Source organism: Sturnus vulgaris, chromosome 3 (assembly GCF_052056855.1).
Source record: "Sturnus vulgaris isolate bStuVul1 chromosome 3, bStuVul1.hap1, whole genome shotgun sequence".
In the NCBI taxonomy this organism is placed as follows: Eukaryota; Metazoa; Chordata; class Aves; order Passeriformes; family Sturnidae; genus Sturnus; species Sturnus vulgaris.
In genome coordinates, this window is record NC_142245.1 from 60840827 (window position 1) to 60985005 (window position 144179).

The window sequence follows — 144179 nt, forward strand, 5'->3', positions numbered from 1 at the left end:
TTGTTTGTGAGGAAGACTTTAAAAGAAAAACTATATAAAGTTCTGTAACTCGTATGGTTTTGCAGCATTTCTCATGCAATGCAATTTACTTAGAAGTTCTCAAACACAAGTCATTCAGATCAACAGAAATTTTCTATCTGAAAGTCTTCATACAAGTACATTAAATTAAACCTGTACCTCAGAGAACACTTACGATGCCATGCAAGTTATCATAAAATGTTAGTTTTCTGTGACAGAAAAATGCTTATTTCTGGGTTTCCCGTATCTCATTCTATTCCTTTGTCTATTCCTTTGTCTGTGTGATTTTAATGACTAAATTCATCTCTTCTACAATAAACTTTCTGAAAATCCTGAGTTGAAGAAACAGTATGATTTCTGGTCCAAGAAAGCATGGGTGACAGTGATCACAGTCCCAAAGACTAAGCATGAAATTAGTTCACATACTGGTTTTATTCCAAATTAATGGTTTAGGAAGCATGGTTGGCACATGAGCAATGGAGCCATATGCTAAGGGCCAAGCTGAAGAAAGGAGTTAAACTTCTTTCCTTGCAAGTGCCAACAGCTGAGACACAGATGATGGGGAGAAACAACGACTGGGGCTGGGAAGAGACAAAGACTCAGGAGACTTGGAGAGAGAAATGATGAGTAGGGACCATGGGAAAGATGTTAGACAGCAGACACAGTCAATAACACACCACACAAAAAACCCCAGGAACTTAGATGGTTTCTTCTACCCAGTATTGTAGGTCAGCTACAAAGAGAAGTCACTGACCAGTCCTTGTGCCCTCCATAGCCCATATTTTCCTAAGGAAACATTACCAGTCCTTTTAGAAACATTCCTCCCTGCCATCTCCTTTCCCATCAGACAGCATCCTGTTTGCTGTCACTCTGTCTAACACTACCTGTAGAAATCAAGACTACAGGAATTTATTTGCTGCCAAACCACCAAAAGCAAGTTCGACAAAACCAAACAGCACTTGAAAATAGTTGGAAATGTTCACAAATTAAAATTTTCTGAAACAAAATTTAAATTTACTGAAACAAATATAAACTCGTATCATGTATTTCCTCCGCCTATGCAGCCAAACTGTTTCTAAAATTTTGTACTACTCATAAGATTGAGCTGCATACCACATAAAATGCGATCTAACTCATAACTGAGTAAAGGAAATGAGGCAAGATTTCTCATTCTGTGGAAAGAATTAGAGTAAGCAACAGCTTGAACTCACCTTTCCCATGGGTCTGCAGTTAGGTTTTAAAAACACAAAGGAACAAAAATTTCAATATTGTGGTTTTTTCTGCATTCAGACAGTGAATTTTTTTCTGACCTTCCTCCTCTCTGTAACTGAAAACTCATTTGGAATGCTTAATGGTGCTAGGGAGATATCCAGCATCTGTAATCTGAACAAAAAATTAAAAATAATACAAACTAGTGAGATGAAAAGATGCAGACAATGCCCCTTGGGGAAAAGTGGAAAAAGGGCTGCAAACTAACCTCTTTGGAATATGCTGCTGCATGAAAATGTGCTCGCAGATGCAGAGAAGGCATCCTTTTGCCTAAAATGAAGGAGAAATTAATAATGAGAAATTAAAACTTACTGCCATTTCTGAATCACGTTTTGCATTCTTGGCTGATGGGATATCCTTGAAATATTCCAGAGATGATAGAAATGGTATTTAGAGATGTAGTTTTGGTAGCAAGATACAATTCCATCCGCTTTTCCCCTGATAACAAATAGGAAGGAGGAAAAAAGTCCAAACCAGCACAGCTGAATAGATGGAAATTACATTCACTAGCTTGCCTGAAAAGTAAACAGAGCTTTCTTTTTCCAGATGCTTTTTCTCGGCAATTCCCCTTAAATCCTTCTTCCCCTGGGAGAGCTGGTTACCCCTGAGATTCAAGAAAGAATTCTGTGGTATGACCTGTATATGATATGAAGAGAAGGATAGAAAGATTGTTCACATAGTTGTTATGGAATTTTTTTTGGTTGATCAAATTGAGTCTTTTATGTTTACAGTTAACTCATTCACAGCTCTTATCTGTGCTGGTGAGTGTTAAGTGGCTCATACAAAAAAGTCTGACATATCTGAACTGCAGGACTACAAGAAAACCTTCATCCTGCCTACAGATTAACAGGCTTGTATTCTACCACTGACAAAAAAAATCAGACCAATATATAAAATGCTTCAAAAACATTCATGAAAAAGCACAAATCTTAGCCTTGGGCCTTGGAGACATTCCCATTGCTGAGTAGCCACTAGAGGTCTATACTGCCTCCACTAGTGTCCAACATGGACAATGGGCTGGAGTGTACCCTCAGCAAGTTTGGGTGGGTTTTATCAAGGTGTACAAATACCTGAAGGAGGGTGCAAAGAGGATGGAGTCAGGCTATTTTCAGTGGTACCCAGTGACATGACAAGAAGCAGTGGATTCAAACTGAAATACGGGAGATTCAACTTAAGCATAAGAAAAAAACTTTGGTGTATTAAGATCCACTATGTTTGCAGTGATCTGTAAAATGCATCTAGACTAACCTTCAAGTTATATACAGATCTTTTCAGGTTTTGCCTCCATCTTACACTATAAGTAGACCTTGCAGGCATTCAGAGATCCTCCTGAATTAATGTGGAGTAGAAGAACACAGGCTACTGAAGCAGAGAATGAGAGAGAAAAAAAATGAGGATTTTGATTTAAGGAATTTAGAGAATTAACTTTGGCTCATGCCCCCATCAAAATGTGGAGCCAGACCTAGAGCTCATTTTTATTTCAGCTGTAGGGTACCACAGAAAGTAATGAAATTCTTTTAACTCAGTTGTCTTTTCTGTGTGATTTGCAAGCACAGCTGGATTTAGTATGGTTGTCAAATCTGTCTGTGAACTGCTGATCCCATTGAAGTCACAAAGTGGTCAAAATTCATTTGTCCAGCCATGGCCTTCCTGAGAGAGTAGTTTCTAAATCATCTCCTACTGCCATTGTAACTGTGATTCTAGGACCTGTTGTTAAGGTATGACCTGGCAGAGAAATGGTATCTTTACTGCCAAATATCAGATTAGTTGAGCCTCTTTGGACAAAGGACGAGGCTGCCCTGCCTCTTGGCTTGTAACACCACTCTGTGCATTCCCTCATGTTGTGCAAAATTACATATCCCTTTAGGGAGTTGTTCCATCTGTTAGGCAGCAATCTGACTTTCTGATAAGAAGCAAGCTAGACACCAAACAAAGGTCTGCAATTTTGTCTTTCCTTGGAAAGCCTCTGGAAAGCCAAAGTTCTCTTCCTCCCAGCCATGCTTCTCTCACATAAGGTAAGACCTGGAGAAATGCACTTCTTTGCAGTCAGGAAGCACTCACTCTCCTTTCAACTCCCAACCATTGCAGGCAAATCAGGCTGTGGCTGAACTCCCTGGACAGTGGGCAGGTTGGTTTATGGGACAGATCCGTTTCCAAGTCTCCTTGACTCCTACATTCATAAGCAATTGGTGTCCTTGGCACTCCTGCATTAAGTCTGGCTGATGTCAAACTCAAATCTGTCCCAAGTCTTGACCCTGGCTAATACCAATTTGAATTCCATCCAGCACTTTTCATCCTTCAGAGGACACTCCCGTTCTTTAGTTCACACTTCAGGGTCTGGGAAGAATTTGTATTTCCTGCCACTTTCAGACAATGGTAAGGAAAGTCATGCCAATAGTCTTCACTTCTCCCTCCCCAGGGAAATTATGGTGGGACAGGCAAGTGCTACTCTAAAAGGACACTTCTGAGCCTCCACTTTTCTCAAGACTTTGGATCCAGATGCGTGATAGATTTGCTTGCCTTCCTATTGACAGCCTTTCACCCAGAGGTAGTAACTCCCTCCCGACACAGAAATGGCACAGTAAGGAAAGAAAAAAATCGGTACTTACAAACACAATTGCACATGTTGCACATGAAAAATTCCATCATCCTAGGTACAAACATTGCAGGATCAGTGCAGGAGGTAATTTTTAAAAACAGCCCTTTCTATATATATCCATTGACACTATTTCCCTTGAGGGAGGATGTCCAAGGTAAAGTGTATTCTGTGCCACTTCAGTGTCTGCACTCAGCTTTGAAGGTGCTTCAGGGAGGTACTGACAAAAAGCCAGGAGTTTCTATAATAAATATTAAGTGAACAAAACAGGTTTGTATTATATGGTGACAGTCACAGAGCCAGGGTGTGGTGTTAGGGAAACAGTACTGAAAAATCATCAGTTAAGCTTTTCCTTGCTCTGCCTTCTCTGGAGCAGGGTAGGCTGTTTCCCTTGCCTACTTTCTTTCACTATCACTCTGCCTTGCTACAGAGAAAAGACTAGTTTCTATATTTACTTAGAGGTTTGGTACTAATACTATAAAACTTAAAGGACACAAGCATTAGAGAGGGAAACAGCAAGGTCCTTCAGAATTCAGATTTTCAATGTCTACAGGACCACTCAGTTTCTTAGGTTCAATAATGGTCTATGGAAAATCATATTTTACAGAATTTGCATTTTTAATTATCACATGGAAGGTAGCTCTGAGAGCTGAGACTTGGCAACATCTGCTTTTACAGTCAGCAGATTAATTTGTGGCTATTCCACTTCAGCTTTGGGAGTTTCAGAACTGGCTGAAAAACACAGAAACAAAGGGCTTGCCAATTCGGGAAAGCTATACTCACATCCCCTAGGAAACAGAAGTTTAAATATTCAGAAACAGCATAATTTCTTAGATCTCAAGTCAAAGAAGAACGGTTAAGAAAGGAGGATTATGTTTTTAAATTAAATATAGTGTGTTTATGTTGTGTTGTCTATTTGTTGTTACTTTAACTTTCAGATTTCTCAGCATTTCAGAGTAAAATAAACCCAACCTATTTTGTACATTTAGTCACTGTTCTTTTGACCCGCTCTTCTAGAGTGTAGATTTTTTACTTGAGTTAAGGTATGATTTACCATGAAGTGGAAAAACAGTTGTGCTCTTAATTGGGATGGCTTAGCAGAAGTCTCAGATTTAGGTGGGCAGACTTAGATGCTGCAACATTGTAGGGTAGTGAACTACAACTCCATGGTGATGTAATGGTTTCACTGAGATAAAAGTCTTTATGTTGGTCCCACATTGTGATTTTTAAGATCAGTATTGTTAAACGCTGTCTGGTGTGTGGACATAGACTGGTCATCTTGGGACTTGGGGAAAAAAAATGTCCTGTGGTGGGTTTGGATTTTTTGTGTAGAAAAGGTTGGAAGTTTAAAGTTTCCTTCTTTAGACAGACATATCTCCTTCAGTCCATAGTTAGTTTTATAGATTGAAACACACTTTGACATGTTTCTTTAAAATGCCTCCACTGTGCCTATAAATCAAATGATCAATTTTCTGCTTTTTTTCATTCATGAATATCATTATGTTATTTGTAAATACACTTAGCAATGTTTGTAGTGGAGTAGTTCATATCAACACTCTATTACTGAGTGACATTTTTGTATTAGCATAATCTGAGAATTTCCACTGTCTTGTCCTACTTACCTGTCCTCAGTAATAATCTGTGTACAGCACAGTGTTACAGAGTATCTATGCATAAAGCGTCTACAGAAAGAGTGACTATTTATTTTGGATGTTACTACTAATTTTGTGCTGTAATCTTAAGTTTAACTATTTAAAAATAGACATAAACATTTTGTTATCACCAGGCATTTGGAAACCACTGAAATACAAGTAAATATCAAGAGAAAATTCTTCTGGGTAGAGCATTTCTTTTACCTCTTCAAGTTCAGAATGTTTTAAGATTTCTGAAGGGTACAAGAATATAGCTCATTTGCTCCACTTCATTTGTTACTAGTATAATGAATTAATCCAAGAGGAAAACACAGGTGATGATCACTTGCACTACATACAAACTTTTTGTGAGTCTGAATATGTTTCCATATGAATTAATAGGTGAGAAATAGAAATTCAGAACATTTCAGGATGTATAACTCTCTGATAAGCACAAGGGAAAAGCACGTACACTCCTCTCAAATTGTTTCATTTTTCAACTCCGTTGTAGAAGTATTTTATACGCAATTTAGGATTCTGGTGTCTCTGTAGTATAAAATATGTTCCTCTCGCATTTCTTTTTAATCATAACTACTACTGTTATATATATATAATATCACATATAATATGTCATGTATTTTTATAGTCATATCATACATTAGTTTTTACATAATAAAAATATATTCTGTATTTTGAAAGCCTGGCACAACAATGATGATTCAATTCACTTTGGATAATTTTATGCATAATTTTTATTCAACTTTTATTGGCACAAAACACTTGACTGAAAAACACAAATTTGAAAAATACTCCCACATACTTAAGCAAGTAAATAAGTGAAATCACTTAAATTTTCTTTCTTCCAAGTGCTGATCCCTTTTTCAAAGATAATCAGTTACTTTCAATCTCAAATATTGGCAAAAATGTCTTTAGCCGCAAGATCTCGGAGACAGATTCATTTCTTTCCTGGTAAAAGTCAAGCCCAGTTAGCAACTCCACATCCCGAACACGTGCAGAATGAGCCTGAACTCTTTCTTCAACCCATTCGGAAAGTGTCTTATTTTCCTGTCAAAAGAGACAAGGACAATGCTCAAACACGTGAAAGGCCCTCTGTTGTTTGGTGGCAGTGTTAGGCAATTACCAGTGTTAGACCTGGTTTAACAGACTAAAGGCCTGCAGTTGGTAAAACTTCTTTCAGGCTTTCCTAGGCATCCTTGCAGCCTTGCTTTTATGGATCTCGTTTAAACAGAATCAAGTGGATGTCTCTTCTACCCATCTCTCCACTTCCAAAGTGACAGAGAAGAACTATGCTGAATTGGCAGTTGCAACTTTAACTACAAAATGCATGAGTCACATTTCAAACACACACATAAGGATGGTTTTAGTTACTGTACAAATTAACTGCACTGCTCAGGCCAGTCAAGCAACAGGCACCTGACAACTCAAAAAAATCCTTACATCAGCTCAGTCTTGATTGCTGGACAGCAGCAGTAGCTGCTGGCTAAATGGGGAAAACCGTGGAAATGTAACCAGTAATCAACCAAATATGTTTACTACAAGGGTTTTTTTTTGCAAACAGATGGTAATTTGCTTTTTCTTTAACAATATCTGTTTCTTATGCAAATGATCCATTAAGTTTATGTTACTGCCAAACATGATGAATATAAAGTGCAAAGATATTTGGGGTTTATTGCTAAACTTTAGAAATTACAGTCAAATTCTAAAGTATAACGACTAATTCATTCTAATAATGAGTCAACCTTCAACTACTAAAAAGATCTCACTGGGAAGTTGTGGATTATCCACACTACAAATGGGGAGACACAGAAGTTGTTTCCAAGTAGGGCAAGCTCGCACCTGTCAGGAGTTATGAGTTCAAAGTTATAAATAAACTAAAAACTGTCCGTGAGGACCAGTTCAAGTTTGTGCTGCTGTACTTGTGCAATATATATACACCGAGTTTAGGAACCTTCTGCAACCCAGAGTTCGTGGAATAGACACTCAGCTGCCTCAACAATACATATTACACTCAGATAATGTATTTTGTTTGCTACAAGGCATGAGATTTACACTGTTAGTGGTAAGCAGAGATTTTATTTAATTCAAGTATTAATTTTAGCTGCAGGAGCATCCATGCAAATGCCTGCTTTGTCATTTCTCATGCAGGTGGAATAAGCAACTGAAGGAATTTTCTAGCAACTGAAAGGAATAACACTCCAAGTCCTCTGATACCTCTGGAGTAATTTTATCCTGCAGTCTTCTATAAAGATATCTCATCTCCCTCTTGCCTGTGCTGCTGTTCTCAGCCCTTATCAGGTGACAGCATTTCCCAGTCATCTTACCTTCTTTTCTTCTTTCTTCTTTCCTATCAGCTCATTAGTTTCCAGCTACCTCTCTTGGAGCTCCTTGCTCTTCTGGTGATTGCTTTAATTTTCAGCTCATGGGGCATGAGTTAAATTCACAGACTGATAAAGATTCTCTGGATGACTAGATTCCAGTGGGAATCAGTTCACAAAGTTCATTGGCACACAGGAATATAGAACTATACTTACAGCACAGCTTTCGGTGTTGTCAGGTCGATGAGGAATAATAAAAGACATAACATCCAAGGACCCTGAACAGTTCAGTGGAGTATAGGATGTGTCCTTGCAGCTTGTCAGAATCACATAGTAGTGGGTTGGGACAGGGATTTTTGTATCGTTTGCATACCTGCAAAACAAACATTAATTAAGGTGTTTGTTATCAAGTATTAACACTACTGATGCAATTAGAATTTTATAGAATTTATCTCAGCATATATCTTTCAATACTATATGACTTCAGTTTATTTTGTAATTGAAAAAAATACCTGATGGAATAGACAGCCTTACCATTTATTTCATGAACAGCCAAACATACGTGGATTACTCTGTGTACTACAAGCAGTCCCACTGGAACAGGACTGCTTAACATGGTCAATACTTTGCCAAAGCCAGAGATCTCTACATCTGGAAGAGTCAGAATAGAGCATCATATTTGCTCTTCACTATACTAAGAATTTCAATCACGTGGATTGGAGGAGAGTGATGAGAAAATTACTTTCTGACTTCTTGCCACTGAGAAATGCCAGAACAGTGATTTGTGGCTGTGTGCTGTAGAAACCAGTTTAGGATACCCAGTTGAAAATATCTTTGCTGCCCTTTTCTGACTATTCTGCAAACATGGTCACTCTTGTGTGGAAGGAGCTGAATGTTTCCCAAGGTTTTTTGTTCAGTGTTGAACAAAACACTACCACTGAAATTATTATACTGCCTTGTATGACTGCCTAACCATGCTGACTAAAACACACTTATTCCAAACTGGAGGCAGCATTATGTGGTCAACTGGGTATTACAACATTCTGCTTGGAAGGAAGTTGGAGTCTCTCCTCCCTTCCACCCTCATACTACGTGGCAGGCTGATTTTCCCATTCCCAAACCATTTTTAACAGATGTGGTTAAGTCTAGCCTGAATAAAACATCTCTAGTGACAGATTCGGCTGTGCAGATTTCCCAGCACCTTTCTACTCCATAAATGCTCTTACTCTCACAAGGTATTTTTCCTAATCTAAGTCGTTCTAATTCTGTTTTTATTTCCTTGTCTCCTTATTCACGAACATAAATAATTGGTCTTTGTAATTTATGTGTATACATGTCAGATGTTGCAGTGAGCTGTGTAAGCCATAGTTATGCAAAGGTACTTCTCAGGAATGTTACATTTTGCCTTTCCAGTTACATGATTCTGTGAAGGCAAACACACAAATCTGACCTTTGATGAAATACATCAGTTTGAAACAATAGGAAGGAAAAAAACCAGGTGAGTGAGCACAACGTGAAAGTGAGAAAATTATGCTTATGCATATCTTCTGCATGTTTAAATATCGTATATTCTCCCAGCATTACTTATGCAGAGGCCCAAAATCTAAAATCTAGACAAATCTTGGGAAACTAATTACTAGTCCGTAGCTGGGCATGTGTATAGATACAAATGTAACTGCACAGCTTTTTTACTCTTTACTTGGACTTCAACTTCTGTGGTACTGTATCCGTTTGCAAGAGCATTTCCTCTTGTATGAGTACTAGTGGATGTAGGATGATAAAGAGAATCCTGCGTTCTCTGTGATACTTGTTTCTTGGTCTATTAAAATAATTGTTTGCTTGTGTGGAAACACAGTGGAAGTCATATAGAGTTTGAATTCTGACTTTTCCATGTACTTACTGCTTAATTTCATCAGGGCTATCAAAATGGCCATCATAATTGTAATCGAACACTGGTCCACTGATAACGTTTACCCCATTCCTTTCCCTAGCATACTTCTGAAGAAGCACATCATGGAAATAGTCCCATATGTCTGTCATAAAAAGAAAATAAAAGAAAAATTAATATCATTTTAAAGTAATTTCATCATGGAAGAAAAACAGCGTATTAGTGTTTTCACTATATATTAATTAAAAATGTTCAGAACTAAACTGCCATAAAATCAACTCTTTGTTACACAAAATTTGGATTTCATCAGAAGGGACATACTCCTACTTACCATTGAAAGAGGTGCTGTAAATGCTATTATAGTCCTACAAGGCAAATTGCACTACTGGAGTGTATAAAGATTCGATCTAAAGCTGAAGCTACAAACTCACAGCTGAAAGGTCATTAATGCCTGGCTGATCTGTCTGTAACTGCAGTGTGACAAATAGTCGGGACTGGCATAATGGTTTTATGAGAGGAATACTCACCACCTGAGTGTTAGTTTAACTGTGCAGAACTCATACCAAACATCACTAGATAATTTGGCTTATTTCACAGATGTCATTCAAGAAAATACAATTTGTAGGATAGAAACTAGTGAGATTATTCAAATATTTATAACTAGCATGACAAAAAAACCTGATGGGTTTGGGGTATTAAGGGCATCATTGATTTACCTGTTGTTTATGGTCTATAGAAATTTCTTGTTTTCCTTGAAAAATTGGATTTTTCATAGTCTGTCATTTACTTGGAAGATTAAAGACACTTAGGTCTTCTGGATCTCTGGCTTTTTATATGCGTGAATGAATAAATAAGGTGTGAATGTATTAGAGAGGTAGTTATGTAATCGGATTTTGCTAACTTTTTCCTCACACAATTCCTCTTTTATGCATATCCTAAAAAATGAGCCCAGGCCTAAGAGAAAAATGGGATCATAAGCAGTTTTAGAAAACTTCTTATCAATGATTACAAAAAAATGTGAGTCAGGCTGGATGGGAAGAGCTTACCACACTTGCATAATAAAAACATCTATTATAGAAATAGTCTAATATGGTTGAGGTCTTCTCTTCAGATTTTGAAAAAAGAAAAAGTGCCATTTTCATCCACCTTGAGCATTTTCCCAAGGGCAATTTTTATGAGAGTTTCATAGCTAGCATTTCATGTTAGGACAGCACAGAAAAGATGTAGAGCAAATTCAAAAGCAAACAGGAAAGCAGGGAAAAGCAGAAATCAGATGGGACTATACCAAGAAAAAAACTTTCATACAACTGTCTTATAAATTTTCAAACATCTACTTTTAGAATATTTTAAATATACTTTCACAACATCTGGATATACAGCAGGCCATGCATTAATATTTTAAATTTTATCAAATCCACTACAATAATTATAGAAAATTAATCATAATTAATCAAAATTTTGCTACCTACCTTTGAAAGCTTTATACATGGGAACAATATTGCTGGTGAGTAAGGCATCATACTGTTCAAGATCAGATGAATTGTAGTCTATATAAAAAGACCAAAATATAACATATATATACAAATTGATTCATATGTCACTATAAATTGTAAGTACATGTAATTCAATGACATTTTACATTTAAGAATGAGTATATGAGCCTACTGCAAACATATCTCCAAATTTGTTCAATAAATCTTCTCAATAAATAATAATCATTAAATTTAAAAATAGGAAATGAATGCAGAGGAATAGGGACAGCCTTTCCTTCCAACCCGTCACATCATTCCCACTGGTTTTCATCACATTCAAGTTGTTCCATTTTTTTAAAAAACGCTTAAATGTTCTAAACCAAAAATATTTAGATACAAGTAGCAGCTGCCCTGCTTTTGGTCAGTCTGCGAACACTGGAAGCCTTTTTCTGCCCAACATGCTGATCCAAAGAAGTTTGTTTTGGTGTTTGGGTATATGTTTAAACATAAACCCACATCCAGTTGATTAAGACTTTCTAAGGTCTCTCTATAAAAAGAACCATGCTCACTGGGAGGATAGAGGAAACTGTGGGTCAAGGTCAGCCCTTCTGGGTAGTCGGAACAATTTTGGCTCCAAGCAACAGGGATTCTAACATCAGGCCGCAGACAGTCTGAAACAGTGGGAGGAAGAGGAGATGTGTTTTCCTGTGAAAAGGAAAAAAAAAAAAAATCTTACACCCACGGCTGTGGCTAAGCCAATGCTTTGTATGGTTTTAACTTTCTAGAATGGACTTCATTGAATCTTCTCCTATTTTCATAGTGAATCAGGTCAATGCAAGTAATGGACACTAATGTTTTCTGGGTAATGTTTTTCTTCTACTTCTGTTTTTAGGTAATTCAGGGAAATCCGTATGCACCACGTTAAATTGTAGCAGCAAAATAAAGTTACACCTTAGGCAAAAACAGATTTCACATTTGACTCATTCGTCACTTTTACATATTTCTGGAAACAAACTCGATGTCACATCCTCCTGGAAAGCAGCTAGTATATAAAAATGACGCTATCACCTCATCCTGGAATTTGAGGATGCAGTCTCTGTAAGAATCTGTGCTGCTGAAGAGTCTCAGATAAAGAAATCCACGGTAAATTTAGCACATTTTACTGGCTTTACTAACGTCACCAAAACATGCTAAGATCTGGCCAAAAGTGATTCAGATGACTACAATTCTTTCTATAACCTTCACCTTTTTTTTCTATAACCTTTCCTACACACTTTTTCATAATTTTACAATAACATTAAATCATTTGAATTTTTTTTGTGTTTAATTTATTTTTCATCCTCATTTACATGTAACTTATTTTCATAAGACAGGAATATATCTTGCATTACAACTTTATAAACAGATGTTAAACATCCAATTTGATTATCAGTACATTGTCTGTTTTGATCAATTAAAACAAAGCAAAAATAAAGAAGTGGAATGTTCTTCTTGTGCCTCTTTGTACTCCTTGATTTAATTTCTTCAGTTTCTTTTATGAGAAGTCAAGTAGATGCCATATTATGGTCAGGTTGTATATTAAGGGTAAATATCTGTACCACACGGAATTAAATATAAAAGACAAAAGTCTTCCTTTGACTCCTGAGCAGATCATGTGTCAAAAAAAAAAAAAAAAACAAAAACCAAAACCTTCATCACCAATTTGGCTCCTTCTATTTCAGGTCAAAGAACCATAATGTCTGCTGATAAAGCAATTAAAACTAAAAACTGGCTGTGTCTATCTCACCATGAATTGTCCTTTTTGATGGGGGTTATTGCTTTTTGATGAGCTAGTAATTAATGTAAAGAAGCATGAGTTATTTGCATTACATTACAGAATTTAGGCATCTGCTGTGGTCTCTTATGTCAAACTCAGCCCCCTTCAGGAGTGCTTGACTTTTTGCAAGAAAATCTGCCTTCTTTCCTGGGAGATGAGTATAAAACCTCGAGAAAATAAATGTCCTTCAATCTTAAATTTTCCTTATTCTTGAGAATACTAAGTAACCAAAATGCTGACATCATTTATTTAAGATCTTCAAGTGTATGATATTCATCCAGTTTCATAACTTCCAAATCACACAAAACCAGCAAAAGCCCAGCCTGCATTACCTAGTTTGATATTTAAGCCCTTCTTTATAGCTACATAATGATGAGATATACCCCATCTTATAAATTGTGTAAAGCACTGCACAGGCTGCATCCAAACATAATTAACACAGTGTGCAACAAAAATTCTGCAGAAAATGCAACTTTCTGTCATTCCCAAGTATTGCAGCCAAATCTTACAATCAAAGGCATTAGCTCTATCCCTCTGTCCTTCCACAGGTGTCATAATTTAAAAAGCCTATGTCTCTCAATTAGCACATGTAAAAAAAATTATGTCAGCTTACTGTGCAGTGTGTGAGCTCTTACACTCACAGTCTTTCGCTATTGTGTCTCTGGCACTATTACAGATGGAATTTATTATTTCCTATTCTTTCTACAGAAAACATACATCATTATATTAGAGTCTGCTGGGATCTATATCCTCCAATAATTCACTCTTAGTCATTCACTGCTTCCCACTATGTTGCATGAACTGCTACAAGAAAATCCTGCAAAATATGTATTTCTCTTAATTTAGATGATAAGTTGAGCAAGAACTTTATTTATACACTTCCAGTATCTGAAGGGGACCTACAGGAAAGCCAGAGAGGAACTCTTTGTCAAGAACTGTCGTGATAAGACAAGGAGTAATGGGTACAAATTGTAAGGGGGGAAATTTAGGTTAGATATTCGGAAGAAATCTTTTCTTGTGAGGATTTTAGGCACTGAAACAGGTTGCCTGGGGAGGCTGTGGATGCCCCAACCCTGGCAGTGTTCAAAGCCAGGTTGGATAAGGCCTGGAACAACCTAGTCTAGTGGGAGGTGTCCCTGCCCATGGCAGGGCTGGCTAGGGATTAAATTACCTTTAAGGTCCATTCCAACCCCTTAACCTTCTATGATTCTATGATTCTTTGTTAACTAAGAATTCATTTTTCAACAAAGGAAAACGTCTGAAAAGTTATTTGGGTTTTTGAGCTTTTTAAAAGCTCAATATTAAGAAGACTGCAGTTCCGGTGGGACTTTTAAATCTTTTTAAAGCAAAATCAGACAAAAAATATGCCCACAATTAACTAGTTTTCATTTGGGAAATGCACTTTCATAGCAAGGTTTAAGGGCAGATCTTCAAAAATGAAGTATAAACAGTCCTTGTTGAAATGGACATTTGTTTAAATGACTTTTAGCCTTCTTAGGATTGGATTTATGATACTCCAACAAAGATAGTGAAGAATCAGTAGAAAGTATGAGAGTGAAACTTCCTGAAATACTATCATTTTAGCAGCATAAATTTGATTAAAATAATTTCCTCATATTTGTGCTGATGAAATGAGAAATCACAGAGACATCAATAACAGTTCTCTTCAGACAGAAGAATCAACATAGAAACTATTTCCTCAAGACAACTTAGAAAAAGGGTCAAATTATAAGGGCAAGTAAATTCATGAATGTCCATTAGTTTACTGACCCTGAAAACTCAAACAATTTATTCCGGATCCACATACCCTTGAACACTCAGAGGTTCATTCAACTACAATTACATTTTTCAGTAATTTTATAATGTAACAGAGAGCAAAGAACATACAGAAAAATGCATTAGTGGAAACTGTCTTGTAGAGTTGCAAACTCTCCTGTATCTTTTGTGTCCCTAACAAATGGTCATTCCAACTTTTCAAAACAATATTTTAAGATAGCTGAAATTTAAATTATATCAAAAGCACTTTTTTTTTTCAAGACACAAAAGCTTTAGTCACTTGACATCCACCAGCCCTTAAACAGGGTTCCTGATGAATGGACCACATTTTTAATCCATTATATCTCATATTTAAGAGTAGTAGAGATATTTGATAACCTACAGGCTTATTCACAGTGTATGCAGTCCACAGTGGCATCCAGATATCATAGCTGTATCCACTCACATACTGATGATGGGAAAGGAGGCAGTAGACATTTTCCTCCTGAAGGACTTTGGGTCTCCCATATGGCAAATGAGATGAGCTTGCTTTCTTTACTAAAATTTAAATAATAATTACTGATTTATTCTTCTATAACATTTTGGATGACACAAGGGGTTAAGAGAGCAGACAAAAATTGTTAATAAAAACTTCAGCAAGTACAAATAGATCCAACAGTAAACATAGTCATGTGGTTCTTTAGGCTTATAAGTAGAATGAAAATGTAGAAAATAGTTTTCATATTATGTTTAATGTACAAAAGTCAATATAATATATCAGATTTGCAAACTCTTCTTTCTTTGAAATTTCATACTAATGCAAATAATTTGAATTTATCTTGCCAGTGGGGTGAAATTTACATCTTATTTGACTAGGAGGCATTACAATGCTTCCCAAAATTTCCAGAAACCCCATTAAAAAAAACAGAAAGAAGTATCTATGGGAATTTTTGATCAGAGAAAGGTACAGTTATGTACACAGGGTAAGGAACAAGGATTATGTCATAGAGTCTGACAGTGCTCAGATTTTCTCCAAGACCATTGAAATCTGTGTTCTTTTCCAAAATTTTAATGGGGTTCAGATCCTATTTCTATATATATATGTTGCTATAGTAGAGTCCCTTAGCATTCTTTAAAGACATGCAAAGGAAAAATAAAAAAATATGTTTCTAACCTGATTTTCCTACTTCAGTTTCAATTGTAATTTACATTGCAACAATTGCCACTGAAACCAATGACATAAAACATAAACCAGGTGTAGATTTAAAAATACTGCTGCCTTTTTCATTTTTTGCTACTTACTTTCTTCTGCGGTGAGATTTAACCTCTCATTTAGTAGTATTTCTGCTGACTCATCTGTAATCTGTAAAAAATAAAGAGAATAATTCAAAATTAAGCCATTGCTTAGAAAAAAAACAAAGAAAGCAGAACACATTTGACAAAGATGATTAAAAGATGCCAGAAACTCCTATTTACTTGTGGGCATTTGCATTCCAGGTCATTTGCAGAGGTCAGATTGAAAACTGGACATGAAGAGGGAGATGAGACTTCCTTTGGATGTGAGGGATTGTAATAAGGTTTTTTTAGAAGATGATTCAAGCTGCCATGTGTTCCATTGTTTTCGGCTGGTGATATACGCAGCAAATCTGTTGAAACATTTGAAATTTGTAAACATGTTTTAAGACTAAAATGGTATTTTAAAAAGTTATTCTCTTTCCAATTCTACTCATTTCATAGTCATTTTTAAAGGTAGAATAAATAGTTTATTCCATTATTTAAACTATTACAATAACTACTCCCACCAACTTGCAATTTTCTAGGTCTGAAGGTTCTTTGCAATCTTCCAGACCATCAAGATTTAGTAACTATAGATTTGAGTACTGTTGGTGCAGTTTTATACATTGTCACAACAATCACAAGATTAGACAGCTTAATGCAAACTATAAATGTTAGTGCAAGTGCATCACATTGTGAAACCTAGTAGCCTATTGCATTTCTGTGTGATGCTTTAATCCATATTTTCTGAGGCACGTGCTTCCTGATTCTGCTCTGCTGGAACTGCAATGGTCCATCCTAAGTCATGAGCAAGAGCAGTTATTTCCTACAAGATTCTTATCCAAAATTCCACAGGCATCAGTTTGACAGCAAACCCAGGTGGCAGGTGTAGTTCCCTCTGATTCTTTAGTGGAGATCTGCAATCAGAAAAAACCCTCAAAGCAGAACAACTTCTGGAAGTCAATTTCTTAGCAGTGTAAAGAAGGCCTAAGACCATGGCTTCAGTGTTTTGGTTTTGAATGAACTCACTCAATTTTTAGCTATGCTTCTTTCAGTTGTTGCAACACTGATATTTGAAAATACCAGATGTTTATCACCTAAAGTACTGGATTGTTTCTACTCACCACACATAAGATTGTAAACTTCAATGTTTTCAAAAGGATCCACTTCTGTTTTCTCTTTAAAGCTTGGGCCATATGCTAAGAATATAGCCTAGATTGTAATAGTAATAATAAAAAAATGGGTTATCTAAAGGAATCCAAAGCCTAAACCAAATCAGTTGCACTTTATGAAAACCGGGACAACGGAGCAAAATACAGTCTTTTCATAGTCACAGAAGTTAAAAATACAGGATTGTTCTGGTAAGGAAGGCAAATTTCTGCCGTTGCACATAATTTGAAGAAAAATGCAAAGCAAAACTTCCTTTAGCAGGATATCTTAAACTATATAATGAATCTTATTTTGTTTTGGGGTGTTTTTTAATACCTGTTGCACTCTGAAGTCTTTGGGTCACTTAAGTGTCTATGGCCATGGTTAAAGCAAGGAGCAGGGAACTGCAGAGGCCCATTCCAAGCTCAGCAGAGACCTGAAATCTGCAACACCAATGGCACAATGCACTGCTGGACAGCCCTTCTGGAGCCTGCAAGCCTTGTTGCAGAACACTGGTACTATGTACAGTCTAACAGGAGTTTCTACTGCTTTATGAGCCTCCTGAGCTGCCTGCCAGGAGATACAGGAAGCATGACTAACAGGACAATGATCTGTTCTACAATAATATTATGTGTCTATAACAGAAAAGGAATTTTCAATTTATTATAGAAAGATGACATTTTGCTTCTTTCTTTAAAAAAAAAAATCAGTTGTGGCACCTGTGTAAGGTTATCTATTATTAAATTTTCCGTGGTAACCAGAATTTACCTTTTCTTTCCATACAAACATTCAGCATAATTCTGATCTCTGACATTTGATTTTAACATAGTTGTAAAGATCTGGAAGGATCTGATTCTTAGGCACAGAATATGGGACTTAGAGTGGCATGCTTGACCTTAGTTAAAGGTTCACATCACAGAAAGTACATGACAAACCAAAAGCTCAAGACCTCAAAATATTTTCACTGTAACCAGAAGTAAAAATGAGATGAAACTGCAACACAAGCTATACTAACATACAGTATAGCTAATTACCTTTTTTGTTCTGGTGATATGATTAACTCTTGTAAGATAAGCAGAGACAATGAGATTTAGTTTATTTCAGTATACAGGCTTTCAGACACTCAGATGAACTCCCAGAGCCTATGGAGATTTTTCAGTCATTGCCTCAGTGGAAGAATGAAAGAACAAAAGAATTCAGTGTCCTGTAGCTAAACATGGTAGACTTGGTTTACTGTAGCCTACCTGTCTTCGAGCAGGTAAGGTAAGCCCAGACTGTTTTTACTACAAGACTCCAAAGAAACAGGCCTTGAACACATTGATGAAAGGCAACACAAATATTTGGACCTAGTATGTGTTAACAATTTACATGTCGTGAGGACAGAAAAGAAAAATCACACTGCAAAAACTATCATTGTTCTGTACTCTGGTGATTTACCTGGCACATCATGATTTTGTATATAGGGAAGTGAAAGAATAGAACAGAATAGAAATCATCTTACCTCCATGCTTTTAAATTCATTGTTGTAGCCATGGTTACCTCCATCACAAGATGTGTAACTTTCATCCCTAAGGAGAAACCATCACAGAGTGTACATAAAAATGACACAAATAGAAGCACTTAGTAACAGTCATTGTGGCTCACAGATTTGATCATTCCTTGAGAACTGACTCTGCTCTTTCTCCTGTAACAGAAATTGCTATGGACAGTAATAAAGTATCTTAGCTGGCTATGAGTGTACAGTGAAACAATATTTTCAAAGCAAATTGAAAAAATGGTTATTTTTGAACTGAGGCCTTTACCAAGCTATAGGTTGCAGAACAAGAGTAATCTGTTTTGGAAGAATTCCTAGTTATATTCTTTGGCGTTTTAACAGAAAACTTACAATGGGAGAACTCCGGTCTGTTAGCCTCTGTGGAATAAAATAAGTAAGACTGCAAGGGATTTTGCCTTACAAGACATTTTCATCATGGATTTGCAAGGGTGAAGAGATGTGTGGATAATGTGCGGATGGGTTATAGAATTAACAACACAACAGAATACTCTGACATAGTGACTAACACTTATTTTTATCTACCCATTGCTAAGACACATGGAAAAATAGATAGTCACCCCATACCAATACAATGGGCACAGTTGTCAAGTGCCCAAGACCATTTGCACTGTTTTCAGAGGCCCAAGAACATCTGAACACAGTTTAAAATAGGGTAATTATAAGATTTTTTTTCAGTACGCATTTCTTTTTGTATGTCCTGGACAATTACTTGTTTATAAAACAAGCATATTTCCTTTTTATGCATGGTATGATTTTAACTGTAACAAACATGGAAATCTAAGAAGTCTACAGCAAAACAGGAAATGAAGCATCTGTGAAGGAAATTAAAGGGATGAGAGTGGGATGAAAAAATAGCATAGCAATCACACAAAATATGTTACCTCACAGCCAGCCACTGTCGATCCACCAAAAGATGAACTTTATCAATGCGAATGTTGTTAGCGTAGTGGAATCGTTTGGGCAAGTCAGGGGTCAGGTAGGGCTTGAAGTGCTGAGGGGATCTTCTGCACTGTGCAAGAGCAGAGAGCCCAGTCATGAGTTTCACTCAGTTTCAAAAAACTGCCCATTGTTCAAAATTATCACGAATGTCTTAGTGATGGGAACACAAGCACAAAGCCCATTATTCACAGATAGCTTCTCAGATGACCTGCTGATGTCATTTTTGGCCCCAAAAGCAATGCAAGGAAAAGCAACACTTTTTTGGAACTCTTTGGAAATAGATTATATACAATTTATATATCAAGTCCACAAATACTGTGGTAAAAGCAATGTGGTAAAAAAGACACTCAGTAGAATTGTTTAGTCTATATTCCTGTACTAAATGTTGTTGGCATCTAGTTGGTAAGGTTATACTTCACAAGAGAAAGTTCCCTGACAGTTTATTTCTGCCGCCTTCTGTCACTTTACCATTCAATAAATAACAAAGCAAGCCAAGCATACACAATGTATCACAGCCTAGGGTTTTAGCTGCAAGCTGGAACATGTAAATGTCCATTACTCAGCTGTTAGCTGAAGCTCTTAGCTTTTACACCCACATTTAATGTGTTCATATAACTGCATATGTGTTCATGTAACTGCTGCATTAGCAGGCATGCCATGGAAGAGCTTGGAATTGTGAGCCTAATGATGACCATGTGGCATACTGCAAAGACTTAACTATATATGGCCATTAGAAGCCATTCCAGCTGGCTGCAAGCATCATGGCAAAGTTTCAGAAGTGTTGCTCCTGATCAGGAATCCAGCACTGGGATAACCCAGAATAACTAAAATGCTAAGTGAAGAGGTGCCAAGAAGCTGGGTAAGCCACAGAAGTGGACCTGTTTTTCCACACAGGCTTTGCAAACTATACCATGCTTGGAGTTTGGTCTGACATCTTCACTTCTAAATACTAGAATCATATGCTCTGCACAGGATACAGACTTTAACATGTGACATGAGAGTAACTGTGCCTCAGTAGTCATCAAAGAACAGAGGAATCCAGGAACGCGAAAAATAAGGATTCAATGTGTTTGCTAGCCCAGAAGAAGAGGTCTAATTAAAAGGAAAAATAGAGGAAATCAGCATATGACTTATTCATTAGCAATTAATATACAACGCACAACTCCCTTCTCTGCAAAAGCCCCTCCTTTTAATAATTTGACAGGAGCAAAATACACAAACCATGTATGAAGAGAAAAGGAAAGAGGACACGTCCTGATACCAGGCTATTCCTATGAGACACAGGGTGCCACATCTCTATAACTATTAGCAGTAGCAGCTTCAGCTGAGGTTGAGAACAACTGTGATATTCCCCTCATACCAATGCTCTTTAATGTGACAGACTCCACATCACACAGCGAGCTAGGCGATGTAGCACTAAGAAAGCCCCTTCAGCAATTTCCAGCCATTGATCCTACTCCTGCACGTTCAGCAGGTTACAGGGAGACCTCCAGCGGTGGTTTATCAGAAACAGATCCATTTGGGAGCCCAGGATTTGGACAAACATTTTTTCTAAATATACCACAACACCTGTCTACTGCTTAGCCCAGGGCAAGCCATAGAATAGAAAACAAACTGGCAATACAGAAAAGAAGGGGCAGTTATGACAGCACACTGAGAGCAAGCAGTTTAAATGTTTAACCCACTGTAAACTGTAAAAGGAAAGAAATATAAAAGACAACTGTTCTACAGTGTTTTTTAGTTTGTCCAGCACATTCACCCTACATGTGTTAATGTATATCTTGAAGACTACCAAAAAAAACCACAAAAAACCCAAACCAAACAAACAAAAAACCAAAAACAAACAAAAGAAACAGAACAAAACAAAAAAAGCCCCATGCACTATCATGTCACCTTTCAGTAAAAGAAATAGGTTTGGTCTTCCTTTGTTTTGCACTCTGTTCTGCATTTCTTTGTTTGCATCCTTCAGAACTCAGCTGTCAAAGTGTACCCACATGGGAGACACAGGTAAGCTTCAAGTGCTACATCCATTCAGCATGGCTCAGTTCCAAGTAGAGCTTGGGCCCTGTCATGGTGCAGCACACATAAAAGCACTGCAGCTATTTCAGTGATATGTCAAAAGATCCTAAGAGAGTCACACTGCCTGATACCAAAGGCTCACTTTGCCTAGTACTCTTTCAAATCAGATCTCCAAAATTTCCAGAATCCGACACTTAGAGAAAGTGTGTAAGAGCAAGCCAGGTATTGAATGAAGTTTCTTAAGTCAGATGTTCCTTGTGGATCAGGTCTGAAAGGCCTCACAGGGCTGTCTTGCATTAATGTGTCTAAAATCCCCCCACACACTTACATTTCCAGCCTCTACAACACCTTCTGGCAATGTGCTCTACAGTGTCATTATCTATTGTGTGGAAAAGTTACTTTAGCCTAGCCTAAGTGCAGCACTTGTGTTCCAGTGCTAACAGATGCCTATTGTCTAAAGCATCTCTGTGCTGTATTCTCTTCTATCATGAAGATACACCCTACTTTCTGCCCCTGAAGTCAGACACATCTCTTTCAAAGTGAAGTACAGAAAAATTTTCTCTGATCTGAAATCCTCTATGGCGAACCTTTATGCGTCATCTTTGAACAACTTCCAGAACTGCCTCCCATGGTAAACTGGAGTCAGCACACTATTTAAACTGGCACCATAGTCTCATTTTTATGAACTGTGTTTTTCCTTCAGATTCTTATTAAGAGTAGCTATGAGTAAAAGTTATGAGAATATTTACTCACTGTGAGGTTTTTAACGATTCCTTCTGAGTCAACTGTTAAAAAGAAAAGATGAATTAATATACATTTGAACAGCTGAAGGACAAAGCCTCATGAGAAAAACTTAAACATGCTTTTTGTCTATAAAGTTGATTTTATTTATTAGCTTGTGAAGATTGTGGCAAATATAGCCTTCCACAAGTAGGAATGTTATGTTTCCAATGGTAACTGCCTTTAAGTGTGCTTGTGGAGGTAACTAGAACACTAGAACTTTGTGTACATCAGGACAGATTGTAGGAAACTGCCATGGTGATGACTGCCTACAGCTAAAGCTGACAGATCATCAGACCTGAGGTTTTTTCTCTTCTCTAACCCCTATTTGATGTATAACCTTTTTTATATTGAACAAGACCTAGAGCACTTGTCTTGTATTTTGCTTCCAGCAACAGTCACAGAGGAAATTTCAGCCTGTCTTGGTATTTTCACCTTACATTTTGAAAGAGTGATTTAACCATTTGACACTAACTTTCTAAAAAGCAAATCTGAGCACTTCATGAAAGAAAAATTCCGACAGAAAACCTAGGATGATTAGAGGAAATGAGTCAACAATTTTATTGAGATTGAGACACACACACAAAAAAAGTATTATTTCCTCAGCTCATTTACTCTGCTTTTGTCTGACGTAAACCAATGAAAGTCTACTTTTTATATGAACATTGTGCCTTCAAATATAATTACAGTTATAAAATATGAATAAAAAGTACAATGATATCTCAGCTCTTATTTGCAAACTGCAATAATTATGCCTTTTACAATACTTTATAAATTCTTTGAAGTCAATACATGATTTTATCTCCACTCTTTTCCCTGATACAGAAAGTTCTGGGCTTTTTTTTTTTTTCCAGTCTGGTAGCATGATATCTATTTCAAGTCAGAGTCAGCTCACATGGTTTCAATTTTCTGTTATTTTGAGATACTAGCTAAAGGACTTAAGCAAGGCTTAGATCCCACTGTACTAAGATTCAGATTCTGTAACTTTGTACACACAGAAATATTCATTGATTCAGAAAGACTGACTCTGCCAGTGTTGCATAAGAAATCTGTAAAGAGCAATGCACTTATGAAAGACCTGAATTCCAGTTTAAAAAAAAAAATACTACTTTTATTTCATCTTTCCATGCCAAGAAAATACAAATTTGAGTCTGCAACAATCTTTTCTAACCTTCAATTTAATCTACAGTGGTCATTCTGGAAAAAAAAATACCCCAACCACATCTTCCATGGATTTTGAAGCCAAGCTAAGGGAAACAGAAAGCTGCTCACATTGCTGATCACTACTGATTACCCATTTCCTTATTTATTTATTTCATTTTCCTTCTACATGATTGCTCAGTCCCAGAATTGGTCCACACTTACAGGTAAAGTAGTCCTCTGGAACATTCCGTGCTCGAATGCGAGCTGCAGGCCCAGCATAGATGTAGAAATCCACCTCTGTGAAGTAATTAGTCATGTATTCTAACTGTTTGCAGTAGGTCCTCTCCATCCCTAAAGGGTAACATGGAAACAGTTATTTTTCATATGGCAAGGAAGATAAAGTGATTTAAGAATGGATTCAAGCTACTAAGCCCACATATTTCACAGAGGAAGAAAACAGCAACTCAGCAAAATTAAATTGAAAATAGAGGTATATACATTACCGTGATCAGCTAAAACAATGAGGTTAACACACTTGTGCAGGTTTCTTTGTTTAAGTCCATCCATGAGCATCCCCAGTGCTTGATCTGCTGCCTGTAAGGCTTTGATTACCTGTGAGATAAACCATTTACATCAAAGATCCTTAAAGATTGAAATTTTTTCCTTCATGCAAGTAATAAAGTAATATTTTTGGGTTACAAATTAGCAAACATTGAAGTACAGGATAGGGATAAATAAAAGACAGCTCTGAGGATTTGTCAGGCCACATGCTTCTAAATATTGCATAGTAATATAATTAAAATTCAGGCTAAATATAAGTATTAATATTTTTTTCTAATAGTATTATCTGAAATTATTTTCTGCTGGCCTATTTGGTTTATGGTTCTTTTGATTAACACACAGTGTGGGAATCATAACAATGGGCTCATCCACAAGCAAATGTTCTTAACAAAAAGTCATAAAACAATCAAAACCAACAATTTTTCATGTACTATACTTTTCAGATCTATAAACTGGCTAAGTTCATAGTACGCCATTTTCAGTGCAATTAAGTAATAATATAGAAAAAAATATAGAAACTACTTACACCAGCACTAACTGGTCCAAATGCATGTCCAGAAGAATCTGGTTCTTCAATATATAAAGTGTATATATCAGGCCTTGAGTTAGACATAAATAAGAATGAAACATTATGAGAATTTAGAGGCTGCATCTAAAGAACATTTTGATTTTAAAAAAACCAACTATATTAAATGACATTTTAAAAGCAATTACAAATAGCCTCTTTAAACCTTGATAACAGTCCATATGGCAATTATAATCATTCAACTTCTAATTTTTGTAATTAATCAACATGGGTTCTTTGAAGTTACAATTTCAGAAACAATATCTACTGTCTTTAACAGGTAACCAGAAATCACTCTGAAAAAATTCAAGATCTCATATACCAGAGCAAACAATCTTTTTTGAGATGTAAATGGAATTTCCACCTGAAAAGGCTCTTCCTAACTAAGCAGTGAGTCTCTAGAGAGCATCTCCTAACTGCAAATTAGGATTTTACTGGTAAATAAATTGTCATATATTTAATTTCTTTATATATCACAAAGTTAACACTATGATTAGCACTGACATTTACTTTTCATCCTGAGTTACTTACTGCAATTACTTTCATGTATTTAACCTTTCTTGTGCAATAACCTTCATATAAAATCTTTCATCCATACACTTAGACTGGGAACTGAATGTTAAATGTTTCCCACAGGCCACACACCAAGAAAAAAGACACAGCAATCAAATAAAACTCATACAACAGTACATCCTGTTCAGATATATGTTCACTTTTTAATCTTTTGTACCTACAGTCTTATCATAGCTATGATAAGATCCAGAACAGGCTTAAATTCAGTAAACAATCATTTGAAATGGTCAGGAAGATTCCATGTTTCACAAAAACCAACAGAAATTTCAATTGCTAAGCATTAAAACCTTTTTAAGCTATAATCTCACAAAGCAGATAGATATTACAGAGTTACCTCTTAGGTTGGGCATTATCAAGCCATTTCAGTATTCCTGAAATTCTTTCTTCATATGGAATCGAACTGAAAAAAAAGATTATGTTAACAAGACTTTCTGACTAGCACTTCTATTTCCTAGATACAGAGAAAGTGTCTATACTCTAGTCATATATTAAAGTCACAGATCTGGAAGTAAGTGATTCATTTTGACAAGGTATAACAATTAATTTTATTACTTTCATTTTTCATTGAATGTAAGTTACTTAAAGTGGTAAATTAGGCAGACCCTGATTTTGCAAACACAAAACTGTGTTGGTGGGACTACTCATATATTTATAAATATGTGCAAAAATATATATTTTAATTTCAGGAAATAAACCTGAAATACATGGTAGAATCATTTTTATTCTTTACAGCATATATAAGCCTTAAACTTTCATATTTGAAAAGCAAGTAATAATCCCATTAAAGTCTTTGTGAGATTATGCTTTGTTTCCTATGAAAGGATTCACCCATTAATTAGCTCTGTTTTCCCTCAAAGTCATGCACAAGCTGTATGTTAGTTACTTAGAGTACTCAGGTGTTTTCTGAGTACCAAGCCTACACATCACTGCAAAGTCTATTATCTGTAGAGACTTATGGTTCTATGCTTGCTTTAGATTATCTTTCTAAATGAGAAGAATCATGGGAAGTACACTGTAATCATCACAATCATTAAAAATCTAGAAATAATTTACTAATATCAATGCCTTCCGTAGTAAAACAAACAAACAAACTGCTACAAACACAAACAGGAAAAAACCCACGACAAAAATAATGCTACAAAAACTATGGAGGCAATTGGTACTTCACATGTGTAACCTTTGAATGAACCGGAAAAAACCCTACAAGAACTGTGGTTCAATGTCTGTGTGAACATTTTCAAACGTGCTAGCAAGACCAGAATATATTTAGAACCCCTCTTTTTTCAGTATCTTCTTTATTCAGCAGCCTCTCTTCAATCATTTTCTGTCTCCCATAGCCTCTTGCCATGGCTTCCTAGTTTGCTGTCTTAGGGTATCGGTTATCTGTAACCTTATTCTCGAGTGCAAGTATTTTTGAAGTGCTATATAATATCTGCTGATTTTATGCATGGAAATATGGCAATCATTGGCGTAGCTTAGCAATGGCTACTAATAATTTCCAGGAGGCTCTCCCTGTGTTTTTCAATTCACTAAGACTTCTAAACTGTCTAGGAGAGCAGAATACACAGTACTCTTTGACTTTCTCACTGTGAATCCTCTAAATGATTTTGAAAATTTCAAGTATCTTTGGTCATTCAATGGCATAACTGGGACAATGTGACATGGCACTTATCTGTCAGACTAATTAAAAAATCTTGTATTTAATTTCCTTCAGCTGTCAAATAGCAGTTTGGATTTTTGGAGTAATCTGCAGGAATTAGTACAAGCCCTATCAAATCTTACCCGTTGTATACGGTGTACAAGTTGGGGTATGTTCCCCCAATTGGAACATCAGAGCCTGGCCAAAAGAAGGTGCCTGCTGTCAAATTTTGGTACATTGCTGTCAGCCAGACCTTCGGGTAAAGATACAAACAAATAATTTTTTTTGCCACCACTGGAGGACTTCAGATCACAAAAGTAGAAATATGTGCAGCAAGCATGCATTTTTCTTTCTCCTTTCACACATCACAATTACCTAATGACCATATCTGATCTGAAATTTTGTTTCCTACAAGCAGATTCTGCAGAAAAATTGGTAGCATAGAAACCATGATGTTGTCTTTTTTTGGATATTCTCAGCACAGAAAAAAACATAGAAGTATTTCCATGAATGGCAATGGGTAGTGGGCCTTTTTCCTGTGGCAAATCCCAGGATCATGAAGGTGGAAGAAGCTGCCTTAGGGATATTCAGGCTTGACATTAGGAAACATTTTATTACACATACATGATTACATATCAAACCCTGAAACGGGTTTCCTAAAGAGGTTGTTGCTGCCCTATGCCTGTCAGTGTTTGGACAATACCCTTAAAAATGTGATGTGTGTGCCTAAGTTGGTCAGGCAGCTGGACTAGATGATAACTGTAAGTACATTTCAACTGAACTATTCTATTAGTTTCATCTTGTTTTGTATATATTTCTATTTCAGATATAGATTCTAATGATATGATTTTATTGTAAGAGGGCTTATTTCTATTAATCCTAAAAAGTGCAGCTCTGGTTGTGTTACAACCAGAATCCTCCAGGAAAAAAAAATTGCCCCAAAACTGGGTATTTGATTATATTATAAACATTACTGCACAGACACACAGACGCAGACACACATATATAAATGTATATTAAGTAAGTATACTACATATTGCATATATTTGGGGTTTTTTTCAGTACCATTATTAGAGCTTGATATTACTAGAAAATTAATAATATTACTCATAACCATAGGTACTATTCAGAGTTGTTATGAAATGTGCCATATATTATATATAATTGACAATTTTTTCAGAAATTAAGCTCTTTGCTTCTCCCTTCCTTGCTTTTAAATGCCTCGACATTCTAAATAGATATGTGTAAATAGATGTAATTTGGAAACCAATTCCATTTTGTAGCAAGTCATCAAAAGACAAGCAAAAAAAAAAGAATGCCCCAAAACTAAATAATACTGAAAATTTACTGTGGCTCCCCATACCAAGAAATCCATTCCAGTACTAGATAAAATATTTCTTTTTATGCTAACTGCCACACTAAGTGGAAATTTTAAGTCTCAGAATTAACATTTGAAGAGTCCTTTTACTTTCATAACAAGCAAACTATTTTGTAGGCAGCCTATGATACGAAGCCTACAGGTTATCTAGTACTTTCTGCAAATATATTGCACAGCTTTAATTTTATTCCCTTTTTGTTTTGTTTTATGATATGGTACAGACAACTCATAAATACTGTATGACAAACAAACCTACTGGTTGCCCTTTCCACCATGCAGGTTTGAATTTTTCCTCCCCTGAAAGTGAGAAATGTGCATTCAAGCCTACATCATACATGTTGTTATCAATGATACCATGAGATTCTGGATACAAGCCCTGTAAAACGAGAATAAACAGAATGCTTAGTCGTGAAATCAAACGGAACCTAAACTACGTTTCAATGCACACTGCTACAGTGTTGCAATTTTAAGAGAACTGCTTTATCTTAGAAACAGAACACTTTCCTAATTCACACAGATCGTCTTCCTGCTAATGAATTCAGCATGGCCGTCAAATTTCCTTTCCCATATTTCCTTCCCAGCCCCATTAAAACCTGATATGCTATATATTAACTACCCTGGGTTTCATGTGGCTGTATGTCCACTGCCAAACCCACTCTAACAAAATGCTATCATCAAAAAGCTGTGTCCTCCCCCATGCCCACCCATATCCAAACTAACTGAAAAGGATCAGGAATAACCAGCTCACAGTCCAGGGACAGATAGCACAACATGTATAGCACACAGATCATGCCTGTATGTACCACCTCAGCATCTTTATCTCTCTCTATTGCATGATTTCCCATGTCCCACAAAAAGACAGGCACCACAAAATCCCGTCTGTGCTAGCCAGGTAATGAAAAGGAAAACCAAAATTTCTCACTTACTGTGACAATAGTGTAGTGGTTTGGAAAGGTTTTTGTGGGGTAAACAGCTCTCATGTACTTCGAATGTGTGCCACATGTTTCTGCAACAGATCAGAATATTAATATACATTTTCTTATATTAATTTAATCGAAAACTAGCAGTCTTAAAAACAACCAAAAATCACCACAACCAGTTGCTGCAGTTTTAGATGGAGAAATGTCACTCCAAAACAAGACTCATGCAATCCTGGTGTCTCCTTGTGAGCTAAGCCGGCTGCCCCATTGCAGTCAGTGGACCTGGATACCCAATTCAGCTGCCTAAAGCCTAGAGACTTAAGGTCCTTTGAGAAATCTTTAATGTTCCTGTCCAGCCATCAGATGCTCCTCCTCCATCCTGTCTGCTGATCCAAATAAATTTCTCAGATACTTCTGAGATCCAAAATGGCCTAGTTATATATCTTTATGCAATGAGACTGAAGCCTGAGGTCAGACCAAACAAGATATTCTGCAGAGCTGATTGGTGACAAGCAGAGAAGGACTCAGCTGCTTAAGCACTTGAGCCAGGTGCCATTTGAGAAACCCTCTGATGTCCAAGACATCTGCATGAAAGCTGACAGTTCTGATGCAAATCACTTTGAGATCTGTGATCTCCTGACACAGCTGCTGAAGGTCATGGCATTCTGAAGTATGCCAAAAACAAGGATTAGGGCAACAATTTGTCCTGTGGCACTCTCTGTCTGTTGATTGAGCTGAGTCCTCTAGAATCTTGCACTGCACGGTGCAGACTATATTAAACATAAGGACTCTGACTTCAATGAGCATATAATCATCTGACATGCAGACATCTCCAAGAACATGTCTAAATGTTCTGCCCTAGAGTGAATCCCACCTCAGGTGTCCTACCTGTATCTCCAAACATTGTATTGTTTTTCATCAATCAAAGGAACTCAGTGCACAAACATCTGTAATGTCTAAATCCACTGTAAGATTATTTACCCACAAAAAAATATATGAAGACTGGAAGATGCCTTAATGACGTTTTTACATCTAACTCACATGGATAAAGATCTATTTTAAGCTGTAACCAGATGATTATTTCATTCATGCTCAAACACACTTTATTCGTTGATGTAGAGCATTTCAGTCAAAGAACAGAGGCTGATTTTAAATAAGCAACCAAAACAATGAAAGCATGAAATTTTTCAACAAAACTGTTCCAATGTGATTCAGAAGAAAAAAAATTTTAAAAGCTTAAAGAGTGCTTGAAGAATGGCTGAATAATTGAAAGATATGAGAAAATCAGCAAAATTTTCTACGGATTTCTCTTGCACAATAAAGGATCAACAGTCATAGTGTACATATTCTGTAAGCTTGATTTCCTTTTCTGAAAGTTCTAGGTTAAAGGAGTTAATAGAGAAGAAAGATTTTATGTTAGAAATCAACATTATATTTCTCTTCTTTTGCAGATAAAGAAATTTCCCTTTCCTGTAGATTTCTGAGAAATATAAACATGAATGTGCATAAAAAGCGCTCAAATGGACGGCAAATATGAGCAATGCTGAATTAGATCAGTTCTTGTTTCAAAGGATTTCTTGGAAACATAGACATGGAATGGTATTCATTCCTTTTGTCGGTTTGGCATTCCCTTTCACCTTGCTTCAAAAGACAGGAACTGACTATTGACTTCAGTATTTATGACTCCTTCAATGATTCAAGTTCCTTCCAGTCAGAACAACATCACAGAATATATGATTAGCCCAAGAAGTCATGTTTGCACATTAGCTCAAGTTCAGGATTCTGGACGCTTTCACTATCCACAAACAAAACTGTAAACTATTCTGTAAAATGTAGTACTTCATAACATACATGTAAAATTTCCAAATGAGCACAATAGAAACATAATGTAATATACTAAGGACTGATACAACTACTGTCAATTTAGACTATTGCTGCTGAGAAGAAATTACTAAATATGGAGACATTTTGTCCAGATACAAAGTGTCTGGAGATCTGAGGTCTAAAATATTCAGGAATTTTAACCAAATGTGCACTAATGGTCTCACTTTTAGAGCACTTCAAGGCACAAGCTAAAGATCTTCAACTTACTCTACCTCACCATATTCAGAAATACTGAAAAATGGTTACTTGAGCCTTACTGCAATAATATCAACATAATATCATCTTAAAATATCTGACTTGAAAAGAAAAGAAAGTTTTCCCAATAACTCAGTGTATTATACGTTAGTATTCAACTCCTTATCAGCTACTTAGCTATTTTTAATGCAGTATTGAGAGTGCAGGAAATCCTTATCTGAAACTTCTGTTCAGTTTTAAACTGTATTTTAATGTATATTTCAAACTGTCTATTTAATAAAATGCTGCTGACGAATATTAGATGCCTCATTAAAAAAAAAAAAAAGCCGTGTTTGCTGTGCAAATACAAGAAGTAATGCAGAGCATATGATAATAAAAATATACAACTAATGAGAGAGACCTGATTTGTGATTATTTTATTGCTGAGCAACACATGTGCAGGACAGTAGGAAAAGGGACCAGAGAGGTTGCATGTAGACTTTTAAAGAAAACAGTCAAAGCACCCTTGGTAACTTACTGAGTTTTTCAATATTTGGCAGCAAAGAACTCCAAGTTTCCAAATACTCTGCTCTAAATCCATCCATTGAAAAAAGGATAAGTGGTGGGAGAGTAAATCTACAAGAAAATATAGGTTTATCATCATAAAGAAGTTTGGAGAGATGGTGACTTATTAAGATTTCTAGCAATATAAATTCAGCTTTTATAAGTAGGATCTAGAATATTCATGTGTGTTCCCAAATTAATAACACAGTGTGAGATAAAGAAATAGTTCAATACTGAGAGCAAATACAATCCTTACGATCCATCCGGTAAGAAACACTGAAGGAATGGCATAATATTAAAAAAAGTTACATATTGACATCAGGCAGTAATCATTATCCCAGTTTGTTTCTTATTAACAGTCTTTCCAAAACACAGAAGCATCAATAGTTTATATAAAAACAGTCCGTATAAAACAGCTTACTGATTTGAATCTGAAATTAAATGGATCTTTATATTGAGATGTTGTTTATAGCACTTAAAGAAGCCCCATCCACTACTTTCCAAGCTTTAGCCTATGAAATTCTGTTAACTAAGCAAGTTATTTGTTAACTTAAAAAGTATACTTTTATACCTGTGTTGGGAGGTGCATGCAGGAACCCACAAAGAAGGCACAATGATAATTGTCTTACTGCTGTAATTAAACTAAATTGGCAGTAAAATAAAATAAAATAATTGATAATGCTGTAAATATCATAACTGAAACAGAAATTAATTCACCTTTCTTCAAGGACAACTCTTAAATGTTGCTTCTGCCTAGCCTCTACCTATGATTCTGAAATACTGCACAAATTGCAAAATTTTTTCAGCATTTGTAGATATACAGCTATTTCATAGCTATCTTTTAAATACACCATTCTTCCTGCAAATAATTGGAGCAAAAAACTCCCCAAACAATCCTGTTACCTAAAGAATTGCAATCACAGATTCTAACTGTTATTACAGACTGGATAAGGTGACTTATCTGAAATGTCAAAGATACAATACGGTAACATAAAATGGACTATGAACAATTTGTGATAAATGAACCTTGAGATAACCAACAATTTTTCCAGGTCTTTCAAGCTGAATTTCAATCTGAATTTGAACTCCTGTACTCTGCTCTAAACTGTAAATGATCAATGAATGTGCAACAAGATGACAAAGGTTTTAAAAAGAGCAAACATTCTTAGCCACAAACTGTTTCTATCGAATATTCCTCAGGGCAGGTACTTTACTCTCCATAAATACAAAAACCTGTTTCAGAACACTGGAGTATTTCTGACTATCACAAAGATTTTTATTTGCTAAGAAGACAAATTCCTACCCGGCTGGACACTGAGGAGTTTCAATTGACACGCATGGTTCTTCTACCCAAGATGTTTCACCTAAAAGGGGAAAAAAATACTGAGTTAGCACTGAACCCCCCCCCACTACCACCAAAACAAGCAGCTACCTGGATGATCTTTTTAAAGCTCTTCCTGTAACATTTTCTGCTTCAGCAGAAATGTAGGGCTAAAGACACCTTTACTTTAGAAACACCTTGGTGCAACCTTTTAGGCCCTTAAACCCTGAAAGGACTAGTACTCACAACTGTAAGTTAAAGCATATATACTACACAGAAAAACAAACAAAATGAAGAAGAAACCACTATGAAAGCTTAGCCTTTTATTGGGTTTCAAATGAAAAGTATTCAAACTGTATCCCATCCACACTAGGCTTGTTATCCCTTTATTCTTTTCTGGGTACCACTGACACACTTAGAGACAAGCCCAGGGTTCCCTTTAGCACTTCTTTCTGTATGTTGTGGTTTAACTCCTTTTAGCTTTAATCTGCATTTAGGTAACAAATATAACTTTGCAGAAGTTTGCCTTAAGTTTATCCCCTTCCATAACGAAAATTCTGATAACAGATACCATGTCACCAGCATACTCCTCAAGTGTCGTTCCTGTACCTGAATTATACCCGCGCTATTCTTTATGTGTTTAGCTGGATCCTGTATGAGGCAATCAGCCATGAACAAAGATATTCCAAAATAAGTAAAACATTAGAAATCCAATTTAAAACCAGATTTGTAATAAAAAGGATAGAAATTTTTAAATTAGGGATGACTACTACAATATATACTTCACATTGTCTCTATCTATTTTTGGAGGGAAAAAAAAAAGAAGAAGAAAATAAAAAACCCAAAGCCCCCATATCTGATATACTTCTGCAATATCCGAATCATTCAGTCTTTCTCGTGAAGGAGACAATTCATGAGAATGACAACAGTGTTCTGCAGAAACAGTCTTTTTCACTGTCAAAAACACCAAAATCTTCAACTCAAAACATATTAATTATTCAATTTGTCAGTCAGACTCTGGTCTTCAGAAATAAATCAATTTACCTTTGTATTTTCAATGTCTGCCCATCTATTTAATAGAATAATTTTTATATATAACTTTTTGACTTTTGATTTACCTTGGCAAATGCTGTAGTAATTTACACAGCAGTCTTTTTTCTGCAAGCAGTCATCAGAACAAGAACAGTAACTTCCAGGTATTCTTGTCTCACCACAACGGAAATTAGTGCACTTCCAAGATCGGGCTGAAAATGTAAAGAAAATTATGATTCAGTTCACAGAACCTCATGTGAACTTCTTTGCATGGAAATCCTCCAAACAGATAAAGAAAATAAATTGTTATTTACATGTACTGTTTGAGTTGCTTTAGAAGTTTGCTCTGGAAAGAAAACTCAACATTTCATATAACACAAAAAGCCTATTTCTTTGGCCACTGAATGGTAACACAGAGTCATAAAATAATTTATTTTACAAAGGTGCCCCCAAAATCATCTCCCTCAATGCCTTCCAGCTTTCCAAAAAGATCAGGGAAAAAAAAACCAAAAACCAACAACAGTCCATATTTCTTTTGTAGATGAGAAAGAGAAGCAAACTGATCTTTTTCATACTCTTGGACATGAGTTTCAGCAGAGAGCAAAGGAAAAGAGAAGTAAGGGCTGAAGTGGACAGAAAAAGCAATAAGGATGAAGAAATATCTGAGCTGCTGCTGGGAAAGCAGAGACAGTAACTGGAGAGGAGCCTGGCCTCAGTGCAGAACCAGGCTATTCTCCCTGGAAGACGGCTGGACTCCTTCAGCCCCAGGCACCCATGGTCAGCATGAGGCTGAGAGCACAACTGACTGGGAAACAACTCCCTTATTTTCAAACGTGTGAGAGGTACTGGCACAACAGGGTTGCTTCAATGTCCCTGCTTAAAGATAATGCATTATTTCTGCTTATGCTCATCTTCAGCTTTATATGTGCCATGAAATATGCATGGCAAATGTTTTGGTTATCCATAAGGGACAAAAATACAGGGATCTGATTTGAGAAAGATGTAGGAAGATTTTGTGTCCTGCCAGTCACCAAGTTACAGCTCTCTAGCCACCTGATTACACAGCAGCTTGACTCTACCACATCCACCTGAACAGGAAGAATAACTTTACTGTTCGGGTGATGGAGCACTGGAAAGGTTGCCCAGAGATGTTGTAGAATCTTGTTTCCTGGAGACATTCAAAAGCAATCTGGACACAAGCCTCAGCAGTATGCATTAGGATCTTGCTTGAGCAGGGATGTTGGACTAGATGACTTCCAGTGGTCCATTCTAACCTTAACTATTCTGTGATTTTGTGATTTTTCTCACATTTCCCTCCCTAGGAAATAAGACATGACTTCTGTGTATCTTCATGAACATGAGAATTACCCGTTTCTATTACAGTCACATGAAGAAACAAATTCAAAATAAAATGGACATCATTGAGCACTGCCTGGAGGGGAACTTACTTGGTTCCACACAGGTGTCTTCATAGTCCCAGCAGCAGTCCTGACGCTCCTTGCAGCTGCTGTCACACTGGCAACCAGGCACACCTTTCCCATGTGGCTCATTGCACTTGTGTCTGCAGCTGACTGTAGGGAGAAGGAGCGAGGCTGAGTGCTCAGATAACCCTGTCCCAGGTAGGTCAGTTAAACAGATCATGGATATGGGCTGCAGGGAGAGATGTGCTGAATAATTTCCCAAAACTGATTCCCGAGCTGTTTTCCAATATGGTCACTAGCACACGGGCCAACAGGGTGGAAGCAAGGCTGTAGGAATCCCTCTGGGAGCTGAAGGTCTGACAGCTGTTGGGACCATGCCCACAGCCTGGGTCAGGGCTGTTTCTGCAACAGGTCTCTGCAGGACCACTGGCACAGGAGGCAGTGCCAGAGTGTCCCACACTGGCAGCATGAGACTGGCATCTCTCCCGCTCATTTCTCGGTCTGAAATAAAAGAGGAGTGATTCCCATTTTGGATGTTCTGTAATACACCTTCATGGGATGGAAGCTCCCTCAGGGCTGGGTACCAGAGCCAGGGGGCTCTCCAGGGGCAGCTGGGCAGGGACCAGCAATCAGGACCCATGCCATCACTCCAGCCTGGAGCAGGGCAGCTGAGGCAGCACAAGGACAGCCCCACACCAGGCACTGGGCACTTCCCTGACAGCAGGGACAAGTCAAGGCTGGGGTGTTGGCCTGGCTCAGCAGGATTCATGGCCAGGCAAGGCAAGGCTGTGGGGAGCTGGAGGCCATCCCTGTTGGTTCAGTGCTGGGCAGGGTGGGGACAGCCCAGGGGAATCTCCTTTCCTGAAGACATTCAGAAGGCATCTGGACACAATCCATAAATCCTATTGCACTCAAGACTCTGGTAAAATCTCTGTTGCTTTATTGGTACAATGTCCCTTAAATCTCTGTAGGTTTGGCTGTTTTAATTAAAACAAAGAAAAGGGTCCAAATGAGGGGCCTGAAGTTGAGACATATATTCCTCAGCACAGTGCTGACACCTTCGAGCAGGGTGAAGGGACAGCTCTGAATCTCCTGAGGACACCTAAAAACAACCCCAAACCTCCAAAGATCACTCACAGCTCTACACCAACCTCTACATGGACAAGCCTTGTATCCACATTCTCTGTACTCCAGAAATACTATCTGAACCCTGCTGAGCCCCTGCATTTCCAGCTTTCTTCTCCAGTCACACAGTTAAACAGGAGTAGGTATAACTATCTACTCAGGTTTGATAGGGTAATTCTATTGTAATTACCACAAGGTTCATGCTTTTGTAGGATGCACTGCCTACAAATTTGGGCTTTAGAGTATCTACTTCGTAGAGCCTACGCAGAGCTAAAATTACTTTCAAATTATCAAAAACCAATTAATGTTCAATTTCCTCCTATTTGCTAGGGCCCATGCTATTGAAAGTCTTCAGAAGGATCAAAAACTTAATGAGCTACTAGGTAAACAAGAACAATATGTGTTGATCAGCAATGAGAAAGAGACTGTGCTTCATTCAACTCTTCCAGTGTGGGATTGCTATTGTTTTGATTCTGATTTTGATCCCCTGACATCCAAACATTACTTTGTTTTCTAACTAAAAATACCATTCCACTGAATCAAGCCACTAGCCCCTTATTACTATAGCTTTACAGAAACCCAACTTTTCAAAGAATATTCATAATCAGTTTTAGCATCAGCTACCTGAACTATGCCAAATATGTTCAAAGAATGAGCCCTGAAGATGATCCAATGATATTTCTTTCACAAAATATTGTTTAAGTAATTGCAATTGTTGTAGGTAATAAGACAACACATATCTCAAATTTTCTGGAAATGTTAATGTAATAAAACTTCCAAACATGCTGTGAACTAGGTTTCACACTTTTACAAAGATTCAGCAAGGCACTTGCTGGTTTAGGATAAGTTTTTCAAGTATATCTTGTGAGTGTTCAGTTTTTATACAATCAAACTTGAAAAATGCAAGAACTTTATTTTCACAGGGGGTGACTTTTCACAGATCATTTACATTACACTGTAAAAGAGCCTTTGCTGAAAGCCTTTACCAGATCCAGATCATTGGCAATTATGCTGAAAGCATCATAAAACATACCTTGTTGCTCTTGGTTTCCACGGTTGAGTCCTAGTCCTAAACCTAGTCCCAGGGATACAACCACCAAAGCACACAGCAGAACCTGTCACACAGACACAGGGAAACCAACATTCACAACGGTGATAAATTGCTATGTTTATTAGAAATTAAGTCTATTCTTAATATTTCTATGAATGCATTATTTCTTAAGAACTAATAATTTCTCTGAAGTTCTTCATCAAAAAATTGAGCCTGAAGATAGGAGAGGCACAACAATTATAACCTTAGAAGCCGAGGTCCTAATGGGGCACTTTTAACCTATGGCCATTTGTAATGGTGTAATTGGGGAAATCGTTGCTGGAGAAAAGATAGTAGGAAGTAATCAGCGTATTTGTCTGTTTTGCCTATATGTTATCTGTACAAATAAAGGTAATTACTTTTATTTATCTTCTGTATTTACCGGATGTGGTCATAAGGATTTCTTAAGAGATTTAGCTGGACTAAGGCTGCAAGTGTAAAATTTTCACCCACGTGCCACTTTTTTATAATGTCACCCTGTTAGCAAGGTTAGAGGAAATTGGATAGAGACTAACAGCCCAAGGAAACTCTGTAACACCGGGCAGCATAACTTTTGGGAAACTGGGAGAGTGCAGAGGAAGCCTTCATCAGCTCAATAGACACCAAAGACAAATGGTAATTCATGCTAGCAGAAAAGTGTAGTGAAACCCTTTTGTGATGTATGCACTTTTCTCTTGCTAAGATGATAATGGGAAAGAAAATGCATATCACAGAAAAGATCCAGCCCAGTTTATGTCCCATTTTTGTCTCTGACCTTTCTTTTGTCTTCTATCATTTCCAGGAATCAGCTGACTGATTCCTGGAAATACTAACATTAAAAATAAAGTAGAAATGAGAGAGGGTTACTCTCAAGCTCAGTGTTATTGTAATGGAACCTTTTATCTGAGACTACAGGAATTTTAAGGAACTGAGAACAACTGCACGTGCATCCTCTGATCTTTGTTGCTGCCTGTCCTGCCTTGCAGGGGTTGGGCAGAAGTTTAGCATCAGGGAGGGTTGCTCAGTTCTCAGGTGTGGGTGTACAACTGATTCATTTCTCAGGCAACACCAAACACTAGCAATGCCACAGTTACTTCCTTCACGCTTTCTCCTTCTCACCTTTACTTTCTTCCTGCTACTTACACGTTTTTGTAGGATGTACCTCAAAAGGAGTGGAAATTGAATTGGTGAGAGAACTGCATGAGAGACACAGGTGGAGTAAGGACGTGTGGAAAGATCACCCAAACTGGCAGAAATGCTGAAGTCCCTTGAAAAGAGACCTCAGGTGTGAAGGCAGAAGTTTAATCCCACATTCAGTCAGCAGAGTCTAAGGGTGTTAGGGTGTTCTTTTGGGGTAGACCAGCAGCCAGGCTTTCTCAGTAGGGAGGATATCACTGCCAAGTTAACCTGACAGGTCATATTTCACTGAGCACAGATAAGCCTAATCACCAGGGCATGTACTTTTCACCTTAAAGACACTATGGTTTTACCCTTCATTTTGATTAAAACTCACATTTGTAATGGAAACAAATAGATGATACTGAATTGAAGTACAAATTAGAGTGCAGCTATTACAGCAACAAACATTCCCACGTCTTCAGATAATGAGACAGCTGAAGTAAACCCCAAAAACTGCTATCAGGTATACGAATAAGATGCTGCATTTATTACAACATTTACACAAACACCCTTGATTTTGGGACATTCATTCTTAAGGTGAAATAGCATTGGTAGCACCTATTCAAATCCTCAGGCTTCCTACAGCCAACTTCTATGACTAAATTCAGGATTACACCTACTTATACATAGAAAAGCTATTCCTAACGCATATGCTCTGTTTGCAGGAGGACCTACTGGAGTGTGACTCCTAAATGTGAGTATACAATTCTCTGCTGAAAAAGTTGCCAAGAAAGTATTTAATACATTGGATTTATCAAAAACATAAATAGTGTGGAATGGAATATTAACAGTTTACGCCTCATATATGTAGATTTTGGGTTTTGTAGAGGTGGGCATTTGAAAACTAGTGCATCTGAAAGGATGAATATGTTTTAGGATGCTTAAATTTCTCACTTTACTCTTCCAAGTACCTCTTGAAGGTATTCACTTTCCTTTATAGTTACGCAATTTTCCCACATTGTTTCTCATGACTAATTTTTAGCTGATGACTTCAGGAAAAATATGTCTGCTATTTCATCTTCTTTTCACAATTTCCAGTATTTCCCCCATATTTTATGCAATCCTTGCACAATGCAGCATTAAATAGGAAATTGTACTATGTGAAATTGTTCTGATGACATTGAACTGAAAAGTGTAGAAGCTTGACTCTCTTTTTCATAGGGCTGTTTTCAAAATTAAGTTGCAGGCCTTTCTAAAATCAACATCTGCAGTTTTCTCTAAATTTCAATTTACAAATGCAAGAGCTTGTGCAAACATATACACGTTTAATGTTTGTTTCTATTGTGGTTACAAGCAGAAGACACAACCAAAGATTTTAAAAACTTAACGAAAAGCCTACATTTATTATTTACAAGGCAACTGCATAGCTCTTAAAGCCTCGGGGAAGAGGTCAAGAGTTGACACGATATTTGAGATGTGGGACTGACAATACTACAAAGCATTTAATTAGGCTTTTCCCGTGCCTTGCTTCCTGAGCGTTTCTTGCCAACGACTTGCCTATAGGTTCTATTTTGTTAATGACAAATGTAAAGATGCAAAAGTAAGCAAAAAGGAAGTGTGGTTGCTTTGGCCACAAACACATCTGTTTTAAGACAATATCTAAAATAAAGTATCGAAGCAATGTCTTCACTATGCAAAAGAACTGTTAGGTTAATGAAGTACAACAAAAACTGCCGGTTAAAAAAAATTGTTTCTTAGGTACCAGAAGAACTTTAGAAATGTACCAGTGAAGCTCCTGCAGTTTCAGCGACACACTCATGCAGTCAAATTTTAACTACCAAATACTAAGCTACTCAGAATGATTATACTGATACAATGAAACTTTCAAATATCATGCAGATTTGAGAATTGTTAAGACTAGCAGCCCTGAAGAGCAGCACTACTTACAGCACAGATGACTTTGTATTTAAAGACAGTTTTTTTCTTCGTGTACTCTTCTGGTTTTAAAGACATCTCCTCTGAATATACTCTGTGATCCCTGGTTATATCATCCTCAAGCTCCATTTTGTCGAGATCTGCCTCTTGTCTGCGTCTTCTGCCTTTCTCAGCCTCCCCAGCTGTGTCAGCTGAGAGCGAGATGGTACTCCTTCAAGAGTTCTAGTACTTTGCACATAGGTCTTTTTATGAGATCTCAGCTTTTGCATCAGTGTTAGGTTCGCAAGAAGCCAAAGCAAGCAGGAAAACTACTCTGAAAGGTCAAAGGCTGAAAAACATTATCTGTGTTCAGGGAACCTGACTGTTCAAGATAAGAACTGGCATTAGGCAAACATTTAAGTGGAGATTAGAATTAAAATGTTGCTAAGCAATAAAATGCAAAAATACTCAAGTACTCAACTCTTCGGTGAAAAGCTTATCATCCAGAGAATTTACCCTGAAAGAAAGTGTTAAATATATGAAACCAATACGAAAGGAGACAGTTTCTTACTTCACGTTCTGTGTCATGCCTATGCTTTCAGATCCCTTTCCTTATTTAGCATCAGAGGATTACTCCCTGTTAGTCTCAATCCATCTTTGTCTCAACTTTTTTCTGCTTCTTACACGAGCTTTTTTTCAGTAGTTATAACTGTGCTAATTAAAAAGAAATGGTAAACAGCCAAATAAAATTCAATAAAAAATAAAAAGGTTTTGTTTAAGTACAATTTAAAATCTATTTGTTTTTCAACTTGGTGGTTACTGGAAGGATTCACTGTTATGAAAATATACCTCTATAGCCTGCTAGGACTATAAATGTGCAACTATTCACATGTTGATCTGATTCTAAATTTGAGCACTGCATGAGCTGCAACTTAAAATAATTAAATTTATAATGTTTATAATTATACATTAAAAAATCCAAACCATGATACTATGCAAGCTGGTATGAAGAAAATAAACTCCACTGCAACCCAAATCAGTACAATCTCCTTATTCTATACAGTTTGTGTCATGCTCAAGTCCCACATTATCCAGTACATTCTCATTAATCATATACACACACACAAACATCATCATTCTTTAATTTACAGACAGATATCACTCCCTTACTATATGGGACACCCCTGTAAAATGTCTATAAAATGCCCATTGACTTGCCTTCTTCTATGACTGGGATTCCATCTCTTGTAGTGATTGCTCAGGACAGGAGGTGTGTTGTGTAGACCTCCTGGTTGCCAAAACCTATTCAGGTTGAGTCAAACCTGTAGGGGTTCTTGAGAGGCTTGCCCTCTGCTCAGGTGGCTTCTGCTATAGCGCCCGACTCAGGCAATGAGTTACAATACTTAAACATTGTATCCATACCAATTTCCGCGCCTGGGCCCCTTGAAAAGGCTATAAGTTTCCATAATTAACTCCTCCTCTAACCACGCTGGCACGGACTTAATTCCAGGTTGCAGGCTTTCCCTTGGCTGGAAAGCTGCTCTGCAGAAGAGGACCTGAGGCTGCTGGTGAACAGCAGCTGGACATAAGCCAGCGTGTGCCCAGGGAGCCAAGAAGGCCAGTGGCATCCTGGCTGGGATCAGCAATAGTGTGGCCAGCAGGAGCAGGGCAGTGATTGTCCCCTGTACTCAGCACTAGTGAGACCGCACCTCAAGTGCCATGTCCAGTTTTGGGGACCTCACTATGAGAAAGACATTGAGGGGCTGGAGTGTGTCAGAGAAGGACAACAGAGCTGGGGAAGGGTCTGGAACATGAGTCTTATGAGAAATGGCTGAGGGAGCGGGGGCTGTTTAACCTGGAGAAAAGGAGGCTTAGTAAGGAACTTTATTACTCTGCAACTACTGAATGGAGGCTGTAGCCAGGTGGGCCTCTTCTTCTGGGTAACAAGTAACAGAACAAGAGAAAAAGGCTTTTAGTTGCTCTTAGGAAAAATTTCTTCCTCGAAAGAAAGTATTGTCAAGCCTCGGAGTATGGCTGAGTCACCATCCTTGCAGGTATTTAAAAGACATGTAGATGTGGTGCTTAGGGACATGATTTAGTGGTGGACTTAGCAGTCTTTTCTAACCTAAATGATTCTATGATTCTATTTTTCAGGAGTGTAACCGCTCCACTATGGACATATCCACAGCCACAAACACCTTGGGGTATACCTGCTCCAGCCTGGTGTTATTCAGAGCTCACAGCCCCTTCAACCTGAGTTCAGACTATAGTTACAACATGCCTACAGCAGTACAGGAACAGCAGCAATGACCAGACCATCTGTCAGTCCAGGCACGTGGCCAGTGCTATTATCAAAATGTTACCAGGCACAGGAAAGTGAGATGATAAGCACTACAGCATACAGCAACCACGAACAATCACTCCATTCTAATAGAGAGCAAAGCAAGGAGGCCGTCAGTGAGAGCAGCAGCCTGCCAATTACAGCTTAAACAGCTGTAACAGCTGTAAATCCAGTGGAGCACTCTCCTATCAAATCTGTCATTATCTTCAACTCCTCTGACCCCACACTGGGTGCCAAAAAGCACCCTTGTGGGTTAATCTGAGCAGGCAGCTCAGCCCCACACAGCCACTCATGCTGTCCTCTGTTGTGGGAAGCAGGGAAGAACAGGAAGGGTAAAAATGAGAAAACTTGTGAGTTGAGATAAAGGTAGCTTAATAAGTAAAGCAAAGCCACTCACACAAACAAAGCAAAATCACTTAATGGCTACTTCACATCAGCAGGCAAGTGTTTAGCCACTTCCAGGAAGGCAGAGTTCCACCACATGTCGTTACTTGGGAAGGCAGAGACCATCACTCTGACCATTCCTTATGCCTTCTTTTTTTTTCCCCAAAGTTTTATTGCTGAGCATCATATGGTGTGGGGTATCCGTTTGGTCAGCTGGGGTCTGATGTCCCAGCTGTGCCACCTCTCATTCTGTTTAAGCACTGCTCAGCAACAGCTAAAATGAACAGGATGTGATCTCATATACCTGATTTTGCTACTTTCACCTAACCATTGCTCTAACTTTACATACTTTACTATCCACATGATGAGTTATGATATTCTAGAACATTTCTCACCAATAAAATTTGTTTATAAAACTTAATAAATATTAACCAAGACCCCAAACTTTTCTCTTTCAAGATCAAGGGACTCATATGTTAAAAAAAAAACTTATTTTCATCCCTACCAAAAGAAAATTCACACTAAAAACCACAAACAATCCATATGATCAATACATAACACTAAAAAAACCAAAAACGAAACAAAAACAAGGAAGAAGGAAATAATGCTCCTTTCTGCTGTCAATTACTAAATCATAACTTTGAGTGACTGTTGTTCTGCATACAGACACCATTCAAATGGAGGGTGAGGGTATAAAAAAACCCCCATTCTCCCATAGTTACACTGCAGTCCTCAGCTCATCTGACACTTTGAGGAAGAAGATATTTTCAAAGAACACAGGCAGGACATCTCTGCCATATACATGTTAACAAGCATGTCAGGAAAATGAGGAGAGTAACTTCTGAATAGCACCGTGTTGCAGACACTTTCAATTTTCACTATTAAGAAGCCACAATTCTTCTAAGGCCATGAAGAACTAGACAGACCCTACACACCGTGAATTCTAAACGTCTTTGTACTCATTTGTCATCTACCTTCTAAAATGAATGGCATTCACTCAGGATAAACATCTCAAAGTTTAACCATTTTTCTCATAAATGTTTCTTGTAAACATATAAACATTAAAATGGTCACTTTGATGAAAGTGTTTTTGATAGAGTAATATGATATTTACAACCATTTTGAAAAGTGCATTGCTTTTTCTGTGTTTGGATGAAGAGGGTCATTTCATCCTGATGCAAATGCTGCTTTTCTGCCTTGTTTGGTGAGATGTGTGGCTCTGTTATTCAGTACAGAGTCTCATAGTGATTCCTGCCTTGGCAGACACACCCGGGTGCAGCCACTCCAGGGTTAATAGCAGTATTCTTTCTCCACCTGGGTACTTGGCTCCCTTAGGCAAAGCAGGATGACCTTTGCTTAGGACTTACCTGCTGCAGCACCCCTTGCTCCCAGATCCATCCTATTAACGAGATTCTCTGCCAAAGCGTGACTGAGATAAGTTAGTCAGGTCCTCAAGTGTGCCCTTTCCCATACACACACCCTTCTTGTTTACAATTGTCTCTGGTGGGAAATACGATTTGTCCGGAGATAAGAATGTCAAGTGAGAATGGTGCTAAGATAAGAGCACCCAGTGAGCATTCCAGGAGGAACTGTCTGGACATTCCCACAATGACGCGTTTCAGAGACGGGGAGTTGTAATGATTTTGACTGACTTTGGCACACACCAGCCTGCAAAACTGTTTAAAATACTGCTGGAGACTGGGCCAACTGGGCAAACTGGTCTCCCAGGCTGCAGGCAGCTTCTAGGCAGGTCCTCCTGTCCTGGAAGGGATGCCTACAGGGTACATCCAGCCCAAAGATGAGAAACATTCACTTTTGGGTAGGTGATTAAAAGCACCAAAATCCAGTCAGAATCCCAAAGCAGCTCCATGCTTTGATGCTTTGCCATTGTGCATTCTGCAAGGCCAAAGACTGTAAACCTGTATATTTCTAGCTGGTCATAATATATTTATATATTATAACATGCTTATGTTGTATACTGCTTTGGCAATATTTAGATACTGTATTAGCAATAAATTTAATCATAATCATCTACATAATATGTAATACTTCTTGTGCCTGACCAAGAGGCTTCTTTCTGCTACTCTTCTACATAAAGGTAAGATCATAGGCAGTCCAGTTTTGTTAAAATGAGATCTGGTTAGACAAGATGTTCATTCAGGACAGAAATCACGATTTGAACCTCTTTGGGGGTTCAAGGCTATTACATGGTTCAGTGGTTCAGTTACAAAATTCAAAATTTGGTATAGTATTTGGGACAAGCTGTGAACCTAACTAGGATTAGACCAAGTCTGTTTACTAAATATGACCAGTTAGATTTAGGCTTGCATGATAAGTTCTGTTTCGAACATGTGCTGGCTAATGATTTAAAATCAAGTTAAAGTTGTATTAGGCACAAAGTAGTGGACAGATTGTATGTTGGTACGTATTAGGGTTGGATAGGAATGGCTGTTAGCCCAGGAGTGTGACAGGGCAGTAAGGCATACAAAAAGTAAGAATAGTAGACTGGTCCTCAAAATAATAAGATATTATGATGAGTAAAACAACTTATTTTTGTCTCAGTTTCCAGTTTTCTTATGGGTCACTGTGGGAATGGCTTAGGAGCTTGGCACAGAATTTGAGAGAACCTCCCCTGTGCATTGTCTTTTAATGAAATATGAGGAGGTCTGTCCAGGATGGACAAGTACTGACACTGGGGGTTGATGGGACACACATGGGCATGTCAGATTGTTATGCAACACTATTTAAATAAGCATACAATTAAAAGCAGAAAGAACAATTCTTACAGAATAAATAACTTCATGTTGAGACTGAGGGCAACCCAATTCTAAGAGCAAGACAAGCAAGCACAAGTAGATCTTCAATTGCATGCCCTCTGTTTGTTTTCAATGATATCTGTTACAGTATATGTATGTAAATAATATGCATGTAAGCATTATTTGTTTCCTAACCAGGTATTTCCCATTGCTGACAAGAAAGTACTGACTTCAATGCATCCTGTGCCTGTTGGCTACAACACACATCTCTGTTAGCTGTGCAAGCACTGATGCCCCATGTATCACTGTCTTCTATGGTACTTCTTAAAGTTACTTATACCATTTCTCATTATATTATGTATTCTTCCAGGCCTATTTACACAAAAGCTGTTTACATTTAAAACAAGCTATTGTCTATCTAATTCCATGTAAGCGTTTCCCCCACGAGTACACTCTGCTATTTTCTGCTCAACTCCAAGCCTGAAAATGTTAATTTTTCACTGCACTGAGGCCTCTAGTTAGCAGTTTGATAGTTGATCAGATCAGCTTAATTTTTCTGTTGAAGATGTAAGTTTATACCTGTTTACCAGCACCAGCTGGATATTTGCAGCCAAACATCCACAGACAGCTCAGAAAATTTTAGAACTGTCTTGATTTGGCATTTTACTTTTCTTTTTAGTATAAAAACTTTTGCATTATATATATATATATATATATATATATATATATATATGTGTGTGTGTGTGTGTGTAATGGTCTCTACCAGATAGAAGGCTGTGGTCAGATGGAGGTCAGCCACATCTCCCAGGTAGCAAGTTATAGGACCAAAGGAAATGGCCTCAAGTAGCACCAAGGGAAGTTTAGATTGGATATTGGGGGGAAAAAAAAATTACTCAAAGGATGGTTAGGCATTGAAACAGACTGCTCAGGGAAGTGGTGGAATACCATCCCTGGAAGTGTTAAAAAAATGTGTAGATGTAGACCCTGAGGACGTGGTTTGGTGATGGACTTGAAAGTTGGACTCAATGTTCTTAGAGGTCTTTTCCCACCTTAATAATTCCGTGATTCTAACATAATACTGTTGTATTCATTTTTAAATGTAATACTATTGCATTTTATTGTGTCCAGTTCTGGCAAGAGTGACATGGAGCTCCTGGAGTGGGTCCAGTGGAGGCCTAAGAGGATGACTGAGGGACTGGAGCATCTCTCAAATGAGGAAAGGCTGAGAGAGCCTTTTCAGCTTCAGGAAGAGACGACTGAGAGGAGACCTCATCAATGTTTATCAGTATCTGAAGGGAGGGTGTCAAAAAGATGGAGTCAGACTCTTCTCAGTGGTGCCAAGCAATAGGGCAAGAGGCAATGGGCAGAAGCTGATGCAGAGGAAGCTGCAGCTGGACATGAGGAAGAACTTCTTTACTGTGCAGGTGACCAAGCACCAGAATAGATTGTCCAGAAAGTTGTGGAGACTCCCTCAGTGGAGATGCTCAAGAACTGTCTGCATACAATCCTGCCCACATGCTCGGAGATGGCCCTGCTTGAGCAGGGAGGCTGGAGCAGATGATCCACTGTGGTCTCTTCCAATCTGAACCATGCTGCAATTCTGTGATTCTGTATTGTTAGATGTCTTTAGATACAGGAATGAGTAACTCCACAGTAATTACACCAAACTGGGCGCAAGGAGAAACTGGGGGAGTAGTGGCTGGAGATCAGCCCTGCAAGAGAGGGATATCAGCATAAGGGGTCCTTGCGGTAAAAAACAGAACCAGCATTTCACCAAAATATTCTTTGAATAGATTATCCAAAAAAAAGATTGTTCAAAAACCAAGGAAGCTCAAACGAATATTTTCGTAAAGACAAAAACAAAACCAAGTCACTCCCAAGTTTTAAGAAGGCGCTGCTTTCCCCGCAGGGGTCGCGGGCAGGCCGGGGCGGGCGGCGCCGCCCGGAACGGCCGGGCCGAGCAGGCGCTTCCCGGGGAGCGGGATCCGGGACGGAGCTTCCGGAGGGGCGGGAGGAGGCGGGGTGGGTGCCGCCGCCTGCGCCTGACAAAGGGCCCGGCGGGGCCCGGCCCGGCCCCATGGCGATCCCCATGGTGCCCATGGAGACGCAGCTGCAGAGCATCTTCGAGGAGGTGGTGGTGAGTCCGTCCCCGGAGCGCCGCCGCTGCCGGGACCGTGCTGTGGGCAGGCCCGCCGCACGTCCGGGTCCCTGCGGCCTGCCGTGCTCCCTCTGGGGGGGTGGGGCCATCCTAAAGGAGATGAAAAGCAGGTGGGAGAGGTGCTTTTGATTTTCATGGCGCAGTCGGTGCGGTGGAGCACCGCCGCCGTTCCCGGCCGTGTGTCGCGCTGTTCCCGGCGGCGGGGCAGCCATGAGAGAAGGTGATTGTTCAGGGCTGCCATCTGCCCCCGCTGGGCTTCATAGGAAAGCTGCGACAGTAGTACTGGGCGTAAAACAACTTGCTTAGCCAATGCTGAATTACAGAGCCCTGAGTTTGCTGTAAAATAAGCAGTTTAGAGAGTTTTTAAGGAGACGAGAAGATGGATGTCCCGGGTAGGCGAGCCAGCATAATGGCATGATCAGATTGTGGAAATGCACACGCACAATGCTGCCTGCAAAACGAAGCGCAGTTAGCCCAAAGGCTTCCACAATTTTCCATAGGGCCTTTCTTCCAACACTCTACCCAGCTCTGCTGCCTATCCATGGATGCATTCAAGGCCCCAGAGCTGCTCACAGTACTCGAGGTGTGGCCATGCCAAAGCTGAGTGCAGCAGGATAATCACCTCTTTCGTCTGGATGGTTGAACACAGGGTTTGCTGTACCCTACGATGGGATTTGCCCTCTTGGCTGCCTGGGCTCTCCCTGCTGGCTCACACTGAGCTGCTGCTAACTGGCTCTCCCAGATCCATTTCTGCAGGACTGGTCTCCAGCCACTCCTCTCCCAGTTTATACTTGTGCCCAGCATTACTCTGTCCCAGGTACAGAATCTGGCATTTGCTAAATTTCATGCCACTGATTGCTCAGTGCTCCAGTCTATCCTTTTGTAAGGCCTCTCATCCCTTAAGAGAGTGAACAGCACTTGTCAGTTTAGTATCATCAGCAGATTTGCTAATGGTGCATTCAACTCTTGCACCATGGTATAAATATATTGAACTCTAGCCCAGAGGAGCACCACTGGTGACCCATCACCAGCCAGATGCAGCCCCACTCTCTGCACTCCTTTGAGCTCTGCCCTCCAGCCAGTTCTTCCACCCAGCACACTGTGAACCTGCTTAGCCCACAGTTCAACAGCTTGTCCAGAAGAATGCTGTGAGGGGTAGTATTAAAAGCATTATCCAGAAAAAGTACTTCCACAGTCTTCTCTTTGTCCTCTCTGGGGGGGTGGCCTTATGATAGGAAGATACTAAATTAGTTAAGCCAAGTCAATGGGTCATTAATCACACTTGTGTAGAGCATAAATGAATGAGCTTCTTGGTAGATATGAGACATTCACAGTTGGAAGCACTGGGTGACAGGAGCTGATCCTGAGTGGGAGTCTGACTGACATTTTAGACAAAAAGAAGCTGATTGAAATGTCTCGAGTGGAAAGAATATGTAGGTCTCAGAGCAATTGAAAATTATTTCCATATGATGAATTTCAGTGGAGGAGAGAAAAGCCCAACCTTTCAGTTTTGACATAAAATGCATGATGTACTTTTCTTTGTGTTGTGTGAAGTTGCTTGTAGCATATTAATTGCCTACACGTGACTGATTCCTCATTTTGGTGCTGCTATTCAGATTGTTTTCACATTTTTAAGATTGTCATTTGCCTTTGTTGTAACACTGCCTAAGATTGATAAGGAGCATAAACAAAATAGTTCCTGAGAATATTTCTCTGTATTTTTGGAGCCATAACTGATAAAATAGCAACTTACTGTTTTCCCTGCTGTTGGTACTGACTTGGTGGACAGTAACAAACCTTACCTTGCTTTCTGTGCAGAGTAGATGAGTGTCAGCTTCTCCTTTGCTTCTTGAGTAGCAGTGTCGGGCAACCTGGTCCAGATGATGGAAATGGAACACCAGAAAGTTGATTTTGTTATGTGCTCTTATGTCTGTAGTACAACGATGAAAACACAGTGGTCAGTGATAGATGATGCCTGAATATAATATGAAATTCTTACAAAAGGTAGGAAAGGTTTTAGGATAATATTTTCCAGAACCTATTTACTGAAGATTTAGAATAATGATGTAGAAGCCTTTGAGCAAAACGTAGTTGAAACAGAAAAGGGTGGGATAAAGGAAGGTCTTCCAGGAGATAAATTGGATATTCATGTTTAGTTTTTACCTAGTACAAGACCATTACATCATAAAATCAAATTTTAAAAGCTATGGATCTAAATTTGGATGAGAAAGTAATTGTATTTAATTGATTTGTGTAGCTGAGCATCATGGAATGTAAGAGGGGCAACATCTTAATGGAATTCAAAATTATACCAATTTTTCACATTTTATGATAAGAGAGCTGTAATAATACAATCAAACAACTTCTCCAGCTTTGGGAAGTGAATTAATCTTTTGGTGTTTAGAAGACAAAAAAATACCCCAAAACAATGAAACAAAGCCTTAATCTGGATCTGCAACATTTGTATGTCTATATGAAAACAAAGCATCTCACTTTTGGAATAGTATGATTTTAGCAAAAATCACACCTGTTGTTCTCTGGTCTAGTCCCATAACAATGTGACTTCGTCTTTTGTGCTTCATCCTGGGGCCATGATAAGTCATAGAAAACTTTCTAGCAGTAGCTCACTTGGCGTTTTTCTCTTACAGAAAACAGAAGTAATTGAAGAAGCTTTTCCTGGGTAAGTGTAATACTGCTTTATTTATGCAAGACTTTATGTATAAATATATTTTTCTACTTATTTCATTGGGTACTGCTAGTAACTAATGTTCTTATTTGCATTAGGATGTTTATGGACACTCCTGAAGATGAGAGAACCAAACTGATCAGCTGCCTGGGAGCTTTTAGACAGTTTTGGAGCAGTCTTTCTCAGGTTAACATTTGATTGGTTGCTTATGTCTTTGTACTTTATATAGTTTTTTTAATATAAAGTTACTTTTTCTAGTAGACAAACACTTAAGCTATAAGGTCTGTGTCCAGTCATTCAGAATCTGGGTTCAGACATGGCGTAGTAAAGAATATAGGAAGACCTTGCAAGAAAAAGGGGTAATTTTGAGATTTGTAGGGTTATATAGTTGTTCAGCAGAGGTTGGTGTGCACTGTGAATAAAGATAAGCAAATAGAAGTGTAACACTAAAGAAATAAACATTAAAAGGTCGTTTTTTACTGAATTTTTGGTAGAAGTGAATAAGTAGGTAAAAGAGAAAAAATAAGATAGTTAAGTTTAAAAAATCACCTTTCAAAAGCTAGATACCTCCAAACACTGCTCCATAATTGGAGGCCTATTCATCTTTATTTTCACTGAATTTGATTATAATTGTGAAAGTTAAGTATAGAAATCAGTGGTTAAGCTGGGAAATGTTTACTGTACTGGACAACTGACCAACTTCTGCTGGACAAGTGAGCTTCTTCAAAATAAGATGAAAAGTCTTGTAGGAAAAACTATAAGTTGGGCAACTGGATCACTTCTACCGATTTATCTTGTGTTAGTTTCATTTTTTCATAGTAGGATACTATATGAATTTTATCGTTTGTTTTACTACCTGCAAATACATTCTTTCTCCCCTCTGTTGTTTTTTCAGGAGTCCCATGAACAGTGTGTCCAGTGGATTGTAAGATTCATTCATAGCCAACATAGTCCTAAAAGAATTTCTTTTCTTTATGACTGCCTAGCAATGGCAGTAGAAACTGGACTTTTGCCACCTAGGTGAGCCATGTTGGAATAATTGATTAGATACATGGAAGATGTTACATTGGAGGTATTTTTGCAATGACATTGTACAGTTACTGCTGGAAAACATGTGCTTATTATCTGCCATTCATTCTTGCGTGTCTTCTGCTAGGATGGTTTGTGAATCTCTGATAAACTCCGATACACTTGAGTGGGAAAGGACTCAGCTGTGGGCATTAACATTTAAATTGGTTCGGAAGATTATTGGAGGTGTAGACTACAAGGTATATTCCACTCATTCCTTTCTCTTGGCAGAGACATGTTATTTGCTACCTTTGCTTTTTATGGTTTTATCTCAGTGACATCCAATTTTTCAAAGTCTGCTTTTCTTACAAAAGAAAATTCAGTGAGCACTTTTAATGCTTTCTGAACTTTACCTGAAGAGATAATTTTGTATTTACAGTGCAAGTCTTTATACTCTTTTCTCTGTTACAGTACCTTTCCTCCATTTTCAGTTGCAAGCTAAATAACCCTAATGCAGTTGCAGAAGTGGTAAACGCTGGAAAATAAAATCTGTCAAGCATTAAAGCTGGAATTCTGTCATCTGCCTTAACCTCTGTTGCTACATAGCAAAAAAGCTCCTGAAAGCCGAGTCTTTGGCATGGTACAGGTCCAACAGAAAGAGCAGGAAACCATGCATATCTTTCAGAGAATCACCTCGCTGCATTGTTGAGCATGTTAGAACAGAAAACATAAAATGCAACATTGTGCTCTGGTCAGGCTGCAAAAGGCTTTATAGGTTGGATGTCTCTGGATACACATCAGAATACCTGCAATTACTTTCTCTTCTGGAGCATCCTAAGACTGAGAAGTTCCTAAGGAATTTAATGTAATTAATGTTAAATTTTAATGTAATCAGTATTAATATTCTCAGTAGCAGTTTGTCTTCTGACACTTAGCAGCAGGAACTATTTTTCCTTTTAAAATATTGTCTGACCACATTGATTGTGTAATCTTTCTGCTAGAAAAAAGAATATCTGGGAACGTTAATTTCATGTGCTTCCTTTCAGGGTGTGCGTGATCTGCTGAAAGTGATCCTAGAGAAGATCCTAACAATACCAAACACTGTGAGCTCAGCTGTTGTACAGCAGCTTTTAGCAGCAAGAGAGGTAACTATGGATTTTGTACCACTATAAAGGAAGATAGGCCTCATTCTCTTGTTATTAGTGAGTTTCTGATGGTTGGGATAGCTCTGATTGTTGGTGTAGCTCAACAGGAAAGTCTTACTGCTAGTGTTCTAATTCTTTACTGTAATTGCAGTTTATGCAGTAAACAAAGTGCTTTTGTGGGATATTGTAAGAAAGTGTTAAAATCCCTAATAAGAGAGTCAAGCTCAATGTTTGACTTGCCTAAGGTAAGATGTATAGGATATAATAATGATTAATAATTTTTTCTTAATGAATAAAAATAGTAATTGTTTTCAGTACTTTGTGGGCAGACATAGAGGCGTGGTCTTAATTAGGCTCAAACAGTCTAACTTGTGCTTGTACGATTAAAAACAGGTTTGAGAATGAAGTTTTATAATCAGAATACAACTTAAGAAAAAGTATTTCAATTCTTGTATCTGTTTTAGTGGCTGTCTCAGACTGGTAGACAGATTACACACTCATTTACCCTATCCAGGGTCTTTTACATTGATGTGTTTTTTTATTTATAGGTGGTAGCCTACATCTTAGAAAGAAATGCTTGTTTGCTGCCTGCCTACTTTGCAGTTACAGAAATCAGAAAACTATATCCTGAAGGAAAACTTCCACACTGGGTAATGACATAATATAAAATAATGTACCCTGGAATTTTGTTGCACACAACACTTGTATTTTAAAACAAAGTTTATGTGAAAATTTAAAATCTGCTCAACAGTAAGCTCTGCATTTAGTCATATAAATGAAGATACAGGCTTGATGTGATTGCAGCAGCAGCTTCCTGTGTTCTTACATGAAACTGACATAATTTTTACCTATGGTCTGACGCTCAAAATTCTTGAAGCATTGAGTTGGTTTCGTTGAATATGTTTGGAAATGCAGGTCATGCATACTTACCACTTTGTGCTTTCTCTATGGCTTCAGGATAAGAAAATTCACTTTAAATAGCTCACCAGTTTTTTCTGTGTTATGCAGAGATATTTGGGGCTCTGGTGGGATGAAAAGTGTCATTGTTTCCAAAAAATATCATAATATCAATCCAGTTTTTAATTTTGCATTCTGTTAAAATAACTAGGTGTTTGGAAAAGGGTAAAATCCCAATTCCTTATATTAATGGGAAAAGTTTTACTGTCTTTTGAAAGAAGATTTAAAGTAGATTGTAGTAATCTGGATCATTTTTCTATAAGGAATTGTTATTTAGCAGCAGAGATTTATTATGAACAGAAATTCTAGCTTATTTTAAATAATCTGTTTCTATGTGTTATGAATTCATATAACATAATTTGCACAGGAGACAGTTCTTACTTAACTCCTACTTGAGTGCAAATGGGGAAGAGTGCTTCCTGTGCCTCCGTTCTAATGCCATTTTGTGGTTTTATGTTCCAGATGATTTTTCCAACTTTTTGAAATAGGAAGCTAGTTATTTTAGTAGATTTCTGTATATTTTATTAAAAAGCATACACATACATATTTTTAAATATATAAAATATTCCTTATCAGTGTCTGGAACTTAAACCCTAATTTTTTTCTCCTCTTCTCACCCAGTTACTAGGTAATTTAGTGTCAGATTTTGTGGATACCTTCAGACCTACAGCAAGAATAAATTCTATTTGTGGTAAGAGAATTACTTAATAAATGACTTTAAAATAAATTAATTTATTTTGAACTATTTTTTCTTAGAACTCTTTGGGAGCCATATCATCTAAGCAAAATAATTCAGATCTTATGTTTCATCTAGTACCTTTACCCTTGTCAGTTTGTTCTCAGACTTGGTTCCCTTCAGGTTTTTTTTGAAGGGGAAAATTCATTGATGTGATCAAAATAATTTTTCTGCTACCTGCTGGTAGTGGAAGTGTGCTGGTTGTTACATGGTCATATGGTTTGTAACTACAGGTCACTAGAAGAGTAGGAAAATTGTTTTCTGTGCCCTAGGATTTTGAGTTAGTACATATCCACTGGAATGTTAGGCTTGGAGTGTTTTGAATTCAGTTTCCATTGGAGCTTTTGTAGCTGCTCAGCCTCTTCTCTGTTGTTGCAGGCTTCTGGATGAGTGCTTCCTTGCTCAGATGGGTACTTGTTCTACTTTTCTGTGGAAGAAATGCTCACCTTCATTTATTGTTAGAAATCTGATGATCAAAATTTGGCTGTTTTAATGTGATGCCTGCTGCATTCTTCTTCAGAAGATAAAAATGTCTTCTCTTTGCTTTGAGTAGTTTAATAAGAGCTGCATTAGTTCTGAGCAAGGTTTATTGCGATGGAGCTTCTTTAGTGCAGAGATTAAAAATGTAAATTCATGTGCAATGCTCCCAAAGCATTTTGTTTCAGAAACATCTAGCTATTCTGGTATTGAAAGTGTGGCATAGCTTTTATTTATATGACTGGTAGGGATCACATTTTATTTTTTCCAAGTGTTGTATCTGTAAATGACTTGTGTAGATACAATTGAAAGGAAGAAATAAATATTTATCTACTTCTTGTGTTATCTGATAATAGTATGGCCAGTTTGGATAATGGAAGTCATGGAATTTGAACTGAGAGGGGTCGAAATTGAGGCACCTAAATTTACATGCTGATATACAGGTTTGCTTGGGGCTCAGTTCAGATGCTTATGTTTAAGCAACTAAAATAAAGGCTAGTTGTCTAATGTACACAGACTAACAAGTGTAAATTTAGCTTACCAAATAACTTTGTATGCTTTGGTCTCACTGGGCTATGCTGACTGGATCTTCATTGACTTTAATTGGAATATACACACTTGTGTTTAACTGCTTTACTGAATACAGTCTTGCTCACAGGGTCAATAAAGGCAAATTGAAAGACTAAATTATACTAAGGTTTATAAGGCTATTTTTTTTGTGGAAACGGTCAGTCTGCCAAAATCAAATCCCTAGGTCAAGCAATGGCAGGGGAACAATATTCTCATAATATTCTGTGAGGGTACTTTTAGACTGATATTTGCAAATACTTTTATTTTTGGGGTACCCAGTGTGAATAAATGGGGACTTTACTGCTTAGATATTTTATTAGTTGAAAAACTTTTGTTAGTTTTATTAGTTAGGAAAATAAAATCAATTTGAAGCAATCCTGTAGTAAAAACCTTTAAAGAGTGGAAATTGAAGGAGAGCATAAAACTGGCCAAGGCCAGTTTTTTGCATCAAAATGATTAGGCAATGGGCCAGTTTCACTGGTTGAGAATTTGTTTCATTGCATGTAGGTCGCTGTAGTCTTCTTCCTGTGGTAAATAACTCAGGTGCCATGTGTAACTCATGGAAGCTGGATCCTACAACCCTTCGTTTTCCTTTGAAAGGTCTCTTACCATATGATAAGGTATGCCTTATTAAACATCTTAAACCTGTTATATCCAGTCAAAAAAACCTTCTGTGTCATAAAAGCGGGGAAAAATTTAAACCATGAATATCTAACTTTGAAGGTGTAGATGTTTGATATTTCAATGATTTCAAGCTTTATACGGAGGACCTGGAAAGTAGTATTTGGTATAACTGCTGTCCAGGATTCTGCTTTGTGGATGTGTGCATCTTAGAGAGCAAGTGAGAGCTGAGAATTGATTGCAAAATTGGTTAGATGGAGGAGAATGGGAAAGTATTTTCTTCTTATCTGTGCTCTTCATTTTTCCACAGGAAAGATAATTTACAATTCAAACTTAAAGTTTGCGTGTTTAAACTTAAAACTCTGAACATGAAATAGTGGTGTACTGAAAGAATTTAAAGGATCAGGACATAAATCCATGTTGTCGTGCATCCCATTCCCCATACCCTAGATGTCTAAGAAAGGAAATAAATACAGTATATCTAGTGACATGTATAGTGCTCACAGTCTACAGCCATTATAATTTTGTGTGTTTCCTGACACAGTGTGGTTTCTCTGTATTTAGTAAACCTTCATCTCCCAAATACTTGTTCAGACTCTTCTTGAGTCCCTGTAAGCTTTTAGTATCCTCAACATTCCTTAGACAAGGAGTGCCACATTTCAGCTTCATGTTGCATGTGGAATCAGCTCCTTCTGTTTGTTTTGAACTCAGGTCCACGTGACATTTTTATTTAAAGTGATTCAGGTTGTTGGAAGATGTAGTGAGCAGTTGTTTCATGTCTGATTTCTTCACATCAGTCCTGATTTTTTATGCATTTTGGTGCATTTCCTCAGTTGTCTTACCTTGTTGCCTTTGAGTTCAAGGCTGTTCCAAGAAGTGTACCATCCTTTTATTGGATGAAGAATGTTCTTCTACTTGGACCTCATAAAATCTGACACATAAGAGCTATAATTATCTCATCATTTCTTTTAGTTACCAGAGAGTAAGATGATTTCCCAGATAATACATACCTGCATAAGTTATACATTCATTTTTGCATTGTTTATTCGGTTAAATGTAAGCTCAGTATTAAACATAACCTCGAGGCAATATATGTTTGTATGTGATTGATTGTTTCTTTTTCAAGGATCTCTTTGAGCCACAGACTGCTTTGTTGAGATATGTGCTGGAACAGCCGTATTCAAGGGATATGGTCTGCAATATGCTAGGTCTGAATAAGCAGGTACTGTACTGCGCTGTAACATGTGATTTAATTCTGCATAGAATCTGCACTATTCTTTTTCTCTTTTCTTTGCTATAGCTAACTAAGCAAAACAGTTTAGGTACAGAGAGTGATTTTTTTTTTTTTTTTTTATGAGATCATATTAGGTTAATTGGACACTGTTATTCCTATCATTTGTATATTGCTTTACGAATGTTAAATTGAAAAGTAGAGATTTAAAATATGATTTTTTTTTGCATTGCTTTTTTTTCCTATAAGGCCAGCCTCAAGTACACCTTTGACAGACAGTAGGAGACTGGTTATTGTTAGTTGGTTTTTAAAGCATTGTTGTACTTTTGTATTGGAATGTTATAGTACTAGAATAGTTGAGAGCTGGGGTTTGTTTTGTTACATTTTTTCTTTTGAAACCTTAGAATGGGGGGGCTTAGTCTGACTTGGGGATCCTTGAGGCTGGCCTCATAGTCACTGTTTTGTCTTTTCTTTTTTTCTTCCTTTATTTTTGTTCTGTCCTGTCTTGTCCTGCCCATCCTCCAATGCTCTAGACCTTGAACATTGCTCAGGTATGTTCACAACCTTACTGTTGTATTGTGACTAACGATACGCTGGCCGCTTTGTAGCCACTGATTCCAGGTAGAGAATACATGTACAGTCAGGGCTTGAAATTGGCAGGACCATTAGTCAAGGGCAAATTCTCACTACAATTCTCTAGAGATATGAGAGATGTAGCATAAAGCTGACAGTCAGTGGTCCTTTGATACTAAAATTTTTGTTGGAATGGACTGCTACCATTTCCCTTACCAGTTATAACTTTTACTTTGCTGGAATTTTCAGATGAGGAGAGATTTTTAGTTCAAAATTTCATTCCTTAAGCCAGTGGAAAAAGCATCCACTGGACATAATTGTAAAAATACAAGGCTGTAAATGCATCATTTAAAAAAAAGAAAGATTTACTATGGAATTTTCTTGCCATTAGGAGCCTATGTAAAGAACTTCCCAACAGGCAATTATAATATTCTCTAGGTGAAAGAAGAGTAGTGCAGAATACCACACAAAAAGTAGTTCCTTAAAATTTTGACTACTTGTTTAAATAAAGAAACGCCTGAGCAAGTCAACCAAGTGGACTTCTGCTTGAAATTTGAAATTATGGGTGTTATATTTATAATTTATCCCTCATTACACTAATAATTGCCACACCTACTTTAAAAAAAGCAGTGTTTAAGATTTATAAAATAGCGTTGCTGTTTGCAATACTATAGTGAAGGTTGTGTCAGTGTTTCCATTTAAGAAACTTTTTTCAGGTTTGTAACTTGACTATAAAATTTACATGATCCTGAAACCTTGTGTACATTTCCCTATGTAATGGAATACACCAGTGCATTTTCTGAACTGAGACAATATTTTTGAATGCACAGATTCGTACATCTTGGCTGATAGTACTCTGTGTTGTATTTGACAATCTTTTGTACCTGAGATTTAAAGCAGCTGAAATGTTAAACCTTGGAATTGAGCTGCTAGGTTTATGTTTAAATGAGTAGTATTTGTGTGTCTTTCTGTGTCTGCATAGAGTTGATAAACCAAACTATTCCTCTATCCATCTTGTAGCTGGTAAATAATACAAGATATAGACAAAAATTATGTTGAACCTATTTTATTCTTCTAACTATGGATGGTCTGTTCTTTCATGTAATAAAATAAATACGTTAGAAATGCTGGGTTTTAACTCCTACTTCACCATCCTCTAGAAGTAATTGAAGAAATAAAATGTATTAAATTATACTCTTTAAAATTTGTTTGCTAGTATAGGAATTCCTACACAAAGTTTCATCCTGGCGTGAATTTTTATGGCCAAGGAACAAACATGAAGAATGTAGCTTATAAAGGAAATGCTGACAGAACATGAACTATAGCTGTGGTTACACCAGCATAAAGATGTTGAAAATTTGTGAGTTGAAAATACAGATATAGAGGTGGGTGGTACAATGGTATAGAACAGGAAATATGTTCCATTTAAACGTTATTGTATTCTGCATAAAACTGTGGAAAACATTAAAATTTTACTTGCTTTTAGGTACAAATTATCTTTGTGTTATATTTCAATTTGTTAACGTAGCCACCTGACAAAAATAGTAGCATGCTTTTCAGAAGTTGTGTAACTATATCAATGCTTTCATAAAATGGCTGATAATCTTGTATTTTATTATTAGAGAAATAACTTGCAGAAATTGAACTGTCACTATAATAGAAGGCACTTAGAAATGCAAATAGTGCCAAGTTTGTTTCAGAATAAATACAGAAACACCTCAACGCAATGATCATTATTTATTTATGATCATTAATTATTTATGTGGAGTTGCTTGTATGCCCTGTCAACTATTTACACAGATCCAGTTGCAGGATTGGAGCCTTCATTTGAATCTTTTGGCATCACAATCTAGGTATGGTTCAGCCAGATTTGTCCTAGTTCTCAAGTATTCTTGAAGATGAACAACGAAATTTTGTGGTTCACTCTTAACTAAGCAGATCTGTGTTAGAAAACCATTCACTCAAGCCATCTCTGAGTTGTGTAAAAAATATACAAATCCAGCTGTCCTGTTAACTTTTTAGGGAGAAAAATGAAGGTAAAATTTCATATATTTATAGATTCATGTGTTTCTTTCAGAATTCTAAGTTTTCTTGGGATGAGGTTTTCCAATACCCTTATCAAGTATATGGTTTTAAGTCCAAATGTAATAATATGGACTTCAAAATGTTTCTTTTGTTGGTGTCTGGGGACTCTGAGTTTTTGCTACTGTGTACTTCTGTGTGGGACAGTACATACTCTTGTATATCTGTTTGAGTTGGTCTATGGAAAATAGAGATTTAAATTGTATTTTATCCTCTATATTGTCATGGTTTGCAGTTGAAATCTTGTCTTAAGGGTCTTTTCCAATCTAAATAACTCTACAATTCTATGTCAATTTATATTCTCCTGCTAGCTGGGGTGTCAATTTCAATTCTTAGTTATGTTTTTAAATTAATTCTTTAAATTATATAACAATTTGATTTTTTTTTTTTTTTGGAAAATGTTTAACAGTTCGGAATGTCTTAGTGCACTGATACCGCATTAAGATTTGGTTTAGGGATCTAGCAGTTGTTTCTTAAAATGGAGCTAAAGTAATGTCATAAGGACATGAACTCACTTTGGATATTTTGGTTTATATCTTTACCTTATCTTTATGTACAGACTTGCATAAAGACTAAAATGCCATTTTTGCTTGCATAGTTAGGATCTTGTTGCAGTCCTCTAATCAATCAAAAATTGTTATTTTGATTTTCTCTGATTTGAGGAATATTTGAGAGAGGAGGTAATTTTCAGGTGTCTTGTTTCTGTAATGTAAAAATGTTTAATTAACAGCTATTGTATTAATGATTTTGCTCTTTAAATAGTGTATTTGGCTGGTCACCTTTTAAACCAGCAGTGGTCATCTGCAGCTTATCTATGCCTTACTCTGTGCAGGTGAATGTGTAGTTGTGTTTTCTGCTATCTACAAACCAGGATAATTAGCATGGGGAAGGTGTTGCAAGCTGAACTGTTAAGTGAAAGGAATGACAGTATGCAATATTTAAATATTGACTTTCACTTTTATTTAAAAAAATTCGGTTGATGCTGGGATCTTACTATCTAATTTTACGGTGATAATGTGGCAAAATACTTAGTTTAAGGAGTGTGATTATTTTTTATATGTTTCTGATTGTAAGGGTGTGTGTTGAGAACACTCAAGTATATGTTCCTTGTTGAAATTTATTCCTTTTTTTTAATGAGGGAAACTTGAGAATGGCTGGCCAGACTTGGAAGAGATGATAGGATCCCGTGTAATATAAACAATAAGCTTTAAGATTTTGTGTCCTTGTAGCATACAGTTCTGGAAAATGGAATGTGGGAGTAGTTCTGTTGTTTTAACTACTTTAGACATTTTGAATTGGGCTTTTGGAGACATCATTTATTCTTGTAGGGGTCTTGGCCTCTCTGATTTGGTCTTCTGAGTCCATTTCTTAGGTGTAGACATTTACTAAATGTTGTCTGTTTAAAATATTCAAAAGCTATCATAGTTATCAGCCAGCCTTACTGACTCCTTAAAATATTTTTCTTTTAGGAAATACTTCTGATGCTAGCCATGCCCCTGCCCCACCCTTTGATTCTCACCCTGTCTTGACATCCCAAAAAAAGAAGGAATTAAAAATTCAAACCCAAGTAAGAACAACAAGCCACCATCCAGCTGACACTCTGGTCCACTTAAAAAAATACTACTAGTCCATTAGAGGGCTGGTCTTGAGAAATTTTAGTGTCAAGTTGTCATGGAAGCACTTTTTCCCCCCTGAATTTCTTCATGGTTTAAAAATGTTTTCAATTAAAATATGTATTTTCAGATCTTTAAATGCTATTTTCAGAACAAAATGGAGAATGTGTTTGTACAACCAAATTGTAAAAATTAGGCTCATGTTTGCTTTAGGGAAAAAGCATAGTGATTTTGAATGCTACATTTTTTCATACTTAATCTAGAACAGTATTTGGAGGTTTTTTGTTATTCCTTTTTGTTTTACTTAAGCCACACCAAAACATGAATTCCTACTCGTTTGTGTGAAGGTAATCAGCTCTCACCTATAATTTTATTCATCTCAGTTTATACTGAGATTTTCTTTCACTTGTGAGCAATTAATAAAACAAGGGCCCAATCCTGCAAATTCCTGTGCAGTACAGTATTTTTATTTCCAAGAGTTCCGAAACTATAGATACAAAATCTTTGCAAAAATGTATGTTCATTAAAATACAAAAAAAAAAAAAAAAGCCAGAAAATTAAATAAATGAGAATAGAATGTGCTGCTATTTTTCTGATGGAAAATTGTTTTTAAAGCAATGAAAGTATGGTTTGCAGAATAAAACTTGAATTCATTTTTTTAATTTCCTGGCTCTTAAACTTTTCCCAGTCTTAGAATTATTCAGAATAGCAAAAATTCCTACTGGAAATTCTGGCTCTCTTTTTAACAGTAATATTTTTCCTGTTGTATTCTTTGAATAACTTCATTCCAAATTAATGTAGCCTAACATGATTAGGCTTTTGGACATTAACCCAGTGCTTAGCAAACTATTGAATTTCAAGCCCTGTACATAGTAGTTTTGCATGCTGGATTATAAACTAGTCTGTAGTGTTGTCTGTTGCACCCTGCTCTGCTTCATAATTAGTTGCTTTGGGAGGGGGAGAAAAACGAGCCACAAAAGACCCCCAGTGTTCTGAAGGGACGGTGCCAATACTGCTCTCTGTAAACCTGTACCATGGTTGGTCTGTGATAATGACATTGCGTACTGGGAGAAGAGGTATCATCGGTGCTTTCTGTCTTAGCTAGAGGTTTGTGTTAAGCATGCTTCAAGAAGGCACAGCTGGAATTGTAGCTTTCTGCAGTTTTGAGCTGGCAAAGAGCATGCAACAGGGGATGCTGTTCACTATATTTTGTCAACTTTTCCAATTCTTGCATTCTATTTTTAATTGAAGAGAATCTCTTTCTTTTCATAGCAAAAGACTATCATCAATGAAGGTAGAACAAGCATCTCCTTTCAGCATCTCTCTTTACTTTTATTATATCTTTATATTAGCCCTTTTTTAGGCTGCCTGGCTAGTAAGTCAAAGAATTCATCTAAGGCATCCCTAAAATGTTTTATGAGCATTGGGGTGATCTTTTAAAACTTCTTACATACACCTTTTTGCCTCTAGAAAGGGATAACGCATTTTCATGGTTAGTGTTTGAGCAGCTCAGTTCCTTTTCTTTTGTATCATAAAGTAATAATTTTTTCTTTAAGGCTGCATTATGTTACAGGCATTGGGCCAAATAAAAAAATTAATAAATATGACCATTCCCGAGTACAGATTGCATTGAAACAAACAGGTTAGATTATTTCCAAAGTGCTAGCACTTTCTGAGATAAGTTAAATTCACCATGGGTTTTTTTTTTTTTCCCCTTAGTTGTAGTACGTTGTATGAGTGTATCAATACAAATGCAGGATAATAACAGAAAGTGGTTGCACTGAAGATCTTGAAACGTGTCACATTGTACTTGGTAGTCTTGAACTGCAGATTTATAATCTGAGTTCCAAACTACTGGTAGTGGACCTATTTTATTTACATCTGTACTAACAGAATATATCTGAATATATAATGCATTCCTTTCTCGATCATTATTAAAAATCATCAGAGATGGTGTGTATTTTAAATTATTTCTGGGTTTGCATAGCCTAGTGTGAAGACTGTGGCAGTCCAACATCTGAGAGGCTCCTCACTCTGATGTGTAATTTCTGTTCTGTTTACAGTATGTGGAGCACACCACTGATTAATTTTCAATTTTTTTGATGTTGTAACCTGTGATGATGTGTCAGTAGGACAGCATCTAGTTTAGTTATAGGAGTATGTTAATTCAGCTGCTAGTTGCAGGGGGGGGTAGGTGAACCCAAAATGAGAGTGAAAAAGAGAATAGTCATCCAATGCCTTCATCATGTATTAGGCTGTTTCCATAGTGATCCCTACTTTTGAAATGGACTTAATGGAGTAAAGAAGGAAAGGAAAAAAAAAAAACCATACCACGTGAAAGAACCCCCACCTGTGTGTTTAAAGAATAGGCTTTGTTTTCTGTGAGTGTGGAATCAGAAATAGCATTCTGCCTGAATTTACTATAAAACAGCAAAACAAAAACCCATATGTTATCTGTGTGTTGATGAGCTATGTTTTGGAACTGAGTAGGGAATTGTGGAATATATGATAAAATATAAAAAGCATTGTGACCTGTAACATAGTGCAGCTTTAATATACTGGCTTATCCTTAACTTAAGTTCAGACTTCATCTCATGCTTCCCAGCCTTCTGTCAAAATACTGTACTGTAACTGCAACTGTGCAAGTTCTGGAGTTAATGGCAAGGCTTTTGGAATACTGTATCTGATCTCTGCCTTACAGCACAAGCAACGTTGCCCTGTGCTGGAGGACCAGCTGGTGGATCTTGTGGTGTATGCCATGGAACGGTCTGAGACTGAAGAGAAGTTTGATGATGGTGGAACCAGTCAGCTTCTGTGGCAGCATCTCTCCAGCCAGCTCATTTTCTTTGTGCTCTTTCAGTTTGCAAGTTTTCCTCATATGGTCCTGTCACTCCACCAAAAGGTAAATTGTTTGTATCGCTCCCACATGGTAAGAGGGGTTTAAAAAACAAAACCGGTATTTTTATTTAAAGTGTCATTCATCCCTGCAAGAAGTACCTTATGTGTAAGAATTAATTAAAATTTTTAATCACTGGTCTCTCTAGAAGTCAAACTCTCAAGTTATGTTGCTGTGAGCTAGGTGTGTTTTTAGTGTATTCAGTTACAGGATGTTGCATTTTATTTGGATTCAAAGTGTGCTAATAACTAGAATAAAGAGATAAACTGGCATAATTCAGAAGATCTAAGTATTGTGCTCTTGTGTCCAGTTTACAAATGAGTTTTGAACAGAGTGAGTGCCCTGTTCTGTTTGTGGACTAAAAAAATATGCCATGCAAATAGATGTAGGAACTTGCTGTTTGTCTAATCAATCTACTCAAGCAATCAAAGGTAATTTGTCCAATTATGGTGATACCGGCAATCACAGTCCCAAGTTACTATTACTTCCTAGTAATAATTCCATTAAAACTGATACTACTACTATTTGCCCTTTCCTCTGGTGATCTGGGTTATATTTCTAAGGGTAGTAATGCCAGCCCTCCATAAGAAGGGAAAGGAGGGGTTACATTCAGCCAGCAGCATCCTGAGCTCTTTGCTGAGAGAGCTGTATGCTGTTGATGGTAGGGTAGGGATGTTTTTTCTATCCTCTCTGTAGGATCAGCTTGTGACTATTTAGATGCAGTTTCCAAGGTGCACAGCACATTGCTCCGTCTTCATTTGTCCACAGTTCCGTGTCACCGAAAAATTTACTGTGTATGTTTTGTTCCACTTCTGGTGGATTGTAGTTCTCTGCTCTCTTTGTTTACTCGGAAATGAGTTTTACCAGGGCTGTATTCCTGTAATTACTGTTAATAAACCATTAAAGCAATAGGCATTATGCAACACAATTGCACAAATGTAGTATAAAACTGCAGCAAGCAAGATAAAAGTAGAAAATTAGTTACTGGAGAGTTGCTCTTACAGATAAAGAAATTAATCAACAAAAAATAAAAACAAACCTCCAGGTGAGTCCAGATGAAGCAGACTGAAGTTGTTCTGGCTCAGAGGCTTCCTTTGTAGGACTTTATAAAGCCTGTGGCCTGATGCTAACAATGATAATACTGTACTTCGCTACAGGGCTACAAGGTGACAATATAAGACCAATATTTGAGTGTTCAAAGTTTTTCAGAGTTTTTCAAAGCAGTGATCCTCAGGAGTTAAATGCATTTTAAATCTTACCATTAATTGTTGTGGCACTCACAGAGTCCATTCATGTGTTAAATCTAACTTACCTATTTCTCTTTCTTCTGAAAACAATGTAAGTTTCTGCCTAAGTCCTGCTATAAAATTCTCTGCTGAAATTGTTTTAGTCTGCCCTTCTGCTTTTATAAGAATCTTTGCAGTGATTTTTTTTCTGCATGCAGTATTTGTCTGTTACTGAGTGTTCTTGACAGTTGGCAGGCCGTGGTCTCATTAAGGGGAGAGACCACCTGATGTGGGTGCTACTCCAGTTCATCTCTGGCAGCATCCAGAAGAATGCACTGGCTGATTTCCTCCCAGTTATGAAGCTGTTTGACCTCCTGTATCCTGAGAAAGAAGTAAGTCTCTGATATTAAAAGTTTTATTTTTAATTCAGCTTGGTATCTTCATATGTCAGTATTTATATCCTTCTTGAGTCACTTGTAGAACAGTGTACTGCATAGTTGGAGGGAGATGTTTCGTAAGTTTTTTTTGAGGATTTCATATCCATGTAATCACATTTGTTTTTAGGGGCAAGAAAGACTTTTGTTAATTCTTCTCTTGCTTGGCTTTGGTTTGATGAAAGTTTTGAGGAGTTTAAAGCACTGAGGAGACTGTAAGGGAATAATGTGTAATTCTATTGTTACATCTGGGCTGAAACAGAGTAGTACGTTAAATTCATTCTGCAGAGGCAAATCAAATCGTATCCGTGTTTTGTACATTCCTCTAGAATGTTCCTGAGGAGGAAACTTAGACAAAATTCTTAAACTTTAAATCTGGCAGAACTGTCAGTGTGAAATCCTGATTGCTTACTCTTTTCATAGTGGTTTTTACTTTGGGTAAATGGATAGAATAATACAAGAGTGTGATGTATCAAACTGATATGTAACAATTTTTCCCCCTGCTACATTAGTTTTGACCCACAGAAATTCTTCAGTACAATTTGTATCAGGAGATTTCAATTGCTTTTGTCAGCATCGAATACGGGAAGAGCAATAATACTATTTACTTCAGCTGTAGTGATGGCTCCAAGTTACACTTATTGAAAATCTTTGACTAGTGCTTTTTAAGTGCTACATTTTAAGTGCTTGTGAAACTGAATCTTAGGAAGTAGTTTTTTAAGATTCAGTTTCACAACCCTTAAAATGTTATCTCTGGCTGTTGCTCTGAAGAGGATCTGCCTTGCTATCCTGTTGATGATGTATTGGTGCTGTCTCACACTGTCAGTGGTGTTTGTGCAGCAGTAACAAAGGGAAAGAAATATGGATGTTGGGAAAAGGAGAGAGCCAGAGTTCTTCCAGTTGCAGTACTGTAGCTAAGTCTGGATCCAAAACTTTTTAATTTTGGATTGTACCTCTTCATGAGAAGTGTATTAATGTTTGAGGATTAACTGGGACGCTGAACAATTCAGAGTTTTCAGAAAATACTGTTGAGCCACTGAGTACCTACTATGGAAGAGATACCATAACTAGTTTCTGAATAATGTGTAAGTGTGAGGCTGAGAGAAAAAGCATATGCTTTGTAACTATATAAGTCTGGAAACTGTGCTCTTAAGCATGAATTTCCTTTTGCCAAGGTCTTAGATAATTTTTTGGTTTAGGTGTTTTTTAGAATAATTGCTGAGGTGCAGGTCTCTTCCCTAGCTCTTGATTTAAAATTGCAAACACTGATGAGGGTAGAATCTGTTCTTTAAAAATGTTCCTAATAGTGTAACAACTCAGAAAGAAATAAAAACCTGATCTTGTGAATACTGTTTATCTAAACTGGTTTTCTGCACATTAATCCATATGGTATGTCACATTCCTGTGTTCTTTCTTTAGTATATTCCTGTACCTGATATTAACAAACCCCAGTCAACTCATGCTTTTGCGATGACCTGCATTTGGATTCATCTGAACCGGAAGGCCCATAGTGACAACTCCAAGTTGCAGATTCCCATTCCTCATTCTCTTAAACTTCACCATGAGTAAGTGTGGGGGTTTTGTTATGTTTTGGTTTATGTTTAGGTATAATGAAATAGGCAGTTCCGAGTCTGTATTCAGAATGTATTGTGTGATGGGATGCTGTATTAAGGTTGTCAATAGAGTGACTTCAAAGTCATTCAAAAAGACGGAGCTCAAACTCAAAATATTTCATAAAAAGTGAAATGCTGTTATCCAGCTAGTGGAAATGAAATATTTTATCTCAGAATAATAAGTCTTTATTACTGATGGAGAATCTGAAAGTAAATGGGCAATTTTATTTTGTTATGCTGTGGTTTGGAAAATGTCATTGTAAAAGTACATTGGTTTAAATTTTTGTCTGGAAAGATGATTTTTAACTGTGGTTTTCTCGTAAGGTATTTCTCCAATGTAGAAAAATCTCAACATGGTGAAACAGTGGCATAAGAAGCAGTTGTTCTGATGTGGTGCAATTAATTATTTTGATTTTTTTCTACTATTTTATAATGGGTTTTTTGACTGAGATTGTTGTAGCTGTATTCCTGTAATGCATGTATCTCCTGCTTAATGTTTAATCTTTTTGGCTCACAGGTTTTTGCAACAAAGCTTAAGGAATAAAAGCTTACAGATGAATGACTACAAAATTGCTTTGTTGTGCAATGCTTACTCAACCAATTCAGAGTGTTTCACTTTGCCAATGGGTGTACTAGTAGAGACTATTTACGGAAATGGCAACATGAGGACACCTCTTCCAGGGACTAATTGCATGGCATCAGGGTCTATCACCCCACTGCCAATGAACCTCTTGGATTCACTCACAGTTCATGCCAAAATGAGGTACAGTATATGCAGCTAGCTTAACTTTATTTTTTTAACCCATAAATCTGTGTGTGACTAATTATCATCAGAAAGGCTTTCTGTGACTGGACATGTCATATATAGACCTATTAATTTAGTCTAAAAATGTGTTAAATTTCAAGTCCATATTTTTGATCCAAAACCACTTTCTCTCTTTCCTCAGTCTGATTCACAGCATAGCTACAAGAGTTATTAAGCTGGCTCATGCAAAATCTAGTGTGGCCTTGGCTCCTGCTCTTGTGGAAACCTATAGTCGCCTGTTGGTTTATATGGAAATAGAATCCTTGGGCATCAAAGGCTTTATCAGTAAGAAAGAAAAACACTTTTTTCCCCCTGCTTTCTTTTTGTTAGGTAGTATTTTTGTTTAATGGCAACTGGAGACCATAGTAAAACTGAAAATAAAATGATGCAGCACGTATAAATTAGTTAAATGTAAAAGAAACTCTGAAAGTTGTCCTAGTGCTGCAGTAAATTCCAGACTAGTTGTGCTGCTGTCCCTTTATGCCATCCCTTGTATGGCCAGCACCTTTCCAGTTGTGCTGTGTTGTGTAAAAACATGCTTGATGGAAAAGCATAAGCAAAGTTACTTTAAGACACATAGGATACTTAATTGCTTTTGTTAAAATAATTTACGTGTCTGCTGTATGTGTTCATTCAAAAGATTATTAAGCTCTATACATTTACATCATCAGACAGCACTTGCACATATGCTCTTTGGAGGTAATACACTTTTCAAATCAAATGTCTGACTTACAGCCTAATAAAACCAGTATACTCTGTAGCTGTATTTCAAGGTGTGATCAGTTGTAAAACTTACTTTACAAACTTTTTTTCATAAGGTCAGCTCCTGCCAACAGTGTTCAAATCTCATGCATGGGGAATTTTGCATACTCTGCTGGAAATGTTCAGCTATCGGATGCATCACATCCAGCCTCACTACAGAGTCCAGCTCCTCAGCCATCTTCATTCCTTGGCTGCTGTACCACAGACTAATCAGAATCAGCTTCATCTCTGGTGAGTGATGTTCCCATATTTGTCCATAATCTCAGATTCCTTCTTGTTGAAAGCTGCATGAGACCTGTTTAAATGACACTTCCCAGTCTTACTTCTGTGACTAACTTGTTTTGGGGTGTTTCAGCAGTACAGTTGGTTGTTAGCAGTAGTGCTCTGCAGAGACGCATTCTGTTGCACACACATGGCAGCAGTGTCATGAATCAGCACACAGGATGTGCAGCAGAGCTGTCATGCCCAGAGGTGCTTCTTGCATGGTAGATAATGGGCAATGCCTGCTACTTGTAATCAGTGCTTGGCTTGTCTGCCAGTGAGACTGTGCTTGCTTTCTTCTGTAAAGGATGTTTAATTCCCTTAGAAGAATTAAGTCGGTTCCACTTAATTGTTATGTGAGGTTGATTTTCAGTCAGATCAGAGAATTAATCTGGTTCACCCTGCAGCTGGAAAGGAGTTTGTGCAAAGCTATGGTGACTGTATGTGAACCTGAGTGGAGTCCCTCGTAGGGTGTGTGTCATGATAGCGTAAAACTGGATAATCTGAATACAAGAAAGGTGACAAAGCTGGTTAGAGAAGGTTTAGAGAGGTTACACAGGTAATTCCAGGCAAAAGCTTTGAGTTTACCTTACTGTTAACGAAGTTGAAGAGCATGAGACTAATTTTCTATGTAGAATCTGGGGCTTGTCAAAAACTTGGGGAAAATAGTATCCATTCACTCTTAGAGTACAATAAATCTTGTGGGACTGTGAGACAGACTAAGTTCATTATTACCAGTCCATATAAAGTCCAATTATACAGTAAATTCATAGATTCATAGAATGGTTTGGGTTTGAAGGGACCTCACGGGTCATCCAGTTCCAGCTCTTTTGTTGTGAGCAGGGACACCTTCCACTGGATCAGGCTTCTCAGTTTCTTAGTCTGAATTCAAATTGCCTAGTTTCTTATCCTTTACCAAGCATAAAGAAAACAGGTCAAGACAAGTTTCTCCTGAAATTCAAGTCCTTGATCTCTTTATTGACCTTAATCTTGTTTTGTCATCGTAGTCTGTAAAATACAGATGTTAGTCAATTTTAATGAGTGCTGCACACAACTAGAATAAAGTACACTATGGCTTTGGCATTTCAAAGACACAATGTTATAAAAATCTTTCCAATGTCTTCAAATTACCTGGTGTGAAAAGTGCTTCCAGTTAAAGCACTGGAAATTAAAGTACTTTTAATCAAAAGTTATACTTCCTCAACTTCCTAATTTCTTTAATAAGGACAATTTAGTGATATCTACTTGAAGATGGTAGTTAGCTTTGAAGCTTCCTATGTATTATTCATGCCTTTTTATTTTGGTTTTGCATATATTTATTTATATTCTTTAGATGAAGATATGCGGAAAATAACAATGGAGGCTCTAATTGGAGAGACTTGAGGCTCTTTTTCAGGGTCTCTTCACTTGGAATTTTTACTAAATCTACTTTTGAGTGCTTTATTTGAAAATAAGATACTGAAATAGTTGGTAAACTAATTAAACAGTAGAAAAAGTGAACTTTTTCAAAAGGTTAAGAACATAATTTTTAAAACATAATGTTTCATATTATTTGAAGCAGTAAATAGAGGAAAAATAGATTTTTTTAATCTTAGAAGCATTAGCATTATTTGCTAACTGGATTGTTTCCTTTTCTCAGTGTTGAGAGTACTGCTCTAAGGCTAATCACAGCTTTGGGCAGCTCGGAAGTCCAACCGCAGTTCACACGGTTCCTCAATGATCCCAAAACAGTTCTTTCAGCAGAATCAGAAGAACTCAACAGGGCTTTGATCTTAACTCTGGCAAGGGCAACACATGTGACAGGTAATAGCAGTACGTTCTAGTAAAAGCTGTAGTCAAACCGTTTCTCTAAAGTACTGTTTGAAAGAGTGTCATGGAAATGACCTAGTCACAAAACATACCGCATGAACTTCTGGTTTTGAAAAAAATGGAGTTCTTATTTCCAACTACTTGTATGTAGGCAAAAAGCTATTGTTGAAGCAGTTGTAAAATGAGATATTCTTTAAAAGTTTATTCAGAGGTACACTGTCTAGGGTTTAGTTTTTTTAGTGTCTTATTTTGAGTTTCATTATTTTAGCTCTAAAGTTTTGGATTGATTACTCATACTTGCTATTTAAATAGCATGAAATACTCACAGCAACTGTGCTGCTCAGGTGGAAGCCACCCCCTCTATAGCTTGTATTTAAGAAAAAGTAGCCTGAATTTTTGGTTTCTTTTTTTGGGAAGGGAAAAAAGGAAGCTTTCATTGTGTCTTAAAATGTTTTAACAGTGTGCAGTGACATGGATCAGGTTTTTGTTAGCTTTGAGGGATGTTTTCTCTCTCCTTTTTTATGGTTCTAGTCTGCAGACTCACTGGAGAGTTGTAACAACTGATTCACAAAGACTCATAGAGGTGATTTGAAGGGGAAAGGACTTCTATGTGTTGGTTTCTTTTTTATTTTTTTAACCATTTCGCAACTTTTCATGAAATCAGCCCAAGGGCTGAGGGAATGAGGCTTTCATTTCTACAGCTTAATTGGGGCAGGTACTTCTGAACAGGTTTTTTTAAGCAATATAAAATGGTATCTGGCAATTTCATCATCATTATCTTCCTCAGGATTTTTTTCTAAAAGTCTAATCAGTTAATCAGCAGACACTTGTTCTAGTCTAGACATTACAGGAAATTAAATATAAAATGTTAAAAATGTGATTGCTTTATTTCTAGCTCAAACCTTATAAATAATTTTCTTATTGTTAATAGCATAAAAAAGGTAATATCTAGCACTTTCTGTAGAGCAAATAAAGTCAAAGAAAGGGTCTGGGAGAAGTTGGACAAAAAAAGGAAATTGTTAGGCTAGAAAAGCCTTCCTACGTATTACAAAAGGAATACCAGTAAGAAATGGTTTTGTGTGAAATTCTAATACCATCAATCCGTTTTCTAGACTTTTTTACAGGCTCTGATTCAATTCAGGGAACTTGGTGCAAGGATATACTGCAGACTATCATGAGTTTCACTCCACATAACTGGGCATCACATACACTAAGCTGTTTTCCAGCTCCTCTGCAGGTAATAGCTTAAACCTGAAGACTTTACAATTGGAAATACAGTGAATTTATTCTCATAACAAGATCCTTTGCCTTTTGGGGGTTGATGAGATTCTTCCCCTGTCTAGACTGCATTAATCTCAAGTCCCTAAAGAGTGCAGCATGATTATAACATTCCTATTGCTTTAGAAATGTATTAGATACATTCCCCTGGAGTATTTGAAGGTCAGATTTGGTCAACTGATACTTGTGGTGCAAGGTAGATCAGATGGTTTAAAAATATAAAAATAAAATAAAAAGTTGGAAAAGCCATTTTTTCTTGTGGCAGTTTGTCATGTAGCTTTGTTAGTGACAAAAGAGTCACAGTGGTACCACAGTGAAATAACAGCCCTCCTTAGTAGGTTTATGGTACAAGGAAGTAGGAAGCCATACAGTGCTAAATCAGGCAAAATTTTCCTGTTCAAATGTTTTACTGTAGGCTTTCAGTCACAGCAAAGCTTACTTTTTTCAGGTGTTCTTCAAGCAGAACAACGTGCCTCAGGAAAGCCGGTTTAATCTGAAGAAGAATGTGGAAGAGGAATACCGGAAGTGGAAGTCGATGACCAGTGAGAATGAAATAATCACACACTTCTCTGCTCAAGGTTCATCCCCGCTTTTCCTTTGTCTCCTGTGGAAGATGTTGTTAGACACTGATCACATTAATCAAATTGGTTACAGGTGAGCTTAAAATTGTGCTATTTCAAAGTTATGAAGCAACATTCTCAGTTCTGAGGACATAGGCCATGTGCATTAACAGCTTGTTCTTTTAATTAATTTGGAGCATGCATAGCATGGAAAAATAGAGTGGAGCTAGGTAGTAGCCAACATGCCATAAAAATTGTGCAGAGTTGAACATCAGTTCCACCATGCAGTGGTCTGCAACGCATGTTTTTCCTGGTGAGAAACAAGGATGTGAGGTGTTTGAATTAAGCAGTTTCAGTCAATCTGAAAGAGTAAACAGAAACTATAAAGCATTCATTTACTCAGTCTTTATACTTGAGTAAAGGACAAATATTTATTTAGATAGCATGTTGGATTAAGGTGAGAATTCATTACAGAAGTGGTAATCATCTGTTTTTTTAATTTGTTTCTGGTAGAAATAGCATCAGTTCCAGCTGTGAAAAATAGATATATTTCTTTTCAGTCCTTCCTAGGTTTGCTGAAACAATATTTATGATAGCATGTGTTACTTTGTGTGCAATGAGGAAACTGTTTATAATGCTATGGCTGTATTAAAGTGCATGGCATAGGAAAATAAAATTGAGTTGCAGAAGGTTGTCCTCAGAGGTGTATAACTAAAATTGCATAAGTGAAGCATGGGTTCTGGGCAGAATACTGCAGATGACACTGGTGAACTTGAAGCATTTCTCCTGATTGGTATTTGGACTTTGGAGTTGTCTTGCTCTAAAGTTGGGGTATTTTGCTTTGGTTTGGCATTTCCTTCAGTTAATTTAATAAGAGGGAGGGAATTTTGTCTTTTTTTTAAAGACAATTGTGTTAAAACCTGCTTACTCATATCAAATAAATGTGCATTAGAAATGGATTAGGAACTGTAACAATTTTTTGTTACTTTTTTTCCTTCCCTGCTAGAGTGTTAGAAAGAATTGGAGCCAGAGCTCTGGTGGCACATGTCAGGACATTTGCAGATTTCTTGGTGTATGAATTCTCTACATCTGCCGGAGGTCAGCAGCTCAATAAATGTATTGAGATTCTCAATGACATGGTGTGGAAATACAATATTGTAACACTGGATAGGCTGATACTCTGTTTGGTAAGTGTCTCTTCAGAAGACAAGCTGACAATTGATGTAGTCTGCTTTGTGACTCATTTTTAGGAGCAATCTTTTAAAAATGGATTGGTCTTCAATAGTGACTATTTGCTAGGTCAATTGTCAAGTAAAAGAATAGATTACTTCTTTAAGCAACATAAAATCCCAACTCTTACAGTTCTCTGAGTCTTCAGGGAAGTATTTCTTGCTTATTCAGTGGCAACCATTGAACTGGCATTATTAAATGCTGTGATTGGTGGTTTGGGTCTCTTACCTCAAAGCCGTGCACTTATTCAGGCTCTGCAGAGGGGCCTGGACAGGCTGGATCAATGGGCTGAGGCCAGTTGTCTGAAGTTCAGCACGGCCAAGTGTCAGGTCCTGCACTTGAGTCACAGCTACCCCATGCAGTGCTACAGGCTGGGCAGTTCTGGGCCCCTCACTACGAGGCAGACTTTGAGCATGTCCAGAGAAGGGCAACGGAGCTGAGGAAGGGTCTGGAGCACACGTCCTGTGAGGAGCAGCTGAGGGAGCTGGGGGTGTTTAACCTGGAGAAAAGGAGGCTCAGGAGGGACCTCATCACTCTCTACAGCTGCCTGAAAGGAGAGTGTAGCCAGGTGGATGTTGGCCTCTTCTCCTATGAGAAGTGACAGGCAATAGGACAAGAGGAAGCAGCATCAAGCTGTGCTGGATTGGATATTAAGAAAAATATCTCCACTGAATGACTTGTCATTCAGGAACAGGCTGCCCAGGGATGTGGTTGAGTCACCATCCCTGGAGATATTTAAAAGATGTATAGGTGTGGCAGTTCATGGTATAGTGGCACTGCTCAATTAATGGTTGGACTCAATGATCTTAAAGGTCTTTTCTACCCTAAATGATTCTATTCTGTGATTCCTGCAGGCTTAAAAGGTAGATAGGATATGGCATGTTATTCATTCATTCACAAGCATATAGAAAATGTTGTACCCATTAGAGTACGCTTTCTTTCCTTAGAAATCAGCCTCTGTCATCATAATAGTAAGACAGAAGTGGCATCCTCTTGCTTTTCATAAGATATATATAAAATAAAGCAGTATTCACCTAGAGAGAACTACATTTGCATTCAGTAATTTTCCTTTATATTTAATTTTAAATATCATCTTAATGTTAAGCTAGTTGTTTGAATTCTAATTTGGTTTTTAGACTGAAGTCCAATCATATCAGAGTGGCCAGGGGTTAAAAGCAATCTTAAATTAATTGTCACTTAATTGGTTATTTTCAATAAGACAAGTGACAGATAAAAAAGAGCTAGAATTCCTGGGGAAAGTGCTATCACTGGGCAGTTTGTAAAACCTTCTGCTCATGGAACAAATATGGGATAGGGATTGAACTTGCCTCTTTTTTATGGCTTGCCTTGAAAAGAGAGTTGAAAGGCCATATATTCAGTGTGAATTTGTATGCAGATGTAGCAAATTTGGCTGCCACGTTTTGGGGCTATGGAGCAGACAGCAGTGTCAACTGTAATTTCATGTTATCTGATCTGTTTCATTTAAGGCTATGCGCAGTCATGAAGGAAATGAAGCTCAAGTTTGTTACTTCATAATCCAATTACTCTTACTGAAGCCTAACGATTTCAGAAACCGAGTGAGTGATTTTGTGAAGGAGAATTCTCCCGAACACTGGCTGCAGAATGACTGGCATACAAAGCATATGAGTTACCACAAGGTATCATTCTTTTATTGTAATAATTTCTGTGGAATTGATATCAGCTATCTTTTACAGGACAGCTTAATCAATTTTTGGACTTGCCTAATGAGCTGTAATTTGTTTGGGCTAGTATGAAAACAATAAATTACTGTATTTAATGACTTTGAAATTCTAATGCAGTAGTGTTCAAAGATAGAAGTAGCTTAAGAATTGGGTGGATGTTCATTCTTGTTCATCTAAGTCATAAAATAATTTAAAAATCTTGGTTATACTGAAATTCACTTAAATGAGAGTTTTTGTGCATCAGGGAAAAGGTATTTTTTCTGGTGTTTTATAACTATATTAATAGGTAGACCTAGATTTTCTTCAAATTATTAAAACTTCTTCCATCTTCTATGTGACAAGAACATGATAGCCTGATATGTTAGGGAAGAGAACTGCTGAAATTTTAATGCTCCTGTAAAGATACTGGTTTCTACTGGCTAGGAAAGGATGTGCCAATGAGCTGTTCTGTCAAAAAATAAACTCTGAGATGGCACAGATACAAACAAAATGTCATGTAGTTCAATATATGCCATCTAGTTTGATCCAGGAACTGTTTGGTCTATATTAGCCTTCTGACTTGGTTGTACAGTGTTTTGACAGTGCCTAAAAGTGTAAGGGTAGCAGAGAAGCAAATGAGCCTGAGAAGTGCTCTGACATGGCTGCTCAGCCACTACACCCAACCTAGCATATAGAAATTTCAGTCACAGGTAAAACAGAAGTTCTGCCCTCAGCAGTACCCATCTGTTATTTGAGTACACTGCAGTTCTTTCCCAGGGAATTATTTCATTCATGCTATTTCTTGTGTTCTAGTTTGGCATATGATGCAGAAACTTCCAGCAGTACTGATTTCCCCTAGGTTTTCTCTTGAAGTACATGACAAAAGACATTTTAACACTTCCTGCTTTCAGCTTTGCTTTGGAATAATGTTCTCTTATGCCCATTTTGAGTGGTGCTGAAACTTTGTTCTGAGGGTTTTTTTGAAGATACTAATGTACTATTCTAATAGCCAGTTCAAGTCAGAATTCCATTTTCTTCAGTAAGCTTATCATAAGCTTCACTGAATTCAAATGTCATAAAGAGGGTTCTGAAGTGTCTTTTTAAGATGTAGATGCTGAATGTTTAATCCATTACTTATAAAGAAAGAGATTTTGATTTTTATTTTGGTGGATTTCTTTCTTTCCAGAAATACCCTGAAAAGCTGTATTTTGAAGGCTTGGCAGAGCAAGTCAATCCCCCAGTTCAGATCCAGCCCCAGTACTTACCAATTTATTTTGGAAACGTATGCCTGCGCTTTCTGCCAGTGTTTGACATTGTAATTCATAGATTTCTGGAATTGCTTCCAGTGTCCAAATCACTAGAAACTTTATTGGATCATCTGGGAGGTTTATACAAATTCCATGGTAAGTTATCCATGAATGCAGTCAGATATATTCCTGTTGTGATCATTATGTCCTCTTCACCTCTTTCATTCATAATGTTCATGTATTAACAGAGCAGTGCCTTATTCCTTTCTTGTACTCAAAGCCCTGTGTACATTTACACAGAGAAGTGCATTTCCTGTTTAGTGAATTTCAGCTTACTAACAGTGATTCTGTTTTTATTCGGGTATCTCTTGCTAATTCATGCTTCCTTCTCACCTTGCCCATCCATTCCCTTCTAGTAGTGAATACCTGGACCTGTGTCCTAACAAACTTTCTGTTACCAAGACTGAAGCAATTGAAAAGCAGTTCCTCTCTCTATCCTTACTTAAGATTCAAATAACTTGACCTGATACTTGAATTCTTTTAGAAATGCACTTTTATAGTAATTGTTTTATAGGTGTCATTGCTATGTTGTGCTCAGACAATTTACAATACTCATTCTTTACTGTGACTTCATACCTGGAATCTTCGTAACTAATACCTTATATACGAAGAGAGGACTTAGATTTAGTCTTTTTACTTACTAATATTAATATATTTGTTGTACTAATATTAATATATCATTAAGTTGTGAACTCTTAGCAATACTGACCTTCATCGTTCCACTTCTTTTGTTCTGCACAACACCAAAGTATGTACAAGACAAAGGAAAATCAGTTTTGTAGAGTATATTGAAATAAAGAATGTGAGTCCATTCCATATGTGCTGTTTTTGAATAAATGCAACTTAGTCTTGCACAGCTCTTGATTTTAGTTTTGTTTGCCACAAAAAGTGATGCTGGAAGTTATTTCTGGCTTTTATTGTTTTCCCTTTCTCCTTGGCAGACCGACCAGTGACCTACCTGTACAACACTCTTCACTATTATGAGGGGCATCTGAGAGAGCGCACAAACCTCAAGAGAAAACTTGTTCATGCCATAATTGGCTCTCTCAAAGATAATCGTCCACTAGGCTGGTGTCTGAGTGATACTTACCTCAAATGTGCCATGAATCCCCGAGAAGAGAATCCATGGGTTCCTGATGATGCTTACTATTGCAAGCTCATTGGAAGATTAGTAGACAATATCCTTTCAAGTTTGCTTTAAGTAAGCTGTGACAATGTCTTTGTCTTTCATCAAAATATGAAGTTCAGTTTCTTTATTATTATAAACAGGGATGTGCTGCCCTAGTTAGACATCTTAAAAGGTACAGTGAAAGTGAAATACAATACAACTGTATAAATATGTCACTGTTTAAGCATCACTTGGTGATGTTTATAACAATTACTGATGTTTATGCTTTCTGAATTGAATTTCGATTGTCAAAAAAATAAGCTCGATGCAAAGTGAATATTTAAAGGATTTCAGGATGTTACAAGTTCTTTCACTCCTTCTCCTGAACTTCCCTTTCTTAAATGTGTAACTTGAAAGAAGTCGATTTGGTGTCTCCAAAGAAAGCTAAAATGATATAAATCCTTGCTTTTATGCAAATGTTAACTCTTTTCTGTAGAGAACTTTTCTGTATGTATTTCAAATAAGTTAGTCTTGTTAGACAAAGTGGAATATTTTCAGGGACTAATCAGGTGCTTCTTTTGCATTAACTATCACCCTAGAAGTCTGCCAGAAGATCTTAGAGAGGTGAATTAGTGGTTTCTGAATATGCGCATAGAAAATTCCTATTATTTCTATTTTCTCCTCTTGGAAGCAGACCGTGAATGAGATGGCTGCTGTTGTTTTTTCCACCTCTGAATTGGGGAAGTTTATCCCTTGCGTGGCTTTGTGTGTGTAATATATTTATAGCTATGTATTCATGCAGTCATTCAATGATTGAGTATCAGCATCTTATATTCATACTTCTTTTTTTAAATGAAATGTGGTTGTTTTACTTGTTTTCAATAATTTTCAGTTCAGTTTAGTATGTGGTATATGCATTGATTTTTAATCACTGTACTGCTTATATTTGTCTGTGTTGGGGCAGCTTTCTTTTCCTTAACCATTGCCACCTATGGCAGGCAAATCACCTGGTCCATTTCCAAATTGTGACTGGAGATTCAATGAGTTTCCTAACCCAGCAGCCCATGCTCTGCATGTTACCTGTGTTGAGCTCATGGCTCTGGCTGTTCCAGGGAAAGAAGTGGGCAATGCTCTGCTGAATGTTGTGCTGAAGAGGTATGTTGGCTTTCTGAAATGGTTTTCTGCAATATATCATTACATAAATAGAGATTGCTAAGGTTGTCTGTGATACTAAATTTCTTACTTTAAAAAATAATAGGTGAATATAGGTAACATTTTATTTATAAAGTATTTTTGGACGTCTGGGTGACAGGGATCAAGCAGAAACATCATGTGTTAGATTCATGTGCCGTAGTGGATTGTGTGCTTCAGGAACAGTTGACATGGCATGATGCCCATGAAAGTTAGAAGGAAGACATCACACAGGCGAAGATCTTATCCATTGGGTTCAGCAGGAAAGCCTGTAGACAGCCTGTTGCTGTTCAAGCTGTGCTGAGAGGAAGGACAGTTGATACCACAGAATCTTTGAGTGCAAAGAAAGGAACTGGAATCATTGGCAGGACTCTGAATCTTCCTGATGCTAATGTAGATCAGAGATACTTTGAAACAGTGGTGTGCCAAGGTTGACCTTTTGTCATGGTTCATTAAATTTGACCCATAGCTGCTTCTTGGGCAACCACAGAAGAAAGCTGTGGTGAGAGACAGGATCTGGTATTCTTGTAGCCATTCAGTTGGCATCACTGAGCAATGACAAGCTGGAATTACTTGGATAATTTGCTCATTCGGCTTAGTCATATATTATCGTTAGCTCTATTTGGGGCATATGGAAGGGAGGAGTCAATAAGTGGGCAAACAGCCCTTAGGCACTAAAGCTTAAGGAAAAAAGTTTGAAGCCTTCGAAGGAAACCTGCTACTAATGCAAAGCACTTGAATAAAGTTTTGCACACAACATTCCAATAGCATTTATACCATCTTTTGGCCCTTGTAAATGCCTGCGTGTGTTTTTGTAGTTCTCTCAACTTGACAAACATTCTTGGTGTAAGTACACCTGATCTGTAGATGCACGAGAAGCACAAATTGCAGTTGTGTACTTCAGAGCTTTAGTTTTCTTTTTCTTTGTCTCTAGTCAGCCCCTGGTGCCAAGAGAGAACATCACAGCTTGGATGAATGCAATTGGACTGATTATCACAGCCTTACCAGTGAGTCAATATGTTGTATTTTAAAATAAAAAAAATTATTCTTCCATGAAACATTTATCATCTTTCTAGAGAACATTGTGAAAACTTACGGCCAACATCTGTAGATTCCACAGCAAGCTGTTCACAAGGCTGTGTGCATGTTTGAGAAAAATCTGCTCCTCCAGCTTAGAAAAATTGACCAGGTTTTTCTATTATATATGTGAGGCTAGGATAAATATAAGTAAATCACTCCTCTTTAAATGTATAGTGTGTAGTATTGAGAAGAACTGGAGCTATGTAATAGGGAGATCTGTAAATGTTGTCATGCAAAGTTATTTTTTGATGAATGCTTACGTTTTCACATGCTGTAGTTCTTAAACCATGTAAATGAGATGAGGCTAAGATTGCAAAAGGAAATGTCTGCTGTACTGCAGTTTGTGTATCAGTAGAAACTTTGATCTTCTGAATATCATGCCTCTTGGTACTTGACAAAGATTGCCTGAGTAATTTTGATCTTGCCATATGTGTTGCTTATATGTGTCGCAGCTGTCCTTTCCTTGTGACCTCTCTTCCCCAATAAAATGGCTCCTCTTCTTGGAGGGAAGCCAATATGAATTTAATCCTTATTTTTTTATAATGCTTCTTATTCTTCCTGTTCCCTCTCCTTGCATCTTCCATCTATATTCTTTGTCTTTCGTACCTTTTTTTTTTATTCCTGTTTCCATCTTGGTTTTTTGGTCTGTTGATGGCTGCACTCAGAAGACTAGAAAATTCTCAGACCTCTTCCACTAAGGCTTTTTGTCTTGTCTTTGCTTCTTTTAGAGACCTTTATATTAGGTGATTAAATAGTTAAATTCATGAGATATGTCTTGATAATGCCACACCCTTGAGCGTGCCTTACCCACTAACATGGATGCTTTCTGTATCATGCATCTTAAATTTTCATCTTCATCAGACATGTTTATTAAGTACCATGTATATACTATATGTCATTTATAGCAGTTTTATATATACATATAAATATATATATATATACATATTTTAGAAATGCAATAATAGTAGAAAGAGCTGAGGAAGCGTTGTCTTAGGTGATGTTGTTTTTATAAACAATTCAGAATTTTTGGGTTTGTTCTGTTGTTTTGTTTTTTTCCCTCAGGAGCCATACTGGATTGTTCTCCATGATTGCATTGTGAATGTCATCAACAGTCCCAGCCTGACATCAGAGACAGAGTGGGTTGGTTATCCATTCCAGCTGTTTGACTTCACAGCATGTCACCAGTCTTACTCTGAGATGAGTTGTAGCTACACTTTGGCTTTGGCACATGCAGTCTGGCATCATTCCAGCATTGGACAGCTTTCTCTCATTCCTAAGTAGGTGTAATGATATTTGATAATGTAATTTGTCTTTTAAATTCCATACATAATGTAGATAACAAAGCTTTACCTATAGCACTTATACCAACGAATGAATATGTACAAGGGACTCCAAGACTTGCCAGATAGATAACAAAGTTTTTTCCAGCTCCCACTTCCATTGACATAATTCTGGTTGTTTGTAGCCTTTAGGGCTATCATGTGGTTTGACTGCCTTTAATAAGATTTTTTAAATCTGGATTAGCTTTTATGCTTTTATTAATTTAAATTTTTCTTAAAGCATGGACTGTAGCATGTTCCTAAAGCATCAACTGTAACAGTAAATATTATTCTTCATTCTAGAGCTGCCCTGAAATAATATTTGGAATAGCTCATATTTCCAGAGGCACACTGTTTTTTCTAAAATAAACATCTAAATCTGTAAGAGACACTGTTATGTTTTGGCTAGAATTTGATACAGGTGAAAGAAATAACAAACCCCAAATAACCAAACCGTTGATGTAGTACATGTCTTGACATACGGCAGGTTCCTCACGGAGACATTGATACCCATTGTGAAAACAGAGTTCCAGTTGCTCTATGTTTACCACCTCGTTGGTCCTTTCCTGCAACGGTTCCAGCAGGAGAGGACACGGTGCATGATAGAGGTAAAGTCTGGCTCATGGTTTGCTTTATACTGTATGGATTATTTTACCTTTACAATTAACTCATGAATCAGAATGGGATAGAAATCTTTAATAAATATTCAGAATTAAATTCTGTACTGATTAAACAGTAATTGCAAGGATCAGAGTTGCTGAGTTGGTATTCAGCTTACTGCATTAACTGAAATCTTGTTGGATAAAACAATTAGTCCATTTTTTTTGAGCAAGAAAAGAAATAACCCCCCAGAAATATTAATCAGTAGATGCTTTCTTTGGTTCTCAAACTACTTGCAAAATACGCATCAGACTTACTGCCTGGAAGGAAGTATGCAAGAGGTGAATTGTGAGGATGAAGGAGCATGAACTGTTTCTTACCTTCATGTCAATATGGATAAGGTTAGGGGAGAAAAAAAGAGATGGAGCTCACCAGTAGGCAGATGAGCTGAAAAATGTCAGATATCAGACCCTGCTAGAAAGAAGAGCTTAACTTGGTAATCATTTAGTGAAGCATAATGGGGTGACTTAGACCTGCCCATTCATCCCTGTAAGAAAGTAAATAATTAGGAACATAGCTACTTGAAAAGCAGTACATATTTATTATATTGTGAATCTGAACCATGTTAAAACTTGTTTTCATTTGGGCTGCTCTTTGTGTCCGTGGAAACAGATTGGAGTTGCATTTTATGAAATGCTCCTGAATGCAGATCGGTACAGCTCCCACTTGAACTACATGGATCCCATTTGTGATTTCTTGTATCATATGAAATACATGTTTACAGGTGACAGTGTGAAAGACCAAGTAAGTAAACAGTGTATATTGATACTTTAGTTACCTTTCTTCCCATATAGTAATTTAATCTTTTTGTGAACTGTTTTTCATGGGTAGCAGTACAACAAATTGCCTAACAGTTGATTAGTCTCTATATAAAAAGTAGGAGGTTGGTGCAGGAAAAGGTTCAGATGGATAGATTAGGTATCTCAGATTGCAAGATTAATTTATGTACTCTGAAATTTAACATACAGCTTCAAGATGCTTTAAATACTTTCATTGGAGCTATTGCTAGAAATAAAGCTGTTGGATATTTCGTAACTTCTATTCATTTAAATCTATTTTTCTAAAGTTTTACTTAATTTCTGATTCAGTGTGACTTGACATGTGACAAAAGGATTTCATTCATGTTCAGTGAAAAATCATTCACTCAATTTATCTCTAGTTTGTAACAGTATGCACTTTTAAAACTGTCAGTTGTGTGATTTGTTTTATAAAGCTTTGGTGTGCACGGCTCTTAAAATGGGAAGGGTTTTTTTAAGCTTGGTTATCAGAAAAGGTCCAAAAGTTAGCGTTTTTAAGAAAATATTAATGTAAATACCTCTATTTACTCTTTTTCCATTTTCTGTTGTGCTAACGTGATGTTTGTGTACAGTAGTGGCCAGTAAAAATAATTCTGGTTTTTACTGAAGGAATTTTTTTTCTTTTTTTAAAAAAGGTTGAGAAGATAATTTGTAATCTAAGACCAGCTTTGAAACTTCGGCTGCGCTTCATAACACACATCAGCAAAATGGAGCCAGCTGCTGTTTCGCAACAGCCTCTCAGCAGTGGCTCCCCAGCACAGCAGCCCAGCCAAGTGCCTGTCAACGTGGCTTTGCCTGTGACCCAGTGAAGTGAAGTGCTGGGCTGACCTTGGTGTGAGGGCTTCCTCCTCTTACTGACCCAAGTGAAGCAGCATCTGATCTGAAATCTGGGATGCTTTATGAAAGGACAGAGGACCACGTACAGACTTGTGCTTTGATTTCTTTTGCATCATGAAGCTGCCTAGCCCTGTGCATGCCAGTCTTCTTAGCTATTTATGCTAGACACTAGATAAGGGATATGTTGCCTTTCCCTGAAAGCACTGAGTAGAGATCCTCTGCAAGCAAATACATGGATTTCTGAAGAGTTTACCATATTCTGCTCCCTATCGTGCATTGAGTCATCTGGATTTTTCCTTTTTTTCTGCCTATGATATGAAAAAATTCTCAATGTGTGTAAAGCAGCCTTTTAAAATTTGGGTCTGCCTTATTAAAAATTTCTATTTTTTCATCCAACAGAAGAATTTAAATTCTTTTTGTCTTTTGGGCAGACAGTTTAAGCCCTTTATACAGAAACACTCCCAGACAGAGAGATTGCATCAATTGTATTGAGTTAATAACCACATCTTTCCAAAGACTAAGAATGAACCTTTGAAAATATTTGTAAATTTCATGTGTACAGATTTCATTAAACACACCTCAATGGGTTTGATGTAATGTCAGTTACTAGACTGTTGGATTACACCCCAGAGGCTGTCTCCAGTTAATCCATTGGAAGTCTGCATATTCACTTCAAGCTGTGCTGGATCGTATTTGATCTTTCCTATTTGGGAAATGGTGTTGCTTTTATTAAGTCAATCACATCAATTTTACCCATCATACTATACTTTGGACTTGTATAATATTCTGCTTCAGGGTTTATGTGTACTGGGCTCAGCAGGTTTTGATAACTGAATTGAAAGTTACAATGTTTTGTAAATACTCATCTTTTTGGACACATTTTTAATTAAAAAAACCCCCACCGTTTAAAAGTCCATATTATTATTGTTAAGTTTATTTCTTTTCCATACTCATTACCTTAAAAATAAGGATTGACCAGAGCAAAGATACTGTCCCAAGTTCTCTATCAGCTTGGCATTAATGAGAATTTTAACATGTTACACATAGAGTCCAGATTAATAAGCTCAGGTCTGATCTGATTTATATCTCTCTAAAAATCTAACAGTTATGGAAAGAAGTTGCTGACTCAGTGGGTGGAAATATTTTAGTCTGCTTTTTTGCTTTTCTTGTACTTGGATCCTAAATTCTGCCAAATGTAATTTGAGTAACAGAACCATGAGTGCTCTTTAATGAACTTATCGTCTGACAGAAAAACACATTTGCATATTTATGCTGTACCCTGGTACAGGATCCAACTACCTACCAGGTACCAGCTACCCTGGTAGCTGGTCACAAGTGGCATTCACCAGCACTCAGTGTTGGTGCCAGTCCTGCTTAATGTCCGTATCCGTAATCTGGACAAAGGGATCGAGGCCTCCCTGAGTCAGATCACAGATGATACCAAGTTAGGGAGAAATGTGGACCTTGTGGAGAGCAGGAAGGCTCTGCAGGGGGTGTGGACAGGCTGGATCCACGATCTGAAGCGAGCTGTACAAGGTTCAGGAAGGCCAAGTGCCATGTACTGCGCTTGGGTCACAACAACCCCTGCTGTGCTGCAGGCCGAGGGAGGAGTGGCTGGAAAGCTGCTCTGCAGATGCTGGGGTGCTGGTGACAGCAGCTGAATGTGAGCCTTGTGCCCAGGTGGCCAAGGAGGCCAGTGCTATCCTGGCCTGGATCAGGAATAGTGTATCATGCCCAGGATACTGGATACTACCGTGCCAGCAGTACTCAGCACTGGGGAAGCCACATCTCAAATCCTGTGTTTGGTTCAGGGCCCCTCAGTACGAGACAGGCATTGAGGGGCTGGAGCATGTCTAGAGAGGGCTGATGGAAGTGGTGAAGGGTCTGGAGCCTTGCAAAGAGCAGCTGAGGGAGCTGGGGTTGTTACTTCTGAAAGGAGGCTGTAGCATGGTGGGGGTGGGTCTCTTCTCCCAAGTAACAAGTGACAAAACAAGAAGAAATTGTGTCAGGTTGTGCCAGGAGAGGTTTCGAGTTTCAGATTTGATATTGGGAAAAATTCATTCACTAGAGGGTTGTTCATGCACTGAAATACACTGCTGAAGTGGGATCACCATCACTGAAAGTGTTCACTAGGCACATAGATGTAGCACTTGGGGATTTGGTTTAGTGGTGAACACAGAGGTGCTTGGTCAAAGGTTGCACTTGATCTTAAAGTTCTTTTCACCCCTTAATAATTCTATGATTCTGTGTTTGTTTTTAAACATCTTGTATTCCATTCCTGAGTCAAGTCACTCTAGTGCCATTAGGCTCCATTTTGATAACAAGACAAACAAATAATAATTGGTCAAATAGTTGGTCTCCAAAAATCCAGTGAACTGTTCTGTGCAGGCTTTCCCGTAGGCTTTCTGTGCAGACCCAAGAAGCAAAATTTTGATTGTGGGATTGCAGACTTTTGTTGGCAGTGAGATGTCTCTGCCTAAGCACTTTCTGTAGCAAATGGATAGAAAAGCCTGTAGAAAGAGTGTGTTTCGTTGCTATTCTGTGTTCTAACTGTTCTTCTAAGCACTGTCTTATTTCATACTGAAATAGATTTGGCACTTTATGTGGCACCCAGAGTATTCGTTTTAATATTTAAACTAGCACCTGTTTTCAGTCACAGGGATTTCAGAGGATGTACTGAGGAACTTGGGTAACTGTCAGCAGCAGCAAATCCTGAAAGCTGTTGGAATTCTTTAAAGCTCCCTCACTATGTTCTGTGTCTTTGCCACACATGCAGTTATGTTAAGCTGGCTTTGGAACACTTGGTCTGGCGCTATGGGGGTGGGATTTGGACTGGCACTGGTAAATCAATCAAAAACCTGGATTTCATCAATACCAGACTGGATATGAACTTTTGAACTTTTGTCCCAGAGCTTAAAAACTGTGCATCCCACTAATAGTGCTATGAATTGGGACCCTTGCTCACCTACTAGGATTAGGGATTTACATGTTCTATAGGTTGCAAAATGCAAAGGAAGACCATCTGTTCTTCCCAGCATGCACAGTCTGCAAAACTCACCAAATTTCTGAAGGTGTTAACCCTCACTGGTTGGAATAAGGTTTCTCTTCTGCAAAATCTGCATTTGCATTTTCAGCAGCAGTAGTGGTCTAAAAATCAATTCTTATTGACACTTGCTTTGAGCTAAACATCTTGCCCTTTAAAATCCAGCTAACTAAATTCATTTTCTAAAGTGCTAGCACAGCAAGACAAAATTCTAGTGTAATTTCAGACATATGTTTATTATTGATTATGGCTGTCATATGGCTGGGTTTTAAAATTCAAAATATGTCAGTCAAAATTTGTCGGTCTGCTGGAACTTAAAGTGGTTGAGAGTAGTGAGGAATAAAATAAGTCTGAGGTTTGGGACTTGACTTTTAGGTTTTGTTTTGTATTTCAAAGTGCAGGTAGCCAGTATGGAAGAGACACAATAGTACCAGACTTCATCCATCCCATCTGACTCTCACAGAGAGTATTGATTAAATAGAACTTGGAAGTCTATTAAAATTGCGACTGGCTGAGTCAACAGATTTCTAAACCTGAAAAAAAAAAAGGGTCAGGAAAAATTTTAATTCTCATTTTAGCCACCAGAGGGAGGTTTAATTAAAAAAATATAATCTGCTCTTCAACTGTTTCTGAGTATAATGCGATATTCTGAACACTCAGATCTTCCTTGGATCTACCAACATTTTTTTCCAAGATTTGACAACATAGAGGCCCCATTACACTGTTGTCCTTGATGTTTGAAATATTTTTATTTATTATTATTATTTTTTTTCTATTTATTATTTTTATAAAAATATGTTTTTATTATTATCCTCAAAAGCTTGCTGGAGGACCCCAGAGAGCTGTGGGATTTGCAAAATCTTCTGATAAAATACAAAGGTTTTTAGTCTTTTAGAATTGTCTCAGATTATTTTTTTATAAAAGCCAATCACTTGATTCATGCAACAGCTATCAGGTTTGATGACAAAATTTTGTAATTGGTTACTTAAACCCAAAAAAAGCAGTCAATAAGAACCATGTATTTGAGTTTGATTTTTAGCACGAAGGCTTTTTAGGAGGTAGATGGATACCTGTGGCTTGGCAGGCTGTACCTGAAATCATGCAGCCTTTTCTGAAAGTGAACCAAACAGGGTAATATCTCTGCAGCTCTAAAAGGTGGTGAATGGTTTTTTGCTTTCTCTGTCCCATTGTTCCTTCAGCAAATACAAGCACAGTAGGGATTCTTTTTCTGGTTCAGGATCCAGAAAGCCAACATGGTGAGGTTCCCATCCCACCCCCCTATTTATTCACTTGTGCACTTGCTGTTGGGCATAATCAGAGAGATACCACTGTGCTTCTCCATCCATTCTTATAATCATTTCAATTAAATGAAAGGTCTTTGTTTGAGGGGGTGAGGGTGGGGTTTTTTTCCTTGATTTCTTTTCCTTTTTTTTCCCTTTTCTTTCCCTCCCTCATAGTTCTGTATAAGCTCTCGAGAGCTGTGTTGCTGTTCAGGTCTGGTCCTTCAACTCATGAGTGTTTCACACAGAGACCACTCTATGACTTGGTGGTGTGTATCTGATATCAGATTCAATAGGAGTGAGTTGTTTCAAAGATAAGTGGGCACCTTCTAATACTTTTCTCCTGAAATGTGAGGGAATCCTGTGTCCTGGTGAGAGGAATGTGGTTGGTTCCTGTCAGCCATCAATGGCCGAGGATCTATAGTTCTGTCCCAATGCTCTTCAGCCCTGAGCAGGCCTAGGCTGCTTTACAGTTTAATTTTTAATTAAAAAGCTGAAAAGTCCCTCCACCTAATTGCCTTCACATCAGTGCTACATGGGAAATTCTTAAGAAACCCGGATACCTTTGAAGCAAAAGGCTTCAAAGTGCTGCATGAAGGAGGAGAGATTGAGGGAGGCATGCAGGCAAAGGGAGAAAACCCCAACATTATTAAATAGTTCCTAGGAATATAATTTACATGTTGTGTGAAGCTCGGACCATATTGTTGTTCTAAAAATAAATTGAAAGTTTGATGTTCCAGATTTAAGGTAGGATTCCATTATTAATTTAGCTCAGTTCAGCCTACAGTGAAATCAGCCTGCATATCCGGGAGAGCCATTGTCACAGTTACTGTCTCTCAGAGGTGCAATTTCTTCATCACGTGTACAAAACTGCTTTCATATGCTTCATATTTTTATGGTCCTGCTGATGAGATGTAATATCTAGGGACCTCTAGGGCATGTTAAATACTGCTAAACAAGCAAGGAGAGGACATGCAAGTGTCAATGAGTTATGACTCACATCATTATAAACAGATGACAGGTGGCTACAAACAGTGAAAAATGAGCAGACAGAAAGCAGTCTGACAGTCCTGCGTAACATTTGTACTGAGGTGGCCTGTTCCACGCTGACTTGAAGACTATATCTGTCATGACATCAACAGCAGGTATAAAATTAGTAAAGTTCAACTGAAAGTTGTATAAAATACAATTAGCATGTTCTGTGTGAAATGACAGCATAGCATTATCTGTATGATTTGAGAGGAGTTGAGAAATTCGGTGTCAATTCCCACTGCAGCTATAACTCAAGGCATGCAATTATTTACTAAACATGTCAAAGTCAAGAGCACCAAACAAGGTCCTGAGTGAGTCAGTCCCTGTCCTGGAGAACTTTTAGCCTATAAATGACGGTGTGCAGAAAGAGAAAAATCACATAGTTGAGGAAGGAAAAAATTGTTGGGTTCTCTTATTAGAATATCAATTTTCCTGTGAGTGCTGGAAAAGTAGGATCTATGTGTGATACTTTTGAATGAATTTGTGGAGGTGTTTGGCAAATGAAGAAAGGCCTTAAAGAGATGAGGATGAGATGAATATGGGAATGGAAAACAACGTTCTCTGAAGGGTTGTGAGGTTGAATTCTCTAAGAAAAATCCTCATAGGTTGTTTCTTTTCTTGATGCTGTTTCTGCTAAGATGTAATTTAGAAGAAAGGAGTCCTGACTGTAGCATATCACATCAGTATCTTTTCTGTTGTGCGTTCATATTTTCAAGCCCCATCTGAACCAGCCTTTAAGGGTCCTTACAGAAGTAATTACCCTTTTTTCCCCCTGTTTTTCTTTAAAAGGTTAGATAAAATGATCAGAGGAGTGTAGATTGACTCCATGCATAATAGTAGAGCAGATCTTCATCTGCCTTCAGCAGGCACTTAGCCTCTTAAGCAGCAGCAGTGCTCTGACTACGGATAGAAAGAGGAAAGTCAGAGAATGTATCCCCTCTGCCACTGCAGAACTAGCATTGTTCTGTGAGTGAAACCAAGTTCAACCACATGATAAAAGGAGTTCAGCGGCAGCACTGTCTTCTGCTTCTCCCTTCCCACCCATTCTATTAATTTGTGCCCCCAGTGACTCCTCTCCTCCCTAATTGCTCTGTACCCTGCGAAAATTAGAATTGCTTTTCTCTTTTGGGATTGAATCCTGTCTGGGATGCGGCGTGGGAGAGGCTGGATGAGCACCAGGGCCTGGGGGAAGAACAGTATCATGAGCATCTCCCAGCTTCCATGCTGCAGGAGGAGCAACATGTGGTGAAGGAGCTGCTGGAGGACTATATCCTGATGGGCTACTCAGTAGCTTTAGAAGGGATGGAGGAAGTCCTGTGAGGTTGGAAAGGAAGTGTGGGTGCAGTGCTGATCTAACTAAGCCACAGCACAGACTGGTGCTGGTGGAATTGCAGAGGACCAAGCCCACACTGGTAATGGGTCCCTCGGCCCGCGTGCACCCACGCTCTGGAAGTGCAGGTCACACATCAGCCGTGTCACCTCCTCTTCTTTGATGGCTTTGTGCCTGTTTTCCTTATGAGAGCTTGCCTGGTGAATCAGATTTTTCCAGAGAAATTCTAGGAGAAGCTGAAAAGAGGGTCTTTATAGTCTCTTTGCTACCTATGATCTCAGATTGAAACTTGTGATGCCTTGGCAATATCATGGCTTTCCCAAGCACCTGACAGGATGGATTTCACCTCTCCTGCTATCTCCTGGCTGTTGGCCCATGCCCTACTTGTCCCTCAGAGGAGCCTGGCTGTAAGTGCAGGGAGAGGGTGCTGAGGGCTCACGTGTTGCAAGTCGAGCTGAATTTTGTCAGTGCACAACAAAACTTTTCAGAGTTTTCCACCTCTAGAATTAAAGGAGCAACCAAGGGAAGCCTGAACAGGACCTAGATGTTGTTTGGAGTCCTGTGGGACACAAATTAATATGTCAGAAGCACTGATTGTGCTGTACCTAGCTGAAGAAGCACCCTCAAATAAGACCATTTTATTATGTTATGGCACACAGCTGTCTACCTCCATTCTACAAGTGGAGAATGTTAAACTCTATATTCACTAGGATGAATAAAATTCCCCCACTACAGATGGGAGAGAACAGCCACTATAGTAATTTCATTTTAACTTCCCCTTTTTTATTAATAAAAATACATTCTCTAATATTTAGAGTCAGTTTTACATATTTTAATAGCTGATTTTTACCTCTTTGAGGTTTGAGGTTTGGAGAAACAAGCCAAAAGAGGGGAGTGAGATGAGATACTGCTGAGAGGCCCAATTGTCCTGAACACTGGACAAAACTAACTTCTCGTTTTCTCCAATCAACCCCTGTGTTAAGTTCAAAGGAGAGACAATCCTGAAAGTTCAAAAAAATGTCAGTCCTGAAAGAAACATTTATGAAAACTCCTTTTCCTCCCACTATAAAAAAATGTGGCTGAGAGTTTTCCGTATTTTCCACAAAGCTCTGGGGGATTTTTCTGCAAAAGGAAGGAACAACCTTGAAGAAAGGTCACAGCCAGTGGCAACTCAATCAATTTGCAGCCTCACACACTCTGAGCAAAGGTGTTTCTAGATTGATCTGGCAAAAGCTGGAGATGCTGTTTGCCTGTTCCTTGGAAAGAGGAGCTCCAATTACTCCAGCTCACTGCTTCAACCTGACACTCATTATGACACCTGCAGCAGAGGTGAGGTTGCTCTAAGAAGGAATGTGTTTTTCTTTCCATCCACAGGAAAAACAAAAGCCCAAACCCAGCAGAAGCTGTTAATGCTTTCTTGTCCTTGAGCTTTTTTGCAGGGCAGCAATTGTTCTACTGTTTTCTTAGACTGTCTTTTTGCAATCTGTCATATGACTGAAATGCCACTTGAGCAGATTTTAAGAAATACGTGTTTCCATGACATACAATGCTGGGCAGCACCTCTTGAGTATCTTTGAAGGAAAAATACATTCACAGATTATGATTCATGTTGCTATTTATAATTTAGGTCAAATTTTTTTTCTCTTTTTTTTTTCTTTTTCCCCCTCAACAGCTTAATTTTACAGTAGATTTAGGCATTTGCTTTAATAAGATGGATAACCCTTGACAGATAACAACTCTGTCACCTCTCACTCTGGCAACCCTTTCAGATTCCCTTTGAGATTTCCTTGGGGTTTTTTCTGTCTTTTTCTTTTTTTTTTTTCTCCACTCAGCATTTTCTGTATGAAAAGACGCAAAATCAAGGCCAGAGGACTTTCATGATTCCCCACAGAACTGCTACATATCAGAGAAAAATTCCTGTGCTTCAGAGTTTGTGAGAAGCTCTGTCCCAGGCATGGGGCACAGCTGGGTGAGCACACTTGGGGAGGGCCCTGCAGAGCAGGGACAGCAGCACTTTTCCATGCCTGCCTTCCCAGGCTCCCCTGCATTCGAATCCTGCACCCCTGAGTTTTCTCCTCTCTCACCCAGCCAGCAAGTGGAGAGATTACAGCCCAGCCCATGAAGGGTGGCCCTATCATGCATGACCACTGCAATGCAGTCTCTTGGTTTTCTGCAGCCTCCACGCTGGCATTATCCCATTTCTTCCACTTTTCCATGCTCCCACTCTCACTGCTGTCATCACAGCTTTCCTCTGCAGAACCTCAGTGGCCAGCAACCACAACTTCCACTGGATTCAACCTCCCCCAGTTCTGAGCTGCTCACCCCTGTGAGCACGGGAAGCAGCCAAGAGCTGAGCATACGTATTGCATATAGTAGTAACCCTTTGGTGAAGACTTGGGACTTTCTGTCTTTAAAAGAGGGCAAGAAAAATTATAGCAATCAATAAAATAATAAATGCATTATCTATAATTTCTCATTCTTATTTTCAGAGAAAATATAAAAATCCCTTGAGAATTCTGGAAAAATGCAATGACCCATATTTGCCATGGAACTTTAACAGAAATTATATATTTAGTTGGGTTTTTTCATCTCTCAGTCGCCGTAACATGTGAGTAGGATCAGGATATTTGCCACCTGCAAAGGAATGTCACTATTTAATTTTATTTTCCATAGCTTTCTGAGAGATGTGCCATCACATAAGCTGTGGCAGCAGTCCAACCTCCCAGCCTGCAAAGAGTTTTATTGAGCATGTTGATAGTGCTCTCACCTCTCTCAGAGGCAGTTTGGGCCACCTCTTTCTTCTCTTCAAAATGAGCACTCTTCACCAAAATGAAAATAACAGAGTGCTATAATTATACTCTCTTTTTCTCTCAGTGTGTGGAATTAACACTGGGGAAGATGTTGGCTTGAGCACATTTCCAGCCAGTGTGCAAGCAGAAGCTGCAGCACTGCAAGCTGTCAGATTTATATATGAACATTCCTGGTCGGGGCCTTACATTGGAATTTGTATGCAGGGTATTCAAGTTGTCCTGCACAGGAGGCTTCTCTAGTGTTGTATCCCAAAATACCAGTACAGCCCTTAGGATAATCCTTGCTTCTAGGCACCTCCCCATTGTTTGGGCTCATGAAAGAAAGTTTTCAAGTGAAGAGATTGGTCAGATGTCTGTTCCTTTGGGTCCTCTGTCAAACTTTGGTGAAGCCCAGGGAAAGCTTGTCATCACTTCACTGGGATCTGGGTCTGGGATTTGCCTTTCTCACATTGGCACACACAGCTCAGCCACCAGGTTTGCCTGCTGGGGTTGCTCAGCAGCTACCTGCAATTGAGTGAAGGCCCAAAGCAGGTTATGTGGCATAAATGATTGATTTAAAGTTTTCCAAGTGTGCATAACATCAGCCTTAAACATTTAACTGTGTTTCTATATACCTATTTTTTCCATATTAAGGTGTTGGAACATACAGTATTCAGCTAAGTCAAGGAAAATGCAAGATGGGTTGTTGTATGAATTAAAAACAGAGATGCTCCCCTAGAGCACATGCAATGCTTCTGAAGTAGCATCCTGTGTCAACCCTGTCAGAGAAAAGAAAATTCTTTGAAGTGGATGGGGGACCATACAAATCCAATTTCTATGATCTGTCAGCAAAGTATTTCTTCTACTCTAGTAGATGACACGCTAACAAAGCTTGTTTTAGCAAACATTTCAGCTTGCTTAATAAATTATAAAAGGCAGCTTGCAAATGGCACATTTCATTCTCAGTGGCATAAATCCCAAACAGATTTTTCAGTAGTGTTACGAATTATATAAAGTGATTTATAGGTTTCCTTGGCATCAGTTATCAGTATTTTTCCCTGAAATTAGACAAACTAAAAGAGAGAAAAGTAGGACAGCATTTTATACTTTAATTTCTCAAATGCTCCCTACAGAGTGGGAGTATTTGAGAAATTAAAGTATAAAATGCTGACAACCAAGGCTCATGGCTGAGGTATGGGAAGGAGCTGCAGGTTTGTTCTCCTTCTCTGACGCAGTCTTCCCAAATATCTTAGACAAAGCTTTGGAATTCACTATTAAAACTTGGCAAATGATGCTTCCCTACCTCCTGGTTGGGTCATGGAGGCTGTAAAGTACTCATGTACATAGCAGTAATCCAGGCCATGTGGTGGCCATAGGGAAATAACAGGAAAAGTCATGAAATAACTACTAAAAGCATCCTTCCCCTTGAGCCTGGTACTGTTTTCTTTGGCTTCTGCAGAGGTTCTCAAACTTGTGCTCCTGTGCTGTCACCACTGTTACTCTCAGCTGCTACCTTGGTTTCTGCCAGTTACAGAAAATTTTCAGTTGTCTGTAATATCTGAAACATCTTTAAGTGCCCCACACCAAACCTACCAAAATTCAGGTAGGTCAAAATCTAAAATTACCATCAAGATGGAGGTGGGTTTTGTTTTCCCCTGAGGAAGAAGGGTAGAAAAAAAAGCTTCAGATAGGGACAAAAGCATTCAAAGGACAAGATCCTATTTCTTCTACGTATTTTTCACACACCACTTGTTCATCAAAGTGAGTGACATTTCCACAGTCCAGTTTATCACCCCCAGGACATGTCCCACCCTCTCCAGCCTCAGGCCATGACAATGAACCCCACTCAGCCAGGTGAAATGCATGATAGCTCCTTCATCCTTGAGCTTTTCATCCTGCAGCCAGGCGACAGAAGACAAAAAAAATTAATGGCAGTATGTAATGGGAAGTCTGTTGACAAACTCTTTACAACCAAACAATTAAATTCATCTCTGTATGAACTTAGTCAAACTCCTCCATTTGAAACTGTCAGAAATAATTTGTCCAGAACAGAACTAAGAGCTTGTGCTGCTCAGCCAGGCTGGTGTGTTAGAGTGGTGCAACTCCATAGCTCATGTAGTGGATGATATATGATGCCCCTTGTTAAGCTCTTCCACCTTGCAGTGAGGTTGCTGTCCTTGTCCTTCCACTGTCCTTGTCCTTCCATGTGCTGTGCCAAGGTGCTTTCAAGCTTCTTTAACCTCCTTGTTTACAAAGTGTTAAAGCAACAGCACAGCTACAAATGAGGAAAAATTGGACTCTCATAATTTGTCCGGCTCTGTATTGAGCTGTTTTTCCTATGACAGCACTTCTGTGTTACTGGTAGGAGTCCAGTGAACAGGATGAGCAAGCAGGCAGATATGAACTGGGAGCACGAGCAGACTGTGACTTAACATCACTCTGTAGTCCCTGCCTGGTGTCAGGCTGGGGACAGTGTGATGGCCCTGGCTGCTGCCAAACGAGTCATGACTGGACAACGTGGATACCTACTATCCTTTCAACACAATAACATGGATTTTTTCATGGATAATAATAGTCCATCTTGTTTTCTCATCATGCATGATGGTGAAGAAGCGATTCGGAGGAGGATTTCTCCACCTGAGCCCAAGAGGAAGCAGGGATCATGCTTTTAGGTTGTGCTGTCCCTGTTTTTCAAACCAGCATTTTTTCTGGGCAATTTTTTCCCTCTAGCTGAGGCCTGGGGGGAAAAAAAAGTCAAACCTAACACTTAATTACCCCTTCAAGTGAAAGGTGGGATGAAGACACTTATCTTCCCCTTTTCCCTTCTTTCTCTCCTTTTCCTTCCCCTTACCCCTTACACAGTTAGAGCTCATGTTTTTCCCACATGCAGATAAGCAAGACTGCAGTGACTTGAAAAGTATCACTTCGGATCACATGAAGATCTGAGACTTGATTTCCCCAGAGTCTGTCATCTCACTGTTACCATTTGTTTAGAAAGAGGTGTCAGTGGAGATCTGTTGTCAGAAACTCTGTGTAGAGAAATTTTCTAATCTATTAGCTCTCCTTCTCCTCCTGTTCTCCTCTCCCTTTCATAACAAAGACATTTCCATTACTTTTCTGAACATTCAGAAGCAGAGTTCATTTGCAGAATACTGTAGAGCCTTGCCAAAGCTGCAGCTTCCAAAACAGCAGCTGCTCATATCAGCAGGTACTGGAGGGGGAAAAGTTTTGTGTGGTGTCATATGAACATTGTGTGAAGGTTCAGGAGCATGTGAAGGAAGACAGATAACATACTGATGCTTTAGAGATCCCAGTAGTCACATGGAAATATTATGCTCAGCTTTGCTATTCCCCTCAGTTTACAAGTGAGATATTAAACTATCTTTCAACTGCAACTGATGCTCATACTAAAGATCATTTTACATTGGCCAAATTCCCTACATATTTAATGTGTTTGCCCATTGTGTCTCATCTTGTACGATGTCTAAAGTTCCCTGGGACAGAAATTCTCTTTCTTATTGCATCTGTTCTCAGTAACTTGTAATGCAGAATTTTAATTCCTCTCAGCAGGGCTTTTAGGCACAGGTATGCTGCAGCATTAGGTGCTTGAAAACCCCAGACTTTCAAAGATGTAGAAATATGCAGATTCTGACATTTCCCTTTCCTTGACATGTCTGCACAGCATCTCTCAAAATCTTTGCTTGTCTTACTGAGAATGCTATGAAACAGTCCTCTGCTGTTCACGCTTTTGGCTAAGACCTTGAAACCAAGTCAATAAATTGTAATTTAGAAGAATAATTTATAGCTTCCTGAAGAGGGGGAACTAAATCCAGATATTTATGCTGGCATAGCAACCTTCATCATAATGATAATGCTACCACTTCAATAAAAATACTGATTTCCAGGGGAACTGGATTTTGCCTCACTAAGAATATTTTAGAAGAATGAAACTGGGTACATGCTCCATTTCAGAAAGCATGCTCTTTCAAGGTGTTATATACTTGTCATATAAACTCCCAAGAAATTATAGATGTCAATTTAGTCATGTTTTCATTTTATATATTCCAAAGATCACTCATCAAGTCTTGGATGTTCGCCTTTACATCAAGTAGTGCTATGGACCTAAAAAACCTTGATGTCATAATGCTTCAAAAAACATGTGGAATTGGTTTTAGCAAAGTATAAATGTTGCAAGTGTTCAGTAACATGCAGAATTGTAAATTTGTGCACTACAGTAAATTTTTTAAAAACTCACAAAAGTTGTAAAAGAAAACCTGGAGTTTATTCAAACAGCACAGTTCTCACAGATTTCTCCAGAGAGGAGGAAAGTCAGACACATGTGTTGAACAGCAGTCAAATTGTGACACAAATGCAGATCCCACATTAAGATAAGGAAGTATATGACATGCAAGATTTTATACTCATCAGTTTCTTTCCTTGGGTTTATTTTAGCAATAAAGATCAGAGATGTTCCTTCATTATTTCTCAGCTAGGGAAAGACTATTACAATTTTGCCGACTCATAAACACTGTGATAGCACAGTGGGAGATTCATGAGTGCTTTGATTAGGATTTAGAATTGCAAGGAAATGAAAAGGAAAGCAGGAGGTGCTTCTTTGTCAGTGTGGTTTAAAACAAAACAGAAAGGAAGATAAGATGTGTTGCTGTGTTTTCTTCCTTGGCAGAGTTTCCCTGTGGTGGCTGGGGGTCAGGAGAGCAAGGTGAGCAGAGCAAATCTAACATAGCACTGGAGATCCTCTGGGATAGTCTGTTGTCACCTGGACACTGCTGGTCTGCCCAAAGGATTTCTCAGGCTGAATGGGCTGTTAATAGGCAGGACCCTGTCTCCCAGTGGCACAGGGAGAGGGACAAGCAATGCCCACCAGTCCTCCCAGGCTAAGAAAAAGAATGGTGAGATGGCTCCAGGAGAATTGGGATAAAGGCCAAAAAGGAACCAAGATTGGTGCTGGTGGCCCATGCTGCTGTTCCTTGCAACCTAAACATGGTATCACAAACAACAGAGCAGGGAGGGCAAACCTGCAATGCAGCAGACACTGTGCCATGCCACATCCGTCTAGTCACATCCCTGTGACCTGCCACACTTCAGGCTGGTCAGAGACCTCGGGGCACATTGCCCAGTCCTGCCCAGCAGTGAGGGCACAGTGCCATGCTCAGTGGGGTCAAACAGTGTGAGCTTAACCAGCACACCTTACATCTTCCTCACATGAGCAGAGCATTTACCTTCTGCTCTGAAAAATGTGATATGGCTTTGCCAGGAGTCTTTTCTGCTACACTGCCACTGCACGTTTCCCATTTCTGTAAACACTTCACTCTCCTTGTCAATAGAAAAGCTGTGGAAGGCAGATTATAGAAAAGCTATTGGAGGGCAACAGAAATTTCTGGACCACATGGTAATATAGCAGATCACAAGCCAGTGCCAGAATTGCAAAAGTCATTTCTGGAAGGATTTTTTTTTCCTCTACCAACAGATGGACCAAAGTCAAAGTTTTTAATGTAGGCTTCTATCAGACTGGGGAAAAAAATCATTACCTTAGTAGAACTGAACTCCTGTTAAAATATTTTATATTTGTATTTAAATAATTCAATAATTGCATATCTAATATGCACTGTTTAATACCTCAATGCATGTAATAATTTAATAAATCTATAAAAACATGATCTGCAATTTAAGAATTTTCCTGCTGAAAGTGATGTTTATGGGGTCCTGTACAGTAATGATTAATGAATTTTTGTCTAATTCCTCTAAATCTATTTGTACTTCACACATATACCATTTTATACAGCCCTCAGTGCTATAGCATACTAGTACCTCAGAAAACTCCTATCTATCTACCTATCTATGTATGGTCGGTCCTGCTTATACTCTCTCTACTCACAACATAGACCTGTAAAATCCCCCAACATAAAAAAAAAGGGGAGATGGAAGCAAAATATTAGTATGAAGATGTCAAAGTGTTTCATGTTAATGCTGTTGGACTACAATGGTTTGATGTTTCATTCAAAGTAACAGTTTTTGATATAGAAAGGAAGCAAAATTAAAAAACAGAATTGAAAGGAGTTTAATTGTGTACAACATATTTTGTTTTATTTGAATGAATCGTCAACTTGTTTGGGTTGCTTTCATCTCAGAGGGAAATACTTGGCTTGGTGCATTTAAAGATGTTTGTTTCAAAGCGTGGGGGAGGACAGTATTCTCTACAGTTCACATGTGGACTTAAACCCTTGCATTTATACAGCTGACCCACCTTCACTCCTTGTGCTTTCTGAAAAATTCCAAAAAAGCCTGGTTTGGGTGTCCTGGCCCTCTGGATCTCCCTGTGGCTCATCCCTGCGCTTTGGCTCTGCCTCTTCCCCATCCGTCTTTTGTCTCACCAGCCCTCAGCTAAGGGAGCACTAAAAACACGCCGAGTGCCCTCGGACTAATCAATGGTTACTATCCATGCAGCTTGAGAGCGTGATGAAGAGTTTATTTGAACACGTTTGTTTGCACAAAACTCTTTCTTTAACAGTGGTTTCTGTGCATTTTCCCTCATCAGGATCAGCCACTCCCAAACCTGCCTGGTGAGGTCATTTTACCAAAAAACATCCTCTATGATGAAACGTCTTTTCAGTAGGGGCCTTTGTTTGGCTTTTGACGTGGAGAAGTAGAACAACAGCAGCACTGCTGCCAATCCAGCTTTAAAAAAATTATAAATAAGAACTGCCTTACTTTTATCCTTAAATAATTTTGATCACAAATAGAGCAAATTATGTAATAAGTAACTACCTAGTGAGTTAATTAGCAGTGAATTTTCTAGTTTGTATTCATCAGCAGTCATATCACCAGCAGCCAAAGTCAGGAAGAGGAATGGTTGGATGGATGGGCAGAGTCCAATAGGATGAAGTTTAATAAATCCAAGTGCTGAGTCCTGCATTTTGGCCACAATAACCCCTGCAATGTTACAGCCTGGGGATGGTGTGGCTGGACAGTGCCCAGGCAGAAAGGGACCTGGGGGTGCTGATCAACAGCTGACTGAACACGAGCCAGCAGTGTGCCCTGGTGGCCAAGAAGGCCACTGGCATCCTGGCCTGGATCAGGAATAGTGTGGCCAGCAGGAGCAGGGAGGTCATTCTCCCCCTGCCCTCAGCACTGGTGAGGTCACACCTTGAGTGCTGTGTCCAGCTCTGTCCCCTCAGTTTAGGGAGGATGTTGAGACACTGGAGCAACAAGGCTGGAGAGGGGCTTGGAACACAAACCCTGTGAGGAATGACTGAGGGAGCTGGGGTTGTTTAGCCTGGAGAAAAGGAGACTCAGGGGTGACCTCATCACTCTCTACAACTCCCTGAAAGGTGTTTGTAGCCACCTGAGGGATGGTCTCTTTCTCCAGGCAGCAACTGACAGAATGAGAGGACACAGTCTTAAGCTGCACCAGGGTTGGATCTTAGGAAAAAGTTTATGGAAAGAGTGATCAAGTACTGGAATTGTCTGCCTGAGGAGGTGGTGGAGTCACCATCCCTGGATGTTTAACAAAAGACTGGATGTGGCACTCAGTGCCATGGTTTAGTTGAGGTGTTAGGGCATGGGTTGGACTTGACGATCTTGAAGGTCTCTTCCAACCTAGTGATTCTGTGAAGTTCTCTATCCTCAATTCCAGCTGTCAAAGTTTGACAATGCTAATACATAAATGCTTAATTGTTCAAAAGTTTCTACTGTTGCCTGTTTTCTTGCATGCATTTTTATTTCCCTTTTATAGAGGGCTTGATTCCTTTCTATTTGTGTAAACGTTTCTGTCTACAGATGAGAAGAAAATGCAGAGGAATTTATTCTTACTAAGAACAAATATTAATAGTTCAGGATGAGTTTGGCTTGATGGTTGCAACAGAAAAGTATCTGGAAAAAGTTACCTTACAACACACCTTTTGCTGTGGATGTTTTCACCGTTTAACATTCACAGTGTGAATTATACTCCATGGGAGACAGGGAGGTTGGTTTCCTTTTGACACCGGCAGTGACTGCTAACGAGCTGATTAACTAAAAGCAATGGCATCGTTGCTGAGTGAGTCATTAGCATCGTCAGTGAAAAGCATTAATGAGGAGGGAAAAAAAACCCAATTGCTTAGGAAAAAAGCACAAAGCACATGATGGAGTATTTTAATTCGTTCAAAAATAGTTTCTGTTCCTCTGCTGGTATAATTAAGGCTTTATTAATTTAGAATGGGAACAGATGAGAACATGAAGGTTTGTGTGCCTGCATCAGCTCAGGCACAGCTCATAAGCTTGAAAAGAGACCACCAAGAACCACAAACTTCCAGGGACAAAGGTTCCTTCATTGTACAGGCTGTGGGAGAAATTAATATCAGCCCCCTCTGGACTGACGTCTATTTCTGTATCAGGATTTTGCAGAGTGCTCGTATGGACAATGGGAAGACTTCAAAAGTGTGACTGTTTAATCATGTTCCACATAATTTATTTTCTGTAGGCTTCCAATAAGAACCTACAAGTAAAATGCAAAAGAGGCAAAATCCTACACCTCTGCATGTAAATGGCAATGGTCACTGGAGTATAACCAGGAGTTCATCCATAATGTACTCATGTTCCAATAAAAAAAATTTAGTGTATCTGTATGGAAATTACTTCCAGAAATTCCTCAGAAAAAAAAGCCATTGAAAACTATGATAAACTCATGTTTTGGAGTTACTGAGGTGTCTATCAGGCTCCAAGTCTGGATATTGGAAATCCGGACTTGGAATATAATTTTATTTTTTTGACCTTCAAAAAGTCTGGATCACCATTCCACTATTATCTGCAGGAGCACTGTGCAGAAGTTCAGAAATTATATTTTTTTGATTGATTCTACTGAACATATTCAAAGAAAATAAAGTGTGACTTTGTCTGGATTGTCCACTTGCATGTGTGGACACTGAAAGTGACTTGTGTCTTCAACACATCTAGGAATGATAGAATCATAGAATGGTTTGTGTTGGACAGGACCTTGAAGATCACCTAGTTTCAACTCCCCTACCATGAACAGGGACACCAAATAGATCAGGTTACTCAGAAAGGGATAAAAAATTCCCGACTGAAGAAAGAAGGCTTATCCCTGACAGGTTCTGTGCATCTTAAAAGACAGATTCAGAAAAATCACAGAATAATTTAAGTGGACAGGGATCTCCTAAGGTCCCTTCTACTCTGACGTTCTCTTGAGGTCTAGTCAGATTATCTTTTCCAAGGGCTGTGTCCAGGCAGGTCATCCAAGAATGGAGATTCTCCAACTTCCTTGGGCCCTATTCTAGTACTGGACCACCCTCATGCCAAAAAATGTTTTACCAATATCTAACAGGAATTTCTCATGTCTTCTGTCTTCTCAGATGAGGCAGTGGCACACAGCCAGAACATCTCCCTTGAGCCTTCTCTTCTTCATAGGCTATTAAAGAAGTCCAGTGCACTTGATATGTGCTGCTTCCTAATATCAGGCAGAGTTCCTTGCAGTGGGTAGCCAGACTGGGACATTATCATTTCTACCCACTTTTCTCCTCTGTTTGTACCGGTTTGTACCCTGTGTCTCTCAAAAACGCTATTTTAAGGGAATCATGACTTTTAATCTAGTTGCTGGCATACCTCGCTCTACCCACAGGAAAACACAGCCACTGAGACAGGCACAGTGCTGTGCCTGCCATTCTTAGCCTGTACCCTTACACTTACCTGTGTGATGGTGTTCCACTACTGTGGACAAAGGGTTAACCTCTGCAGAAAGGCCCATGTGAACAGAAGTGGGATTTGAGCCCAGCACTAGGTCCAAATTTAAGAAGCCAAAATCCTCGGTATATTAACTACCACACTGTGTGAATCCAGAGGTGTTGAAATCTCAGCATCGAGATAGTACAATATTATTTGAGGATACAATGCAAAATAAAAATAAGAGAAAAATGGGAACAACAAAGTGTAGATGGAGGCTTGCATCTGTGGAACCCTTTCTTTACTAAGCAGCTGGAAATATAAGGTTGGATCATCCAACTATTTCCCTATTGATCCTCAATAGAAATAAATTTTTTACTTGCTATTACAGAATCACAGAATCTAAGGTTGGAAAAAACCTGCAAGATCATCAAGTTCAGCCTTTGACCTAAGTTAATACTTTAATACCAATTTCAAGGAGATTTTCAGGTGAGTCCAGGCAGAGGTCTTTTTAGGGCCCGTGTAGGCTTGGTTTTCAAAGGTAGTAGAATAACATGGCAAATGTTTCATGGATTCATGCAGACTCCTCAAGTGGGGCCTTTGAGCAGCATTGCTGATGCTGGAATGACAGACAATCCAAGCATCTGTTCGTGCTCCAGCTCTGGGCCCACACAGCTGAACTGGATGTCTGGTCCATGTGAAGCCACTGGGAAATCTCCAGGCTTCATAGGATAAGTTGCATAGGCTGCATAGGATAAGTTTGCCTTAGGATCTTGATCTCAGTGCAGGTGTTGCAGTTGCATGATAAATAAGTAGGTAAACTTAGAGTAGGAGATTGGACTAAGTGACCTCCATCCTAAATTTTACTGTGATTCTGTGAATTGCCAGAGTAAATGTTAAGACTTTTCCCTTCCCTCTGAGGTTTTCCATAATTTGGTATTGCAAAGGCTGACAATTCAAGGATGTTGAAGGAATGTTTTAGGTCTAACTTTTCCTAAAGTTCTCGAGACTTTCATGTCTGATCCAACATTCACAATGCCCTCATGGGGCCTTTTGGAAAGCAGCAATATCATACTTTTACGAACCTAAGCTCTGTGTAAGAACCCAGGTGGAAGCTGGCACTTCCAGTATTCCTGGACGACAGGACATTGCAATATCCAATTTTTAGTCATGTTTCTTTCTAGGCCATTAAAGTCCTGGTTGAATTCACTGGGCTGATTGAATATCTTAGACCTAGTTCAAGATAATACAGCAAGGAAGATATAAAATAGCTAATGAATGATATTTCAATTCCTCTCTCCATGCAATATGGTGTAGTTCAAAACAGAAGGCTTGAGGAGCTCTCTGGTAGCTGCAGAATATCTCAGGACTGTTATCCACAACCACATAGGAGACGTGGGTCTAACATGATACAAAAAACAAAGAGAATAATCTTGGTCTTTCTGTCTCAGGTGAGACTTCTAATAAGTGATTAAGGCAGAAAATAGAACAGGATCCCAGCTGTGCAATTGCTCTTGTTCATCAGATGTGACAGATTATACAAACCCCAGCAGGTGCCAGAGCAGGAGCAAGGAGGGAAGGGATCTGCCTGAGAAGGGGGATTTGTGGGGCTTTGATTCCCCAGGCAAGAATCCAAGGAGCTTGTTAGAGAGAGTATCAAAACCCAAGAATGAGTGATGCTTAGAAGGCTGCAGTGATCAAGGTTTTGAAGATCATATACATTTTAGAGGCAGTTAATCAATCTATGAATCAGTCTCCTTGTTTGGAATTGATCCTGTTTATTACATAAATCAATATATAAATAAACAGAATATTTTTCTTAAATTATATTGCATAACACATAGGGCTTCAGGGAAGAAAAGAATCTATTTAACAGTCTTTTAATCTTGCATAATTTTAGTTAAGTCATATTTCATTGCAAGCTTGTATTTTAAATTGATGGATATTTTCCAAAATGTAGTAGTTTCTTAATATTTTTTATACCAAACCCCTCAATCTCAAATACTAAAAGCAATGATTTTAGAGAGTGAAAGAAAAAGGAACATCATCATTTCTCTGCCTGAACAGGAGAGTAGTTCATACTGATTAACATTTTTTCTGAAAGTGTTGCAGACTTCTGGTTACCAGGAACCCTGGAAACCCTGTGCATTTGCAATTTAGTTTAGCAAACAGAAGCCTTGCTGTTCCCTTTGTTTACAAAGGTTTAGATCAGCATTAGCAAGCTGGTAAAATACTTTGCTCTAAAATTTTAGAAGAGTCTACGATAGGTCACATTTCTATGTTGTCATGGTGATGAGAAGTGCAGATGTCAAGTAGAAAGTAGAAAGTGGTGGTATATATGGTGGTTGGATTATTAAAAGACTTGATTAAAGCAGCTTTCAGAGGGCTCAGATGTTCTCTCTTCCAACAAATTACTCAGATTTCAGTAGCTGGAGGCCCAATCCAGAGACCACCACACCCAGCAAGCCTCAGGCTTTTGGTTTCAGTGGACTGTGGATATGGCCATTAGTAAGGTATTGATGTGAAACAAATGCATTAGTTTCCTTATTGCACAGAGATAAAGCCCTCCTACAGACCGAGGTCCTGCAGCTGCTTGAAGTACCTGTAAATTTAATAAGGACTGGTTTTTGATGGTTGTGTTTGATATATGGTATATGGAGTGTTACTCTTGATAAAGCTTCTAAAGGTATATCAGAATTAAGTTAGAATTAAAATTATAATTTACTTAACCAAAATGTGGAGGAAAAATACAAACTCAGGTACAAATTGCCAACATATAGTACAAGATAGGGTGAGTGGCAATTTAAAAAGCAGCCTTGACTCTACTGAAGGTAAGGGATACCCGCTGCAGGGTAGCAGGATAGTGGAAGTGATCAGGGTCCTTAACAAGGATGAATACACTGAAGCCATTCTTCTCTATTTGTTCTGCCTTTGTTCACAATTTTAATACCTTCTTGATATTGCCTTTGTGCTCATACCACAGAGAGGTTGTCTCACACATAAGCTTAATATATGTTCTTGGTTTGGAACAAGAATATGTGGTTTTGGTTTGAGTCAGGAATACACGAGCATGTGACATAGGAGGAGAGGCTGAGAGAGATGGGCTTGTTCAGCCAGGAGAAGAGATGGCTTTGGAGGGAGCTGTGTCCTTCCACCAGCCACCTTATGGGTAGTGTTAGGATCCTCACAGCCATACTCCTCCTAGAGGTGCACACTGAAAGGACAGGAGACAACCAACACAAGATGCAACAAGAAAAAGTATGATTGAACATAGGGAAAAAGAAGTTTCACAGCAAGTTTGATCAGGTCCTGGGACAGATGCCAGTGAGGCTGTGCATCCTCGGAGTTACTGAACTCAGATGGATGCAACCCTGAGATATCTGCTCTAGCTTTAAAGATAACCTTTCTCTGAGTGGAAATGAGGAACAAATTAGGAACTTTCACATTAAGTTATTTTATGATTCTATGTTTTTCTGATTTAAATTAGAGATAAAAATCAGTGTTGTGATAAGAGAAACCAGGCTTATTCTATGCAATGCAAATGCCCAACAAACATCCTGTTTTGCTTTTCCGTTTAGATTTAGTGACATTTCAAAGCCTTTTTATGTTGACTGATCATTAACTCCAAGACCACACTTCACAGAAATATAAGCGCATTTAGCTTTAAGTATTACAGCCTGTTCTCCTCTTTATGTCTGTGAAATTGTTGTTGCTCAGCCAGAGAGCCCTGAAATCTGCAACATAAACATTTTTGGCTATAGATAAGGCCAGGGACTTCTGTGAGGGACCACTAGCTTAAAAATAAATTCATTTGCACAGCTCAAAGCCAACATTGGGGAAATGGTGAAAAAGACACTCACTCCTCATTCCCATCCCTTTCCCTCCTCCTCAGCTGTTGGCTAGTTTGTTTGCCCAATGGGATCCATCTTGCCAAAAGGCCAAAACCTAGAGAGAGCTCCAAGAACTGCAGCAGGTGTATTTATCTGCGTGGCACACAGCTGTGATGATTCTTCAAGGAAGGCTGCCTGCCTTCCACACCCTGCAGCCCATATTCCCTGCCCAGACAAACCATGTTTTCACCCCTTGTCATCAGCTGAAACATCTCCTATCCCTATTTCTGACTGCAGCCACCGTGAACCCTCTCACATTTTACAGCACCTTTTCTGACTCTTGGATTGTAATTTTTTAGGTATAAAAAAATATCTGCTTCGATTTGGGCTACTCTCAGTGTAGCAAGGATGCCACTCACAGATATCTTACAGGCCAGGAGAGGGACGTGTGGAGTCACATTAGCATGAGCTGCACTTTTGAGCTCCAATCTACTGAGAGTTCATTGGGGTATTTTTTTGTCCTGCTCAAGAGAAGAGTGCCCAGAGGTGATGTAAGTAAATCTGCATAGCTGGTTGTGTGAGCAACGATCCAGTAATCAGAACTTATGTGTTGATGGACAACCAATCAAGTGTAGTGGTAAGAGAGAGAGGAGTCAAGACCAGAGGGATTTAGTTGAAGTACAAGTTAATGTCTAAGTGTCTAATAAATTTTATTATCCTACAGTCCTCAAGGTTTCCCAGAGTTTTCAGGTCCAGTGCTTTTTGGCTGAGAATGCATCCAATTACATGAGTGTTCAAAATGGTGTGTTCTGGAGGCAGACATTTCCTTCCCCCAGCAAGAATGTTATTTTATGTGGGCTGCATTGCCCTGCTGCAGCACACAGCATGGAGATCAGAGCTTCTTTTCCAGAGCTGTGTTTCCAAAAATAGTGATGATCACTGAGAATGGAAGAGAGGAAGCATGTATTTCTGAGCAGAAATCTTGGAGGTGAAGAGTGGGGTTGAAAAGCTCTTACAACAGACTGTATGAGCCAAAGGAACATGTTCTGCATTAGTCTGTGCAGCTGTGAAAAAACAAGTAGCCTGACTCTTCCCAGAAGCCCAAAGAGACACCTGCAGGGACAGTCCAGATACAGCCAGGCTGATGCTTGGACAAAAACCCAGTGATTGAAAATAATCTGATTGGGCAGACACACCAAAAGGAACTGAAAAGGGCTTCAGAGGTCAGAAGCAATAAGTGGAAATCTCATACATTAATTCAAGTATGTTGACCTCTGCCACATTATTTCCAGATAAGTAGAAATCTGACTCATTTCCAAGATGTAAAATTCATTTGATAGAATAGCAAAGGGAGTTTTCAAAAAGCAACTTGACTCTAAGTGCTCTCAGGACCTTATTTAAAATTTAGTTAGCTGACAATCTGAATGAACTCCTCTGTATATACAATGACATTTTGCTTCATTCAAATGTTACCTTTGGTAACCATGATTTTTTCCTATCCCTTTCAGATGGCATTTGTTCAAAAGCCTGAAATGAAACAGTGATCACAGGGATTTCAGTTTAAATCATTTCATTGTGTAGGGAATAGTAGTAAAGCTGTAATTATTCATTGGGTGATGCTCAGCTTGTGAAATGAAGGGAAACTTCCAACTGAGAGTGCAGACACTGCAGTGGAATTAGCAACGATGCATTGTGACCTCCATTTTCTATAATTGTCACAGCTGCTATCACAATTAGGATCATTATTCCATCAGGAGGTAATGCTCCTGATATAGAAGGAAAGGGAGAATGTTTGTCTAATCATTTGGGGGTGACTTGTTCAGAGGTCACAAGTTCTGTTGCAGCTTTGATGCTTCTGCTGCTTAGTGAATATTGATATTCAAGCACCCACATCTGTTAATGGTTTGCATGAAAGAGTTGCTGTTCAAAGTACAATGGATTTTTGGAATCATATTTTAAGATTCGACACCTTAGTTAGAGGGATTGGCAGAAAGGAAAGCAAAGACCTGCTAAGGTCCATACAATGGAAGGTGCAAAAAACTTTCACTCGTGTCAATGGACATTTAAAGGAGGAAATCCTTCAATTTTGTTAAGACTTTTGTTCTTAAAAAACAGCTCGGATGAAACACAAGAAGAAATCAGTACTTTAGAGCAAGTATTCTACACTGAATAGTAGCATCCAGCTCACTCATAATGTGTTTAATGAACAACAAGAGATAGATCTCAATACGGCACTAGAAAACAGATAAAAGTCAAATTCCTGGGTAACTGAACTGCCAACTTCAGTTGTACACAATCTCATTTTGAAATGTATATTTCTATATGTGTTTTTGATTTTAAACTGACCGTGTCACAAGGGGAGGATGCTAAAGCAAAGTATCTGTTGTACCTATCAATGACCATCGTCTTGGTGGTAATAGAGGGTAATAGACCCTCTTACTACGTCTTTTCTCATCTAGTATACACATCTACTCACATAGATTGATTTCTGCCTCTTCCACAGAGATATAATAGTGAAGGCATTCCTTAATTTTCCAGACTTTGGCTCCAAAGGTGTTAATTTTCTTTACAGAGTAACCAATTTATTCGCTTCACTGACTCATTTTTGGCAATCTCCTTTAAGAAGAGTGACAACATTAGCAGTTAGGTGCCATATGTGTCTGTGTCTGCCTGGTCTTTGGATGCACTTTCAACAAAATCTGCAGTGGCAGTGCACAGCAAGAAGAACATCTTCCTGTAAGGTTTTTTTTTGCTGTGATGTAGCTTCACCCTGTAACATAGAGAAGGGCAGCACTAACTCCTCAGAAACAGATGACCATTTGCTTTAGCTTCATGATCAATCTTTCAGTGCACCTGCCAGTAGAATGGATGGGAAGTAATCTTGCAGAAGAAATTTCAACAGAGACCTTCTGTGCCTGTAAATCAGGGCACACAGTATAGATATGAGTGAGAAATATTAACATATAAATTTCAGAGCTTCACCATTCTCCTTTGATGTATTAATGTTGATCTTTTGTCTCCTTGAGACAGTTTTCTACTTGCCTTCTCTGTAGTGAAAGTTGTGAGCAAATTACTGCCTTTCTCTTAGCATGACTTGTGTCAGATCATTTCTGCTTCTTTTATTATCTAGGACAAACAATTTGAGTTGCTTCCAACTTTCTTTGTAGCTTGTGCTTTCTAGACTGTTGGTAATTCCCGTTGCTCTCTGGCTTTCTCCCATTGATCAGTTGGTTTCCTGAAGAACCAAAAATGGGATTGGTTCTACAGTCAGATCTCACCAGTACTGACTAAACCAAAGGAATTACATATTACTATAGGTAGCAGATATCCCCTTTTTCACATTCTGGGATGAGGTTCCTTTTTTTTTCTAAGGATGATGATTATTTTTAACTTGCTCTCAGGCTGTGATCAACTTTAGGATGTTGTGTTTTCTGCAGGGCACCTGCTAACCTTTGTCCCCTACTCTGTACTTGGGCAATTGTTTGCTGGTGTATAATTTTTCACTTGTCAAATTGCAGTTTACTCTGTTTTTCTAGAAACTATGTTAAATTTGTGGAGTTCTTTTCTATTCTCCTCATGTAGACCAGGGTGTTTCAGCTCTCCCTGTGCTGGGGTTGCTACCTCTATCCAGTCAGAGAGACAGGATTTCTACCCACCTGAAGTTTCCTGGAAGGGTGGAGAGCATGTGAGCACCTTGCACGTATCTGGAAGATACAGCTGCAGCTGAGTTTTCAGGGAAGAGGTCTCCTTAGCTTTCCACAAGTGAAAAAATTGGTGCAGATACCTACACAGAAAGGTCAGCTTCAACAGGAGTTTATCACCCTCCTTTCCCATGCTGGGGAAACCAGAATACCATAAATGTTTGTCCCTATCCTCTGAGTGAGCCCATCAAGGCTGTGGGTCATTTCATTACTTCTCTGAGGTGGAACTGAGCTACTTGCCAAGTCCTAGATTGGGAGATAGGTGTCATTTCTAGCCACGAGTGTCACCAGTAACACCAGAAAGAGTTCAATGTGGTTAAGAAAATGGTTAAATGCAAAGTGGCTTGGAGGCTTTATCACAGGAAGAATGCAGTGGGCTTCCAGGACCATAGGCTACCAAGCATAGGTTATACATTCTCCTGCCTCTAATATTATTACTGAAAAACATCAAACTGCCACATTAGATACTCGGAGAACTGCTCATCTTAATGTAGTTCATCAATTTTATGGAAGGCTATGTCAGAAGAGGTGTCTACATCTGCATCACAGCCTTCTGCAGATCATACTCCATGAATCACTCAATTTCCTTTCAAGGAATTCGGGAGCCTGACCTGATACTTCAGTCTTTCAAAAATAAATGGTATGTGCTAAGCTGGGAGCCAGAAACACCAGATGGTACAAGTGCCCAAAGGCACCTACAGCTGCAGGGGTTTGCTGTGCCCAGAGATCCTGCAGACAGAGAGCCATGCTGCAGAGATTGTGTCAGTCCAATATAGAGAAAAAAAAAAATATATATATATATATAAAAATGTGACACTAGGGCCACGGTAGGTAAGGATGGGGTTTGTGTATCACTGCATTGAGTCCACACAAAGACTTTCCCTAACAGCCAGTGCTGTCAGCTTGACACTAGAATTGCTGTTGTGAGAAACACATCTTACCCAGCAGGACATGAGCAAGGAGATCAGAGGCAATTGCAGTCAGATGGCTCTGAAGAAGGTTGCTTCTCTGTCAGAAGTCAATAATTTCTTGACAATATCTTGCACTGCATTGATTTCAACAGAAAGAATAGAAATTATTCACCATAATTCTTTTTCTCCCTTTCAAAACGAGGTTCTGGTATAATTTTTAAAATGTTGCATACTTGCTAGACAAATTAAAATTGGAATACTTTGTTGAATACGAAACATAATCACTGATAACCTTATGGGTTTTTTTAATTAATGATTTTTTAAAATTTTGATGATTTGGAGTTTCTTTTGACATCTGATCGGATTTGTGTTCTGATTTTGCGACAATCTGTTTTAAATAGGAAATTAATTTACAGTACATCATTGAACTGACCAGCTGATCAGGCTTTGTTCCTGATTTGCCTATAAAGCTTAAACTGAGAGTTTCTGTACTTCTTAAAAAATTACATTAATTGTATTTCTAAAAGGTAGAAGACTGATATGATCCTACTGTTCATTCCTGGTGTGTCTTATATTTGCAAATCTAACAAAACCATGGCAAGTCTTTAGTGTAGTTTAAAAATTGCTTCCAAGTAAAAGAAGACAAATTATGTTACCATGTCATGTATTGATTTCATTTGGATCATGGTGTGAGTGAATCAGATGTCACAATAAAATTTTGCTAAAATGTTCAGTGATGTACCAGAAGCTAAGGAAGCATGCAGGTGGGGCTTTTTACGTGAATATGTTGTCTGTAGCAACAGTTGTGTTGTGGAGATCAGTACTTTCTACTCTGCAAGTAACACATACATGCCAGATTTTTTAAATACAATGGCTGCATCTCTGTTTTGAGACCTGTTATTCCTTTTTCCAGAGCTGGTAATACCATGTTTGTTGAGCTGACCAGAGTTTAGAAGTAAATCTTTAATAAGGCTATATCTTCAAAAAAAAATGAATCAAAACGATGAGATTACCCTGAATTTCATTGTAACGAGCCAGTTTTTTCAAAAGACATGGTGATGTGAACATGCAGTTTGTGCTGTGTACAGAACAGAACACTCAGAGTGTCTTCCCATTTTTCTTTGTAGCTCTTCTTTTCCTCTTGAATCTATTTTAGGTGCTTCAGTGCACAGTTCCCACCCCGTGACAGCAAAGGAGTCTTTATGTGGTGTAGGCTAGAACAGACTGCAGTGTGGGAGGATGGTAGATTACTGTAGCTTCATATTACAAGCAAATTTAGCAAATGCTTTAAAAAGCCAAACTATGAAATAACATAAACTCATGACCAAAAAAAAAAAATCTAGAAATATAAATCTGAGGCTTATTTTATTCTAAGAGGAGATTTAAGTGGAGAGCAAAGGACTGATGATAGATGGAAGAGCACGCTACTACAGTAGTAGGAAAGGTCAACCTAAATGAGTGATTTCTTGGCTGACTCACAATCCATTACATTAATAGTATTATTGATCAATCTTTAACTAAATCCCCTTTTGGCCTTTTCTTATTTTAAAATATTTTAAAAGTTTAATGAGTTAGCTTAGCTAGAGATTAGCTCAATTGGTTAGAGCATGGTGGTAATAACACCAGGCTGGATCTCTGCATGGCCATTCACTTAAAATTTGGACTTGATAATCCTTTTGGGTCCCTTCCGATACAGAATATTCCGTGATTTTGGTAAAAGACAGCAGAGGGAAGATGTGATTCAGACATGGCTGCCGTGAATGTCAGAGCTCTAGGAATGTCTTAAAGATTTGAGAGGGAGGTAATCCTTTCCTCTCCCTGATATAGTCCAGCCAATTGCTAACACAGGTTAAGTAACTTCCCCATACAGTCTCCAGGATCTGCTGGTTTGTCTGTGAATGAGCAACCTCTACTGAAAGTGTCCAGTTTTGTGCCCCTCAATACAAAATAGGTGCTGGAGCAAGTCCAGAGAAAGGCAGTGGAGCTGGTAAAAAATCTGGAGGATAAGTCTGATGAGGAGCAGCTGAGGGAGCTGGGGTTGTTTAGCTTGGAGAAAAGGAGGCTCAGGGGAGACCTTTTCATTCTCTACAACTGTCTGAAAGGAGGGTGTAATGTGGTGGGGGTCAGTCTCTTCTCCCAGATGACAAGTGACAGGACAAGAGGAAACGGTGTCACATTGCACTGGTGGGAGGCTTTGGCTGGATATAAGGAAAAATGGCTTCATTGAAAAGGTTGTCAGGCATTGGAAAAGGCTGCCCAGGAAGGTTGAGTCACCACCCCTGTCAGTATTTAAAAAGAAGAATGGATGTGGCATTTGGGTACATGGTTTGGTGTTGGGCTTGGCAGTGCTGGGTTAATGGTTGATCTCAATGATCTTAGAGGTCTTTCCCAATGATCCCATGAAAGAGTTAGAAAAACAATAACTGCCTTTGTCATTCAGTAGATGGTGCTCTTCCCTTCTGAAGTTAGAGCTCATGTTGCTGATGAATTAGGTGTCTCACTTCAGAAGTGATTTAGGTCTATACTTCTATCTTTTATGCCACCACTGCTTGCTGTATGTTTGCCAAGACTGTTAACCCCTGTGCCTGAGCCAAGTCAGATTTCATTGTGTTGCTTCATTTATCTTCTCACCTGACAAGGATGAGTTGACAATATATGAGGATGGTGTCTACCAACATTTTACTGTCAGTCCCCAGGAAAGAAACAACATGTACCTGGTGAATGGACTTGGTATCTCTCCAGAAGTAGACCTATGTGGTTATTGTGCTAAAAAGAGAGAGAAAGGACAGCAACACACACGGACTTCTTTAGGGAGAAAAGGCCAACTTTATTGTACAGACAGCCCTTATTTAAAGCGTGTTACGTGCAGCTAGGACAGGACAGTAGCTCATTGGACAATTGGGAAAAACATCCTTGGGACAGTACCTCAGGATGTATCCCATGGGAAAGACACCAGGTGTTAATCTTTATTATGAATTTCGTTTTCCACAATATTATCACCTTGGGACACTTCCTCTCTAACTGAAGCTGTAGTCAGCTTGTCAGCCTGGGAATGGACCTGAGAGTCAGAAGAAATCCAGGCCTGAAAAAGAATTTCCAAGCTGTAATTCTCTAGCTCTCTAAATGGGTGTGTCCACAGACTTACTGGTTTTCCATCTGGGTGCAGAATTTTTCTGAAATATCTCTCCTACTCAGGCCCCAACACAGACTTTTCTCAGCTCTCTGGTTTTTCAGGACCTACATCTATGCTGATCAACTCCAAAGGGTCCAAAGGGTGAATGCACATGTACTGTGGCATCCAACCTGATCAACCATTCCTTACCTGTGTTGGGGAAAGAACTGGGCATTCTCCAGCCTCTACCTGCCATGCTGCACCTTGGTTTGCATCAGAAGAAAAACACAGGTTAATAGGTTAATAACAATAACAGTAAGTGTTCCTGCCATGTCCTTGATTTGGATTTGGTAGAAATGCTGAAGGCATTCAGAAGCATGCATCTTCTGCTCAAGCTGGAGACAATCTGAGTGATGAGGTTTAAGAAGCTTGAGGGAAAATGAGCATATGCTGAAAACAGTTTTCACTATGAGAACAGTATTGCAGGGGTGTGGGTTGCTCAGAGAGGCTGGGCCAAAGACCTACTGCAATCTCTTCCAGCCCAATCGTCCTGCAATACCACAATTCCCTGTTACATTACAACTTGCTTTAAAAACAGAATCAATCCTGAAAGATTAAAAATCATTGTGGTTATGGTTGACCAAAGTCAGGATTTTATTTCAGTCTGCTTTAAAGAATCAGGATCACATGTGTGATGTGTTCATTTGCTCCCCTCTGGAGCAGGAAGAGCCTGGAGACTTGCATTTGGGCTGGGCATGAGCCCTACATGGGGAAGAGTGAACCTGAGTTACTTGCCTCCTTCACAGGTTGGCCTGGATTCATTTACTTGGTTGTCCTACTCATAGATGTAAGGATCCACCAGTGAATTTCATTAAGTTGGAACAGTTGTGCATCAGGGAAAGGAGAAAGATCAGTCTCGGCTGATGCCAACTTCAGTAGTAAACCTTGGGTTTTCCTTTGAGAAGACATGACATAGCATGTAGCTGGAAGAAGATTCTGTCATAGAAATTGAAAATAGCTGAAAATATATAAAATGCTAATGAGACACTTCAGCTGTGAGCAAATACTGCTGGGCGTTCACTTAAAAAAATAAAAATGGCCTCACCTTTTCATGAGGAAGGTATTCCTCATGTTCACATTACAAGTTTATAAAGTATGGAGAATCAAGTCTGGTTAAAAAAAACCCCAAATATCTCCCCAAACATCATCTTGTTATTATAATATAGATTAATATAAGCTCTGTTTTGACAGAGTAAATGGTACTGCTCCATGACTTATGATGATGTACCACTGACACCTTGGGTTTTAGATTTTATATTTTTCAGAATCTCTGCTGCTTAGTAAATCTGAAACTTCATATTAGGTGTTAGTAAATTCTCTTCACAAAGTAGTTAGACAAAACAATTCCTTCCCAGCTAGAGAATCAAGGAGAATTGGTACCCAAAAAGCAGAAACAACAGCAAGGGAAAGGGGGCAAGCCAGGGGGCTGAGACTTCACAGCCTGGGGCTGTGGTTAGACAAATGACCCCAATATGCAGATGAGCCAAAATATAAAGGTGTAAAAACTCATGACCAGGATCCATCTTGGATTGCACTTGAGTGTAGTCCTGGCCAGGCTCTTGCACTGCCCAAGGTGTATCCTTTCAGTAAGTATTTATTTTATTCCTTTTGCTCTGTCTCGTCTGTGTCCCAGGTCAGCCTTCCCTGGCATCAGTTCCACCACCATAAAGAGAGGTGGATGGTTTAATAAGTACTAACTACGTGTTTTAATGGTGTTGTGGGCAAATTAAACTGGCGGTCATACTCATAAAAGTTAAATATACATAAGGTCAACTTTATTTAAAGTTACTAAGAAAGAATACTATTTTTTTCCTTCCCACTGGATTTCCCAGCTTGCTGCTGATTTCTGCCACAGAGCTTCTGCTAGCAGCACCTACTCCCAGCTGGACCTGCAGAAATGCTCCTGACACACACTTGTCTTCTCTCACAATCTCTTTGGGGTTTGTGGAACAACCCAAAGCAAGCCCTTCCAGTCTGCACTAAAGAAAAAAAGCCAGAAAATCTACGACAATAATTTGGGAGTAATTGCATTGAAAAAGTAATGATGGGATGAGATATTTGAACTCTTCTGTTTTTGAGGCACTGCATAACACTGCAATAGAGAAAAAGCAGTGCTGAAGGAGGGATGCCTCCAGCACTACTACAGTTGAAACTGGAACTATCCCATCTCAGATTCTAAAAACATATTTATACACTTATCACACCCTGCAGATGACACAGTGGATCTGCCTTTCTTGTAGCATAACACACTCCTAGTGAAAAGGCCACCATACAAGAAGAGGTGTGGATTTAGTTTATATGAGGACTAAACCAGAAGATCCCATGGATGCTGAAGCTCAGACTCACAGGCTGGATGCAGTCAGTTTCATCCTCTAAATGAGTAAGAATTCAGAGAATGCTCAGAGCAGCAAGCACATTATTTTCCAAGCTAGTTTGCTCATCCCTATTCAGAAGTAAACATGTAATACAGCTCCTAGTCTAGCAAAAATAGTAAAACTAGTAATGAAAATCTATATTCATTATGAACTATTTCATACTGAGAACAAAATACAGAATTGATTTTCAAATTATTATTTAAATGAATCAGCTTTTATTTTGATTTTTTCTTTGCCTTTTATTTGACATGTGGTCTACCATTCTTTACTACTTAGATTTAGCTGAACAGGATTTTTATAAGCTCTGACTAATCTTTGTAATATGGGAAAAAATTCTACTGTGAACAAGGGGAAAGCAGGCAGCACTAATTATCTCCAGCACAGAAGAACTCTATGTCAAAAAAATCCAACCCTTGAAATATATTTTCCTGTCAAAGCCTGATTTATAATTGTGTTCATCAGTCATGTAAATATTCCAAGTATGTGTCATATAATATGACACATATGAATGTGTCAGTGTCATGTGGATGAAATATAAAATATCTTTCATTTTTAAAAAATTTTATTAAGAGCCTTTTCAGATGTGTATTTATGCTGTTGTGTTGTTGTTGCTCCCTCTCCTGCCAAGCCAGCAGGTGGGGGAGGGCTCCCTGTGCACTGCAAAGTTCTAGCAGGAAAACTCGAGCAACCAATAATTTTCTTGATCCTGAATTTAAAACTCAGCAAGGCCCCGTGTCATCTGTATTGTCAAAAAGCCTTGACATTAAAATATTTTACTTGTTTTCCTTCCCTTCCCTTGTCTTTTCATGTAAATGTTCAAAAGTCAGACAGCATAAACCATCTCAGAAGACTGGTCATTTGAAACAACAATTTTCCCAATGTGTATATTCTGCCAGCTGGGTGCCCCCTCAGGCAGAGCCTTTGCTGAGAGCTGCACCAGGATGCCCTGCATGGTCCCTGCAGCAGATCAGGGTCAGGTCTTGCCCACAGGTCTCTGGCTTTCATCTCCTATTTCCTTCTTTGCCCCAGACAGGGAGGGCTGATGTGGCTGAGGGATTGAGGATGGCTGGCAAGCTGTCCCATCACCAGGTGGGCAGGTGTGCTCATGTCCAAGACATGTCCCATGCACACTGAAGGGACTGATGACCTCAAGGCCTTGGCAACAGGAAGGGATCTTGGACATCTGGAAGTGCTCCCCCTTAGTTCTGGTCTGCTACCAGCACCTCCACAGGTGGAGGCACATGCATAGCAAGCCTTCCCCTCTCCATCAACCAGCCAGGCTCCCACCACCATCAGAAAACTTTTGGGCAGGTAAAGAGCACTGGTTCCTCTTTGAGAGATGAAAGAAAAGAGAAGGTCTGCTTGGTGGCTTTTTTAAGGACACTTTCATGTTCTCTCTTTGCCAGCCTCCACACACAATGGCTATCCAAATTCTCTATATTATGGCATCTGGTCAGTTGGATAGAAAGGAGGGCTGATGCCTTCATTTGCCTGATGCCACCAAGATTCTCCCAGCTGGTCTTGCAGCAGTAGGTCAGCAAGTGCACCTGGAAAAGGTGCCAAACTGGGAATACAGGTCTGTGTAGCCCAAGTCATGTCTGTGCCAGAGGAAAGAGGGCAGAAGTAGCAGCACATTTTTCCTCTGAAACCTCCTGCTCCTGGAGCACTTCTTCATACTTGGCGAGTGAACATGCTTTGCAGAAGAATAAAAAAGGGTAAATGTGGTTCTCCCATACATGCTTTCATGACATCATTGAAAGCTATCTGACAAACTTAGGACAGGGTTGCTTGAAATTACATGAACTTCTGCAGATATTTCAGATTTTGCATAGCTTTAGTAATAAAGTGATTAAAATCATGCTCATATGAACAGCCATAGTTTAGTCCCCTCTTTTCTGGTTTCTTACACTGAAAGAGTAGTCAATATGAAAATCACTGTGGTGATTTCCTTTTTAATAAAGGTACATCGAGCTAGACTACCTTATTTCAATATTACATGCTCTGTCCGAATTCATAAAATTTTGTCACTGGGAAGTAATTTATATCTCTGATGAAAGAAGAAGGCCTGGTAGTTTGGGCCTACATTTCTGTAAATCTATGATTTGTATTTTCTAACTTGCAGCTCCTTAGTTTTGGACTCCATACTCCAGCTAAAGTAGTCCTGGTAAAACAAAACAGGGGATGTCCATCTGCATTGCTCTCTGTTCAAGGCCTCAAACCCAAAGCAGACTAATTTGTTGCCCTGACAATTTATTTCTGGTTTAGGGTTCCTTTTGTCCCCCTAGTTGTTATAGTTACTCACCAGAACATATATGTACTTCTTGCTCTACCTGCTGTCTGAAAAGGTATAATTTCCTATCAAGGGCAGTGTCTACACTGAGAGTAGAAGGGCTTCATGTTTTTAATGAAACTCTATTTAAAAATATGTTTTCAGCCACCAAAGCCAGATGTTACAATACCAATAGACATTTGTTGATTATGGTCACCCCCATGGACCTTGTGACTGATGTATTTTCTAGTGTTCTAGGTGGCTAATATTAAAAGCTAAGACAACTTACTTAAAATGTATAAAATTTCATTTCTCTGATTTAAGCTAGTTTTAATCCAGTAATACATAGGGCTTCATATAGAGAACTGCTCTTCCATCACTCCTGGTTCTGAATATGCCATTTCCAGACTAATTGAAGTTGAAATTTTCTCCTGATAGTCAGGCTTTCAAGACAAAACAACATCATCATTAATGTTATTTTTAGCGGGGTAAATTAGTTACAAAGGACATACTCATAGAGGCCCTTCCTCTTCCTTCCTAAATTCCTGACTTAGCTCAGCATGAATCTGGCTGAACATTTCGAGAACATCAAGAGATTGACATACCCATGCTTGGATTTTTCACACCTGTCTTTCACATACGCTTCAACGGCACCTTCAATAATTCAGCCCTACTTTCTCTGAATTCCCTGGATATGTACAGAAGGAAACCCCTTCTCTCACACTTAGACTAAACACTGGCAGTGTGGGTCAGGATCCTGGCTCACTTATTGATGTCACTTTCACTGAACTGAGACCAGTAGTTTGACTGGGAGATAAAAGTTGTGAATATTCTGCCAGCACCATTCAAATCTCAGCCACTGACAAATCTGAGCCCTGGAGCGAGTTACCCAAAAGAGCCCAGTGGCCCAGACAGGACACAGATGTGACCCTGCTGCTCCCTCAGCCAGCCTGTGTGCAGGGACCAGGAGGTGATCCCATCCCACACGGGGCTAAGTCCTCACCGCACCACAGTGAGTCAGGAGATGCTGTAAGGTGCTGCTTTGCTGCCTTGTCACACAAGGCACACTGATTTTACTATCCTTTGGGCTACTTCAACCTCCAATTACTCCCAGTAATAGGAAGTGGAAGATATTTAGTGTCTTGGAATAGAGTTCTCTAAGTCTGGAGTATGGAAGCACTATAAAGAGCAGTGGCCCTTAGGAGCAATGAAGTGGCTTAGGTCTCTAGAAATGAAAGGAATTTATGTGTTTATTGATTATTATCTTAAATTTTGTAGTCGATAAACTAACTGAGCAGAGCCAGTTTGATCTTCCAAGCTTTTATTTCTAATTAGAACAAATGAACAGTCAAGGGAACAGGACAGAGGAGCTATTGACTGAGTCATATAACAGATCTCTAAATAAATAGGTTACTTGCTTCCCTCTGGGAAAAAAGTCAGCAGCATGTCACTCATGGATGGTGTTACATTGACAGGTACAGAGACTGTTTTCTTATATAATTTTTAATCCTAAAAATGTTTCTTAAGGCACTGTCAGAGCAGAAGTTGAAATCTGTGTAATGTTATATTCCCTTTGAATTCAGAGTAAGAAAACTTTGCAACTATCTGAGTTCACAGTTTGAAGCCTAGGAATGACAGGCTTTGGTCAAGAAGGATATATAACTTTTCCACAGAAAGGTACACTGTTTCAGAATATCCCAGAGAAGCTTTGTACTTGTGACTGGTTTGGATGATATAGAGACTGCTTTTGAATTCGGGTTCTTTCATTTGTTATTTGGGTTTGGATTGGTTCCTTTTCCATACCCTTTGGCTTATGCTCATCTTGCAGAATCCAGTCCCATGTCCTACTAAGTTAAACTGCTGATCCTTCAGAGAGAGAAAATGGTATAAATAGCTGTCAAGAGGGCAGGATAGATAAGTGTGCTATCTGGAATCCCACAGATCCTAATGTCAGGCCAATCCTGCGGCACTGATTCAAGGGAAAGAAAAAACATTTATGTCAAAACGATTTTTTACTCAGTCAGGTCTAGTCTGACTGTATTTTCAAATCTCTGACATATGCATTATATGGTCATAAAGGGACAAGAAAAGCAAAACAATAGAGCCCATAAATCTTCAAGGACTGTGAAGTGATAATCGGTTTTACACTTCTCACTCAGATGAAATCCATGCCGGTTTTCAGGCAAAGATGTCTTTAACTCTGATCTCTCGTGACAAATTCCTAAACCAGGACTGAAGCAGGAGTAAAAGACAGACACCAGTGATGGACTTCAAAACCAAAGGAGTCCCCTGCTCATCATTTGTGGCTAGACTGCAATACCCCTGGCACCCCCAGGTGATGCAATGTATGTCATGATACAATTTAAAAAATTCTGCCTTATTGCAGCAAAGATGATGGGTTCTGAGGCAAGAGAATCTCTTCAGTACGTGTTGGAGTTACTTACATTTCACATTCTCGACCAGTGTTTAATTTGATCTTCAATGTACAATTCTGCATCAGAAAAGAGGGGAGTTCACTATGAATTGTTAATGATTAGCAGCATGGGGGTTTAGGCACAAGTTCTGCTTGCATTTTCTAATGAGCACGACTGCTACTTAATGCCATATTTTAAGTAAAATACTGGAAACCTCAGTAGGTCATGCAGCTTTTGCATAGCTAAACCAGAGTCCTTATTTCCTTGGCACAGACATATATTTCATGGGGCTTTTTGGTGGGTTTTTTTTGTTTGTTTGGTTGGTTTGGTTGGGTTTTTTTTTGTTTTTTTCTGTTGTTGTTGTGTTTTTGTTGTTGTTGTTGGGGTTTTTTTATGTGTGGATTTTTTTGTTCATTTGGGGTTTTTGTTGTTGTTGTTTTTTGTTGTTGTTATTGCTTTTTGGGGTTTTCTGTGAAAGTTTAATAGGTTTCTGTATGTTAATGATCCCTGAAGAGATCTTTTGGATTTGCTTCCTGCTACATTCATTCTCCATCTGCCTTCTTCTCTGCATCTGCTGCTTGTTAATCTTTAGCTTTGCTGCTGCTCTTGGTTCTGGTAAGGAGATTTTGGAAGGGCATCTCTTCATTGTCTTTTACCACAGGTACACAAGCATAGAGGAAATACAAGGGATGAAAAAAGAAAGGGAAATTGTGAAATGCTCAGATTGGAAGAGGAAAGACAAAGTAAGAAGAGAAAAATTCTCACTCTCAGGTGGAGGAATCTTAATACAGTAGAGCACAACACTGTAAGATACCATATGGTATTTTAAGCTACTTGTGTCTATTTTAAGATATCTCACTCCCAAAGCATTGACAGAACAGTCACTCCTTAGTACCTAAGTGTCCCTCCTACTATTCAGCTATAGACATTTAAAGCTGACAATATGTTTTCACTGCATGTTATCATTAACCTGGGTGAATTTGTTACTCGTGGCTATGAGATACCATGAAAGGGGCTACTAAAGCTGAAGGACTGTGCTGTCACAAGAATATACAGTTAGGAACCAGCCATCTATAACCATTACCTGGAATGTAGGTCAAAGCCTCTAAGCATCCAAGCTGGGAAGTGCTGCTCTGAATTCCTGCACAGTAGTGAGGGATAAAACTCAAATTGCAGTTAAGGGTGGCACTTGAATACTTTGAGGTGGGCACTGCACAGTAGCAGCAGGACCTACACCCCAAGGCCCAGGAGGATCCCTGTGTACTTATACACCTTGGAGAAGGGGAGATTTAAGTTCAGAGGACACACACCAAATTCCTGCCCATTTTTTCTTCGTTTTTCCTTTTTCCCCATTTCTTTTTGCCCCAGTCTGACCTTCTATCACTATTTAGCCCTTCTCTCTTGCTCTGTGAGGCAAGAATACACCTGGATTGAGGCAAGAATACACCTGGATTGAGGCAAGAAAATAGTCAATAAATAGAGAGGTGGAAAGATGAAGAACAGACACTTAATGGGCTGTTATCTCAGTGTGATTGCTTTTTGGTGTTTCAGTCTAAAAGTTTTAACATTTGATTATTTTTATGTTTCAGTCTCAAAATGTTACAAAGAAACTTTGGGATCAGTTATCTTTTTCTTTGTCTCTCCCCAAAATATCTCCATAAAAAAAAAAAAAAAAAAAAAAAGAAAAAAGAAAGAAAGAAAAAAATAAAAGCTGAGTTTATATGGCAGGAGTTTACCTGGAAAAGCCAGTGAATCCCTTCCTGTCACTGAAGTCATTCTTTCCTCCAAGAAGTAATGTATTTTTTTCCTGCAAACACTTCCTAGAAATTATCTGTGAAGAATGGTCACAGAAGGGTCTTCAGGACCAAACTCCATCAGCTTTGGCTGTAAATACAGTCCCTCAGTGTAGTTTTGGAGCCTGCTGTCCTCCTCTGAGGCACTGCAGAGGTGACAATGGCAGCGTCAGACAGTTTCACAGACGTCACCTGCAATTCCTTAAACAGAAATTTTGCTACTGGGAAGTCAGAGCAATTTCCTCCTATCACACTTCTGTTTGTTAGAAACCCTCCACTTGCCCTTGCAGTAGGTCACGTTTATGGATAAATGGTGCAGCATGGATGGATGCCTGGCACAGTGGCACACCCAGAGTGCCCAGGGTGACATTCATCCCCACGGCTGCACCGGCGCTGGGCTCGCTCTGTCCTTTCTTCCCTGGGTGGCAGGGAGCCATGCCCTGCCACAAAGCCTCCATTGTTGAAACATAAAGAACAAAACATGCATGTTTAGTCTGATCAGTGCTGGAACAAATCGCTGGTACTTATCAGATTGCTAGGTCCGTTCTGGGAACAGAAATTTGGAGTCCACAGAAAGCTGAAGAAAAACCCCTCAAAGTAAAAGCAAGTCAGGCAATCCAAAATCCAATGACATATGTCCACCTCTGAGTCATGGTGTTTCATGAGCTGCTCATTTGTGTAGCTAAGTATTACAGAGCTATTGTGAAACACATCCAGAAATCCAGACCGGAGGAAAGCAGCTTTCTTATCATTAAATCTTTACCTGAGATACTAATCCTTACTGCTTAAAAACAGATTTCTCCCTGTTAGAAAGGCAGATGTGAACTAAAAAATGATACAAGACTATTCCAACGTCCTCTATTGCACCACATATCCCTGAGAAATTGCCAAAGGGCTGTTTGTGTGTAATTACTCCCCAGGAAGTTTCTTTTCCTCACAGCATTTCAGCATGTGCCACCAACACATCATAATGCTGATGACACATACTTCAAAATGCATGTCAAATACGTGTCAAACTGTGACAGAGATAAAAGTCAAATATATGTCATCTATATAAATGGTTGTCCCTTATTTGAATTGCCTGATAGGGAATGGCCAACACATGTATTAGTCCTGAGCCTAATCAGGCCTGAAACAAAGCACTTAAGAAAAGGATCACCTGATATAATTGCTAAGATCTGTGGTTCAGTGACCTTGCCAGTTTCCTTCAGTCTTGTATTGTTTCCAGGTCTCTTCAAACAGACTTTTGATTGTTACTAACCATCTTCTGCATCTCCAAGTAAGCTATTATATGTTATTTCCCCTAAGTTCTGATAAGACTGAGTTTGGTGCCAAAGGGCCCTCACAGAGAGAGATCAGTCAAATATATTCTTTGTTGAGCTTCAGAAATAATCTGTTTATACCCAGACCCTGTCCAAACAACATTTTGTTCTTCTGGGTGTATAGCTTATTTAGTGTAACAAGTTCCCTAAAGTAAGTCAAGGTTTCACAGCCTTCCTCTGCCTTTATGTTTAGTGTCCTTAGGGCTTCCTCCCTTCCTTCCTTCCTGACTTCAGGACTGGCATCTTCTGAGTCATTCACCCAACCCTAACCTTGACTTTTCTCTTTTCAGGTAAACCAAAAGCTCCTAAATGCCTGACTCTGGTTTAGCTGGGAGTGACAGGGCGTTTACTTTTTCCTATTTCACCCTAACTAACGCTCATATTTCTTAATGCAAACAGGTCACTGCATTAGGAGTGTGTATTTTGGCATTTTTTGCAGTGTTCACAAAATAACCTTTTCAGTAAATACCTCTATTTGTGCTCTCCATATGGTAGAAGAAAGAAGTAAAATAAACTAGCAGTTATTGTCTGTTCTTATTTCTGTTCTATTTCTTATTAGTAGTTTTCTTTTTCCTAATTTTTTCCAGTGTAATTCACAGCCTCCCTTCAGCATAGGAAAATTCTGTGTTTGGATATTTAGGGCATAATGACATACTTTTCAATCTTTCATAATAAAAAGGTGTAACTGGACAAAATAGGTGTTCCTGTCTGCACCTGACCCTTTGGCAGTGCTTTCCTCATTGGCAGAGCAGGGTCAGGGCTGGAGGAAGCACTTGAGCAGGAATCACAGCCTGTGCAGGCCACTTGTTTGGTGACAGAGCCCTGTGCAGTACCCGAGCTCCCCTTCTGCTTTTAGCAGGATACATACATGCCTGGAACACAGGAGAAATAGGGAAAAATATCCAGACACTGCCCAGTCCACAGGCCCTGTATTGCAACAGATCCCAGCATACTGCAGCCTTTGCCAGAACCCAGTTTCCAGAAAAAAAAAGGAGGATGGAATTGAGATGGGAAGTCAACCAGGGAAGCCAGACTGCTAGGAAGCTGCTAAAGAGCTGTGCCTTGGGGAGCTCCTCATATCTCCATGTCCTTTCCATGGTCCCTTGACTGCATCCATGTGGGACGTGAGGGCTGTGGGACACAGTCTGTGAACATTAAGATATCTGAGATATTTATCAATCAAAATGTTGGGGTTGAATTGTGGAATGATAACCAGTGGGACTGGTTGTATTTAATGTCTGAAAGCTGGGAAGGAAACAGAAGTGTTTGAGCAGTTTGATGGGAGAACCTGGAATGACAGCAAAAGTTGCTATAGTCAGAATTCATGAAAGAAATGTGACCCTAGTAGCACTGTTTTCCTTTGAGAATTAGGAAAATTAGGAAGGAAAAGCTGGCAAATTAAAAGGACAGAGTAAGCATGGTAAAGAAAGGAAGAAAAAAATCATGAAAGAATCAATCTTAGTTAAATTATTGAGAAAAACACTGAAAAAACTTGGGTACAGTTAGTCTATACAATAATCTATACAGAGCAATGAGAAAGGGTCAAAAATAGGCTGGCTGTGCTGGTCAGGACAACATCAAGCCTGATAATTTTGTCAACAGTGAAGATTCACAGCTCCAGAAAAAATAACATTTTCAGCTTTTGCTAACTGATACCTCTTTATGTGTATTAAGGTCTCCCTTGAAAAAAGTAATTATTTCCTTGTCTGTGAGCCTGCTGAGGTTAATGGTCCCTTTACAGCTTCAGGTAGGGGAGAAAGTCCTGAAAGAAGCTGAGGACACAGGAGGGCAACATCCAAGCCAGGGCAGGTATTGAATGAAAGTATATTCAGCAGTGCTCAAATTCTACACCCTTTTCCCATTTTCCCCTGTGCTTTTGTGCTCATTGTGCCACTATTGCCCGTGGCAACGCGGGTGTCTGGGGTGAGGAGTGTGTCTGGCTTCTTCAGCTGCAGTGACAACTTCTGCTGCCTACTAACCTGATTCGTGCTTGAACCAGTAACCCAGAGCTGGGAGGCTGCCTAGATCATTAAAAATTCCCTGAGCGAGTTTTCTGACCCAGTTCCAAAACAACAGAGAAGCTTTTCAAGTTGGTTTTTGGAATTCATGTCATAAAAGATTCAGGCAACTTATGGATTATTTATTCATGTGGGGGATTTTAAATTGCTGCTTTATTTAGAAAAAAATGCATCTGATTTTCAGCCCTGTCTTTGTTTTACAACTATTCAGGCAGCTACTAAAAGAGCAGGTAGAAGGGGAAAGGAAGAAACTGGGACAAGGTCTTAGGCATGACTACAAGGACCCAATAAATCCAGTTCTACTGCCAAATCATTTTAATGAAAGAGCTGAGTTTACTTTCTACATGCCAGTGAAGGGCTAAAGGGCACATTTATTATCTCAGCTATTTTATTTGTTTCCTTCTATATAAAGGACCAACCCCATTCTCCATGTATTTTGGATTCATCAGAAAACATAATCACACCCATATCTGCTTGTATAGCATGTCCTTCATTTCAGCATCAGACCCACAACAGATGTCACCTGAGACTGGTCCATTGAAAACACACCAGCTGTTCTGATTCATACCAGCTCCAGCTCTACTCCACACTCTGTTAATGAAAATGAATACAGGCTCACAGCTTCACCAAAACTACTGTGTTTGCCTTCAGGCTCTAGCTAGGAGCCCCTGCTTCTGCAATTGTGCTGTATGTCAAATCCCTTTTGAGGAAACCAAAGGTAAAAATAGAAAAGCAATGTTGTTGTTATTGCAGACAAATCTCAGGCTGGCAACAGGCTCTATCCATGACCTTCGGGTAGAGAAAGTTTGTTTTCCAGGAAATCTCAGTAGAACTTGAACTCTTCAGTAGATGTAAGGTCTCTTTTCTAGAACCAGAGTAAGAAACAGGACAACAAACTGTAGTTTCTATCCCTTCCAGCACTGGCTAATGAAGAACTAAAGTGGGACAAAAATGGAACAGAGTGTAGAGATACACAAAGGAGTCTTGCACTCCCACAAAAATGTTGGAAGCACAGAGAACAGGAGCTCAGGGAAGCAACAGCAATGAGCATGATGAAAGGAATTTGGGTGCTGCACGGGGACCCCAGAAGTGATGCTGTCAGTGTGGGGCCCCCAGCCATTCTCTCTGCAGCATCACAACCTCCCCACATACTCTTCTCCTGCTCTCCTGGTATCAGACCTGAGGTTCACTCCATTCCTTTCCCTCTGGATAAATCTTGTCTGACCTTGGAGATCAAAACACTTGATTTCCAAAGTTTTCAACCCAGGAAAAGCAAAGGAGCTGTGCAGTGGACCCAAACACAGCAGTTTCCCAGATGACAAAAAGGCAGATGTCTCCACACACCAATCCAGCCAATGTCACATTATATCTTGGACAAACATCTATTGCTGCATCTGTGGAAAAAACCCCAGATAATCAGCTATATCTTGCCTATCTTCCCTGGCAAGACAAATAAAAGAGTTCATGCAATTATAAGTTCAATAGCCTGAAATGAATTCAGGTAAAATATTCTATAGCTGATCCAAGAGATAACTAATAAAAAATTAAAAGAAAGTGGTATATTTAATGCTGAACAAAGTGCAATTATGAAAAAATGTAACTTTCAATCTGTTGATAATATTGCGAGATTGATTGTAAAATCCAGCTGAAGTTGTAACAGACTCTGCAGGGTGTATGATGTGGCACAGCATGGCATTTTGATTAAGAGGCAGAGTGGATTAAAGTCTTGCTGGTAGGTCTCAAAATGTAATGGGGACTTTTGTTTTAATGGTTACATTTCAGGTGGTTCCCACAGAGATAAATTTTTAACATTCTTCCATTTAAAACTCTTCAGTAACAACCTGGAGAAATGCAGTCATCTGCAAATGTTAAAAGAAATAAAAGGTGCACTAATCAATGATGAAGAAAACAGGTCTCTGATACAGAGCAATAGGAAGCTGTCAGTAAGTAAGATACAAGAAAACAATATATATTTGAGTGTGGCCTATAATGGAAATATGTCTCTACAAAGACTGCAAGCTGAGTTCTGGGGAGGGCTGTAGTTGGAGGCTGGAGGTCCTGGTGCACCACCTGCTGAACATGAGCTTCAGAATGATGATGGCAAAACCACCTGCTCTCATCTTTCCTATATCCTGATTATAGCAGTACAAAGCAAAAGGAACAGAGAGGTTTGTGCCATACCCACAGGAAGGCTGCTGCTGAAATTATTGTCTCATCTGATGCATACAAATTCAAGGAAGATGTCAATGAAACTGAAGGGATTCAGGAAGGGGCCACAGAAATTACTAAGGGACTGAAAAACATGTCTCTTGAGAAAGAAAACAAGGGATTAACCTGTTTAGTTTACTCAGGTGTATGTTGGCCAGGGAGCTGTTTGCTTTTAAAACATGGGGAAGAGAGATATGATAGTCTTCACACTAAAAAACAAATACAACAGATGGAAAATCGAGCTGGCCAGATACAGGGTACTTTTCACATGCTTTCCTAGGTATAGCAAAGCCTATGCATGTTTCAGTTTCACTCCTTGTTTTTCCTTTTCCTCTCCCACTCAGGCAAATTTAAAATATCTTTAGCATGTTTGTCCAGTTCCAACCAGTGCTAGTGGGGTGAGGCAGTGGGACAGTAGAAATCTCAAAGATATGACAAGTCCATAAGTGTCCTGACACCCAGCAATGGGGCAGAGCACTGTGCTGAATTGTGTCCTTGCTCAGAGGAGGGCAGCTGTAATTGTGAGTCGTGGTGTCTAGCACAGACAGCAGCTGGTCAGTGCACACACACACACACACACACACACACACACACACACAGTGCTCCGTTAGCCAGTACATGATGCATTTGGCTCATAATAGATTTTTCTAAAAGCCTGAGTGTAGCAAAGAATGAATCAGAGCAATCCTGTGGTCTGTCTATTATAGAAGATCAAAGCAGATATCTGTGGTAGCCTTTCTGGCCCCACTGTCTCTCAATCCCTGACCATTTGACTCATAAAATCCAAGACAGTGCCAGCACTAGAGAGTAGGTGATACAAGGGAAAGAGCAAAGGGTTGGAGATTCCAGGATCTAAAGGAGGTTTGAGCCAGGTATGAAACACTTGTGCTGCAGCACTGTCAGCCAAATCTGCAAGCAAATGTGATCCCAGCCCCAGGCAGTGAGCCCAGGTGAACGGGTGCTTCAGTGACACCAATCTTCGAGCTGCCCCATTTAGCACTAACTCAGGTGCAACTGCAGAACCTGCAGTCACACCTTTCAATGTCAAAGGGGCATGTCCTACCAGAGTCTCATAAGGTAAGTAAGTGATTCTCCCTAGTGCACTTCATTTATCCTGAATATTTCTCCTGGAAAGCAGTCTGCACAGGAGGAAGGAAGCACTCTGGGTGCTGGGGCTGTGGGGTGAGTTGGTGAGGATCTGGCCCTATGGGTGGTCCACAGCCAGCTCCTTCAAGAGAGAAAATGTGTCAGTTTGCACAACCTCCTTCACCAGGAAACAGCATCCAGCACTTGCTCAGAACACAGTGAGAGGTAATTTAAGACTGTCACTGACAGATTTATTCCATTTCCTTTTCAGATAAGCACTTAGTAAATGGAATTGAGGGTGCTGGGACCGCTGTAAGTGCAGTGACAGACTGGCTTTACTTGAATACACATGTGACTTTGGTGCTCAGGCTGATCACAGCCATCCAAAACCCTGGCTTTGGAGGAATATGTGAACTCGTGTATTCTCCATATATGAAATGGGGAAATTGTAGTTTTGAGTGGGCCTCTTCCACCTTTGATCTCCCAGCTTGAGCCATTCATGGGAATTCAAAACCATCATCTGAAACCATAGACAACGATGGAAAAAAACTGGGAAGTGCATTTTTGCTGCTTCTGAATTCATGGTGGCACCTGCACTCCTGCACTTTGTAACCAGTCTTGCAGGGAGGGCACCATGAAGAAAAGCCATGTAACCCCAGCTTCCCAGTCACTGCTCCAGAAATGCAGTCCTGGAGAGGTTGGTGCAGGATGAGCCCAGTGCAGAAAGATATCAACTCAGGCTCAGGCTAAGATATAAACTGTCTATTTTTGCACAGTGTAGCAACTATGCTGAGAAGGTAGCTCTTATTGCCAGGTCCTGAGCAAAAAAACAGCTGAGCCCTGAGGAGTGTCAGGGTGGTTTTATGTGATCTATTTTCTGGAATATACTTTTTCCTATAAATGTACACAAATGAATAGGAATTAGGAACCTTGCAAAAAGTTCTCTATTGCACTTGAAACACAGGAAGTTCACAGGCCCCTGGTGGGTAGGACAGTTTCTCCAAGTCTCTGGGGCAACCAACTCAGCCCCACTAGCACAGGCATCTGCAGGCTGCTGGGGTCTTTGGGATGAACTTGGGGTGCAGCCCAATTTCTCCCTCTTGGTGCAAAGCCTTAGCAGCTCTGCTGTTTGTGTGACACCCCAGAGCCACAGTACAACCAAGCCTTGTTTCAAAAACTCATCAGCCTACGAAGTGGGGTGCAGTAGATCCTTACAGAAGACTTGTGGCTACCTCTCCTGCTGCTGCTGCTTCTCTCAGGCTGCCCCTCTGCAGACACAAAACTGAAGTTGTTGCTGACTCTTCCCGAAGAAACTGCAGCTCTAAAGGCTTTGTGTCAGCCTAGCAAGCATAAGATAAAAAGAAGAGTTCGGGTTTTGTGCATGGAGAAGAGGACGTTCACAATGCTTGTTCAGGAAAGAAAGAAAAAGGCTCTGCAGGAGACACCTCTAAACACTAGAAATCTTTTAATAGCAGTATATCTTCCTGAATCAACACAGTCAATCTATTGAGTTAAATAGCACACTAACTTCCTTCATATCTACCTCCTTATGGTCCTAACTTTTACTCTTCCATCTGTGCTACCTGCCTCTTGTGTTTCTTTCTCTTTCTGGCCTATTCTCCCTTCCCTGACCAATGCCAACATGTTCTCCACCAGTAAATACCAGCTGCTGTTTAGAAGTCAGTGATGAATTGGAGGGGGGAAAAGAAAAGCCGAAGCCAGATTTTCTCTGCTGGTTAAAAGGCACTAAATCTGACCCTAGGCTGACACTCCAGGGCTCCCTGCTCAAGGCTGTTGGCCAAGGAAAACTGGTGTGTGGAAGGGGAAAGGCTGTGGGTCTGCCTGTTGCTCGCAGTTGGGTTGGCATCAGGCTCTTGGTGAGTTGCAGAGAGCAGAGAAAGGAAGAGTTGCTTAGAAAGCAGTGATGCTTCCCCATGGGCAGCCCAAAGGACACATCTCTTTCTGCCCTGAGATGTGTGTTAGGCAGGGATAGGACCAGACCTCTCTGGCCTTTGCCCAAATTTGCATCTTAATAACAATGTGGCCTTGTTAAATTTCATTAGCTTGATCTTGACAAATACCTGTAACTGGCCTCAGAAAGGCTCTGGAGAAGAGGCTTTGATTGGATTTGAGCTGTACAGTGTAAAAGAGTTGCTTTTCACTTTGGCAGCATGGACAACACTGGTAGGTATTCCACTCAACAAGATCTGCCAGCATTTAAGGATTCAGACACTCAAAGGGGATTTATTATTTAGTCAAAAGCAGAGACAAAATTAGCGAGGATAAAACAGAATTTACAACAGCTATGTGCAAAGCTCTATCAAACAGGCTTTTTGCTCAGAGCTTAACCTACAAATATGCCATGTAGTCCTGCTTTTCACTGCAGAACAAGTGTGTGGTGTCTTCATAGTGGCAAGATCTAGCATAAGAATAAAGTCTTTTTTGCATTTGTTTTCAGTCATGCTGATACAAACATACAGAGATGTCTGTAACTGTGCTTAAAGTGAAGAGCTACAAAAAGTGCCACGTATTTATTTTTTCGAGACTCCCAGAAGCTGTGAGTCAATCACCACTAATTATGCATAGAAAGTCCCAGATAACCTTGTCAAAATTTCATTACAGGCACTGTATAAAAATTGTGTAGAAGTTCAGATAGTATACAGAAATACAATATTTGACATGTTTAAAAACTGCTGGTAAATGCAAAGGAGTTTCCCAGCCAGCATTCATTAGTATAAAATATGGTTATGTTTTCTCCTGCTATTAAAATAATATTTTGCTTTTCTATTTTCATTTATTCTAGTTGAACAGAACACCATTGCCAGCAAAAACAGCCCTCTCTTGCTATCCTAAGTGCTTGCAGTGAGCACAGCCACTGAGAGCTGGTATATGAGTACACGAGAGTGACAGTCCCCAACTCCCAGGGCTACAGCAACTCCCAGTAGTAAACTGGACTGGGACTGACACCTCCCCTAGTAACGAGAGATGTGCAAAACAGTGTCATGACAAAAACGGGATGGCATTAACTTAGAGGATGTCTCCATCCGCTTGATGGAAAGCTGTGCAAGGAGGGAGACTTGCTCTGTCAGCCTCCCAAACGAGGCAGCCCCCAGCTCAGCTGCTCTGGAGCTGGGTTAGGAGGCTGTGAGGTGCCTACCCTGGGCTGTAGCCAAAGGCACTCAGAAGTAGTCAGCCTTGCAGGCTGCTTGGATCGTTTTCTCCTTTTTTGCTTTTCCTTGGTGCTAAGTACCATCCCTAAATAGCTTAATGAGGCTGAGTCCAAAAGCTCTGCTATTCATTTAGCTGAAAAATGTGCCAGCTTGACAAAGCAATGGTATTTTAATTGAATAAGCTGTTGGGGTATCAAGGCATGTGGATAAATAGATTTTTAATAGAAAATATATATATAGAATAATTTATGCTCAGAGTGTTCATGTATATTTCTCCTACCTTCTGCATAGAGATATGTGTATTGCATTTAATATCTTTGTTAACATATATATACATATATATATTTGTTAAATATATATGTATAAATATATAAATATATAAATAAATATATATATTTGTTCACATGCATACACATTTGGGATAAAACAAAGAAGTGCAATTAGTTTTTGAGTATGCACTTACTGTAGATATTCTGCATCACTTTTTCCATCAAAAATACAGTTATTTCACATGTTCACTACAGAAAAGGTATGAGCATTTGCCTGCAATTTTCTGTGCTTGGATAATTTTACCAATGGTATTGTTCTGGAAGGGATGTATACAATTTCTTAAGATTGTTTTTATAATGGAAAAATAGAAATTGAACATTTCCTGTATTTATTCTTTTGAACAATGATAGTGAAATTCAGAAATTAGCAAAGACACTATTTAATTACCTATTGAGGACTGAGATGTTAAAAATACAGCATTATCACAGTAAAAGCAATAGTAGTGGTAAAAAATAATGATAACAACAGCAAAAATAATAATTTTAACAGATAATGCAGGGAATCTTGGGGATCCCTGCAGTGTGATGGAGGGTGCTGTATCTCAGTGCCAGGGGACAATATATCTTGTCATATGGCTGCTCTGCCAGGAGAAGGGAGACAGTGACACTCTGGTTTGCCAGGACTTGCTCCTGTGACTTCAGGGAAAAAAATTTCATCTTCTACATTTTTGGTAATCTCAGTGGATTTTTGAAAAGCCATGAGTATCATACCTTACATTGTCCATGTTTGTGCCACTACTTCAGGAGTGTCAAGCTGAATCTGCCTTGGTACCTCATTGGCTGTAAGACATCCAAGATTTTTCTTATTTTTAATTTTCCTCATCTTGAGACTTTGAATCAAAGACTAGAATGGCACTTTTTTTTTTTACAATTTCAGTGTTTCATTAATGGTGGTTTCTTCTCTTACTGTATTCAGGACAATTGAATGCCTGGGATAGTCCAGACACCTATTTATTACAACATGCAATAGAAAACAACCCAGTACAAGCTATACTTCAACAGGGGAGCTCCATGACTGCACTCCCATTGCTTGATGGTTCTGTTCTGTCATCCCTGAAAGCTGATTTAAGAGTGGGCTAGTGTCAGAAAAGGTGTTTTCATCTTTCCTCAGCCACCTCTCAGCCTGCTGCTGGCCCCATGTAGTTGTGGTGTCCCTCAAACTGGTACCAGCATTCACACAGCCGTGCAATGAGCTGGATCCCACAATTTATCTGCCTCAAAGCTGAACTTCACTTTTGTGACTACCAGTGAGAGGTTAATTTCCAGCAGCTGACTGCACAAAGGAAGGGCTGGATCAAGGGAGGAATTAAAGAGAGTAAGGAGAAGCTAGTGACAACCAGTTTAGTCAAAAACAGCTCATGTATTGATTTTAAGAGACCAAGAGAAAAAAAACACCCTCTCAGAGCATGGCTTGCAATTGTTAGTACTGTTAAAGGGCATTTCACCCTCTCTGTTAAGTTTGCACTTGCAAAATATGCTATTAAATAAACAACTAAATGTACCATAAAATCATTGACTCTGTTTTCCTACACTTTACTGTTCTTTGATTCTCAAATAAAGCACAAAAGAGAAGACAAGGAGGGAACTAAGGAAAATAAAGATAAGATTATGGAATTAAAAAATAGGTCCTTGGCCTGAAAAGCAGTGATGAGAACAGAACTTTCTCTTTAGTCTATGGAAATTACAGTCTGCTGCCTAGATAGAGATAACTCTGCAATGCAACTTCATTCTTGCTGAGCTTTTCTTTCCTTTAATCCCGCTGACTAGAAACAGTCTATTTCTGTACTGTAAGCATCTTCTACTTCAACGGAAAAGCTTTAATTTAATTTTTCTAGGCAGGAATCATCTTGAGATTCATATGTGTGACTACTTCTTTCTGGCTCCATAGAGGGAATAAAATTTATAAATCAGGTACTGCAGTTTGTCTGCATTTCATTTGATGGAAAAGGGAGAATGAGAAGGATTCCTTGTGGAAATTCATCTAATAACAAAATTATAAATGAGATGCTTGCATGGCAGCAGCAGTTGTAAGATGAGGAATGCAATGTGGACTACAAAAATGCATAGCTAGCTCATGAACTAGTCATAGCTGGCTTAAATTCTCTGAAGTTACTGGAATTGTGCTTGTATTTTCTTCCTTTTGAAGAGCAGAAAAGAGCTTGCATCAAAATCAGAGTAAGATGTATTTCACAGAGACTTAGATATTGGGCTGATGTGCACATAAGAGAAAAAAGAGAAGACTGTAGATAGTTTTTCTCAATTGTAGGGAATTACTGACACAGACTGATACACCACAGACAACTGATTTAATCCCCTCAATGTCTCTGTAGGAAAAGATGTAGAAATTGCCAACAATTGTGAAAGGGCTGGCAAGAAAAAATGCTGCAACGCTGCAAGAAGCACTTCATTATGCAGCCTTACAGCCATGGTCATCTGTACAATGAAAAACCAAGCTGATTGTTTTTGCACTGCCTCTGTGGATTGGCAAAGGCTCTGACTGTGGCTCATGGATCCCAGCAGGGCTTTCCCTGCTGCAAGTCCAGTGGCTGCAATCAGTGTAAATCCATCCACCACAAAACAGCCCTGCTCCTCCCTATGATACATTTGTCAATTTTTAATCTCCAGGGTTAGATATAATTTTTCTCAAATGTCCTTTTAGTTTTCACATGTGGGTTTTTTTTGCTGTCTTTCCTGTATTTCTGTCATAAAGGCAGAAAGTCCCTTTGCTCTCTGTAGCACTTGGTGTAGAGCTTTCAGAAGGTGTAAATCATGGAAACAGTGCCCCAGTGCAATGCCAGTTATGGGTATCATGGATTTGTCAGCAGCAGGTCACACACCTATTTCTGTAATGTTTGTTGTGAAATAACAGATGCTGGCTATGCCATCACATTTTATGTTTGGTGTCAGGGTTGTATGAGTTATATGAGTGAGAGAGCAGAGCAGACAGCCAGCAGCTCCCACCTATGGCTGCACGAAAAAGCAGGGAAGCAGCATGAGGAAACCAAAGGGGACAAAAATTATGTTCTCTCTTTAAGTCTTTTGCAAATTTCCACATGCAGTAGAACAGAGTCCATTTAACAAGAAGCAGAGTGGTATCTGTAGCCAGAGCAGCAAGCTGGTACCCAGATTAAGACATGGATTTCTCTTCTCATGTAAGCTGCTCATGCATGGCTGAAGTGAGAAGCAGGATTTTAGGCTCTCCCTCCCTCCCTCCCCTAGCATTTGTTCATGGAAAATTAGACCACTGATGCCAAAACTATTTTGCTTGGGCAGTAAAAGAATTTTGAGCACCTCCCCCCAGTATTTATTTATTTATGTATAAGTATGTAACATCACAACAAAACATGAATAAAATCAGGATGAGATAAAAGAAAAAAAAATACTTTAAAATTTAATTCATTAATGCAAAAAAAAAATTCTTTCTGCCCCCTCATGCCTTGTATTTTGCAGCCTTGACATGTGCACACCCTGCTTTGGAGAGCACCGGTTTAGACAGCCCCCACACTCCTAGTGCCACAAAACCCTTTCTGGAAAGCAATGTCCCCCCTTTCCCCACAGGAGGCCATGGGTGTTTGCCTTGCATTTGGCCACTTTCTCCTCCCCATCCACTTGGATCAGAGCAGAGATGTCATTGCCTTTAGAAATTCTGTGCCTTGGGCAGCTCTGCTAACTGCTCTAATGTTGCTCACATCAGATTAATACAATCACTTAAGCAGCAGGTGTGGAGGTTTAATTACAATCATGTCATGTTCAGCCTGCACAGCACACAGATGTGTTATTTTTCTGCTCGATACACACATCTGTTCAAATTATTCTAAAGCACTGGAGTCAGAAAAAAGTACATCAAAGTACACTTTTTTGAATTTTTGTACGACTAGTGTTCAGGCACTAAACTTTGCCAGACCTCTTCATCATTCACTTTATTCCATTGAAGAAGCAGACCCCACCTCTCTTCTGGAAATATTTTCCATGTTCTGCTCTAAGCCTAATGCCACCACTAGTCACAGCTCCACTACATTGTGCAGACACCTACCACAAAACCAAGCAAGAGAAAAGCCTAGGCTCACACATTTTTGCTCCAGCCTCTCCAGACCTAAGAGGAAATTGGTGTGACCATCTTCCCAAGTTCAGGAAGCAGGTCCTGTCCTTCACAAGGGACAAAGCCTTTGACTGTCATCTACCCCAGCTTTCTTTTTACATCACTCTGCAGCCTTCTGTCTTCCAGCACTAACCCTGGACCAAACAGAACCTCAGTGACAGCCTGGGCAGAACTTGCAGCATCATTCACCCTTTTCTTCGCTTTTAGGGGTATTGTTTTGTGTAGGCTCCATGGGAAATCAAATTATGGTTATTCCCTCTGCAGAATGCTGAAGGTGCTTGGCTCTGCTTGTGCCAGGGCTGTCTCTCACCCACTCAGCTCTGGAGGAGGTGGTCCTCACCATGATTTCAGGATCCAGTGGATGAGAAGTTCTGATTATCTTCAGGAGCAAGGGTTTTTCATTTCTTTCTCAGGAGATTTTGTGCCAAATTATGATTTCTGTGAGGGTAATAAAAAAATTCTCGCAAACCCCAGAAGTTTTTCATTCATTTAGTAGGATTTGACCACCATCAGGACTGGCTAATGGTGATAACTGAGGGGTTTTGTTGCCTGCAACTTTGACTGGGCTTGTGGTCTGTCATTCAGGTGAGGGCTAGGGCTTTGTTTGGTGTTTGAATCAAGCAAACCAAAGCTTTCAAACCCCCCCACTGGAGACCTCACTCTGCAGGAGGCTGAGCTAGGAAGAAGGCTGGGATGACTTGTGTCAAAAGCCTTTTCTCACTTTTTGCAGTCTGAGTGCTGTAATGTACCTCAGGGCACAGCTGATGTACCTTCTGTGAGCTGATCACAAATTTAGGGTTGAACCCCATGGGGAAAGAGGACTCACCAAATGTCCACACGTGCAATCCTCATAGCTGCTGATGTCCTCTAAAATCCAATAACAAACCGAAGCTGTTTGCTCTGGTCTGTAGCAACTAAGAGGTTATGAAAGTGGCTGCCTTCAATTACAGCCCATCTTTTCTCTCTTTTCTCACATGTAATTCTCTGCCTGGATGGATTTAAGGGCAGGGTGCTGGAAAATCAATAGCCTCAGGAATTAAAGTCATCGTTGGCATTTATATAAACTGCAGTCTATAGAAGGAAAGGAGCTGAAAGTATAGTAAAGGCTTTTGTTCTTTTCCTTTCTTGGTCTTCCTCAGTGTGTTACTCAGGCCAGGTTAGGATTTCTTCTAGCTGGAAGTTCAGAAGCCTGCATCTCTGGGAAGGCAGATTGCTCCTGAGTGGGGCTGGCCAGGAGAAAATTCCCCATTCTACTTGTGGAAATCAGAATCCTTTGTCTGCTGGAGCAGCAACTAGTTCCCTCCTTATTTATTCCAGGTTAGTGTCGGAGTTATTTACATTTTTCCCTGGAGTCAGGCAAACCTGGAAACATTGCAGAACACCTAAGCCCTTTCTATGACCTCTATAAAGCAACTTCTGTACCAAGACAAAGCTAATTGGCTGTGCTGTTCAGCCTATTAGAAAACCAGGCAAAGTAAGACTGCTGTTGATGCTAAGATTCAGAAAATATGCCTTGAAACTATTTTCCAGGAAAGGTTTCATTTTTTCTTCTTGAGAAATATTTATGAGAGGAGTTAAATTTGCAAAAAGAAAAATGTTTGTCTTTGGCAGAATTATATTCAGTCAGTATCTTAGAAAAGTAGTTTCAGTTGAAGACATTTAGGTAACACTCCAGCTTGTCTGACTGCTTTCCTAAGCAGTCAGTTTAATTTCTTGATCATAACGGCAAAATTATAAACTTTGCCATTATTACATAAGGAACAGGCAAAATTCAGTCTCCGTGGATTTTAAAGTAGCCATAAGAGAGTAACATTCCTTATGTTTAACAGTTTTTATGGATACCCCTGTTTTAATGGCTGTATCATTAAAGAAGATATGTTTTAGGTGAAAATATCAAACTCTGAAATTCTCTCAGAATGTCCTATTTGTCCTCTGTTCATAGCATTTTTATGGCATATGTTAATAATTCATGGAGAAAAAAATAATTGCGGTTAAAATTCTACTACTTCCTGCATAAAAGCAGTGTATTGACCTTTCTATAGCCTTTTCTTTCCATTTTTTTATTTAGCTTACCCATGTGTTCTGTTGGAAGTTGAGGTTCAGAAATTCCTGATGCAAAGTATAACCTCTTGTTTATATGACCTGAAGTGCTCTGAATCCACTGAAAATTCAGGAGGGGGAAAACAGAAATAACAAACTAATGGTGCATTGTTTTTCAGGTGCACAGAATATGCCTGGACCAGCAAGTTCAGATAGTACACAGTTGAGTATGTTTTGCTATCAGTTATGTTTTGGGACTATTTCCACTATGCAGAGGCTTGTCATCTGAAAAAAAAAGGATGAATACTGACTGTGAATACTGTCAAGAGATGTGTTCTCAATGGCACTTTACACCCAGAAATGCACAAATCCTTCATGTGCTTCAGCTCTTACAGTACTACCTGCACATAAAGGTGGGGAAATGGAGGAATCAGAGGCATTGCCTCAAGTGCCCTGCTCTGAATTCCAGTTTCTGCTCACCCCTCCAGAAGTCAAAAAGGCAAATGGAGAAGACAGCTTGTGGGCACACAAACAACATCCTGGTTTTGACAACTGTCACGTGCTGCCAGACACTCAGCCTGATGCATTTTCAACCATCTGACGTGGGTGACACAATGCCAGTTCTGCAGTCCTGCTCCTCTAGTTACAGCATTAGTCCTCAGAGCTTTAAAAGTAATTGGTTTTGTTTTATTTTTGTGACAACACATGCAGACAAAAGTACCAGAAGTGTCAGTGATTTTTCTGATCACTTTGGGGGTTTCTTTTCTCTTTTTTGCTCTTGCCTATGCCTTAAAAACAGAATAGGTTAAGGGCTAACTGTATAGAATTAGAGCCTAAGTAAAATATGTTGGTTAATTTCTACAAAACTTCTAATTCTACTTCCACATTATCATGCAGCTCTGCGTTTGAATCTAGCTGTGGTAAACAACAACTTACTGTAAAGCAATCGATATTCTACTCAAATTGGGCCTGGAGGAAGAAAAGGGCCTGATGAGTCATTAACATCCACCATGCCAGCAGAATTTATACTGTCTGATGATCTATCTTCTAGAGTCTGCTCTCAGCATTGTTGTATTTCTTATCCTGCCTTCCATTTCCCATGTTATTGAAGCCTTTCTTGGAAGAGGTCCAGCTCTCCCCCAGGAAGTCAGCTTTGTGGTACCAGATACACCAACACAGCTTTTAGAGTGTTGTGGACTCATTCTGAATGTAATGAAGCTTCTTCCACTGTTGCATTTATAACAGATACTGAGGGATTTTGGTTAACAAGGACCCTGCTGGCCATGCTGGCTGAAAGCTGGTCACACCTGGAGAATAAATAAAAGCATTTTGGCCTCCCCAGCCTATAGGTACGGCTGGTTGTTTTCATCAATTCAACATCTCCTATTAAAAAAAAAAAGCACACACAGTGCCCCAGGGAATTCAGTGTCATTTGTAAACCTGGGGATTAGCCCACTGTAAATGCACCAAGACACAGCAGTCAAGCTAAATGTTGAAAGGCAATGCTGTACCATTACTGCATTCATTCACCAAGCTCATCAGTATTTTAATCACCAGATCCAGGTGGCTTTTCAGAACCATGGGATTATTAAAGCTCAGTGGGATTCCTTATATCTATTTCCACTTTATTCAGGAAACAAATATTTTGTGGCAACAATAGATTTGTTTCCTACAGCTGTCAAATGTTGACAGCAATACATACAAATGTTTCTGAGGAGGAGCTATTCCTCTATCTGGAGTGCAAAGGGCATCTCAGAACTGCAGCCTGCAGTTCAGCAAGGCTGAGAAGCAGATTCTGACATTAAGAAATTAAAAACTGACTCATGTTTCTCACAGCCTGGGTAAAACCACTATAGCTCACTTTCTGCCTCCCTTTACTTTGAATGTGCCATCTGGAGTGGCTCAGGTTAGCACAGGGACAGCGGGGACAGGTCTGTGTGCTCAGCTGCTCCTGGGTGCTGCCCAGTGCCTCAGCTCTGCTGCATCCGATGGCATGTAGGCTGAGGAGGAGGACTGAGAACATGGAATATGCTCTGGGATGTCAACATCATACAGTGGCTTGTCCAAGACCTGGACCACAGGACCATGGAGGAAAGAAAGGTAAGGCACACTAATTTAATGCTGCACACTAATTTAAAGCCATGGAAGTAGGCAGGGTGCAGCTGTGGGCAAATGATAAACGACAACACAAAATTTTTCCTAGTCCTCTTTAGATTCAAATAATTAACCTGCTTTAAATAATTAAGATTTGCGGACTCCTCATCCTTGAAGATGTTCACAAATAAACTACAGAAGGCTCTGGACAACATGATCTAAGTCATGCTGCCTCAGGGACTCCTTCCATCTAAAATTATTTCATAACCCAATAGCTCAGGAAAATAAGTAGCTAGCAGGCAAAACTACTCAAAACATTTGTAAGGAAACATTGTTATGGTCTCTATGGTAATAAATGCTGACACGAACCCTGAAAGGTGAGAGTGCTCCTACTGCCAGAAAGGAGATGCCAATTAGCAGCACCATAAAAAGGACAGCTTCTCAGTGCAGCATTTTAACAAGATGTATCCCATACAGTATTTTTGACTGAGAGAGTAAGCTTTTCTTCACATTGTTCTGTGTACATATTTCATGTTTCATGAAATATTTCATGGGTCTTCACTGAGATACAATACTGGGTACTATTACATTAGATTAATTAAATGTAAATTAGTATTTTAGCAAGACAATAGCAAATGAATGGTCTTAGCATTTGAATTTGCTGGAAAACTCTTTTCTTAGAGAGAAAGCAAAAGCTTTACTGAGTCTAATTAATTAATAGATGTAAACCGACTAAACGTTTTCACTTGTTCTGACAAAAAAGGTCATGTTTTCCTGCTGTGCTGCTGAGGAGAGTTCACAACTTGGCTATAGTCTAGTAGCATCAAGCTCCAGGGGATTCCTGAAGTGCTTTATTGTTTTGTGTCAAAGGTTGTGTTACAAACTTTAAACCTTCCATCTGCTCCTACTTCTTTTTGTATGTGTGAGTATCTTTAGCTTTGGAGTCCTTATAGAGTTGATATTTCTTTATTGGCTTACTACAGAGGAAAAATCACTGTGAGTCGATTGCATGGTCATGGGCTAAGCTGGCAAGCTGCACTGCTGGCCAAATTGACTTTGGGCACTGACAGGTACGACCAGGACCTGGGTAGCCAAGACCTAGTACA

At 38.9% G+C, this 144179-nt stretch overlaps 2 protein-coding genes across 3 annotated transcripts; one reads left to right on the top strand and one right to left on the bottom strand.

Moving 5' to 3' along the window:
• Positions 1-6248: 6248 nt before the first annotated feature.
• Positions 6249-41169, bottom strand: LOC106851899 (ectonucleotide pyrophosphatase/phosphodiesterase family member 3). The gene is made up of 25 exons (XM_088161784.1): positions 40934-41169; positions 37832-37913; positions 35701-35823; positions 34339-34464; positions 33203-33263; positions 31874-31971; positions 29284-29363; positions 28614-28733; positions 27123-27232; positions 25675-25740; positions 24729-24801; positions 24145-24253; positions 23864-23992; positions 22472-22503; positions 19642-19769; positions 18707-18773; positions 17181-17268; positions 16258-16427; positions 16084-16144; positions 15185-15339; positions 11780-11915; positions 11208-11285; positions 9751-9883; positions 8067-8223; positions 6249-6579 (listed from the first exon to the last, which is right to left on the bottom strand). Exons 1-25 carry the CDS (start codon positions 41048-41050, stop codon positions 6406-6408), a joined length of 2673 nt encoding a protein of 890 aa, XP_088017910.1. The 5' UTR covers positions 41051-41169; the 3' UTR covers positions 6249-6405.
• Positions 41170-48379: 7210 nt separating this feature from the next.
• Positions 48380-86007, top strand: MED23 (mediator complex subunit 23). Of its 2 annotated transcripts, XM_014874200.2 has the most exons (30): positions 48380-48518; positions 51188-51219; positions 51324-51411; positions 52121-52245; positions 52382-52493; positions 53280-53378; positions 53927-54028; positions 54957-55026; positions 56626-56738; positions 57866-57961; positions 58504-58521; positions 64940-65140; positions 66609-66752; positions 68214-68359; positions 68925-69170; positions 69355-69497; positions 70031-70205; positions 71875-72038; positions 73157-73281; positions 73771-73976; positions 74889-75069; positions 76600-76770; positions 77981-78197; positions 79043-79279; positions 80199-80364; positions 81335-81407; positions 82543-82757; positions 83287-83407; positions 84072-84203; positions 84892-86007. In XM_014874200.2, exons 1-30 carry the CDS (start codon positions 48459-48461, stop codon positions 85063-85065), a joined length of 4152 nt encoding a protein of 1383 aa, XP_014729686.1. In that variant the 5' UTR covers positions 48380-48458; the 3' UTR covers positions 85066-86007. The 2 variants fall into 2 exon arrangements, with proteins under 2 accessions (XP_014729686.1, XP_014729687.1); XM_014874201.2 differs by lacking the exon at positions 58504-58521.
• The last annotated feature ends 58172 nt before the right edge of the window (positions 86008-144179 follow it).

Bases quoted from the DNA above. Each gene is read 5' to 3' on its own strand.
- LOC106851899 (XM_088161784.1), bottom strand. From the start codon at position 41,050: ATGGAGCTTGAGGATGATATAACCAGGGATCACAGAGTATATTCAGAG. The intron at 24,254-24,728 runs GTAAGTAGTTTC...TTTATCTCACAG, and splicing joins TTGGACCAGTTAGTGCTGGT to GTAATCAAAGCCTTACAGGC. The intron at 19,770-22,471 runs GTGAGTAAATAT...GCTCTTGCACAG, and splicing joins GAATCGTTAAAAACCTCACA to TGCAGAAGATCCCCTCAGCA.
- MED23 (XM_014874200.2), top strand. From the start codon at position 48,459: ATGGCGATCCCCATGGTGCCCATGGAGACGCAGCTGCAGAGCATCTTC. The intron at 52,246-52,381 runs GTGAGCCATGTT...GTCTTCTGCTAG, and splicing joins ACTGGACTTTTGCCACCTAG to GATGGTTTGTGAATCTCTGA. The intron at 73,282-73,770 runs GTAATAGCTTAA...TACTTTTTTCAG, and splicing joins GTTTTCCAGCTCCTCTGCAG to GTGTTCTTCAAGCAGAACAA.